The sequence below is a fragment of the Canis lupus genome, chromosome 2 (genome assembly GCF_048164855.1).
Source record: "Canis lupus baileyi chromosome 2, mCanLup2.hap1, whole genome shotgun sequence".
Taxonomy (NCBI): domain Eukaryota; kingdom Metazoa; phylum Chordata; class Mammalia; order Carnivora; family Canidae; genus Canis; species Canis lupus.
The window spans coordinates 45,477,423-45,595,878 of NC_132839.1; the positions used below are offsets into that span (position 1 = coordinate 45,477,423).

General features: G+C 44.3%; 1 long non-coding RNA gene and 1 other non-coding gene across 2 annotated transcripts; one reads left to right on the forward strand and one right to left on the reverse strand.

The window, feature by feature from the left end:
* Nucleotides 1-5,583: 5,583 nt before the first annotated feature.
* Nucleotides 5,584-5,685, forward strand: LOC140623754 (U6 spliceosomal RNA). Its single transcript, XR_012023297.1, has one exon. It is a non-coding gene; the product is annotated as a U6 spliceosomal RNA (small nuclear RNA).
* A 56,397-nt stretch (nt 5,686-62,082) lies between these two features.
* LOC140617096 (uncharacterized) lies at nt 62,083-102,769 on the reverse strand. The gene is made up of 3 exons (XR_012017343.1): nt 102,608-102,769; nt 67,144-67,256; nt 62,083-62,617 (listed from the first exon to the last, which is right to left on the reverse strand). It is a non-coding gene; the product is annotated as an uncharacterized lncRNA (long non-coding RNA).
* Between the last annotated feature and the right edge of the window lie 15,687 nt (nt 102,770-118,456).

Sequence of the window (118,456 nt, forward strand, 5' to 3'; positions counted from 1 at the left end):
TTCCTATAGTGTTAAAACTTATATCATATAGCCATTTCATTAGTTTTAGGACTTTTTTAATGCAAAAGACAAATAAAACACCTATGTTAGATACTCCTGTCTTTTAGCCCCTCTACATGTTATCTTTGAGTAGGACTCAGGTGTATAAATGATGCTTACATCTTCATGTATATGCTACAACCTTCTCCAGAGTTCAAATTATCTATGTAAATATACACAAAACAAAATGTCAGAATAGTACATATTATATGTAAATAATTATTCTGTTGAGTGGAATTCTGAATGCTTTTTATGTCTGTTTTTATAAAATATTCCAATTTTCTAAAATGATTATGTGTAGTTTTTACAATTAACAACATATATTTATTTTTATTTTCATTTATTTCCTAAATTTTATACAATAATTGTGACTTATTTCATGATCATAAAAAGTACACATTATTTTTTATTCTTACATGTAATATATATGTCTCATAAGATCATAATTATATTTCAAATACATAGCAAAAACAGATAGAAATATAGGTACTTATTAACAGTGACTATGTGTCATGGGACTAGCTGGAACTGCTCTTTCTGTTTTATGTTTTGCCTTTTTCTCTAAAATGAGCATGGATTGGGGCGCCTGGGTGACAGTCAGTTAAGCGTCTGCCATCAGCTCAGGTCATGATCCTGGGGACCTGGGCTTCTTGCTCAGCAGGGAGTCTGCTTCTCTCTCTCCCTCTGCCCGCTGTTCCCCCTGCTTATACTGGCATTCTCTCTTTCTCTCTCTTTCTCTCTAAAATAAATAAATAAAATATTTTTAAAAAATAAAATGAGCATATATTGATTTCATAATTAATAAATGAACTTTAGTTTTTATTTTTTTTTAACTTTAGTTTTTAAATGCAAGTCAAAAAAATGCCAGATTAAACTAATTGAAATATATTATTTTTCTGATTTAAGCCCCCTGAAAAGCTATGATCTTTTACTTACAATCAAAATATACTTTAATGTTTATGAACAAACTTTTAGAGTGAAAACAAATAAGCAATAATATATTTTATGATTTATTTAAAGCAAACATGAGTCCAAGTATGCTCTAATAAAGAGAAATCAAGTACTGAGAATTGGAGACACCAGACCATGGCTGCAGAGGCTAGCACTGGAACTCTATAAAGAAGGTTAGAAATCCAAGTACATCCTCATATTTCTCTAACTCAATGGAAGTGGGATCCATCAATGGAAAAATCTAACCATCTGGAAATGCAAAAGCCAGGCAGAAAGACACACAAAGCAATGAAGTCTGACAAGTCTGCACGGCTGTCCTGGGCAACGTGGGAATCTGACTCATTCACAGATTATAGAGCAAGGCTATTGCCATCTGACTAGGCAAAGAAAAGAATCCAGGTTCCCAGGATCACAAATGAAAGAGAGTTTGAAACGGGAGAGCAGAAGCCAGAGTCTGCGTGGTTCTCAGAGCTGTGAAAGCAGCACAAGGGCTTTTTCCAGGCATCCAGTGCCTCAGCCACTGTGCCCATGGTTTGGAAGGAGCCTTCCAAGACAAAAGAGGTCGATATATAGTAAGGTTCCCCATATTACAAAAACTTCAGGTAGGTCTGAACCTCCGTGTGTATTTATTTCCTCACCTGAATTTGGCGATCATTCAGTTATTCATGTAATGTATATTTATTTAGCATATTTCATGTGCCAGACATTATTCTAGGTTCTAGAATTATAAGAGTAGACAAAAAAGTAATGTGGTGATCAATATCACAAAGAAAATGAAGCACACCATAAGGAGATGCTCTGAAGAGAAAGAGGTCTTGTCTTGTGCACTTTTGCTGGGAATGTGAATGGGTGCAGCCATATGGAAAATGATATGGAGGGTCCTCAAAAAATCAAAACTAGGACTACTGTAGGACCCAGCAATCCCACCTGTGGGTATATATCCAAAGGAAATAAAAACAAGAGCTGAAAGAAATATCTACACCTCTCCATCTCCATGTTCGTTGCAGTATTATTTTCAACAGCTAACCGTGGAAGCAACCTAAGTGTCTGTCAACAAATGAATGGAAAAGAAAATGTAAATACACACACACACAGACACACACACACACACACACACAGAGTATATGCAGGTATATACTACATTGTATATTTATATTTATATATAAGTATATATATACAATAGAATATTATTTAAACATGAGAAAGAAGGAAATCCTGCCATTTGTAACAATGTGGATTAAACTTGAGGTCATCATACTAAGTGAAATAAGCCAAACAGAGAAAGACAAACACTGTATGATATCACTCATATGTGGAATCTAAAAAAGTTGAAGAGACTGTCCTTTTTCCAGTCGATATTCTTTCCTGCTTTGTCGAATATTAGTTGACCATAGAGTTGAGGGCCCATTTCTGGATTCTCTATTCTGTTCCATTGATCTATGTGTCTGTTTTTGTGCCAGTGCCACACTGTCTTGATGACCACAGCTTTGTAGTACAGCCTGAAATCTGGCATTGTGATGCCCCCGGCTCTGGTTTTCTTTTTTAATATTCCCCTGGCTATTCAGGGTCTTATCTAATTCCACACAAATCTTAAGATTATTTGTTCCAACTCTCTGAAACAACTCCACGGTATTTTGATAGGGATTGCATTAAATGTGTAAATTGCCCTGGGTAGCATTGACATTTTCACAATGTTAATTCTTCCAATCCATGAGCATGGAATATTTTTCCATCTCTTTGTGTCTTCCTCAATTTTGTTCAGAAATGTTCTGTAGTTTTTAGGGTATAGATCTTTAACCTCTTTGGTTAGGTTTGTTCCTAGGTATCTTATGCTTTTGGGTGCAATTGTAAATGGGATTGACTCCTTAATTTCTCTTTCTTCAGTCTCATTGTTAGTGTATAGAAATGCTACTAATTTCTGGGCATTGATTTTTGTATCCTTCCACACTGCTGAATTGCTGTACGAGTTCTGGCAATCTTGGTGCCGGGAAAATTGGACAACCATGTGCAGAAGAATGAAACTAGAGCATTCTCTTACACCATACACAAAGATAAACTCAAAATGGATGAAAGATCTAAATGTGAGACAAGAATCCATCAAAATCCTAGAGGAGGACATAGGCAGCACCCTTTTTGAACTTGGCCACACAACTTCTTGTAAGATACATCTATGAAGGCAAGGGAAACAAAAGCAAAAATGAATTATTGGGACTTAATCAAGATAAAAAAGCTTCTGCACAGCAAAAGAAACAGTCAACAAAACTAAAAGACAACCTACAGAATGGGAGAAGATATTTGCAAATGACATATAAAATAAAGGGCTCGTATCCAAGATCTGTAAAGAACTTATTAAACTCAACAGCAAAGAAACAAACAATCAGATCATTAATGCGCAAAAGATATGAAGAGAAATCTCACAGAGGAAGACATAGACATGGCCAACATGCATATGAGAAAATGCTCTGCATCACTTGCCATCAGGGAAATACAAATCAAAACCACAATGAGATACCACCTCACACCAGTGAGAATGGGGCAAATTAACAAGGCAGGAAACAACAAACTTTGGAGAGGATGTGGAGAAAGGGGAACCCTCTTGCACTGTTGGTGGGAATGTGAACTGGTGCAGCCACTCTGGAAAACTGTGTGGAGGTTCCTCAAAGAGTTTAAAATAGAGCTACCCACTGCTGGGGATTTACCCCAAAGATACAGATGCAGTGAAATGCTGGGACACCTGCACCCCAATGTTTATAGCAGCAATGTCCACAATAGCCAAACTATGGAAGGAGCCTCGGTGTCCATCGAAAGATGAATGGATAAAGAAGATGTGGTCTATGTATACAATGGAATATTACTCAGCCATTAGAAATGACAAATACCCACCATTTGCTTCAACGTGGAGGGACCTGGAGGGTATGATGCTGAGTGAAATAAGTCAGTCGGAGAAGGACAAACATTATATGGTCTCATTCATTTGGGGAATATAAAAAATAGTGAAAGGGAATAAAGGGGAAAGGAGAGAAATTGAGTGGGAAATATCAGAGAGAGTGACAGAACATGAGAGACTCCTAACTCTGGGAAACGAACAAGGGGTTGTGGAAAGGGAGGTGGGTGGGGGGTTGGGGTGACTGGGTGACGAGCACTGAGGGGGGCACTTGATGGGATGAGCACTGGGTGTTATGCTATTTGTTGGCAAATTGAACTCCAGTCAATAAACAATAGATAAAAATTAATTAAAAGTTGAAGTCAGGGAAACAGAGTAGAGTGGTGGTTACCAGGGCCTGGGGGGTAGGGGAAATGGGAAATGTTGTTCAAAGGATACAAAATTCCAGTGATAAGCTGATTAAGTTCTGGGGATCTAATGCACAGCATAGTGATTATAGTTAATAATACTGTATTATATACCTGAGAGTTGCCAAGAGAAAAGATCGTAAATGTTCTCCCCACAGAAAAAGAAATTGTAATTATGTAATATGATGGAGGTTTTGGCCAACCCTCTGCTAAGCATTTTGCAGCACATGAGTGTATCAAACCAATACCTTGTACAGGTTAAACTTACACTTTATCGACTATATTTCAATAAACCTGGAAACAAAATGAGAAGAGGAAATTGGGGAGTCTCTGAATTCCGAATGGTAGGAAAGAGTGGGGATGGAGAAGACCTACCAGAGCAACCTGAGAGAGGTTGCTAATTTTGACCAACACACAGTAGGTCATGAGGGTACAAGTGCAACAACCCCTGGGTAGTGGTAGGGGGTGAGGGAGCTCATCATAAAGAGGCATTCTGTAGGTGATGGGAAGCCATTGGAGAAGGAGCCAATGTGAATCTTTTAAGAGTTCACTCTGCAGAAAAGACTACATGGATGGACAGGAATGGAAACTGGAAGATGAAGCCAAAGAGCCACTGCAGGTTTTCTGTTCTGGCCCAGACTAAGAAGCTAGTGGTAGGGATGTCAAGAAGGGGTCCAACTCTGGATATTTGAAAGGTAGAGTGGATAGGGCTTGCTGATGGAATGGATGTGGAGAAAGTTAGAGAGAGGGAAGAATCAAGGATGACTTGTAGGTTTTGTCTAACCCATTGAGTGGATGGTGGTTCCATTTATTAAAACAGGGAAGATCAGAGAAGGATAGGGTTAACTAAAGCCTAACCCTAATCCTAACCCTTTGTAAACTCAAACAGAAAACACTGATAAGAGGCTGCTGGGTGGTTCAGTGGTTGAGCTTCTGCCTTTGGCTCAGGTTGTGATCCAGGGTCCTGGGATCAAGTCTTTAGTCGGGCTACTGCAGAGAGCCTGCTTCTCCCTCTGCCGGTGTCTCGGCCTCTGTCTCTGAGTCTCTTGTGAATAAATAAGTAAAACCTTAAAAAGAAAAGAAAAAACTGATAAGATTATGCTACAGGATTTCAAAATTGTCATCTCTCATCTTATAATTGCAAAGAAACATCGCTTACTCCAAGAGGAATAAAATAAAGATCTCATTTCCTTTAGGAAATCTTCCCCGATATGCCCCTTGTGAAATTTTACCTATAATATTTAAATGGAGTCAATGGTTTCTATCAGGACTCTCTTAAGCTAGCAGTGGAGTGTTCCCTGTGGCAGCACATATACCATATACCAAAATTGGAACAATGCGGAGAAGACGCACGGCCCCTGCACAAGAATGACATGTTAGTTGTGGGAAAATCCATGTCCTTTTTTGCACTACCCATATCAATATCTTTAAAACTTGAGATCTAAATTAAGATGTCTTTCTTTGATGAATGGATAAAGAAGATGTGGTTTCCTCAGCCACTAGAAACGACAAATACCCACCATTTTCTTCAATGTGGATGGAACTGGAGGGTATTATGCTGAGTGAAGTAAGTTAATCGGAGAAGGTCAACATTATATGGTCTCATTCATTTGGGGAATATAAAAAATAGTGAAAGGGAATAAAGGGGAAAGGAGAAAAAATGAGTGGGAAATATCAGAAAAGGTGACAGAACATGAAAGACTCCTAACTCTGGGAAACGAACTAAGGGTGGTGGAAGGGGAGGTGGGCGGGGGTGACTGGGTGACGGGCACTGAGGTGGACACTTGACGGGATGAGCACTGGGTGTTATTCTATATGTTGGCACATTGAACACCAATAAAAAATAAATTTAAATTTAAAAAAAGGTGTCTTTCTTTGATCTTTTCTTTTTTTTAAGATTTTATTTTTTTACTCATGAGAGACACAGAGAGAGAGGCAGAGACATAGGCAGAGCGAGAAGCAAGCTCCCTGCGGGGAGCCCTATGTAACACTCGATCCCAGAGCCCGGGATCATGACCTGAGCCAAAGGCAGATGCGCTCAACCACTAAGGCACCCAAGCACCCCTCTTTGGTCTTTTCAAATGTGTCTTTCCCTTGAAGTTTTAATTAATGATAGATTGTTTTTTAATCCATTTTATGGTCTTCATATTCTTTTTTGGAAGAAATTTACATTGATATCTTAGAGAGTCTGAAGATATGCTATTTCTGCCTGAAATATTTATCATAATTATTAGATATGTACTTTTTTCCCCTTACGATGTAAGAAAGAAACAATAATTTTACATTTTTATCAACATATTTAGGGGGGAAATCTCTCTTGAAAAACATGGTATACTTTTCCACTTACGATGACATAAAATTTGTGTATATTTTGTGATCTTTAAGTTTCAGATTTTATATATTTTTATATTCATCGATCATTATAAATGTAGATATCTCAAATCGCTATTTACAGGACACATTTACCAATTAGTTTCAGTTGCTCATTCTCCATTTGTTTTCATAAAGTAAAAGACAGAATGATGTGATTTAAAATAATTAATGGTTAGTTGTAGGTTATCTAGAACATTGGCTTCTGCTCCCAACATCAGTGAATTTTTTTTCTAGACTCATATGGAAAGCAGTAGCAGTGCCATGATTGTGAGTGATCGGAGTGATCTTGGTCACGTCCCCTACCTTGTTGAGCTTTCGTCACTGCTTATGATCCCTCCTTCACAGGACTGTTGGCAGATTAACTCGATGGTGTATGTAGAGTGTCAAACACACGGCGAGCCCTCAGGATTTCTACGGTACTCTTTGCGGTGAACACGGATGTGTTTGTGTTTATGCTGTGATGAATCCAGTGAAGATGTTTAGGCTCTAGAAAAGACAGCCAGAGTTTAGAAACAGTTTTCTGTACTTTATTAACACATGAAACCTTTCGTTAATCTACACTCGGTAATATTAACTTTTAATTAATTAAAAACCTGACTGCGTATTAAAATGCCTTACTATTTGATTAATGGAAATAGATTAGAAGGTAATGTTTTGTCATACTAAAGGTGCTTTCGATTGCACAACCAGAGAGAGCAAGTGACAGGGGATACCATCTAAACAAAAATCAGCAGTTACTAATGAGGCTTGTTAGTGATGCTAATCTATGTAAATGTTATTAATTGAGAACATCTATCTTTTATCTCCAACATTTGGTAATCAGGCAATTAAAAAACAATGACATTCCCGGTGGTTGCTCTTCCTGGGTTGGTGGGGTTGGTTTTTTTTGGGGGGTGGGGGGTATTTTTTTTTTTTTTAAGTGATCAAAGAGTTCAGAATAAGAAAAAAGAAAGTTCCTTATCAAGAGGTAGGCCTTGCCTTGGGCTACTAGGCCTCATTAAAGGCAGAAAAGCTCTGTTGATCACCAATTAACCTGATTTGTAGGAACTCTGATGAAGACCTTGAACAACAGGAGTTTCCTTACTATGGTAAATGACACAGTTTGTTGACAAAAAATAAAAGTGATGCATTGAAAAATAAAAAAAGGAAAAGAAAAGAAGACTGTAAAGGAGTCATTGGTTCTGAAAGTCAGTCCACACACTGGGGCCTGTGGTTTGGGGAGAAAGGAGGTTTTGCCCCTCTTGTAGCCTAATCCCCACACCCAAGGAATCAATCCCACCTTGATTTAGCCAGGTAGAACCAGAACACAAAGAAGCCTTTCCCTTTCCTCTATTTTGAAAAATCTCTGCCTGCTTCCAGCTACAGCAGACCAGGGATTTTATAAATTATGTGAAAAATGACAGAGTCCTGTGGAACATGTCCACATCTCTGGAACAATAAAATTGAAATCCAAGATTGTCTTGGCCCCTAATTATTGACATTTTCAAGTATTCAGCTTTGAAATCTAACGTGTTTTTTTTTTTTTTTAAGATTTTATTTACTTATTTGAGACACAGAGAGAGAGCACAAACAGGGAGGAGGGACAGAGGGAGAAACAGACTCCCTACTGAGCAGAGAGTCCAACTCGGGGCTGGATCCCAGGACCTTGGGATCATGACCTGATCTGGAAGTAGACAATTAACCAGCTGAGCCACCCAGGTGCCCCAAATCTAACATGGTTTTAAGTTACACTGGGCAATTTATATTGTATGGTTTATACATTGAAGGTATAATTAACAGGAGAAATAGCAGTAAAGACCACAGTAATAGGAACAGTTCTCTGTTGGGTACTTACATGGCATGCACAGAACTGAGCCCTTGGCAGTGAATTACTCCTACTGATATTCACAAAAACCCAATGATGTGCATTCCATTCCAGAAATGGATGGATAGGCAGGTAGATAAAAGATTTATATGACTGATAGATGATAGATAGATTGGGGCACCTGGGTAGCTCAGTTGGTTAATTGTCTGCCTTCAGCTCAGGTCATGATCCTAGGGTCCTGGTATTGAGCCCCATATCAGGCTCCCTGCTCAACACAGAACCTGCTTCTACCTCTCCCTCTACCTGCTGCTCCCTCTGCTTGTGCTCTCTCTCTCTTTCTGTGTCAAATAAATAAATAAAATCATTTCAAAAAATAGATGATAGGTAGATAGATAGATAGATAGATAGATAGATAGATACATCTGTATTTGGCACCTCACTAAAAATTCATAATTCACCAAATACACTTTGAAACCATTTATTTTAAGCAGCTCCATTTGCTTCTGTTTTTCTCTTTCTCTGAGGTCTTAAAGGTCTTTGAGGAAAGCTTAACTATTTTTTTTAGATTTTTTTTATTATTATTCATGAGAGACACACACAGAGAGAGGCAGACACACAGGCAGAGGGAGAAGCAGGCTCCACGCAGGGAGCCCAATGTGGGACTCGATCCCAGGACTCCAGGCTCATGCCCCGGGCCGAAGGCAGGCTCTAAACCACTGAGCCACCCAGGTGTCCTACCCGTAGCTATTTAAACCAAAGTTCCCAGTTAGCTGGTCAACATGCAAAGCAAAGTCCTAACAACAGAGTCAGTTGTCTAGGGATTCAGGTTAAGGCAGCCAAAGCATAGGGCAGCTGTTTCAAACAGGCTATAGAACTAGCCAAAGGGTATAAATCTTAGTGAAATGACTGCTTTGGTTTCAGATGTAAATCTGCGTGGATGTGGTATTTCTGGCTTTTTTTTTCTTTCCCCATTGTCCCAAATAACTCAACACAGGCCAGAGAGCAAACAGTATTACCACTGCCCCCCATGGTCATAAAAATAGTACATTTGCTTGATTTTGACCCACTTCAGGAGCAGCCTAAGAAGGAACATTTTATCAGGACAATCAGAATCTCTATTCTCGTCTTTATCATCAATTCTTATTATATTATAGTTATCAATGGTTGTTAGCTTCAGATCAGTATAAATTTGACCATATTGCCATTTTCATTTATGGTCTTTATAAAGTCTTCAAGAATTAGAAAAGTTTAAAATAGTTGGGGTGGTATGTGTTTATTTCTTCCATTTGATGGTCAAGGATAGAATATCAGGACTGAAAGACACATAAGCTTGTTAACAGACTGGACCACACTCTGACTTTATTTCTATAATGTGATGAATGATGTAAACAAAAGATTTAGGGACAAGATTAACTTCTCTGAGTCTTAGTAACTGCATGTTGTTGTGGGTGGAAGTGTAGGATGTAGCAAAAGTCCTTAATTAGGTATTCATTTTATCTGGGCTGAATTTTCTGAATGCTGGGTAAAATTTATAACCAAGCATATCTGAATATTATTATAAGGCAGTAGTTTTCAAATGTTAATGCACATAAAAAATCCCTGAGTGCTTGTTAAAATTCAGTAAATCTAGTTGTAAGGCTTCAAAATCTGACTGAGCCTAAGAGGCACTCCCTACAGACATACACACACACACACACACTCACACACACACAAACCCATAACCAGTGATTCTGTCACTAGTAATCCAAGAAGTAAAAAAGCTTTGCTGATGGTTTTACTTCATCCAAAAAATACATATTGAATGTTTTCTCTGTGTAAGGGAAGATGTCCAGAGGCTACAAGATATGTAAGATGATTTTTCTTTCCTCCCCTTTTTTCTTTTTTTTTTAAATTTATTTATGATAGTCACACAGAGAGAGAGAGAGGCAGGGACACAGGCAGAGGGAGAAGCAGGCTCCATGCACCAGGAGCCTGACATGGGATTCGATCCCGGGTCTCCAGGATCGCGCCCTGGGCCAAAGGCAGGCGCCAAACCGCTGCGCCACCCAGGGATCCCTCCTCCCCTTTTTTCTAAGGGACAATTACAAAATAAACTCAAAACAAGAGCTATGGTAAATCATTGTCAATTGCACTTGAAAGCTAGAAAATCGGGGCACCTGGGTGGCTCAGTGGTTGAGCATCTGCCTTTGGTTCGGGTCGTGATCCTAGGTCCTGGGATCGAGTCCCACATCGAGCTTCCTGCAGGGAGCCTGCTTCTCCCTCTGCCTATGTCTCTGCCTCTCTCTCTCTCTCTCTCTCTCTCTCTCTCTCTGTGTGTGTGTGTGTATGTATGTCATGAATAAATAAATAAATCAAAAAAAAAAAGAAAACTAGAAAATCCATCTCTGGATGTTTGAATTCATGTTACAATAACAATTTGGTTCTCACTTTCCCTCTTGACATATTTTGCAACAAGAAATTAATCACAGTAGCCTCAAATCTAGAACGCTGGAATCTATCTTCATTTTAAGGACTTACTTAGTAGCCTTGGAAATACATGCACGTGGAGAGAGGGGACAATGGATTTGTTGAAGAGCCATTTGGGGAAACCGTCAAGTGATCTGGATAGTGTACAGAGAACACAAATCACATCGTGTGCATTTTTTTTCAATACCTCCCTCTGTTTGGTCACCTCTACATGGTTTGAGCTAAAGGGGTCCCTGGACAACTGCCTGGTGACTTTCTTGCTGTCCTTGGGCCAGCAAAACCTGGTTACATGGTTACAAAGCACCAGGAGGTAGCTGAGGTGTGTGGGAAAGGTTAAGCACTAGGATGATGGGAAGGATAGCTCAAGTCAGGTGCACATAATCTAGAAACTTTTGTCCAATAGCTGAAGGAAGCAGTACTCAGAAGAAGAGAGCTAAAGAGTAACAAGGATTGCTTGATGAAGAGGATTCTGACAGCCACAACGGGAGCAGGAAGGGGAGAGATTAAAAGTGACATAAAAAGGGATTGCCTGACTAGAGGTCTTGAAACCAATAGGTAATAATTTGAATATGACCCAGAAGCTAATGGGAAGTCATTTGAGGGTCTTGAGAAGGAGAGGACGGAAACAGCAGGCATAAAAGATTATCAGAGGCACAAAAGATTGGGCCAATTGGAGGATGAGAGGCCAAGAGCTGGAGAAGGCTGGCAGGGAACCCCGGGCCATGGAGAGGCCCTGCAGCAGGCAGCCAAACCAGGCAGGTTAAGTGGCTTGTCCGGGGGGCCCCCCTTGAGAGTTTCTTTGCTTGCTTATCAGTACTCTGTATATTTCTATGTATGTCCTGTCTTATTCTTAAGACAAGATTTAATATAGCTTGTTTATCATGCATATCAACTCCACCAACTTCCAAAATGGTTTACCAAATAAGCTATAAACTAAACTCAATCCACTCAGAATTTCGGGGGCGGGGAAGGATGGTCAATCTCAGGCTTCGATATTTCTTAAAAAGCACTCAGAAAATGCTAGCATGCAGCTAGGGTTGAAAACCACTTTTCTAAAGGCAGCAAAGGGAACAGATGTTCTCACATCCCAGATGCTCAGCACTGATGACAAATTAGAGAGGTTCGTAGTAGCTAAGGCCAAACAGGGCATGCCCTGGGTGAGCAGTTTTCCTTCTCAGCTAAAAGACAGGATAAGCACCAGTTTTCATGGACAACATTTTGTCCAGAACCTAAACTCAAGGCAGAAAGAAGTGCAAAATACCCTTTTATAAGAGTTTTGTGGACAAAGTCGCTAATGTCAGCTATATTTTTAAGAAAGCAGTGCAAGCACTTTGTCCAAATGTTCTCCTGTAGACAGTGATAGGTCACCAGGTCCACACCATTAATGTGCAATTCAGGAGAGCCTTTACTACAGGAAAGTGGGCAAAATGGCTGGGTTCCTCCTCCTCCTCCTCCTATTACTCGTTTCTTAATCTAACATGCTAGATGAATACGAGATGTTTGAACAAACCTCATGCAGATGCTGAACTGTCAACCACTACATGAAGTAATTCTCTAACAAGGACCTATAGTGAATATATTTTATGACCTTATTCAAGCTGGAAATGAATGTTTTAAAATCAGACAGGAAGAAAAGTTATTAATCCATCGCTTGTGTTTTAAGAATGAGATTTTTTTTTCAAGTTCAGAAGGAGGCCAACCCTATTCAAACAAAAAACAAAGGTTTTTTTCTTCAGAGAGATCCAATATTTTCATGTGAAAGTAGGTCTAGTGCTTTTTGTGAAATTCAGATACTTGGTTGAGACCCAAAGTCATATGTCTTACACCATAGAAACACAGTAATTAGAAATCCAGCTGGAACTACTACTCTGCTCAGATCTTATTCCCAAAACTGTGCTCTCCACAACTGTCCCTCCCTGCTTCCCATTCCACATTTTCGTACTGGATGTTAGGATTGGACTCACAACATGAATACAGGGAAGGAGTAAAGGAAGAAAAACAAAGAGACTGTACAATCTGGTAACAGTGAAGAAGAAAAAAATAAGACAAAGACAGAAAAATGGGAAATTGGCAATTTCGTGTGTTTGCCTAACACCAAAACATCCAGATGAAAAATGATTGTTTTTAAAGAGTCAGTGATCTGGATGCTTTGCCAACATGATATCAAACATCTGGTCACCCGGGACATCTGGAAGGTTGTCTGAATTCTACATTTTTTCATCTGAATGTTTAGCATCACGGGAACACCAGCAGACATCATTTAGGGAGTTGCATGGCTAAGAAGATGGGGCAAGAGAATATGGCTTTGTCAGAATCAGATTAATCTTATTAATAAGGCAGAAAAGTTTAAATCCAAAGAGGGGTCTATCTGGTTAAATCTGGATCAACGGAAAATATGCCACACACACACACACACACACACACACACACCCTAAACAAAGAACAGCAGTAATTACGCCCACATGAAAGAGGGGCATGAATTAAAATTGCAGCAGCAGACCAGAGAGCGTGCCTCGCAATATGGCGGGATTGCTGTGGTTGTATTAAGACGTCTTAATTATATGATTGATGTGGGCTTCAAAAGAAAACTCAGAAGCCACAGTGGCTCTGAGGGCATGAGTATTATCGAAAGGATAAAGACAGCTTCCCCAGAAGAAAACCACTCGAAGAGGAGGCCTGGGAGGTTTGCATGGCAGAACTAATCAATAATGTCTTGGTTTTATCTATATTAAGTTTAATAAAATTTGATGACATCCATGATTGAAGATCACACACACAATTATAGCAACATCAAAGGTATTCAGTAGCATACGTTCAGCCTGAGAAGTATATCAAATCAGAGCCTGGATGTATATGACAGGGCACAGCACGGGAACACACAGACCCGAGAGGGTCTTCCATGCTTACAGAAAGCTCTGCAAGCTTTCTCACCAGCCCAAACCAGGACCACTCTCCTCCCATCCTCCCGGGCCTCTGATCTCAGGACTTCCAAACAACAGGTACCAGAGCCTGCCACCCAAGGTAGCTCCAAAATCTACCAAGTAAACAAAAGTCTGCACTGGATGGGTTCCCTGAAGCCAAGGGAGAGCATGGAGTTTCCAAGAGGACACGGCTGAGCAGAGAGGGAGCGATCAGGTGAAATTTCCACCCAGTCTCTTGCAAAAAAAAAGGGGGGGGTGGAATCTTTGAGAGGACTTCCTTGTCAAATTTCAGATGCAGCTCTGCAGAACAAGAGAAGAAACGGAGACCTACAATTACCTCAGCTTTAAGAGCTCAGTGCAAATCACTTTAATCCCCCGGACTTTGTACCACTGTCAAATTTTATTTTCTCTTCAACAGGTGTACAAATTGTTTGGACTGAAGCTGGAAAATACCATTCAGCCCCTACCGGCTGAGTGAAAGCAGGTAATCTTGTTGGTTTCTTTTCTATCGGTCATTTGGTGTTTTCTCCAAGAAAGAGGCTTTAAGGGGGCCTGGGTGGCTCAGGGGCTGAGCGTGTAACCTTTGACTCAGGGCATGATTCTGGGGTCCTGAGATTGAGTCCCGCATCGAGCTCCCTGTAGGGAGCCTGCTTCTCCCTCTGTCTATGTCTCTGCCTCTCTCTCTGTGTGTCTCATGAATAAATAAATAATCTTTTTTAAAAAGATGTTATTCCCATTGTTGCCTTTTGTTTTCGTCAGCTCAGCAGCCAAGAATCTCCCAACTTTCTTCACAAAAGGGATTCAGTTAGGCGAGCGCTCAGTGACTTTATGTCAGAGAAGCAAAGCAACTGTTGCTGGCTGATTCAACTCCAGCTATCAGACTGAAGGAAATCCTGAATTCCAGTAGTCTTTCTTCTACCCATCTTTGATAACCATTTTATACTTGAGAATCTCTCACAAGCCAGATGCCCAAGCAACGTGACTGGTGTGCCACATTATGGAAGTTGGTTTTGTCCTTTTTTCCTTTGCTTTAAGAAAAGTAGTAAGTTGCAGACCCTGTGCCTCCAAAAAAAGTTGGAAAGTCACTATGAGTTACTAACCAATCAGAAGATAACTCTGCATGCAAAAATAGCTGTTTTTCTAAGACTCTCATTTGGTCTGTTTTCATCTCATAACTTTGAGCAGATGAGAATTTTCTAGATGAAAGTAAAGTGATCTGTTCTTGCCAAGCACAACATCTTCATTTCCCTACCCAAGTAAGCAGGGAACCAGAAATCTAAGAGTAGGGCTTTTGACTCAAAAGTCATCTTGTTTTTGCCACAAGAAATCAACACAATGTCATATTTGAAATACTCTCACTCTTCTAAGTTTGTCCTATGGTATTCATCAGAAATTTTCTGAGGTCATTAAGACACCAAGGGTAAGGGGACCATCTTCTCCTGGCATCAGAGCCCATGTCTACATGGAGAGCCAATCTTCCCACTGGTGGAAAAAAAAAAAAGCTCAGATCTGCCACAGTTAGATCCACAGAGAAGCAGAAGCCAAGGCAGGATTAGCCATACAAGAGATCTGACCAAGGAAGCCTCGCTGACTCAGGCAGTAGAGCGTGGGACTTTTAATCTAGGGGTCAGGAGTTCAAGCCCCACATTGAACATGTAGAGAATACTAAAGAAAAAAGCAAACGAGAGATTTGACCAGGTGCACTTATAAAGTTCAGCTACTGTGGTAGAAGTGGGCCAGATCCCAAGAAGGTTGCTACCAATTTGTATGTTGCTTCACCACGAAGACTCCACATCTCTCTGTCCTCCAAAAGAAGTAGGCCAGGTTGCATTTCCTTGCCACGTTCGGAGATTCTGTATCTTGAACTTGCCGGAGCCGCCATCCCCAGTGAAGAGTGATATTATTAGCTCTGATTGACCAGGGCTGGCGGTAAGAGAGTGAGAGTTAGTGCTACATGAATTACACAGAGTGTGTATCAAGATGAAAATAAAAGCTTCTATGTGCAGACAGGAGGGGTGAAGGGTCCATTGAAAATCAGAGAGATTAGCAACTCATCACATTATTTGTGGGTTATCAGGAGACAGAGGTAATGAAAGTGAGACCTATATCCTTGATCAATAAGAGTTTGACTGCATTTTGAGTTCATTTTCCCCTGCCGAGAGAGAGACAGCAGGCTTACTATTGATCACCGTGTTAATCCATAACCAGACTGGGCCTTAGCCTGGTGAAGCAAGCAGGAAAAATAAGATAATAAGCAGGAACTCTTGATCTTTTATTATGGTGTGCTAGATAAAGAGAGTGCGGGGGTTCAAGGTGGAATACTTTAGAGTTAACCCTTACAGTCCCTCTTAATTTGGAATGCATGAGAAGAAGAATTGCAGCCCACCTGACTCTGACTTTTATTTGACCTTCTTTTGCCCACTTCCTACCTAAACTGTATTAAGGACACTTTTTAAAGATTAGAGGTGGATAGTAACTAGGCCAAGGGACAATCACAGCAATGCAGGGCCCATGGTCAAGAGGAAACTCCTCCAGACTCCACTCATGGAAGCCAAGTGAGGTTCAGTATTCCTTGTATCTATTTATATTTTATTGTATATTTTATGTAGTTACAGTGATATTTCAGAGTCACTAAATCTCAGAACTTTTATATAAGTGAATTGTCCATGATATATGTTTTGCTCTACTGTCTAAATAGTGAGCACCATTTTGTTTGTAGGTAAGCAAACAGTAAAAATGAAGATATTTGAGGTTCTGTTCCAGTGACTCTGTGGGCTCACAAAAAGCCTACAAAGTCACTAACGCCAGCATTATTGCGGATCTGGAACCATCTTAAAAAGATAGCAGTTTAACTTTTCCTTCAAAACCTCCTGATTTAACCTCAAGCCCTGCTATAATTTAGGCCTTTCCTGCTCTGCCTTATCTAGAAAAATATCAACTCTTTGTCTGTGACTCGATGTTGGTTCACAGTAGTTTTTGCTGACATTTAGACCAGCTCTACCACTAATCCCTTTGATAGCTTCGTTCAAATTAGGAAAATGTGACCCCTCTCAGCAAGCACAGCTGAGGCAGCCAGGGAGGATTTTAGCTTTCCCTCCCCCCAGCCCCCCAGGGAATGCTTTGCACGGTCCCCAGAAGGGACCTCAATATCCACACAACCGCAAAGAAAGTGGATTGATGGTGTAAACATCGCCCTGTTGCACCTTGCACAGACACAGTTTACATTTTACTCTGTGTCCTTGTCCCAACTAAGCTATTTCTCATTTAGATTTTTCCTGTGATTTTCCAACTGAGTTTCCATCTGGTTCTTCAAGATGCTCATCCTTCCACCCAACGAGCACCTATTAGTAAATGGCAACTTATGTCACCCTCGACTGAAGTATTCAGAAAGGAAAGGAGAAGGGAAGGGGCATGTGTCAGCATGTCAGTTGTGTGAGAGAGAAGGAGAGTCCTACTGTGGAAGCAGAATACCTAAGCTCCTCCAATTCAAATACCTGAAAGGTCCATTTGAAGGTGACAGATTTAACTCTTCAGCATGAAATGCCCTTATCATTTATCATGTTATCACTTAGCTCTTTATCTTGGGATAATCAGGAAAGTCAAACAACTTGAATGAGTTCATGTAGTTAGTAGGTGGGGGAAAATGGATCCTAAGTCAGAACTTCCCGAGCTGGAGCCAGAGTTATTTACACAAAACTAAGTTTAAAAAAAAAATTTGAACCAGCATACAGTCCTAAAAAACTCATTTTCAGAATCAAACGCACAGGCTCTGAACTACCGTACTCCATGCTTGAGATAAAAAAGTAAATAACTCCCTCTAAAGTGGGTGAGGTACAAAAAGTTCTCCCCTAGGCTTAAATACCTCACCTGAAGGAGTATGTTGTATTATTAGTCTGCATTTCAAATGAAGAAAAGATTGTTGGGGAATCTGGGTGGCCCAGTGGTTGAGTGTCTGCCTTTGACTCAGGTCATGATCCTGGGGTCCTGGGATCAAGTCCCTGTGGGAAGCCTGCTTCTCCCTGTATCTATGCCTCTGCCTCTCTGTGTGTCTCAAATAAATAAATAAATAAATAAATAAATAAATAAATAAATAAACTAACTAACTAACTAAAAAAAATTGCTAAGGAAAAGATTTTGAAATGACAAAAGGGACACCTGGGTGGCTCAGGGGAGTAATCATCCAACTCTTGCTTTTGGCTCAGGTCATGATTTCAGGGTTCTAGGATTAAGCCCCATATCAGGCTCCGCACTCAGTGAGGAGTCTGCATGAGGATTCTCTCTGTATCCTTCTGCCCCCCTGCCCTACTCATGCACATGCACTCTTTCTCTCTCTCTTTCTCTCTCTCAAATCTTTAAAGAAAAAGAAAATTTGACACATGCAAAAAAATGTACAAAGAGCAAAATATTCATCAAAGCCAGTGTAGACATTTTGTAGCATAAACCTTCAGCTTTTTGTTCTATGCTCATATATAAATGCAGATTCTTGGCAAAGTTGGGAGCATATTCTAAATATTACTTAACTTGTTTTTTTTTTTCACCTAACTTGTAGGATTATTTCCCCATACTCTTAAATATTGTCTGAAAATTAGAGAATCAAACCTTCTAAATGTAGTGTTCTTCCTCTGAATCAAATGTAAAATTTACTTTCCCTATTTATAAGCAATCCAGCATAACTTAGGTCAAATATTTAAGGACAAGATTGATTCTCAAATAGTTAGCATCATCAGTAATTAGAACATTCATTTCTTTAAACATGTCAATGAAATAATAATTCCTAATATGGCCTTCATCTAATACTAATTTTCCAAGTGGTATAGAATATTAAAAAAAAAATAGAATAAGTCCTCTGCTCTGGAAAGATGGCTGGAAACATTGCAGTATGCTCTACCTCTGGGTATTCTCTTGGTACATTCAGACTGCTCATAACAATACCATAGATTGTGTGACTCATAAACAACAGAAACATATTTCTCACAGCTCTGGAGGGTGAGAAGTAGCAATCAAGATACTAGCAAATTCAGTATCTGGTAAGAGCCTGAATCCTGGTTCATACATAGCTGTCTTGTACCCTCACATGGTAGAAGGGGTGAGGGAGCTCTCTGGGGCCTCTTTGACAAGTGCAAGCACTAATTCTATTCATGGGGCTCTACCCTCGTGACATAATTATGTCTCAAAGGACCCACCTCCTCATACCATGTACTGGGGTTAGAATTTCAACACTTGAACTTGGGGAGGACATAAGCATTCAATCTCCTCCAGGGATTGTAAGACACTGTCTGACTATTCCATGTAAATATGCAGACACCTTTGGAGTAAATAAAATAACCCTTATGATTGATTTTTTTTTGCTTCTCTTTTTCCTTATTTTCCCTGATTTCAAGGGCTTGATTCATTCATTAGCTTTTCTTATACCTGTAAAACAGAAAAATCTAATGACTAATCAAAATGTTCACTTTTGCATTTGATCAGCCAAACTCAGACCTGCCCTTCACATTGTGGTGCTCTTCTTCACCAGGATTCCACTCTGCCTATGATAAAAAGAGGCTTTATTCCACTAACCTGTTAATAAACATATTTTCAAGAGCAGCTTGGGAAACCTGAGGTATTTTTAAGACTTCTATCAATCCATGCATCACAATCTTGGTTGATAATTTTCTTTGCAATCCCTGATAGACTCGCAAGGAGACAGAAGCCCAGATTCAAGAGACAGCATATGTAATTTCTGCCACAAATTTTCTCCCTTAACAATTAGTAGTTGAGGTGCCTGGTTGGTTCAGTCAATTAAGCATCTGACTCTTGGTTTGGGCTCACATCATGATCTCATGGGTGTTGGGATTGAGCCCTGAGTCATGCTCTATGCTCAGCACAGAGTTGGTTCGGGAGTCTCTCTCTGTCTCTGTCTCTCTCTCTCTCTGTCTCTCTCTCTCTCTCTCTCTCAAATAAAAATTAAAAAAAAAAAAACAGTAGTAGCTACCAGACATTGCAGTGGGCATTTTCTATTTATTCCAATGGTTTAAACAACTCTTAATTGTAGGCAATATTAGCTCCATTTGACAGATGAGAAAATGAACACCGTGGAATCTGGAAGCCCTAATTAAAATGCATGTACTCCCAGAAGTGGTAACAATGGATACTCTTATCTTTTACTTAGATGACTCAGCAGAGCAAAAGAATAAGAGCCCATTGTTTAGCATGTCAGAAAGGGAAAGGCAACCTGGAAAGGGGAATCTGGGGACCTCAGAAACAATGTCTACCTGACTGTACACAGAAATGTATGGAAGCCTTTAATCTCGACCCATAAAATATCTTGGCATTCATGTTGTAGATATTACTTCACCATTTGAAAGGCAACAAGATTGGACACTCTCCAAAAGCTCCTCCCACTCTGAAATAGTGGACTCCCTATACCATCCCACAAATACATTTGTCACCTAAGAACACTGATAGTCGGGATCCCTGGGTGGTGCAGCGGTTTGGCGCCTGCCTTTGGCCCAGGGCGCGATCCTGGAGACCCGGGATCGAATCCCACATCGGGCTCCCGGTGCATGGAGCCTGCTTCTCCCTCTGCCTATGTCTCTGCCTCTCTCTCTCTCTCTCTCTGTGACTATCATAAATAAATAAAAATTTAAAAAAAAAAAGAACACTGATAGTCATCCCAAATGCTGGGGAAACCATACAGAAACTGTGCCTCATTATGTTAGAAATATTGGGTTAACTTTAGAGAAGGAAATCTTGCTCCTGAAGAAAAAGACAGAATGCTGTTGACTAACACTAGAGTTCATTATTTCAATGGAGAAGTTAGTGCTACTTCTGAGGCCAGATTTTGGTGATGGCATTCCAAATTCCCATTTCACCTGGTTCTACAATCCAAGACAGCAATCCCAATCTCATCTATTTTTACACATGCCATGATCATAAGAAAGAGAATGAGAAAGTAGTATGATCTGTTCAGGTGCATCACACAATTTAAAAAGTACTCTTTGGGACTAGAAGAATAAAATATTGTATATAAACATTCAAGATCCCTGATTTTCAGTGATGCAACAGTTCTCAAATTCTTTTTTCTCAATCAGAAACTGGAAAAACAGAAGTAGCACATGAGAAAAATGATTTCATGAGCTAAAAAGTTTATACTTTCAAGTGATTTTGTTTTTTCATTAAGAATATGGTTTTTGAATATTATTTTTTTAAGATTTTATTTTTAAGTAATCTCTACACCTAACGTGGGACTCAAACTCACAACCCCAAGATCAAGAGCTTTTGATCTACTGCTCTACCGCTCTACTCGCTCGGCCAGGCAGGTGCCCCTGTGTATGCTGTTAACTCTACAGTTGAACAATAAAATATTTACAATTATAATACAGTAAAAATCTAAAAGAAAATGAGCACACACTCCAAATCCTCAAGCAAGATTATACATGATCTTGCACATATGCTTTCACTCATTTCTCCAACCTACCAAATGCTAGAAAAATATATTTTTGAAGATATAAGTCTACAAAGACAAGGAGAATTAAAGGTAATATTAAAGCAATAGAAATTTGAATCTAGAAAGTACGTGAAAGACTGGTCACTGTATTAGATCTCAGAAAACTGAATCAAAAGCCAAGCATGGGAGAATCTGTGAACTAATATGAATTACATAAAATAATCTCCAAGGATGCAAATATGAATGGCACCAAGTATTTCTGGAACTTACAGTGAGTGGCGAAGGGGATGTTAAGACAGTAAAATAAGGAAAATTGTTTTAAAAACATGCTTAAGAATAACTAAAATCTCTACATCTTCTCCCCAGATCATACACCCAAGAAATAGCATACCCTCACCCTACAAAAAAAAAAGGACTGGACATTTATTCCCTGGAGTAATTTTCAAAATTTTGAATGCAAATGGTCTCTGACTTAGATTTCTATACCCAGCCAAACTAAGTATAAAACTAAAGGTGAGAATAAAGGCATTTTTAGACATGCCTATAAAATTTTCCTTTCATACGATGCTTTCTCAGAAAGCTATCATTTCGTTCCACCAAAATGAAACAGTGAACAAATTGAAAAGAAGATATGGGACACAGGAAGCAAGAGATACATGTACTTTAAAAATGAAGATGCTGGGACACCTGGGTGGCTCAGTGGTTGAGTAGTCTACCTGTGGCACAGGTTGTGATCCCAGAGTCCTGGGATCAAGTCCCACATCAGGCTCCCTGCAGAGCCTGCTTCTCCCTCTGCCTGTGTCTCTGCCTCTCTCTGTGTCTCTCCTGAATAAATTAATCATATCTTGAAAAAAAAATAAAAATGAAGATGCTTATTTCTTTCCCCAACCCAATAGTCTTGAGTGGAGAAGCTGGCTGCTCCTGGGCTCCATGACACCATTTCAGAGACCCAGATAATGCCCCACCCTCCTTTATAGTCATTATTTCAGGGCCAATGATGGGTCACAGTCATGCCAGTTTTCCAACTCTTGGGAAAAGGAAAGAAAACTCAGAGGAGCATGGGTACAATGTTTTAAGGCCCAAGCAATGAAGCGGCATATATCACTTCTGTCCTACTCTGTCACTCACCTGGTCACATTTCCCTACAAAGAACCTCTGGAGAATTAAGTCTCTGGCTGGGCAGCCACATGCATAGCACGCATACCAGCAAAGAAGGGGACAATAGAAAGAATCGATTTTGGTAGCATTTTGAGACTAAAAGCAAATGTCTAAGACAGTACATCTCAACAGTGAACACAAAGACATTACTACTTCAAAGAGACCAGATGGGAGCAAAGACCAGTAAGAACACCGAAGATGTCAGGTAAAGCCAAGTTCCCCTCACCCTTGGCAACCACAAGGTTATCTTTAAGTGCTCTTCAGAAAGGAGCAGCAAGAAGGGAAAGAAATCCAAAACCTTGTGCATTGGCCCAAAAGAATGAGTTTCCCACAGTTTAAAACAGATAAGACTCTATTTCACTAAGCAGCACATTGAAAGTTCTATCACTCACCATTAACCCTACTGTTTCCCTCCAATAAGTTAGGTCCTTATGAAAACATCCAATCAAATATCAAGAAACAGAAAGGCTGCACCTTCTTTGTATATTTATCATAAGTAGGTGTCAGTACCCATCTCCAGATGAACATTCAGCATGCTTCTGATTTTTTGTTTTGAAAAATGCTACCAGAGGGCACCTGGGTGGCTCAGTTGAATTCTTGATATCAGCTCAAGTTATGATGTCAGGGTCATGGGATGGAGCCCTACCTCAGGCTCCACACTCAGCACAGTGTCTGCTTGAGACTCTGCCCCTCTCCCTGGTGTTTGCATGCTCTATCTCAAATGAATAAATAAATAAATAAATAAATAAATAAATAAATAAATAAATATTTAAAAGAAATTTTTTAAATTAAAAATACACAATGCTACCACACATACGTGTGTGAGCATGTACACCTATGTGTAAGTTTCAGCACATTTGTCAGATTTGTTTCCTATGGATCACATATTAGCAATGAAGCTATTGAATTGAAGGGAATATGCCTCTTAAGATCATGGATACCCCTTGCTAAACTCTCTCTGGTAGAGCTGTCCCAACTTACAGTTCCAGAGCAGTATATTAGAGTACCAAGCTGTCCTCATTCTAAGTGTTGGAAATGCCTTAGATCCTTGACAGGAAATTCTTATCCTGAAATGTCCCACTAGAAAATTTTGTTTTCATTATACATCATGTACATTGAGTAAGGATTTAAATTGAGAAACTAGGGGCACCTGGGTGGCTCAGTGGCTGAGCGTCTGCCTTTGGCTCAGGTCAGGATCCCAGAGTCTTGGGATTGAGTCCTGTATCAGGCTCCTCGCAGGGAGTCTGCTTCTCTCTCTACCTATGTCTCTGCCTCTCTCTGTGTCTCTCATGATAAATAAATAAAAATTTTAAAATAAATAGAGAAACTAGTAGGGAAGTGTTAAGCTCAATAATGAGTAATAAATTATTTCTAATCACTTAACGAGATGTTCTGTGATTGGTACGGTAGAAGAAATACCTGAGACCCAGAGTCCCTATACTCAATAGCTACTTCTAGTACTAGGAGCTGTGTGATATTAATAAGTCACTCAAACTCTCTGGGCTTCAGTTTCTTTGCTCTTACAAAATTTAGGGATAGAATTGAATTTATTAATTTCTTGTCCCATAAAGTATCAGAAATCTTAATGATAATATATGTTATAATTTTCGTTTGAGTCAGAGACCCTCGCCTAAAGACTAAGCCATGCATGATTGAAACAGAAAACTCAAAGGAGATGAAATGTTTCATTTTGTACTGTCACCAAAATAATCTCACTGGAAACCTCATTAAGGATTCCCCTATGCAAGATAGCAACTGCTGGCTTAAATTCAGATGGATGGTGATAGCTAATGTAAAATTTTCAGCATCATTTCACTTAAATTCAAAATTCAAATTCAGCAAACATCTATTGTGCCAGGAGCTATTCCACATGAAGAATATAAAACAGTGACCCTGTCCTAAAGAAGCTGACAACATAGTTAAGTCATTTTCTCACAGTGGGGTTTTCAACCTAGAATTGTTTCTGTTTAAATAATAGGAGAGAATACTGAGACTAAGAAATGCCAAAATTAAATAGAATTTCCAAACTCAAGATTGAGGCTCACTTTTAGCAGTTACATGCAGATTTTTCTTTATGCTTAATATATTTTGCATATTTTGTAAATAAATGATTTTAATAGATTTGAGCTGTATGTGTTGCGTGTGTACATATAATCACTAGTAACTTATACTAATTTGGTGTTAAAATTAACTATTTATATATTTAATAATGCCTGAATCAAAGTTTCAAAATTCACAGAGAAATATGATCAACTCAGAAGAGTAACATGTTATAAAATACAATTACTTAATTTTAAAAATTAACTCCATATAATTAACTAATACACCAATTAAGCAATATATAATTAAGTAAGTTATAGTCCCTGCCACTTAGTCATTTAATCATAAAAGCAAAGTATTTTTATAAACAAATAAAATAAATATGAAATCTATTAATTAAATGTGTGGTTGGAGCGAAGAATAAGCATTAACAATAAAAATTATCTATTTCCACAATCTGTGTAATCAGGAAACAGGTCTTGTGATCCACTGCCTAATTATTATATAAGTTTAGAGTGGCTGGTATGGAGGGTGGCTCAGTTCCTTAGTTTGGATGCTGGCTCTGCCACATACCAGAAACTTCACTTTACTTATTCATCTGTAAAATGAGGATGATAGTGCCAACTTCATCACTTTGTTTTCAGAATTAAATGAGATAATGCACAGATAGTGCTTAGCACAACCCTGACACCTGGAAAATCCTGGGCATAATTAGAACCTAGTTAGTTTTGGAAATAGTCAGCTTCATGCATAATTTGATACCAAACAGAATTCTGTATACACGTATACTTACAGCCTACTTCATCTGTGTGATTGGTAGGGAAACCAAAAAACAGAAGCGCAGAACTATTGGTATTTGGGTTAAGGTCTATAAAGTCCTGGCCTCTGGCAAATTCCTCCTTTCTGTTCAAGGGAATCGAGGTTTTGTTCATGACATTTTTACACATTCCCCCTTGCAAACCGCTTTGGCAAACAAGAGTCTGATAACTGTCAGCTCACGTTTCCAGAAGAGAATGGACATAGATGAGTGCTTTGAGGGGGAAAAACAGAAAAACTACTCCAGCTAATGTCATGTGAAGAAAATCTGCTGGCAGGAGATTTGAAACGGGAAAAATGTAGAGCCAGGTTTGGAGCAGGTGGGAACAGAAGTGACTCTAGAGAGTGGGACCAAGCCTACCCAGACCTCCCTCACTGTATGAATCTCCTGGTCAGAAGCCTCTAATGAGGATGGTCTTAAACCTTCTCCCATCTGTTTGCAGGGCTGAGGACACATGTCACAGCCTGTTTGTATTGGGACAAAGTAATGAAAAGAAGTGTCCTTTCAAATGGCACTGGTAGGATATCAGTCCCAGAACATAGAAAAGAATGGATTCTAGACAACCTCACAACATGGGGTGGTCACAGTCAAATTCATGAAGAATCCATGGAACTTCATGAAGATAAAATATAATTGTATTCAGATCATTAGGTGGGATGGGGGAGGAAGTAATGTAAGCTCCTTCCTACCTGGACAGCTTCAGCAACCACAATTTTTTTTTTAAGATTTTATGTATTTATCTGAGAGAGAAAGGAGAGGGGCAGAGGGAGGAGAGAAAATTTCCAACAGATTCCTCGATGAGCATGGATCCTGATTTGGGGCTCAGCTCCATGACCCTGAGATTATGACCTGAGCTGAAATCAAAAATCGGTTGCTTAACCAACTGAGCCACCCATACACCCCTCAGCAAACACAGTCTTTTGAAAGATTCACATTGGGAAGGGATACATAAAACCAGAAGACATTATAAAACTGCAGAGTTCTGATATTGTTGAGAATTAAGTAACACCATGTCTGTGGAAATCTTCCATAAAACACAGCCCACTCTGCAAATGCAAAGTGATATGACTCAGTCAGTAGAGCGTGTGATGCTTGATCTCAAGATCATGAGTTCGAGCCCCAAGTTGGAGTAGAGATTACATTAGAAAGAAAAATCTTCCAGTTCCATCCACGTTGAAGCAAATGGTGGGTATTTGTCATTTCTAATGGCTAAGTAATATTCCATTGTAAAAATCTTAAAAGAAAGAAGGAAGAAGAAAGAAAGAAAAAAGGAAAAGAAAGAAGTAGACACCATATTTACATATAATTTACATACAAGACCTCTTCCTTCAACCATTGTCCCCCTATCAACTCTCTTGTCTTTTATTTTTTTAAAGATTTATTTATTTATTTTAGAGAGAAAGAGAACAGAAGCAAGGGAAGGGGCAGAGGGAGAAGGAAAAAGAAAATTGAAAGTGGACTCCCTGCTAAGTGCGGAGCCTGATGCAAGGTTCGATCTCACAACCCTGAGATCACCACCTGAGCCAAAACCAAGAGTTGGATGCTTAACCAACTGAGCCACCCAGGTGCCCCAACTCTCTTCTCTGTTAACAACATCATGTTTTAATCACAGAAAAAATAGAATTGTATGTGATGCCTGGATGGCTTAGTGGTTGAGCATCTGCCTTTGGCTCAGGTTGTGATCTCAGGGTCCTGGGAGCAAGTCCCAAATTGGGCTCCTCACAGGGAGCCTGCTTCTTCCTCTGTCTGTGTCTCTGCCTCTTTCTGTGTCTCTCATGAATAAATAAATAAAATCTTTTTTAAAAATAGAATTTTAAAGAATTTTTTTAATTTTAAGAAATTGTAGTTAGAAGACACACTCAGTGTATGCTAAATACACACACACACACACACACACACAGAGGCCTCATTTTATAAACCTACTCATAAAATAATCCTACAGCTTTAATTGGTAACGTTCAGGTATCGCAAAGAAGGAAACTCAGAATGGGAAATGCTTCCCGATATGGCCTGTCTCTGGAGCTGCAGTCACATAGGAATTCAGGGGATGTACTGACATTAGTATTATAGGACTAATTTGTTTGCATCTGTTAAATTTACAGTGCTTAACTTTTCAACGCCAAGACTGTCAAATTTCCAGGAAATGTTTTCTTCTCTCAGTTTCCTTTGTCTGCAAAATGAAGCTATCACTGAAATATTTCCAGGGAAATCCCAGTGGAGATCTTTATAGACAAAGGGGTAATTGCATAGATGGAATGAATTGGCTCTAAGACACTGTACATGTAGAAAGGCAAATAATATTCGGATGATACTGAGGTTAGCAAATCTGGGATTTGAGAGGTAAAAAGCACAGAGCAATATAGATGCCTAATAGCGACAAAGAAAGCAAAGGAAATTTCAGGGAGAAAAAAGCAAGTTAAAAAATACCTTTCCTAAGCATGGTTCAAAAAACTATACATTTTACTAAACGTCAAAGTATCCCCATTACACTGAAGTTCTGTAAAATGGAGACCAAAACAAATCCTATTCATTTTCTTAATGTCTTTTGATAAATAGAACTTCTATTTTGATGAAGTAGTTCATATTGAATTTTTATCTTTTTTAAAAATGCCTTTACATTCTGAGAAATATTTGCCTACCTCATATGCTTAAAGGTAATCTCTTTTTTTTCTGCAAGTTTGTAATTATTGCTCATACTTTGAGTCCATGGTCCATCTGGAATTACAGTTTATATATTGTATAAAGTAAGTACTGTATTTTTCACTTGCCCATCCAATTGATCCAGAACCCTTTATGGAAAATACTCTCCTTTTCTTCACTGAATTGCTTTGTGTCCCTGTTGAAAATTAACAGACTATATATGAGTAGGACCATTTCTGGATTCTGTTTTATTAGTCTATTTGTACTACCTTATACCATACAACACTGCTTAATTATTGTAATTTTACATCAAGTCTTGAAATCAAGTGCTGAAACTCCTCCCACTGTATTCTTCTTCTACAAAATGTTCTTAGTTATTCTAGGTTCTTTGCGTTTCTATGTAAATGTCATAATCAGTATGTCAATTTCTTTACAAAAGAGAAGTCTGGAACTGAGTTAGCATATTAGCCCTAAACAGTCCACTTCTAGACTTACCATGAGGCAGAAATATAATGTACATTATTTAAGCTACTCTCATTTTGGATGTCTTTCACTGAAAACCAAACTTAATCCTAACTGATACAAGCTTTGATTGGCTCTAATGGACCACTTGCTAAACCCTAGACCAATCGCCATGGCCAAGGAGGTACGATGGAAGCAGGTCCAACCAGGTCCCCCAAGAAGTGACTGTGGAGAATTGCTGACTCCCCAGAAAATCAAGACAGGAGCTAGAACTCGCAGAAGCTGAAAGGAAAAGGAGTAGTAATTCAGCATATATCTGCCATCCCACCAAAATACCCCCAAAACTAAACAGACTGGAGGATGCATATGCTTTCATTTATTTTTTTTTATGCTTTCATTTATTTTGGGTTTGATACTATCTTTTGCGGGGGGGGTGGGGCTCATTTGCTTTAAAATGTGCATCTAGCCATTCAGTTGCTTATACACTCTGAAATATAAACAACAGCATCCAAAGCAAAGCATGTAAAAGAGACATAACTATGGGGCAGCCCAGGTGGCTTAGCACCGCCTTCAGCCCAGGACCTGATCCTTGAGACCCAGGCTCGAGTCCCACGTCAGACTCCCTGAATGGAGCCTGCTTCTCCCTCTGCCTGTGTCTCTGCCTCTCTCTCTCTGTGTCTCTCATGAAGAAAGGAAAGAAAGAAAAGAAAGAAAGAAAGAAGAAAGAAAGAAAGAAAGAAAGAAAGAAAGAAAGAAAGAAAGAAAGAAAGAAAGAAAAAAAGAAAGAAAGAAAGAAAGAAAGAAAGTATGAAAGAGAAAGAAAGAGAGAGAAAGAGACATAACTCTGTAGTGATCCCAGGGATCCCAGAGCATGGTCTGCTGAAGAATGTGGCAAGCCAACTCAGCTATCGGAGAAGCCAGAAATCGATCTTAAGAGGACAAACCATCACATCTGCCATTATAAGGAAGCTTCAAAAGGTACTTTGTTTGCTTCTGCTGATTTTAACTTATTTGCACTTACCTAACAAGCTTAAACCAAAATCAGAAGGGACACATTTTCAGATTGGGAAGTCACTACTGGAAACTTAATTTAAAAAGCCAAGTGTTTGAGGGGATGACTTCTGCCAGATGTTTTCTGGAAACCCAAATGAAATTAAGAAACATGGGTATGGCAAGTGTATTAACCCCAGAGCAAAACCCAGGCCAGTCTCCCTTAATGCCTGAGGACACCACATGGGCATTATATAAGATATTGAGAGATGACTTAAGTCATCCAGTTGGCAGGCTAAACTCCTTGGAAACGTCTCCCTGAACTCCCTGCTCTGAGCTAGCAGGCCGATCATTGCTATGTGGCCCTATGGAAGAGATTGTGAGACCTCTCATCCCATGAGCTGCAAAGTTGCTCCATAAGCTGCTTGACTCCATCTCAGATGATGCTCACCTGTAGCGTTCTGAGGCTTACTCCCTCCTTCTCCTGTGCAAACGGCCGATGCCGTCACATCATGGTCTAAATCGTTTCAGAAAGAAACTCAGAAATCAATAGCACACCAATCTCCTCATTTCTAGATGAGGAAACTTACAAATAAGCTCTGTAGAAATTTTGTTTCAAATGTGAGATTTTGGAACTCCTGTGTGGCTCAGGGGTTTAGCATCTGCCTTCAGTTCAGGGCGTGATCCCAGGGTCAGGGATCGAATCCTGCGTCGGGCTCCCTACAGGGAGCCTGCTTCTCTCTCTGCCTCTCTCTGTGTGTCTTTCAAGAATAAATCAATAAAATCTTCTTTTTTTAATGTGAGATTATTTCCTTGCCCTTGAAAAAGAAGTATTTCTGTTTTGTGCTTATCTTGTTTCTTTCCCATGGTTTATTTTGTTTCTTCTTGTTCTGGAATCATCACCAAGCTGTCCCTCCCTCTGTGTCAGTTAACTGAATGTACTGAACCTTCAAACAAATGAAATGGAAGAACAAAGACAGATGTCCAATGTTGAAGTGTAGGGAGGACATGATTACGTATTTAATTTTAAGCAATTAATCTGAAGCATTATTATCAACCCGATGGTACTATTTTAACTCAAAACCTGTCTATCCACAGTGTTGTGTCAGATGGATAACAAATGGAATTAAATGAACTGAGATCCCAGTCTGCAGGTTTACAATACCATGCAGGTTGCTTTAGGTAGGTCAATAGCAAAGAATAATCTTCATAGGCATCATCCATGACTTTGTAGATGTCAGGTATAGATAGACCTGTGAGCACCATGAGAAGGTAGACTTCTCAGGCAGTCACAAACCCAAGAGGGCATTCCAGGACTAAGGATGGAGACCACCCTGCCTTCACATGGCCCATATCTCCCTGTGCAATGGTGCTCTTAAAGACTACCATTTCTTTATGAGCTCGGAGTCAAGTCATGACCCACTGCTAGCAAGGGAATAAAACTTTTTGAAATGCCATTTTGTACTTCATCTTCCTTTCCTTATTGTTTAATTTTATTTGCTTCTATTTCATTTTATTTAGCAATATAATTTACACTTCTGTTCATCACTTGGCATCCTTTATGGGGCAAGGTATGATTTTTATATTATATTAATTTTACTATATCAAGTTATACTACTGTGTGCGTATAAATTTGGAAGTATCCCAGAAAGGGAATAGACTGTGGAACCATTCCGTTCCTCCTTTAAATCTCTCTCCTGCCACATGGTGCCTGTGTAACCTAAGGTGAGTTATTTAACTTCTCTGAAATTCAGTGAACTAGGAATGACAATATTGACATCAGAAAAGGTTGTCAGTACTAAAGGCAGCATAGATAAAATACCTTGCACACTGCCTGGCACTGAGTAATCACCCATGTATCATTGAATATACTTATTTATGAAGCTGGTTGTCCACCAAGTGTTTAGGGGTGGCCCTATCTTCCAAACAGGATTGAGTACAAGCAGGAAAAGCAGATGCAACAAGCAGAACTATGTCAAACGAAAGAGCTTCTTGCATGACAAAAGAAGCCATCAACAAAATGAAAAGGGAACCTATACAATGGGGGGAAATATTTGCAAACTGTGTATGTGATAAGGGGTTAATACTCAAAATGTATAAAGAAATTATACAATAACAGCAATGGTAACCAAAAAAAAAAAAAAGCCAATCCAGTTTAAAAAATGGGCAGAGGAACTGAATAAATACATTTTTCCAAAGAAGACATCCACATGGCTAAAGGTATATGAAGAAGTGCTCTACATCAGTTATCATCAGGGAGATTGAAAACCAAAGCTGCAGTGAAATATCACCTCACACCTGTTAGAAAGGTTAGGCTCCAGAAGATAATAGATAACAAGTGTTGGTGAAGACGTGGAGAAAATGAAGGCCTGATTGGACTGTTGATGGGAAATGTACATTGGTGCAGCCATTATGGAAAGCAGTATGGAGGTTTCTAAAAAAATATGAAAAATAGAACTACCTTATGATCCAGCAATCCCACTTCTGGGTATAGGCCCAAAGGAAATAAAAGCAGGATGTCCGGAGGTGCCTGTCCTCTCATGTTTATTGCAGCAATATTCACAATGGCCAGGATATGGAAACACCCAAAGTGTCTATTGATGAGTGAGTGGATAAAGATGTGAGGTATATATACAATGGAATGTATATATTCATATGTTATACATGTATATATATAATGGGATACACACACAATGGAATATCATTCTATCATGAGAAAGAAGGAAATCCCTCTTTCATTTGAGACAACAAGGATCGACCTTGAAGGGATTATGCCCAGTGAGATAAATCAGATAGAAAAAGACAAATACTGTATGATATCACTTATATGCGAAATCTGAAAAACAAAACTAGCTCATAGAGACAGAGAATACAATGGTGGTTACTAGGGGCTGGGAGGAAGGGGAAATGGGGAGATGTTGGCCAAATGGTATAAACTTGTGACTGGAAGATGAGTAAGTTCTAGAGATCTAATGTATGGCATTGTGATTATAGTTAACAATACTATATTACATATTTCAAAGTTGCTAAGAAACTGGATTCTTTTTTATAATAAATTTATTTTTTATTGGTGTTCAATTTACCAACATACAGAATAACACCCAGTGCTCATCCCGTCAAGTGCCTCCCTCAGTGCCCGTCACCCATTCACCCCCACCCCCCGCCATCCTCCCCTTCCACCACCCCTAGTTCGTTTCCCAGAGTTAGGAGTCTTTATGTTTTGTCTCCCTTTCTGATAGTATAGGGAAGGGAGAAGAAACTGGATTCTTAAATGTACTCACCACAAGAGAAATGATAATTAATGTGATGTGATATAGGTGTTAGCTAATGCCGCGGTAGTAATCATGTCGCAATATATAAATGTATCAAATCAACATGTGTACACCTTAAACTTACAGAATGCTTAAAAATAATAATAATAATAAGTAAACAGGATTGAGCATTTCCTGCCAAGTTAGCAAAGCTGAATCTAACCACGTCAATACGGTACTGTTTCCCATGTCCTTATGTAATAGTGCCACCCTTCCTAAGGTGTCATCTTGATACAGGGAGGGAAAGCAACAGGAGAAGCAGAGGAGGAGTCAGGGAGACTCCCTGAATTAATCAAATGAATACCCAACAGTAACCAAGCCAAAGGGGACAGTACTACAACTGGTTCCCTGCTTGCACAGTCACTAGCCAGTGTGGGTCTCAGTTTAACTGGCAATTTGTAAGAAACACGAATCGGAGCCCAGAAGTCTGTGATTTAACAAGCTCTCCAGATGATTCTTTCGCACACAGAAGTTTGAGAAGTGCTGCTGGAAAATATTAATGGAAGAAGGTAGCTATGGCCATCAGCCAGTCCAGATGGAATAAGCCAATGACCAATAAGCCACATCAAGCCTCCAGGATTCTTGACCTGGAACTGCAAAATAATATTTTAAATGGCCCCTTTCACATTTTGAAATTGGGCACTATGAGGTTTTCTTGAAAAATAAAAAATTATGGGGGCACCTGGATGGCTCAGTGGTTGAGCATCTGCCTTCAGCTCAGGTTGTGATCTCAGGGTGCTGGGATCGAGTCCCGCATCGGGCTCTCTGCAGGGAGTCTGCTTCTCCCTCTACCTATGTCTCTGCCTTTCTCTGTGTCTCTCATTAATAAATATTTTTTTAAAAATCAAAAATTATAATAGAACTGAATCTGCATTTCCACTGGGCCACATTTGAATAAGGGTCAAATATTGGCACCCCTCTTTAGAATAGTCTGTGCTTTCCATTTTGCCATGGTCCCCACCAGTTCCAATTATCATGGGTCCCCACAACCCATCTAGAGACCCTGTCATGCCCCAGGATACATTTGGGATGACCAGTCCAGGATTGGTTCAACTTCTCCATCCCCGAGAAAATGAGTGGGAAATATCAGAGAGGGAGACAAACCACGAGAAACTCCTAACTCTGGGAAACGAACAAGGGGTAGTGAAAGGGGAGGTGGCCAGGGCGATGGGGTGACTGGATGACAGGCACTGAGGGGGGCACTTGACAAGATGAGCACTGGGTATTATACTAGATGTTGGCAAATCTAACTCCAATTAAAAAAATATACAAAAAACCCCACAAAACTTCTCCATCCTCCATTCAGAGAAGTAAAGCTTGTGTCAGTTTAGAAGTCGGCCAACAATTTAGAAACAGAATAATACCTCATATAAATGGTAGCTGCCGTTACGGTATCATTTATTAAAAGAAAAAATGTCTTAGACTAGAACCCTGGTTGGGGATACCCTCCATGTTATTGTTCTTTCCCTGCTTCCCTTGTGACTGTACTTGATGTTTATTTTCATGAGATTTCTCCCATATCAGAATGTTATTTGGAAAAGCAAAACAGAGTGATATGCTGAGTTTCACAGGAAACAATCCAAAAAGCAGTTTTGCTCTCACATGGACTACATCTTGTTTTGGTATTACATAGTCAAAGTGTCTCATTTCCTTTTAAGATTTTATTTATTTATTTATTTATTTATTTGGGAGAAAGAAAGAGAGCATGGGTGGGGGGAGGAGCTGAGGGAGAGGGAGAAGCAGACTCCCCGCTGAGCAGGGAGCACCACGTGGGGCTCAATCCCAGGACCCCCAAATTCATGACCTAAGCCGAAGGCAGACGCTTAAACAACTGAGCTACTCAGGCACCCAAAGGGTCTCATCTCTAACAAATACCAGAAATTACACTTGTAAATGGTATGCTTGTGTTTGTGGCTGGAAGATGTGTCTTGTATATTTGTATAACGTGGATATTTAAAGTTTCCCAGGTGATTCCATTATATGCAACCAGGTTTAGGAAACACTAATGTGTTCTACCCCAACATAATCTAATTATCTTCCCTCTGCCACCCCTGAAAGATGGGAGGGTCATTTTTTAAAACATTTTTAAACCAATCAAATTATTGGGAAATTCTTTCTTACATTGAGCTGAAATGCAACACCGACAATGCCTGTTTCTACCTGATTTCTCTTGAAAGCTCTTTTATGACATTTTGCACATGCCACCCCAATGGTCTCTCAGCTGATTTTTATTTTGTTTCTGAACTGAGATCTGCTGTGATTATCATCCTTAGGAATAATGATGAGATTAGTCTTTTATGAATATCTTATTCTGTGTGAGACAGAGTTAGGAAATTTGTGTGCTTCTCTCACACTCTTCGCAAGACAGACCAGTGAATTATCTTACCCATTCTTTAACTGGCAAAGCCAGAACTGGGTCCAAGGCAATTGTGCTAGTCAAAGCTATGCTGGCCTGGTACCATTTGGTAACCAGATCTGGACACAAATTTTTCTTAACTGGGAACTTCCTGGTCTAGAACGCTATATTTTCAGGTTTAAAGTTAGAAAGCATATAATTGCATAATTTGTTTTAAACCTAGCCTCATATCTGACTGGTTGGATGATGAACCCGTGAAGCCAGCATCACCCCACTGAATCCATGATCCATCATGTGTGTCCACTCATAAGTGCCAGGGCATTGGGAATGAGCTTGATGGGTCCTCAAATACAAAACAAGAGTCCTAATAAAATAAGGGGGAGGACAGCATGCATGGCATTCATTAATGAGCGGTTGGGTGGTAGATACAATATCTAAGTTTTGACCATTAAATATGGGTTGTATATGGGAATGTGAAAAAAAGGTGGAGGGGGGTAAGTGCAGGGGTAAGAACCTGAATTGTTCTGTTTGTCTTTCCATTTTGGTTTGGTTTGTTTTATTTTTGCTGGTCACTGTTCTCCCTGTATTCCTCCTCCATCTTCCATTTAAAAATAATAATAAATGAGAGGCACCTGGCTGGCTCGGTCGGCAGAACATGTGATTCTTGATCTCAGGGTCATGATTTTGAGCCCCACATTCTGTGTGGAGATTATTTAAATACTAAGTCTTTTAAAAATAATAATAATTAAGTGAAAATGTATTTCATTTTATTTTTGGAGAGTGAGAAACAGTGAGAACACATGTGCAAGAGCAGGAGGGAGGAGCACAGGGATAAAGAAAATTTCTGTGCTCAGCACAGAGCCAAGGGGAGCCTCAATCTAAAGACCCTGAGATCATGACCTGAGCCAAAATCAAAAGTCAAACATTTAACTGACTAAGCCACCCAGGAACCCCTGAAAATTTAATTTAAAAAAGAAGTGTGGCCAATAATTTCAATGAATGCTCCCCAAAAATAAGGAATAAGAACTACATAGTGGTCTGGCATGCTCAGCTAACATTCGTCTTCGCATCTTACCTTATACAGCAGGCATCATGAAACCTATGCACTCCACATACGTGCTTGGAATTTCTGTGTGTCTTTGTCACAGAGTGATGAGTTCATTTCAGAGACCTCACAGACTTCTGCTAGGATTTTATTTTATGGTACTGCATCTTTGCAGAAAATAATTTTACTGGAAATCTATTTGTAAGATGTGACTTTTTAACCATTTAGAGAGTGGAGTCAAGTGTATTCAAACTAACCTTACGCTGTAAATTCTGTTTCAACTTCTGTTGGATGGCTGTTTCAAAAGAAAAATAAGGGTGAACTCCAATTTATGTTTTTATTTTTTTTTAAGATTTTATTTATTTATTTATGAGAGACAGACAGAGAGAGAGAGAGAGATCCAAGCAGAGGGAGAAGCAGGCTCCAGGCAGAGAGCCTGATGTGGGACTCGATCCTGGGGAGTCCAGGATCACCCCCTGGGCCAAAGGCAGGCGCTAAACCACTGAGCCACCCAGGGATCCCATGTTTTTATTTTTAAATAGCTTCATCAAATTGAGTCTTTTCTAATTGAAAGTTACTTGGTGTAATTATGCAGCCTCAAGAACAATAGCAAAAGTCAGTTTGCAATCACTTGATTTATTTCAAGTTTTGCCACTCTGCCATTATTAAATTAATTCACCTTCTAATAAAAATAATTCCTAATGTTGAGAAAATACAGATAAGTAGAGAGAAGCTTTATTAAGATCATCAGTATTAAAACTAAATCCTTTTTTCTCATTAAAGAAGATACAGTCAATTTAATTAATTCACATTAATCCCTAGTTGACATTAAATTCATCTAAAAATCTACACTCATATTGATAACACAGAGCCATAAAAAATGTTTAAAATGATTAATATGTAAAAGAAACACAGTTCTAAAGATTCAAGTGATTGTATTTTAAAATGTTCTATAGGGGTGCCTGGCTGGCTCAGTGAGTGGAGCATGCAACTCCTAATCTTGGAGATTTGAGTTCCAAGCCCCACGTTGGGTGTAGAGATTACTTCAAAAAATAAAATATTAAAAATAAATAAAATTAAATGTGCTATAAATGAACTAATTTTCTGAGGCCACTTTTTTAATTTATCAAATATTTGCGATTTAGAAAAACAATCAGAAGAGTATGCTTTCTAAACCGCTGAGCCACCCAGAGTGCCCAAGAGTATGCTTTCTAAAGAAAAAAATAGAAAATTTTCTGGGATATTGATTTAGGATTGATATTTCCTTCTAACTTAACGGAAAGTGATCAGACTATAAAAATTGAGCCTCAGGACGCCCGGGTGGCTCAGCTATTGAGTGTGTGTGCCTTTGGCTCGGGGCTTGATCCTGGAGTCCCAGGATTGAGTCCCACATCGGGCTCCCTGCATGGAGCCTGCTTCTCCCTCTGCCTCTGTCTCTCCCTCTCTCTCTCTCTGTCTCTCATGAACAAATAAATAAAATCTTTTAAAAAAATTGAGCCCCAAATGATCTTCATACTTACAACATTTAAATTCTTATTTTGAGAGATAGCTCTATTTTGTGAAGATTTCTGTTATTTTATTTCTTTACTTTTTCTTGAAAATTATAATTATAATAATTTAGGTAATCAATAGTCACCTCCAGTACTTTTACCTCTTTCTAGATTATAAGGCCATTTTATTTTAAAATGTCTTTACGTATGAACTTAAAATATTGGGTTTTTAGAACTGACCTCTACAGAGGCCTGGGTGGCTCAGTGATTGAGCTCCTGCCTTTGGCTCAGGTCATGATCCTGAGGTCCTGGAATCGAGTCCCACATCAGGCTCCCCATGGGGAGCCTGCTTCTCCCTCTTCCTGTGTCTCTGCCTCTCTGTGTGTGTCTCTCATGAATAAATAAGTAAAATCTTAAAAAAAAAAAAAAAAGAACTGACCTCTAATATGAATAGATGTCAGGTGGCATATTTTTATTCTAGCTTAATAAATCTGTTTTCAAGCAATAGGTCACTTAACAAAGAATGTCATCGTGTATATTTAACACTAATCTCAGGTTGAGTTCTCATACCAAGTCCATGCTGATCGGCCTTATAAAAGTTTAACTTTGGTTCATGAGCTCCTTCATACAGTGTCCAAGTCTTCTACCAGGACAAGACAAGCCAAATAAAATAACTGTCTTTCTTATGTACAGTGACTAAAAGAACTCACCTTTCATGTCAAATAACAACAAGAAAAGGACTTGTATTTTACCCAGCTTTTCAATTTCATGATAAGCTCTAGAGCTAATTAATTTAATAGACTAAAAAATGCCAATTTATTTACTTTTTTTGTCTCAATAAACATTAGTGTGCTTGAATGGACACCTCTATTTTCCTTGGAGTTTTAAAGCTTCCTTTCATGTGGGAGAAAAATGGCTAAATATGTCAGGGTTTATCAAACAGAGCCTTGCTTTTTTGGCTAGTCCCCTTTGCCTTATCTAGCAAACACATTACCCTCTCCATCAAAATGTGGCAGAGCAAACACTGCAGTAGGCCCGCACACACAACCAGAGGTAGCTTTAAACAGCCTCTGGACTCTTTAAACTCAGCTAGAAAGCTGATTAGGTCCCAGATCTTGGGACATTATCTTATTTTTGATAGCTGTGCTATGAAAAAGCAATAAAGAAAAAGCTGTCTAATAAGAAGGCAAGTTAAAGTGTCTGCTTACTTAAGAGTCATACTTAAAAGGAAGGGGGAAAAAGGAACTGTGTAAACTGGTTTAACTATTTGCAAATCTCAAAGGGAGCAATGTTTAAAAAAAAAAAAGTTTTTATGTGAGTTAAAGGGGAACCATGATATTTCCTTAAATCTCAGCATTCACATACAGGAAACAACTTCAGCGTATCTGGGGATATTCTCATATCTTTACTTAGTACATTGTGGGTGACTTTGAAGCTATTGTTTGTCCAAATATGAGGAAGTCAAAGATTCCTCCCAGGCCTATGGAAGAACCACAAAAAGACACATAGGAAGTTATATATATTTCACTAAAGTTACCTTCCCCTGATCTAAAAGACTAACTTATTTAAAATGTGAGAAAGTACCTAACACTGAAACTGAGTTAAAATATCTGAGACTCACTTTTCTTAGCAAATAGTGCAATGACAGATGATATTTAGAAGGAAATATTTTAGCCATATTTCTCAACATTTTAACAGATGAGCAAAGTACATGCCTGTGTTTCTGCATCCTAACCTCATTGAAAGTCCAGCTTCTCAGGACTTGAGACATTTCTGGCATATGCACAGACTGAAAATAGACTCTTGCACCAGGAGCAGGCTGAAAAGAAAAGATGTGAGTAGGATGTGGAATGCTGATTTAAAGAGATGAGGGGTGTGGTTCAAAGCGGCAAGGTCAATGTTAACACGTGTAAGAAAACACGAACTCCTGTCTGGGCTTGTTTGCAAGATTTAGTTTGGGAAGTGACATAAAATGAGAACTATTCGTACCTAAGGTTCTGTGATCTAACTGTAACAAAAGCAAGTCATATCTGTATCCACGTAGAGTGACTTGGAGGGAGTGGGGAGGGGCGCTGTTAGCTGCCTCTCAAGGACTCTGGTTTCACTTAGCTCAGATCTTGAGTTACTATCTGGAAAAGCAATAGAGCAGCTCAAAAACACAAAGGAAGCTAGCTATTCCATAGGGGAGGTAATGCTGGTTTTATTCGCAACTGAAATGGGAATTGCATTTGTCTTAATTTCAAAACTCAACATGTGAAAAAACGCAAACACTGAAAAAAATATATTATTTATTTCTTTCATTTTCACATCAAGATCCTAGGGTGTGGTTTTTTTAAGATTTTATTTATTTATTCATGAGAGACACAGAGAGAGGCAGAGACACAAGCAGAGGGAGCAGCAGACTCCGCGGGGAGCCCGATGCGGGACTAGATCCCAGAACCCTGGGATCAGGGCCTGAGCCAAAGGCAGATGCTCAACCACTGAGCCACCTAGGTGCCCCAAGATCTTAGGTTTTAATCAACATCCTAATGTATGATGAAACATCCCTTTCTGTGAAAAATAAATTTCAACTTGAAGAGCTTAATAGAAGACAGTGCCTGTTTGCATAGGAAAAAGATATCATAAACCCCAGAGAATGTTAAAATATGCCATGAAGGACGTAGGCATATCAGGCAACAGGAGGATGGAGAGTGCTGGCATCCTTACCAAACGAGTAGCTGATAAGCCAGCCACATAGGCTGTTTGCCTCCTTACAGTTTCTTAGTGGAGTTTTGCTGTGATTTGGTGTAAAAACAGTTCGGTGGCATGCCAACCACACCCTGGAGCTGCCTTTGACTTTGACTGTTTACAAAGAAGGCGACTTAGTGTGTCTGGGGCCTCAGGAGACAGCGACAAAGACAGTAATCACTTTGTCCCAGAGGCAGTTTTGCACTGAGCACATTGCAAGGCTGAGAGCAATGCCTTAATAGAACCACTTCATATTTAGAGTTTCAGTTGTGAAGTCTAGTCACAACATTCTGGGTGACTATAACTAAAAGCATTGTTGTCAATAATAAAATTAATAAGACCCTGATGTATATATGAGCTATCATGATAGCAGATGCCAATCTAGTAGTAAATACACAGTGGATACTGCTTTAAGAGCTTTGTGTGTTAACTCATTTATTTTTTTTTAAGATTTTATTTATTTATTTGAAAGAGACAGAGCATGAGCGAGCAGGGTTAGGAGTACAGGGAGAAGTAGACCCTTTGATGAGCCAGGAGCCCAATGTGGGTTCCGTTCCATCCCAGGACCTTGAAACCATGACCTAAATCGAAGGCAGGCACTTAACCTACTGAGCCACCCAGGCACCCCATGATAACTCACTTCTTACAGCAACCCCTGAGGCAGGTAGTATTATAACTTAACTAGATGAGGAAACCAAAGGACAGAGAAATACAGTAACTTGCCCAGGGCTGCAGAGCTATTAATTGGCCAAACTCCAAAGAAGTTCCTTTGCAAACGTGTCTGTGTGTGAGCACGTATTAAATATGATAGAAGGGCTCCCCTTGAAAAGAAATGGGGTCCACCTAATTTATTTTTCTCCTCAGGAGACAACATGTGGAAGTATTTTTTTTTCATTATTGGGGTAATATACACTATATTTTATTCAAGGAACTTGGTAGTGGATGGCTTTTTAAAGGCTTATTTTTGACACAAGCCGAAGATTTGTAAAACATTTTGGAAAATGGCTGCAAATTGATTCACATGGTGTCTCAAAACTCCTTAGCTTACCTAATTAAAGTGTGTAGATTCTGTTCACCACAAATCCGCCTTTTCTTCACCTTGCTTGATTTGCCTTAGTACCCCCTGGCTGATACTCTATCATAGGTAAATATTTCCTTTGTCAGCCTACCCTTTCACTTTCTCTGTGGATATTGTGTCTGTACTTACTTTTGCTAATGACTGTTTTTCTCCACAGAAAGATGCATGTCCTGGAGTTTTGCAAATATTTTGGTTTTTGTCATTGAACACCATCTAGGGATAAATAGCAACATCAAAGGATACAAAAAATTGCTGATGATATTACCAGCAAAGAAGGCATACCATCAGAGTCTCCCAAACCAGCCCAAAATATAAGGGACACTTAAAAAAAAGGATAAGCTGGACTCTCCAGTCTAGATCACACTTGATTAATCTCTTTACCATCATTATGAAGTACACAATCAAGCCCAAAGATGCATTTTTGTGAATACAACACTAAAGAAGGAGGGAAAATGAATGAATGAGTAGATGAATGGATGAAAGAGGAAAGAAGTTCAAATGTTGCCATTGTTGCCATTACTGGAATATACAAGATATTTTTTTCTGCAATGTTGACCTAAGAGCTGACTAGAAAGATGACTACTTTACTTGTGCTGACTTATTTGGGGAGGGGGGCAATTATGCACTTAACAGCTTTTTTTTAAAGATTTTATTTATTTATTCATGATAGACAGAGAGAGAGAGAGAGAGAGGCAGAGGGAGAAGCAGGTTCCATGCCGGGAGCCGGACGCAGGACTCGATCCCAGGACTCCAGGATCACGCTCAGGGCCAAAGGCAGGCACTAAACCGCTGAGCCACCCAGGGATCCCTTAACAGCTTTTTAAAATGCTATGGGTCCTCACCCTCTGGTGCAGCATTATATACTTATGAGATTAACCACACTGGTAATGACCTTCCCATCTGATCTAGAATGACAAAATGAAACTCTGAAGGCCAGAGATACGTCACAGTGCTAGGATTGCCTTTCCAGGCTTCACAAGTCATCCCAAGAGTTTCTAAAGGACAAATGTAAAAGTACCAAACACAATAAACAACAATACCTCTATTACTGAAAAACAGCACACATTTGAAACTTTACCTTTACAGACACACACACACTAAACCATTGCTAACCAGATTAACAGTAATCCAAGAAGATGTACAGAAAAATGTGTTCCATTTTGGAAATATTTTTCAAGCACAAGTTAAATAAGCATGCATACGCATCTGTACTCTACTGGTGTTAGTGTTTAAAAAGTCAAGGAGAAAGCTCCTTTCTTCCAGAAATCTCAAATTATTCATTGGTCCTTCAGTAAGTAGTGCTAATTTCAGAACCACTAGGATGTGCCCAGATTATTCAAATCATTTACTTGAAAAGACCCAAATGTCAGGGAAGTTTATTAACAGTTTGTACTTCTGGGGGAAAAAAATCTTTCCTTACCAACGAGGGTTAGGGTCTTGTGGGGGGAGATGTGGATTATTAAATACTAGTAAAAATCCATCCTGTGCCAAAGGATTTGAGGACCTAATTCCCAAAGCAACTTCAAGAGACCATCTGCAGAAAGAGAACCACTTCTCTGCCTTTCTACTGCGGCCACATCCCCAACCTGTTATTGAAAGAAAGAGAGCAAAGGAGAAGAAAGAGAGAAGCCCACACTGACATTTTCACCACCACCACCACCCCACCACCATGCCAACAACCCCCACCCCCAGCCAAAGAAATGTTAGTCTAGCCACAAATTAAAATGAATAATCTGATTACATGTGGGGAACCAGGGCAAATAAAGGTTGTGTGCTCTGTAATTATACAAACCAAACCATCTCAGGAGGTATTTAAAATATTTGGGGGTTGCAGGTGGAGAAAGGTTTCTTGGCAGTAGTTGTTCATTGAAATCTCTTACATGATTTTTTTTTTTTTTGAAACCTAGTCTGTGATGCAGAACCTGCTGTGCTAAATTATGAACCAAAGGCTTTGGGGTGGGAACAATCAATCAAAATACCTGGGGTAGTGTGTAATGTGCATGCTCTTGTCAGCATGAGCAGGCTGCCCCTGAACATAGTCCCTCAGCAGGTTAAATAAATATGATACTATAGACAAACCGACAGGATCACACGGCTGCATCAATCAGCTGTTGATAAAATACAATCTTCCTTTAATACATGCTGAGAAAGTTATTTAACACTTACAAAACCTATATCCATTTCTTGTCCTTTTTTTTTTTTTTTTAAGTCTTCTTCCAAAGTAACTCTTTTAAAGGGCACGGGAAAGAAGTGGCGCGATCTCGGGTGGAGAAAGGGGATGTAATGGAGCCAAAGAAACAGGGAGACCCGGCTGTCTAACCAGGGGGTGTACTCAGCCGCAGGGCTGGGGGAACTGGCCAGAGGGGTCCCTGAGAAGGCAAGCCACACCTGAAGCTCCTCCCCGGATCTCAGAAACCTAGATACCCTGTTGAAACGACTCCTGCAGGGAAGTCACGCAAAAGCAGACCCTTGGCATTTCAATTCCGTTCTTATTTCAGTTCATTTCAGCTCTGCAGTCGGCCTGCCTGGAGCAGATGAAGGAACTATTCTGGATTTATTGGAGGGTCGGGGGTGGAGGAGGGGTTGTTGGACAGGAAATCATTTCAAAGGGGGGGCTACAGTGAACGTAGGTGACCCCACAGACCTGATGGTAAAGGGGAAATCCCCTATGACTTCACGCTTGGGGGCGGGGGGGTGGGGGACCAGGGAAATAAGAAGACAAGTGCCCGGAGTTCGCAGCCAGGGTGTGCTTCGTGGCTTAAGAAAAAGCCAGTCCCACTTGATGGGATGAGAACTGGGTGTTATACTGTATGTTAGCAAACTGAGTTTAAATAAAATATTTGAAAGAAGGAAGAAAGAAAGAAAGAAAGAAAGAAAGAAAGAAAGAAAGAAAGAAAGAAAGAAAGAAAGAAAGAAAGAAAGAAAGGCCAGTCCTCGGGGAGGTATTGTGGTGGCCCCTCTTGCAAACAGGCGAAGGTGCTGGTGCTGGTGCCAAGACCCTCTAGGGCGCCGGCCCCAGCTCGGCTGTCATTTAAGTCGATTTTGACTCTAGCCTCTGCCGGCGCGCGGCTCTCCCACAGGTTCACCCCGCCTCAGTTTACCCCCCGGGGTCCCCTGCTCTGTCCCGCGTGGACCCGCGCACCGCGCGCCCTGGTGGCCCGGCCGCTGGGGGTGGGGGTGGGGGTGGGGGGGCCGCCTCGGCTGCTGGGAGCGCGGAGCCCCGGGGGAAGGCTGACAGGCTCTCGCTTAACAAGTGAAGATTAATGTCCCATCTAAAACTAAGCTCCCCAAGTGCCGTCGCGGCCGCATAATTCTGGGCGTGAGGAAAGGCGTCGCCTGCCACTCACGATGCCGATCTTCCCCGAGCCTGTTGAAATAACCCGCCGGGGCGGCTCGAGGTGTTGACGGCCCCGTTTGTCAGCACGTCCAGCCGCCCGGGGACCCTCCTCCGCGGCGACCCGAGCTCGGAACCAATCCGATCCGCGCGGAGGCGGCGGCGGCGGCGGCGGCGGGCGCTGCTCCTCCCTCGGTCGCGCACGCCCTCCCCGCCCCGTGCCCCGAAGATTCGCGCCCGGGGGAGGCAGCTTTGCAGACCCGGGGGGTGGGGGGCGGGGTGGGGGGGTGGGGTCCCCGGGGTCCCCGCGCCTGCCGTCCCTGCGCCGCGGCTCCCCCTGGTCGCGCGCAGGCTCGCCTGGGCGGCCAGGGCCACGTCGGCGCAGAGGGCGAGCGGTCGAGCCCGGCAGGGCCGCGCCCGGGACCACCGGCCTGGACCCCCTCCCGGCCCGTCCCCCGTCGGACGCCCGACCCAGCCCCACGTCCAGTTCCGAGGCCCCGTCCTCCGGGGCGGGAGGCGGGGAGGGACCCAGGTGAGGGAAAGAGGGAGACGGGGAGGACTCCCGCTGCCCGGAGAGCGCCACAATCCCGGGAACGCGCCCGGGGACCCTCTCCTCTCCCCTCCCCTCCCCTCCCCCGGCGCCCCCACCCCGACCCGGGTGCAGATCCAGCTAGCGGTGGCGACCACCAGGGCCTCGGGGACTCGAGGAGGCGCCGGAATCCTCGTAACCTTTTTGGAGACTTTGCGCTTTCAAGAGCTCTTTACCTGAAACTGACACCCGCAAGCACTCTCCGGGGACCTGTTGGGCAGATGGAGTGGCAGGGCCAGGCGGGGCCTGTTGGCGAGACACGGGGACATTTGTCATGGGTGACCCGGCGCCTCGGCTTCTGAGCCCACGCCGGCGCGGGGAGGCCCGCGCTAATGTAATAAAGCGAGAGCGACAAGAGGAAAGGCCTCTCTCGCCCCGGGGCCGCCACATGCTCACTCCGTTTTACTGTCAGGGCTGGTCGAGGCTGTGGCTTCATTTCATATTCCATTAATATTTACAGCAGCTATTGAATTTCCCATTACAAAGTTCACCATACACACTGCTAATATGAAATTTTAATAGTATTGTGCACATTATGAAAAAAAAAAGTCCCACCATTAAGAGGGGATGTGGGAGGGTCCTAGGGAGAAGTTGCCCTGGGAAGTTTTCCTCCGCTGAACACTTGAAACGCTCCCACCGCCGTCCCCCTCTCCCCAGTCGTTAAATGAATTCATTTGCCACTATTACCATAAAGATGTGAAACGGTGGGCATTTGATCAATATTGGAATCAAAAGTGAGCGAGGGAATATAGTGAGTAAAAAGCTCTCTTGGTTAAATTGGGTTTGCAGAGTTGCTCCTGCTGATGCTCTGCCCTAGCTCATAGCCGACTCCACTCCTCTAGAGCCAGCCCTCCCTGGGGGAAGGAGGCGACTGAGGACCCGGCTGAAGTTTCCAGGTCCGGTTAGGCTCCGGCTGCAGCCGGTCCCAGGCAGGCTCCTGGCGGCGCAGTGGGCGGCAGGTGTATGAGGCCGCCGTCTCCTCCCCGCTTCCTCCCCACTCCATGCTCTAAGCCCCAGAAGGTCGCAAAGCTGCAGTGCTGGGGTGGCCCTGGAGGAAAAAAAAAAAAAAAATCTAAGAACTGTGAGTATCATTTGGCAACTTCTCAGGACTGGCACCCCAAGGTCCTGGCAGAAAGATTGTCCTGAGAAGCCTGGTTCCTTTTCTAGAGAAGGTCCCGGGCTAACTTGGAGTGAAAGGGGGAGGAGGGAGAAGGAAGAGGTGAATCCACTGGCCTGGACCGTTGGAAGTGCTAGCGCACAACCCGACCCGGGGCGGGCACCTAAAGTGGCCCTAAGGGTGTCGAACCCAGAGGCTCCAAGATAGCCACACTGAGTCCTGGCATAGGGTTTCTCTCAACAGTGGAGCGGTGGACTTGAGCTGGAGGCTCACCAACTGGCACAGAGAAGCGGCCAGAGGGAGCATCCCTTTCCACCAGGGCTCCCAGGCCAGAGGATTAGGTGCACCCACCTCCTAGTCCTGTCGGAGAGACCCACCCACCTGAGTGTCACCCTCAGGCCACCCTCCAAAATGTGTCCGGCCTTCCCAGTTGATGGAAGTGTAAGAACAGTCAACTTCCTGGAAGACCCAATCAGCCCCCAAGCCCCTCTGGAGCCTCTTGCAGTTAACCCTACCCTAGAGTGGATAGTTGAAACGGAAGCAAAATCATCCTTACTTTATTTTGTTCAGGGGTGCATAGGATGTAATTTCTCTATTCTGCACTAGGCTTTCACACCCCCTGCCCACCCACCCTCACACCATCCCCTCCCCACATTCCTGGGGTGTAAATTAATGGCAGTACTTGAAGTGCCACTGTAGTATCTTAATAGGCTTCTATTTCTGCAATGAGAAGGCAATTTCTGAATCTTTAGGTTACTTTGCAGCCACAGGAAAATGACAGTGCCAGGAGGTAAAGATGGGTGACATTTCCACAGGAAGATACCGTGTTGATTTTTTTTCCCCTGGGTTTTAAAAATTATTACTATTATTATTATCCTCCCAATTTTGTCTGTTTTTTTTTTCCCTTACAGCCCCTAAATGTGTCATGCTTTGTCACATCCTCTGTGTGTGTTTTTAGAGAACATTTGAATAAAAGGCTCGATGCCAGGTATTGGTGACACAGGGGGTGGAATTTTCAGCCGTTCCACAAAGAGTTGGCCGCCTCTATTTGCATAAGGTCAGGGTAGTGCTTCTGATAGAACTTTAGCAGCATCTCTGTCTCTTAGCAACACTCTTGCACTCTTGGTCCTTGCATTAAATTGACTGGTCCCTTCCTTTTCTTCCTTTCATTGGGAGGCTTACAATAAAATGTCACCCTTCCAACCTGTGCCTGTCACCCAGTAGGTCATCTGTATCCCCCCCTTCCCCCTCCCATCCTCCCGCCCCTCCCCTCCTCCTCCTCCCCTTTCTCTCCAGTTCCAATTAGAGGAGGAGATGATTCATTTGGTGGATTCCCAAAACTGTTTCATTTTATTGTGTTAATTAATATTAATACCATTTCTCCCTTTGTTATTATTTAAAAAGCCCTCGTAAACAGAGGCGCGATAAGGAGCAAATTGCCAGCACCTGCCAAACAATGGGCCTGGGAAAGGGGTAATAAGGCGAGTGCAGATAGAGAAAGCAAGGTTTGGGTCAGCCTCCCCACCCATTTAGTTGACGCAAGGTTGAGCACAGCCTGAAAGCCCTTGAAGCACTTGGAATATGCTAGGCAGCCCTCTTGGCTCTGGGATGGGACACGGTGACAGGATCCAGATGCTGATAGGTGGTGTTAATGGAGGGTCACGTTTGGACAATAGTATCCATCACTTGCCTCCTGGCTCTTCTGTCAGATGGAGTCATTTCTGACTACTCCATCACTCAGATTTGGGATAGATTCAATTATTACCTTCACCCTGGCAACAGGATATACAAATCTATGCCGAAAGGACAAAATCATTGCTATTATTATTATTATTACTACTCAGTATTATTATTATTATTTTGACTGCACCTCTCCTCTTGTTCGTTTTAAAAGAAGAAGCCCCTAAATGTTCATATATCTCTTCCTGTTTTAGCCTACCAACAGCTGCCGGGTGACCCAAGCTCATGGGATAATGGCCGCTTAATTAACACAAAGAAACTTTTGTTTGAATGCCTGAATGATTATTGCTGATTTTTATAATATTATCAGTTGCCTAAGTTTAATAGTGTCTGGAGGTTTTCTAAAGTTTTGGAAGAGTCCACCTTAGGGTCTTGGGGCTACCTTCAAAAGTGGGGAGAAAATGTTTCTTCGCTTTTGACAAGTGTTTGCAACTGGGTGAAAACACAAGTTGAATTAAAAAGGAGAGGGGGAAGAGGAGATGGGAAACCAAAGAGCCCTGCACGTGGCCATTGCTCATAAAGTTAAGAACTAATTTCAATGAGGTTAAAGACAGAGAAAATTAAAATCCCAGGAGAAGTCTTTTGTAAAGGGAATGGGAATCAAATGGAAGGGGTGGTGCTGCAGATCCTTGATATCCTGTCTCTGCTTTCTTGGACAGAGAAACGGAAATCTTTCTTAGAAGAGTGGTTTGTTTTCCATAACATCCCTGGAGTGGGGCAAATGGGAAGGTAAAGCACCTTGATTTTCCCTGGTATTTTCACAAGCCCTGGCTACGCTTTTTACCCCTCTTCTTCTAGCCTGGATGCCCTGTAATTCTTGCAGTATATTGCTAGATAAATGTGCAGGTAATGGGGTCTGAGAAAAGCAATCAGGGTTAGAAGTCAACTAGCTCCTCTTTAATAATTCACGTGTCATATTTCTTCCACTATGTCAAGTTTGCTAAAGAAGATGGACAGGGGCTGACGGGCAACCACTTGAGTTTATTATCTAAACCTCAGAAGGGAGGAAAACCATAAAAAGAGATGTCCCTGCTCTTCTTACGAAGGGGTTAAAGCAGTTCAGCCCTTGCTCAGAATGCTCTATCCCATCCTGCTTGCCCGCTTTCCAGCTCTTGTCCAAGCTGCCTGGATGATTTGTAAAGATAGGGAAGCCAAAACCTGTTCGTGGGGACTTTGCCATTTACCTCTCTCTCCTTACAGATTTGTCCCCTTTCCTCCTCCCCTGTGCCTTCATTCTTATTCTCTTCCAAGTGGCAATTCTGTTCTTATGCTCTGGGCACAATACAGAACACCTCTGCCAGGTCAATTTCAGTTACAGACCACAGCTCTGGTTTTAACTTTCTTGCACATAACCTTTCTTATTTTTACAACTTTTTCTCCCCCATGGCACTGTTGGTGACAGCTTCACATATTTGCTACTTAAATCTCTATTCTCTTTCTTTTTGGAAGGGTGTGTGTGCAGGGGGAGGTGTGGAGAGTTTGAGATGTGTGATTTTCCTTACTCTCAATAATTGGCTGTTTCCAGAAACAGGGAGGGGCAGTATATAGAAAGGACAAGAACATGTGAAATCAATGAAGTTTTAAGCATACTTAAGTTTATTCTGGAGGACAAATTATATATATATATATATATATCCAGATTCCGAAAAGGAAGAGAGAACAAAATGATCAATAAGTATTGATTCTTATGTGGTAAGACTTTGCCCCAATGCAGAAATGAGCATTATGTTCAGTGCAGTTTGCATTTCCCTAGCTCTTGTGCCTAGCAGAATTGTAAGGATTCCTTTTTACACAGACCAAGCCAGGGAATGATTTCGTTTACAATTTCTCTCTCCTAGTCTTTGCAAAAGTCAAACATTAGAAGAAGGTTTTCCATCGCGCAGGTGAAATCTTTTTCTATGCGTGACCTGTTTAGTGAAAAGAACCCTCGAGTTCGGCAAACCTTTTAGCAGATGGGTCATCGATGGCCAGTCATATAAAGAAACACCATTTTTGCATTTTTTAGTTTTGAAGAGTTTTCAAACAAAAAGAACACAATAAATCGATCTCTGGGGAACCACAGCTTTTCCTTCAACTTACAATGATCGCTAATGGCACACGTCATGACAGAAAAATTAGTATCTCCTATTCCATTCATCCTGTGACTTCAGTGCTATAAAAATTATCTATTTTCCAGGTGCCTTGCCCACTCAGTTTAGTGTCTCTCTAGAGACACTCTTTTTAGAAGAGTGGTTTGTTTTCCGTAACATCCCTGGAGTGGGGCAAATGGGAAGGTAAAGCACCTTGATTTTCCCGGGTATTTTCACAAGAAAATTTAGCATATTTCTGCGGCAGATTGCCCCCACAATAGGCACTCATGATTTGTTTTTCAGCCTCAGTTGGTTTAATAGGAACCTTCCCAGCTTGTAGTCACAACACTGAAATACAGATCTATTTATCTGTCTGACAAAGTTTTTTGGGGGAGGGATGCTTAAGTGAGTGCTCCAGAGGAGCAGCAAACAATGAAGTTTTATTTTAAAAATCAAGCATATTTTGACATGAGAACAAATAGTTTTTTGGGGGGGAAACAGAGTCAAAGATTGGGTTGAGGTTGGAAAAACGAAGTTGGGTTGGCATTGGTCTTGTTGCACAGTTCAACCGAGAGCTGAAATATATCCAAGATCATCACTTCAAGAAATCGCCTCTGTAAAACCACTCCCTACAACTTTGTTGGATTGTTACATTTTTATCTGCTTCAATCATCAGGCAAGCAGTGGAGCAATTTTTCAAACACCCCCCAGGACCCAGCCCTCTTTACGGAATGGGAAATATTGCTGGACACTAGCTACCTGTTTGCAGTTTAGCTACTCTCTCTTCCTCCTCAACCATAGAGGTTCATGTTTTATCTGCATATATATTTTTTTAAACCAAGGCTGGGGAGGGGGCAAAGAAGAATCTGTAGGATTGGGGATTTTGTTTTTGTTTTCGTTTTTAAGCATTTTGCTAGAGGGTGCTAAGTATTGCTGGTAGAAAGTTTCTAGTTTGCTGGCTTTGATTAAGCTCGAGACCTTCAAAGCAACGAATTTTGTACGGAGGCTTCCTTTTGAAACACTGACCAAGTCTTCTCTAGATTTGAGAGATGGGGGATGGAATTTGGATGAACATATTATTCTTTTGGGGACACAATATTGCCCCTCCTCACACACACACACACACACACACACACACACACACACACTCCTTTTCTCCCGCATTTCTGTAGATAACCACCCTCCTCCGCACTCAAACTCAACTGGCATTCTCAGACCAACCTAGATCTTGCAAGCTCACTTCCAGCTGGGGCGCCGGCTTTGTATTCCGTTTGGGGTCCCCTATCCCACTCCCAGTTGAGGGCAGGACAAGGCTCTGCAGGTCTGAGCACTCACAAAGACAGAACTATTTTCCACTGGCGAAGGGTGATGAAAAGCGTTTGAAAAGCTGCCAGGGAGCAGGGGAAGGAGGACGCGTTCCCCACCCTGCAAAATCAGCTCGTCAGAGGGACCCTGCGCCCCCACCCCCCGCCCCGCTACGGCTGTGGCTGTGGTGCTGACTTAGCAAAAACCCCCAGAGACGCATCTCCCACCTCGCAGAAAAGAGACGTCTGCCTGATTTCATGTTTCTTCCGTAATAACTAGGCGAGAGGATGGAAAGTCAGAAAAACCAAAACTCAAAGAAAATCTAATGCAAGTGTGTACGGGGGCACCGCGTACATTGTAGGATGGACATCCCTACTCTCGCACGGGTTCCCCAAAGAAACAGTGTCCGGGAGAGAGGGAAGTGCAGATTTCCTGCCTAAAACCTAAAACACAAATTTGGGCGGCGAGGGGACGAGGGGCGCGAATTTTGCGGGGCCGATCGAGGGCCGCGGCGGCTGCGCGGCTGCAGTCGGGAGGGTCGGGCCGGGGACCCCGGGGCTCCAGCGCGCCCGGGGCGGGGACGCAGCCGCCCCGGCACCCCCCCCCCCCCGGGGGCTGAGCCTGCACATTCCAGCTCCAGTGCAGCTCACACCTATCATTTGAAGCCATCTTCGCTCTGCCTTCCAAACATCCCGAGCATCTGTGATTCCGCGCGCTGCTCCTTCTTACTGAGTTCTCCGTGTCTCTCGGCAACTTGTCATAACCTGTAATAAGATGCCCTTTCTGTCGGGAGGTAGAGTCCAGAGGGCAGCCGTTCTATTTTCCACTGGGAGCCCAGGAAAGGAGCCGCGGCCGTCTCCCTTTTGTCTGCCTCGGGCTTTAACTCCTGCGGGGCCGGCCCTGGGGCTCCGGAGACCCCGGCCAGGTGCGGGGGCGGGGAGCCCGCCCCTCCGGCCTCGGGCCCGGCTGGGGAGAAAGTTCTGGGCTTCGGGGGCGGCGCACACACGTGCTGCTAAGGCATGGTCCTCAACAGGAGAAGAGGCTGTTTGCGCTTTTCGTTTCCTCTTCTTCATCTTCTTTTTCTTTCTTTCTTTTCTTTCTTTCTTTCTTTCTTTCTTTCTTTCTTTCTTTCTTTCTTATTATTGGGGTGAGGGGTGAGCTTGACCCAGAGCCACAGAATGGGATGGGGACAAATAGAATGATACCGGGGTCACCTCGGCCAGTATCCTGGGAGCTTTTCCCAGGGCTGGTTATTTAACTGGTCCGAGCCCTTTCCTTAATTAGTCAGACCCATCCTGTAATTATTTTAGTAACATGTATTGGAGATTTTTCTATCCGACGTGTGAAGGTGAAAGGTTCGCGCGGACTTGATGGAAGCTCACCAGGGATGGGGAGCCCGAAGGGCGGGGTGCTGGGGTGTCCCGCGGGGCCGCCCCGCCGGTTGTGGGGTCTTCAGGGCACTGAACTCTGGCTTCGCAACTCCCCCTCCCCCTCCCCGTGGTCTGGAACCTCCTCTCCAGCAGTCACCATTCTGTATTTAGAAGGACCCCCTATCCCAGAGTACCCCCCAGAGTAGCCACCTTAGAATTCCCTAAGGTCGCTGATGGGAGGGCATTGACCACATATTTTTCATGTACCTTTCACCATTCGTGACAGATGTCACCTGATTGGGGAGGAGCATTAGGGAGGCAGGGCAGGGTGGCCGCAAGGGGAAAGAGGACCCAAACCAGAATCCCTGCAATTGTCTTCCTGACGCCTTATGTTGTCTGTCGTTAGTTTATTTGTTTAAAGAAGGAAGCTGGGTGGCCAGCCCTGGGGAGGGTGTGAGTGTCCCCTCCCTGACCCCTGAGGCCCAATACCCAACCCCAGAAGGCTTCTTCCAGTCCCGCCCCCCCCAAGGAGGAGGAGGAGGCCGTGAAGTTATTCTCATCCAGCCGAGAAGCAGAAACAGCTTACCCTTATCTGGCTCCCGAGGCTTGCCGCCCTGACCTTCTCAGGGCGTTTCCAACAGAGTTGTCCAGTGACTCTGGCCTGGCCTGCTGGAGATTCCAGACTTCCTGTGCCCACCCACCACTACCCTCAATTCACACACTCTCTGCTGATTTCTTTCCATTCCCTCCCCCCACCTCCCCACTGAAGCTGGTAAAACCTTCAAAACAATACTTAGAAAAACCCTAACCCCATTCTATGCCCTAAAGGAAACCTGCCCCAAAAGTGGCCAGGCAAAGTCTGCTGGCGATTTCCTTTTTTGGGCAGTGGGGAAGGAGAAGGAAGAGTCTGTGTCCTAAACTGTGGTAAGACACAGAAAGTAGAAACATTTGATTTGAGTGAGAGTAGGGGTTATTCAGTGTTCCTCCACATGAAAGCCCATTCTGTTTAGTTAAGAAAAAAACAAAAACAAAAAAAAACCAAATGCATTTCTGTCCTTTGCATGGAAGGAACTAATGAGATCCGGTGGGGAGAAGTTTCATATATCTGGACAAACTTAAGAAAATGAAGGCTTTTAATCCTCCAAAGGAGGGGGAGGAAATGCAGAAAAAAAATAACAAGGATACAGAAAATGCATTTGTGTCGGAGCAACCGTTTTTTGGAAATCCTCTGCGGCGTGGTTTATTGCCATGCCTCGTTTCTCTTTTTGTTTTATTTCTCAGGCTTGGTGTGTGGATCCCTAGGAGGACCCTTGTTGTTGGGCATTTGAAAGTGGTAGTTTGCCATCAGCTGTGTAGGTGGCTGCTGCCTCTACGAAGGTGATTATTGCCATCCCTTTTAATCTCTGGACAAAGCCAGACTCCTTTTCCCCTGTGTGTCCTACTTCTGTGGAAACTAGGAGGCCGTAAACCCTAGAAACAGTATTCATTGCAAACGCTGTTCAGAAACACTGCGGACATATTTGAGGATTCTGACAATTATAGTCCATTCTCCCCAGTTAGCTCATAGGCTCTATTCAAAATGAAGCTATTTGGGGGCATGTAAAAGCCAATAAATTTCCTGATGCACAAAAGAAAATGGTGCTTTCTGCCCACTGCCTATTTCCACTCGAAAGTGAATAATGCCCCAGTTACCACCAGGCCTGACTTGATTTATCTTGGTTAATAGGATTAATGTGTCAGCCCCTCTCAAGAATTTCCAAATGCAGATCTGGAGTGTCACTGACTCACTGGTGTCTTTTTTCCTCTCTGATGGGCATAATGATGCACCTCCGAGCAGAGGGCCTTTGTCCGGTGGGAGCGGGCAGATTATCTGTCTCCAGTGAAATAAGGCGTGTTGCGGCCACCTTTGCCAAGACTCAAAGCCAGAACCCAGTCACTATAAAATAATTGTGTCACTACCTCACCAGTGCCCTGTTCGTGTTTCATTTATCTTTTGACTGTAATTGAATGGTTGAAAAGCAAAAATGTAGACAAATTCCAGCTGTATTGAGATCTGTTTCTTCCTCCACTACCTCGGCCCATCATTAGATACTTTCCCTCTCTGCGCAGGAGGTCAGAGTGTATAAATATAAATTGCATTTTGCATTACTTCTAGATGAGTGAAGCTGTCAAAGCAATAATATGAGCCTTCAGTCCCACATTCTACCACTTCTTTCCCATTTTTTGGCCAGGAGGTCATGTGCAAATTGAACGTGACAACCCAGAAGACATGTCCAACAGACTCGTATTGTTACTCCGCTCAGCCGCCCGGCTCATAACAACATGAAGCCCACATTAGTCTCCAGCCTCCACCAGACAGGAGCTAAACAGGGGACCCAGGCTTCTCAAAAAGTTCACTTCAATGGTGACATTTCATCTGAAAGGGGTAAGCAGCACTAAGCCTAAAATATTTTTCATCCAAGACTCATGAACATGTCATCCTTAGGAAGACCAGGCCAGTGTCTTACAAGACAAAAAAACAAAGAACAGGTGAAGAGCTAAAGAGCCCCCCAACACACACACACACACACACACACACACACACACACATATTGTTGCTTCTATTTGAAATTACTGAAATTTTCCAGAAGCCAATAGCAATGTGGTTGGAAATCATTCTCCTTGCTGTTTGAACGATGAAGATGTCACTCGGGAAGCCACCCTAAAATATGGATTGACCTTGGGTTCTTATTAGGAAGTTCTGGTTAGCATTGTTAAAGACCCAACTGCACAACAGAAATTAAACTTCCATCAGCTTATTACTGTGATTAGAAGATAGCCCTCCTCAAACTACATTGTAGCAAAGGAATGAGAAATTTTCATCAATCTGAAGGAAACCGAATGGCTCAGAGGATTGGTAATTGGCTATCAATATGACCCATTCATATCTTGCCCAGATTGCAGCTAACGCAGAGCTGTTGTTCGCTGACAGGGTGTTTGATGGTTTCTAGGAAATGAGTGGCTGTTTTCATTCTTGTTCCAAATGGACAGGTGTCTACATCAGAATTGGCAACCTGGTTGGCACACTCAAAGAGTGGCCAAAGAGCGAATTGTTTATGGAGAATAAACTTCCCTCCCTCCCATGATACTTGTGCACACATGTGGGGAGGGGACAAAAATGGAGATAGTAGACGCAGAAAGATTGATACAGGTCCTTGAAACGTAAGCAGGCTAATGCCCTTTTTGTTCTGAATGGCGCCATGTGCAACCACATCTCTCTTACAGCTCATCTTGTGCCTTACCACGTTCTACTCTAAGTGCACAAATAAAAGTCCATGAAAGGCACTTAGTCCTCCTTAGGATGCTCTTATTGGTCTAAACAACTAAAATAAAATAAAGTAAGAGATTTTTTTACATTTTGTTAAATAAGTTTTATTTTCATACATTCTTCTTTTCTCAAAGAAAGTGTCCTTATTTTTTTTTACTATTTTATTTATTATATTATTTATATTCATTATTGTTGTCCTCTTCTCCATAGGTCAGATGAACTACATGTGTTTAATACTGAAGGTGAAGAAAAAATACTGAATGTGAGGAGGTTACCAAATTTAAGTAGCACACCTACTAATACCTGGTCCAATTGGGAAATATTCCTCTTAATCTCAGTGGATCACATCACATTTTATCACATTATACCTTTGCGGCGACCTTCAGATCTATGCAACTATGTCTCCCTCCTTTCACTTTTACACATAATCTTTACAATCTCAAGTTATTATTTATGCAAATTATTTTTATTTCCGGAGTGTTATTTTAAAACATGCATGAGTCATATTCTTTAGAAAAAAGTCAGTCAAAAAAAAAAAAAAAAAAGAAAAAAGTCAGTCACTGTAATGCCCCAGGACCCAAGATCCTTTTATTATCTAACCTTTACCTTCACAGGTATTAAAGTTGTTTTAAGTCTGGGAAAAAGTTTTTTTTGTTTGTTTGTTTGTTTGTTTTTTTAAGAATCTTAAAAAAGAAAAAATATATCTGGGCTTACAGAAGTGAAGCAGCCACTATTATTAGTTCTTCCAAATTTAAAATTTTAGCTTCCAGTCACAAGATTTTATAATTCTATTCCTTGATCCTAACTTTTCTCTTCTCTTCTTAATGAAATATTTGTGTAAATATGCTATCAATTTGTAGTTCATTTTTACTCCTCTACATTACCAGAAATTATAGCAATAAAGGTCAAAAGCTTTGGAGTGAGGCTCTTACACCTCTCTGTGGTGCATTCAATGACCTTGGGCACATCTGACAATTCTCTGAGCCTCTGTTTCTTCATCTGTAATATGGGGATATTTATAGTCTTTGATTTACAAAGTTGTTTGCGGATTCATGAAATATCATGCTTTCTGTTTCTGGAAAGGAGTTAGTCCTAAATCAGTGTAAAGCATCATAATGCTATTTATGATGATGATGTAACCTCTCTACGTATTAGAATCTTCATCTCAGGAGCAGAAATAATAACAATAAGGTTGTAGATAAAATGTATGAGACTTTCGGCATGATGGCTAAACCAGACCAGTCCTTCAGTAAATGGGCAGTGGTTTGTTGTTGCCACAGTCATAGATCCAGTGGAAATAAGTGAAGTAATCACTTTGGAAAGAAATTCATACTTCAAGAGTTCCACCTGGCAGTTCTTCATGCCTGGATCTATAGGTTAAGTTGGTAGAGGCTGGCATAAAGGAAGCCAAGTTGAGAACAATGCCCAGTTATCTTTCTTTGTCTCATGACCATAACTCAATACCTTGTCCTCTCATGACTTCATCCCACCAAGTTGGGGTGAGAAACCCCTGCCAGAGTAGGTTAGGGTAAACAACCCAATTCTACCTCTGCTGCTGAAGAAAACAGATGAAATGAGACTCAAGGAATGTGTTTCATTGATTGCAAGGTGAGTCTTGAGAGCCAAAGGAGAATGTAGAGAGTTGTTAACATCCTGATATTATAGAATGGAATATATTGTTTGCATCCTGATGCTATAATTTCATTTCTGCATATAAAATCAAACCTTTATCGAATTCATATATAAGGATAGAATGAAGTGTCATTTGAAGATTCAGCTTGAAAGAATTCAAAGGGACTCTGAAGCCAAAAGCCTCCAGTACCTACAGATAGAACCAGGCAGTTCTGGGAAAATCTGCTCCTGGGAAAGACATCAGTCCTGGTTCTCTAGGAATTTTACAATAAGCCGATAACTAAGTTTGATTTGGGTCCTTGGGAGTGGTGTGTCTGTATAAGTGGAATAAAATTTCATGTTTAAAATGATATTTCAGAGCTTTGGAGATTCTTTTGTATATCAGAGTTCATGAGTATAATCTCCCTAGGGGCCGGCGGTATTGGCAAGAACTGAAATTCTCCAATCGTAAACCATTTATATATGACACAACTGAATAAAATGCTTGCACTGGATGTGTATAACATTTATGCATATAAAACCAAACATTCTTTGAATGATTAGAAAGAAAACCAGTTTGTTCAGATAGACCCTCTTGCTGACTAATTGTATCGGATTTGCTCTATGTGTGTGTGTGTTTCCACTGTATCAACTGTCCAGTGATATTCAAAACCTCTAATGTCTCCAGTTCAGCAAGAAAGCCAAATGGAATTGGGTTCATTCCACTCTCTCCAAACATAACTGCCCCATTCGGTAAGAATAAATTAGATTTAGTGAAAATTAAAATGTCAGCAAAAAGAAATAACTTCTCTACCCAGTCTCCACTGAAGACCCACATAGCCAAATGTCTGGCATTTGCCTGTCATCTGCTTCTCTGACCATAGGGAGCAGCTCAAATGACAGGCACACAGATGGACACGTCGTGTGATTAATGGCATCTACTAGGCCTGGTGGTGAGGATGCAGGAAATGGCGGCAGACATGAGCTAGTCCCCTTTTTGGTTTAGCGTTCCTTCCAAGGCTTGAAATGGAGAGGAATCAGGAAACATTCCAGCCCTTATTCTTTGCTAGAAACTCTGAAGGCACCCTTCTTGCATTCTCCAGAGTCACTTGCCAAGACCAGACCTTTGATGGGTAGCTATACCAGCCTTCTGACTGGCCCATCACAATTACATCCTCCTTCCCTCTTTCCCTCCCTTCCTTTGTTTCTTCTTCTTTCTTTGACTTTTTCCCTCTTGCTTTTTTTTCCTCCTCTTTTTCCCAAGCATTGTCTCATCTCAGCAATCTCAGAATGCAAACTAGCCCACCAGAGTGGGCTCTCCACTGAACCTTTAAGGAACAGATGGAAGTGTGTGAAACTGGCCAGGGTCTGAATAGGCAGCATGAAGACCTATAACAACCTCTAGCCTTGGACTTCCCTCCACCTTCTAGCCAAGTGGGTCATTCCTACTTATGGCACTTCTAACACATCAAGAATACAGGAAACAAATGGGGCACCTGTGTGGATCACTCGATTAAGCCTCCAACTCTTGAGATTAAGCCTCCAACTCTTGATTTTGTCTCAGATCAAGATCTCAGGGCTGTGGAATGGAGCCCCGTGTTGGGCTCCTCGATGAGTGTGGAGCCTGCTGAAGATTCTCTCTCTCCCTCTCCTTCTGCCCTTCTGCCACCCCCACCTACCCCCACTTTCTTTCTCTTAAAAAAAAAATACTGGAGATCAAGATTCTACCACTAGAAATGGGCCAAACTTGATGCCATTGTCTTGGGACCACACCCAAGTGGAGAATTCTTTCCTTCACTGGCTTTTAAAATTTTAATTTGTTTTAAATAAATAATCAAGACTTGCAAAAGGTAAGAAAGGGTGAAAAATCTTCCTCCAGTCCTGTTTTTCACCCCCTGCCACCCAGACTAACAATGCCCTTTTTTGTTGTTGTTGTAATTAGTAGACAATTTTAGACCACTTTAAGTTTATAGAAAAATTGAGTGGAGGGACAACTGGGTGGCTCAGACTCTTGATTTCAGTACAGGTCATGATCTCAGCTCTGAAGTTTCTGGGATGAGCCCCACACAGGGCTCTGCACTCAGAAGAAGGAAGTCTTCTTGAGATTCTCTCTCTCCCCTCTACCTTTTCCCCCCTTCCACTCTCACTCTCTCTCTCTCTCCATCTCTCTCTAAAAAGAAATAAAAAGACTTTTCTAAAAAATTGAGTGGAGGGGATGCCTGGGTGGCTCAGCAGTTGAGCGTCTGTCTTCGGCTCAGGGTGTGATCCTGGGGTCCCTGGATCAAGTTCTGCATCGGGCTCCCTGCATGGAGCCTGCTTCTCCCTCTGCCTGTGTCTCTGTCTCTTTCTCTTTGTGTCTCTCATGAATAAATACATAAAATCTTTTTTTAAAAAATTGAGTGAAAAGTATAAAAAGGTCCTATATCCCCTTACACTCCTCCCCGCCTTCCCCCCCCCAATTATTAACATTTTGCTTCTGTGTAGTACATTTGTTAGAATTGATGAGCCAATATTGACACATGATTATCAGCTACAGTTCATAGTTTACATTAGATTCACTCTTTGTGTTGTATGCTCTGTGGGTTTTGGCAAATGTATGATGACATACATCCACCATCATGGTATCACATGAAATAGTTTCACTGCCCTAAAAACGCTCCATGTTCTACATCTTCAACCTTCCCTTCTCCCAAAACCCTTTGGTAACAGCTAATCTTGTTGCTATCTCCATACTTTTGCCTTTTCCAGAATCCATATACTCGGAGTCATACAGTATAATGCCTTTTCAGACTAACTTCTTTCTCTTAACAATATGCATGTAAGGTTTCTCCATTTCTGTTCATGGCTCATGCTCACTCCTTTTTATTGATCCATAATATTCTATTGTCTGTATGTACCATAGACTGTTTATCCATTCACACACTGAAGGACATCTTGATTGGTGCTAAGTTGTGGTCATTATGAATGAAGCTGCTATAAACACTCATATGCAGGTTCCGTGTGGACAGAAATCTTCAACTCAGATGAAACTCAGAATCACCAAGGAAAGTGATTACTAGATCTTATGATAAGAATATGTTTAGTTTTATAAGAAACTGCCAACCTGTCTTCCAACTCAGTATGGATTTTTGCTTTTTCAGTAGTTTTAAAGTACCTACTGTTAGCAGAATAGGTACTTAGCAAAGATGGAAATCCAGACCCTGCCAACAGCCACTGGGACACACCAAGGCAAGAGCTCCCACCATTTGCAGGAACACAGAGTTGATCTCAAGAACATGGACTTCGGGGGGCACCTGGGTGGCTCAGTTGGTTGGGCATCTGCCTTCGGCTCAGGTCATGATCTTGGAGTTCTAGGATCGAGCCCCACATTGGGCTCTCTCTCAGCAGCGAGCCTTCTTCTTCTCCCTGCCCTCCTGCTCGTGCTCTCTCTTTCTCTCTCTATAATAAATAAATAATTTTTTAAAAAAATAATAAACTTGATCAAGCCACAGAGGTTTACTTCTTGCCTTGGCTACTTACTTGCTCTGTGACCTCAGGCATGCTTCTGGTTTCCCAACTGCAATTAGGCTTGGTAATAACACCCAAATTCTAGAGTTCTGAGAATTAGTGAGATATCTCATGCACATTTTGACACACCACTTGGTACAAGTAAGTGCTCGATAGATATTAATATTATTTTTATATCTTATTACAAAAACCACCATCTTTTCCCCAACCTCTTCCCAGTATATTCATTAGAGATGAATCTAAGTAACAGTGCATTCAAGGGACTGGAAGACAGAACAATATGATATATTGTATAATCTAATGAGAAAAAAAATGTGCAGCAGCTAAAATTTAAAAAAAAAAAAAGCTAGAAAGAAAACGTCTTTAAGTGTGGAAGGTTTTGATCTGCAGAATAAATTCCCTCACTCTCCTCTCACCCCAGGTTCCCATTAGTGTTTTGCTGGCTCAGAATCCTCTGGGGTGAATCCTGGATTATGAAATGCCCTCTCTCTGGTGGCCTGCCAAAGCCTCCTCTGCAGACACCCAGACTAACCTGGCACTGGCTCGTGGTAAGAAGCCTCCTCACCCTGAGGGTCTGAGTAATGCTCATGTTTTTTCCTTTCTCAGACTACTCCACAGGCGGGCTGGGGGGAGAGCCATTAAGCAATCCGTGTGGTATCGTTTTTTTATTATTTCTTTGGGCAATTCTTACATGATGACATAATGATATGTGCTAACAATGAAAAATAAATGCACTGGAGCTGTATCTCTTTGTATTGGGTTTATTTTGGAAATGAACAAACACACAAACAAGAAATCCTCTCCTGTGCATTCCTGATTAATAATCTATGACTCCCCACGATGCCCACACACCAGTGGAAACGGAAACATTTGAGTGCATCTACCAGCTGATTTGCCTTCATGATATCAGATGACTAGTTTCCCTGTTTTAACTACATGGGCAAGGCTTGGGTGTCATGAGGTCAGAGTGTATGGAATTTTTTTTTTTAACTAAGGGTAAACAATGAAACCTGATAACTTATTCAGGGCATATGGCTTAAAAGCAGGCACTCACTAATATGAGGCGTATCGGATTAATAAAGCCTCGCGCTAAGGGCAAATCTGGAGCAAAATCTTTCTGATTAACTGTAAAACTGAAATACAACAGCAGAGCTCAGAATCCTGCTGAGGAATTACAAACAGGGTAGGTTTGAAAAGTTGAAACGTAGGCCACGTGGGTCTGCTGGAGTCGTCCAAATGGATGGCCACAGCCAGGTTTTAAGACTGTTCAGCCCATCGGCCTGTGGGAAGAACAGGAAGAGGGTAGAGGTCAGAATGAACAGGGTCTTTCTTGTTCCTCTCTCCCACCCTACGCAAGGGCTTCACCATCCCAGCACAGCTTAATGGAGTCATGAGGAAAGGAAGAATAGGGGAAAGAAAGAAAGAGCCAGTCCCCAGAAGAGATCTCTCACTCAATATGCTTTGGGTACACTGTGGCCCAGGGAAATGCCTCTTCTTTTCTAGAAGCTTCTGTGATTTTTTTTAAGATTTATTTATTTACTTGAGAGAGAAAGAGTGTGAGCAGGTAGAGGGGCAGAGGGAGAGAGAGAGAGAATCCTTAAACAGACTCCACCCTGAGAGTGGAGCCCAATGTGAGGCTCTGTCCCAGGACCCTGAGATCATGACCTGAGCTAAGATCCAGTTGGCAGCTTAACTGACTGAGCTGCCCAGGGGCCCCTAGAACCCTCTGGCTTTAAGGTTCAGTCTGCTGAGTCTGAATCATGATTAAAGGCACAATATACAGATCTAACAACAGAAACCATCTTGAGTTCTGGGTCTAATTCATGCTAGCTCTATGGCTTGAGTCTTCTCTAAGTCTCACTTACTTTGGCTGTGAAAAGGAAATGAGAACAGTATCATACCTCCCTTCCAGCTGTTGTAAGGATCACAGAAACTAACAGGGCCTGGAACTGTCTCTGATGCACAGTGAGTGCTGAGTCTAGGTATTTATTGCATTATTGTTGCCATCATTGCTATTTTTGAGTTTACCACACAGTTATGGATATTTTTCTGTCTGGAACAAGAAATAGTCAGGAACAGAGTTAGTTGTAACAGCACGTAGGCATGGATATGAGGGCTGGGTATTTCAGCAGCCTCAGATGCCACCAGCTGTGCTAGGTCAGCCATTTAATTCAGTTCAACAAGTTTGCATTTTGAGAACCAGGATATGGGTGAACACCACATTACCCCTGCCTGACCAGCACTTGGCCTACACAGGAAATTCCACAAACACAGCTGTCCAGTTGAAGTGATGTCATGTGAAGTTGGAGAGTTCCCACCCACCAAATAAGACTGGCCTCTGAAGCTGAATTAACAGACATGTTATCTTGGTCCTTCTCCTCCCCAAGATACATATATTTATTTTAATAAAATAATTTCTGTTCAAAATCCTTCAAAAATATTCTCTTCAAACTGCTTTATTTTTTTTAAGATTTTATTTTATTTATTCGTGAGAGACACAGAGACAGAGAGAGAGAGGCAGAGACACAGGCAGAGGGAGAAGCAGGCTCCAGGCAAGGAGCCCAACATGGGACTCGATCCAGGGTCCCCAGGATCAGGCCCTGGGCTGAAGGCGGCGCTAATAGTGGAAGTGGAACATGTGGAACATGACCGTGACTTCTAATTTCCTTTCATTGTCAACAAAGTGACCCACAGCCTGGGTGAGAAAGTTTAAAGGTTGCTTAATTTTTGTAACTTTTATGGCTTTGATGAAGGAAAGAAAGAAGGGGCACCTGGGTGGCTCAGTGGTTAGGCATATACCTTTGGCTCAGGTCATGATTCCAGGTCCTGGGATCCAGTTCCACATCAGGCTTCCTACAGGGAGCCTGCTTCTCTCTCTGCCTATGTCTCTGCCTCTCTCTGTATCTCTCATGAATAAATAAATAAAATCTTAAAAAGAGAGAAAAGGAAGGAAGGAAGGAAGGAAGGAAGGAAGGAAGGAAGGAAGGAAGGAAGGAAAAGAAAAGAAGAAAGAAAGAAAGAAAGAAAGAAAGAAAGAAAGAAAGAAAGAAAGAAAGAAAGAAAGAAAGAAAGAAAGAAAGAAAGAAAGAAAGAAAGAAAGAAAGAAAGAAAGAAAGAAAGAAAGAAAGAAAGAAAGAAAGAAAGAAAGAAAGAAAGAAAGAAAGAAAGAAAGAAAGAAAGAAAGAAAGAAAGAAAGAAAGAAAGAAAGAAAGGGAGGGAGGGGAACAGTGGGAGGGAGGAAGAAAGGGAGGAAGGAAGTGAGAGAAAGGAAAGAAAGAAAAGAAAGAAGATCGTTTCTGGAGCTAATATTGAAGTATTAAGTACCTGAAACAGTGTCTTTTATGGTCTCTCTCAGTTGGATGTGCCTGATACCGAGGAGCACTCTTAGAGGGATCCCTTTACATCAGGTGAACTTCTTTGCCAGTTCACAGATGAGTAACCTCTGCTGCACTGAGCTAGTTTCTTGAGCTGCCCCTGCCCCATATTAAGGTCCCCATATGGGCATGGGGAGACAGGAAGCAGATGTTTGGCATATTCTGGAATTTCTAAGATTTTTTTTTTTTTTTTAGAACTTCAAGGATTTTGTTGTAATAATTACAAGTCTACCTAATCTTTATTTGATTTTGGGAAAAGAACACCCTCTCATCTCCATATAGTTTCCCAAATACTGTCATTAATGTTTTCAAAGGAACTGGTAGCACTCCAAGTCCTGATGACCTGAGGAGCGGAACCCTCCCCTGGAGCCCTGCCCTCCACCCACCCAGCTCTGCCAGGCCCCTTTGGGCTCCTATGCCACAAGTTCTGTTTGCTTTGTGGATGACTTCTTTTTCCCCTAACTCCTTCCCCTGGCTGACTTCTACCCATCCCTCACTCATCTTTTTTAACATGGCTTCCCACAGGAAGCTTCACAACCCCCTCAACCAGGACCTGGGCTCTTTATTCATGTTGCTCTGGTACCTGAAGGATGGAGGACTCCTGATGCACTTGATGCAATTTTTTTTGAGTGCCTGCTTCCTGCTCTGTGAGCTCACTACTTCCAGGTTACCATTGTACCTCAGTGCTTAGCTCCATATTTGCACATAATAGGTGCTCAGTAATCTTTGATGGGAGTAAAAGAGAGAGAAGACAGGAAGAGACAGAGGAAGGAAGGGAAGAAGGGAAGGAGGGAAGAGGCATTAGACAAGAAAGGCCAAGAACGTGTCACTGTGGAAGCATTCCTAATTTGTCGTTACCCTCCCACACACATACACACACATGCATGCGCCACTCTCCTTTGTTTGTCTCCCTCCTCTATTTTCTCCTCTTTACAAAAATACCAAAATTAAAACAACGTTAAAATCATTCCTGCTTCAGTATTTACCACAATTTGATCCTTTTGTTTGGTCATTCTTGAATACACAATTCAAGTGTATTTCAAAGCCAGTTTATGCAACAAGCATGAAGTATCATGTCTCTTCCACTCACATTTCAATAAATAAATGACAAGATAGATTTTATTAAAATATAATTTTTCATTTAAATTTTGAAAATCTTACAAAAGTTTTAAGTCATCAGATAATTCCATCTTGACACTGACATTGCAAAACCAATTAAAGGAAGCCACCAAGATCATATTATTGGGGTGCTGGTGACTCAGTCAGTTAAGCACCTGCCTTTGGTTCAGGTCATGGTCCCAGGGTCCTGGGATCCAGCCCTGCCTGGGGCTCCCTGCTTAGCAGGAAGTCTTCTTCTCCCTCTACTTCTGCCCCTCCCCCTGGTTCATGCTTTCTCTTTCTCTCTAATAAATAAATAAAATCTTAAAAAAAAAAAAGAATCATATGCAAGTGAAGATGAAGCACATCTCGGCAAAGATCTAGAGAAAATGTGGTTTGCAGATAGACATTTCACTTATAATTTTATTTCATTAGTAACTAGTTCTTGAAGTGTCCATTTATTTAATAAAGTGATGTCTATCTTATTTGGTAAAAAGAAGCCTTGCTTGACCCCAGGAGATGTCCAAACTGGAACAAAGTTGTGTCAAAACCCCTTTAGGAAAAAAATTAAAAAAAAAAAAACCCTTTAGGACATTTCCCGTAGGATAAAAACTGGGCTATAAGATGAGACACTGTGGGCAGCCTGGGTGGCTCAGCAGTTTAGCGCCGCCTTCAGCCCAGGCGTGGTCCTGGAGACCCAGGATCAAGTCCCACATCAGACTCCCTGCATGGAGCCTGCTTCTCCCTCTGCCTGTGTCTGTGCCTTTCTCTCTCTCATGAACAAATAAATAACATCTTAAAAAAAAAAAAAAAAAAAGATGAGACACTGTATGAATTAGGTGTTTTATTTTATTTTATTTTTTAATCTTACTTTATCATTTTTCTTTGTAGTCTCAACACCCAGCTTGGAGCCCAGCTCTGGGCTTGAGCTCGCGAAAGTGAGATCCAGACTTGAGCTGAGTTCAAGTGTCAGACACTTAACCGACTGAGCTACCCAAGAGCTCCAGCAGCGTATGAATTAGATAAAAATCTTTCCAAGAAATTTTCCCTTGCTTTGGATGAATTTCTCTTTCTTTCTTTCTTTCTTTCTTTCTTTCTTTCTTTCTTTCTTTCTTTCTTTCTTTTCTTTCTTCCTTCCTTCCTTCCTTCCTTTCTTTCTTTCTTTCTTTTTTTCAGAGAAATCAAGAAGAAAGAAGGAATGAAAAGAAGAAGAAAAAAGAAAGAAAGAAAGAAATGAGGAAAGAAAGAGAAAGAACGAGCATAGTACAATAGCATCACAGAGGAGCATACTACACGTTTGTCTGTGTTACTGTCTTCGTCTTTTACTTCCTCACCTGAAGGAATGCAGTGCAGGGATGTCAGAACTCCAAAGCAGGGCAAGAAATTGAGTAGAGTGTAGATTCATTCATGACAGGAGATTTCAAAAGTTAGAATTACTAAATCTGGGCTGGAAAATAAGAGAGATTTACTTAGGCATAAAAAATATGTACTGGACGGTAAAACTGATAGATCCTTATTACATTGTCCCGCAAGAGGCTGCACTCCTTGGCGTGGTTAATGCTAAAGAAATTTAAAGCAAGTTATAGAAAATACTTCTTCACCTGGTAGAATTCATTCTGAGGAATTTGCTGCCACAGGCAGTCATAAAATCAATCACTGAGTTGGATTTTTCAAAGGGGCAGGATAATGTATGACCCCCTCTTCTGGCTAGTTGGGAAGGACAGAAGCAATCAATTAGCCTGCTTCTAGGAGATCACAGTTGATTACTAGTGGGGTCAGCGAAAAGATGTCCTCCACACTTGATCAAGATAATTAAAAAGTGTTTGCCCATGCTCACATGTCCTGGAAGGAAATAGGAAATAGGATATAGAGATCAAATGACCTGATCCATTATGACAAATGTTTTTTGACAAGGATAGAGCATTAAACAATGCAAAGATCAATTCCAGGAACTAATTACAGGTGTTCCTACTATATGTTTTCATCAAAGCATTTTTTTCTGGTAATATAAATATTACACAATGTTTTTGTTTTTTAATCTGTTTCTCTGACAAGTATTCTTGGAGTACATCTACCAAACCTGAAAACACTTAACATTCATGACTTTTCTTTTTCCCAATGGAAAGTAGAGTTTAGCCAAAAGTTGTGAATGCACTGGAAATACTAGCAAGACAACGCGAATTTCAATGTTGTCATGATGATGGTCAGTAATAAACTTCTTCAATAAAATCATCGCAGTTTAAATTCAGCATCTTTTTCTTTTCAAATCAATATCTCAACTCTTTTTCTTGGAAATGTGTAGTCTCTAGCACGTCACTCAGCACTACAGCAGATGTATCAAAAGCAACATTGAGAGAAAGACAAATACCATATGATTTCACTCTAATGTGGAATTCACAAAACAAAACAAATGAATAAAGAAAAAAAAAGAGACAAAACCAAAAACACAGATTCAAGTACAGAGAACAAACTGATGGTTTCCAGGGGGAAGTGAGAAGGAGGGATGGGGGAAAGAGAAGATGGGGATTAAAGAGCACCCTTATGATGAGCACTGAGTAATGTATAGAATTGCTGAATCATTATATGGTACATCTGAAATTAATATAACATTGTATGCTGAAGATAAAAGAAGGGCACCAGGGTGGCTCAGTTGGTTAAGTGTCTGCTTTTGGCTCAGGTCATGATATCAGCTTCCTGGGATTGAGCCCCACATTGGGATCCCTGCTCTGCCAGGAGTCTGCTTCTCCTTCTCCTTTTGCCCCTCCCCCCACTCATACTTTCTCTCTCTCTCTCTCTCTCTCTCTCTCTTTCTCTATCACTGGCTCAATCTCTCTCAAATAAATAAAAAAAATCTTTTTAAGAAATTAAATTAAGGGGATCCCTGGGTGGCGCAGCGGTTTAGTGCCTGCCTTTGGCCCAGGGCGTGATCCTGGAGACCCGGAATCGAATCCCACGTCGGGCTCCCGGTGCATGGAGCCTGCTTCTCCCTCTGCCTGTGTCTCTGCCTCTCTCTCTCTCTCTCTCTCTCTCTCTCTCTCTGTGTGACTATCATAAATAAATAAATAAATAAATAAATAAATAAATAAATAAATAATTTTTAAGAAGAAATTAAATTAAGTTAAACTTTTAAAAAGAAGAAGCAGGTGCATCTGGCTGGCTCAGTGGGTAGAGTGTGAAACTCTTAATCTTGAGGTTGTGGATTCAAGCCCCATGGTGTGTGTGTGTGTGTGTGTGTGTGTGTGTGTGTAGATTACTTAAAATAAAATCTTAAGAAAAAAAGCAACATTGTACCTCTAACATTCTAATTCATGAGCTTCAGAAAGAGACACTAAAACGGTATTTCAAGTGTGGCTGGAGACTGCATTTTTGTTTGGGCACAAACGAATGACACGCAATCTATGAAAAAGGGAAATTTTGATTCACAAAATTACAAAACAAAATCCTGGATAAGTCACAATAAAACCTAGTCTTTGAATTTCAATAGTGTCAGAGTGCTGAAAAGGCATCATTGTCACCTCCTGAGAATGAGGAAGTGTTACCTACTCTAAGGGACAAGGACCTGCCTAGTTTTATTACCTATGTTAAAGAAAAAGCAAACACAAAGATAAAAGGTGTCTGGAAGTTTTTCCATGATAAACCTTGACAATTTGAAATAGCAGTTATAATCTGAACTTAAAGACATCCTTGTCTTTATAAGCATGTTTTATTAAAACATTGTCCTGACTAAAGACTTGAAAAAGATGAAAGTATATATCTCCATGTTAATGTCAGGAAAGTTTTCTATCACCGCCATAACACAGTGTTGGAAGCTCTACAAGACATTCCTAAATCAGCTCATGTGACACCTCATTGCTACAAGCATTCTTTGTATTGGGGAAAATCTCTAGAGCCACACTACCTGCGATCCAGCCCTGGCCCTGACTCTCATCAGCTGGGTTACCTTGGGAAAACCACTTCACTCCCCCTGCCTCAATATCTTCATCTGTAAAATAGGTAGAATGATACTGCCTACCCCACAGTTTGGCTGTAAGTTAAATCAACATAAAATTTAAAAACTAGCCAGTACATAATAAGTGCTTAGAGGTTCAACCCCCGTAAGAGGTTCAATCTTTCAATCCCTAGAAAGTCTGGGTTTTAAGGGAAATCTTTCCCCTGGGACAGAGAGAGAGAGAGACAGTAGAGGTCATTTCCTGTCTTGTGGATTTGGGGGTAAGAGTGAAAGAAGTTTCCATTGTTATACTTCCTCCCCTTTCCACTCTTAAGCTTCCCTCTGCCCCCCTCTCCTGCCACATTTCTCCTTCAATTCCGCAGTCTACCACCCAACTAGGTGTTCTCTCTCTCCCTAGTCTTTCCATCTCCTCTTCTCTCAGTCTGCAATTGTTGCCTCTGCTCTCTCCCCCACTAAACCCCAACTGGCTCACTCACACTCATGCATCACACTCTGCTCAGATGTCATCAGTCCCTGAGTTACTTGCTCCCTTATGGCCTCCATGGTTCCATCACCACCTTTCATTACCCATTTACTTTCTGTACTCACCATTAGACTGCAAGCTCCACTTGGCAGGGATTTGGTCTTGTGCATTCACCACTTGCTCCCCACCCCTGAGCTCCATTTCTGACAAACTGTTCAGAAGTCTCAAATGGTTAAAAGAAGCAACCAAGATCAACAGGAGGCCTGCCCCTTCATGGAGCCATGCTTTCTCTTTTCATTTGCCTTTACTCCTCCAAACCATGTGTTGATGAGGGTCTGCTCAATGAAATAGTTGTTCTAGCCATTATATGCAGAGCTGATATAAGAGATGAATCGCTATCCGGGTTTTGTGGAACTAAGTGGTTTATTTATTTATTTTTTATACTGGGAGGGGTGTCTGGCTGGCTTAGTCTGAGGAGCATGTGACTCTTGATTTTGGGGTCATGAATTCAAGCCCCACATTGGGCGTAGAGGTTACTTAAAAGCAATAAAATCTGGGGATCTCTGGGGGGCTCAGCGGTTTAGCGTCTGCCTTCCGCGCAGGGCATGATCCTGGAGTCCCGGGATGGAATCCCACATCAGGCTCCCTGCATAGAGCCAGCTTCTCCCTCTGCCTGTGTCTCTGCCTCCTCTCTCTGTGTCTCTCATGAATAAATAAAATCTTTAAAAAATAAAAAAATAAAAATAAAATAAAATCTTTAAAAAATAAAAAAAGAACAAACACTGGGAAGTCTATAATGCAGTTTGAATTGGAGAAGTTTAAAATAAAGTTAAATGCAAGAAATTCTTTCTCTGGGGCTAAGAAGAAAGACTCAAATGGTTCTTATTGTTTTTACATAAGTCTAAACTTAATTGTTGGGACACCTGGGTGGCTCAGTGGTTGAGCGCCTGCCTTCAGCTCAGGGCATGATCCCGGGGTCCTGGGATCGAGTCCCGCATCAGGCTCCTGCATGGAGCCTGCTTCTCCCTCTGCCTATGTCTCTGCCTCTCTCTTAAATAAAATCTTTAAAAATAAATAAATAAATAAACTTAATTGTTCAATCATATTGCAGAGTTCACATTTATCTGCTAGAATATGCAAAGAGTATTAACCTCATAATCTTTTAAGCACACGCAGCATATATTTGGCTTTGTAGTGGGCAACTGGAATGAAAATTAAAAAATAAATCAAGCAATTAGAAGGCATATATAGGCTGGTCCAAGTGCAGTGGTGTTTACAATTAATTGATCACAGCCAGTTACGGATTTTGTTCCTTCTCCACTCCCACTGCTTTACTTGAATAGAGGAAGAAGAAGAATAAGAAGAAGGAGAAGGAGAAGGAGAAAGAAAGAAAGAAAGAAAGAAAGAAAGAAAGAAAGAAAGAAAGAAAGAAAGAAAGAAAGAAAAATAGGAGGAGGAGGAGGAGAAACAAGAAGGAGGAGGAAGGAGGGAAGTGGGGGAAAAGGGGAAAGAAGGGAAGAAGAAGGTAGGGGAGGAGAAGGAAGAAGAGGGGGAAGAAGAAGAAAAGGCAAGTATGGGAAGATAAGAGACTGATTCAGGCAATTCATCCTCCCATTCCACCCATACCTATAAGCTGCATGGAACACTACAGATGAATGATTTAGTTCTTTATTCACTCTTTGTGATTGGAGACTGAAACTACATTTTGAGATACATGATGAAATTCTCACAATTACTAGCATATTCAAGCTGGGGCCATATATGGAGCCTCTGCTAAACCCTGTCCATGCATTATGCCACTTAATAATCACAGGAATCCTATGAGGTATGGAATAATTGTAGCAATACAGATGAGTAGGCGATTAAGAACTTTAATCGCCCAAGGTCACACACTTAAGTAACAACCAACAGAGCCTTTAAACCATTGCTCATTCCATTCCAGAGTTTTCTTCTTAGCTTCCGGCCTACACTACTGCTGTCACCCAATCTCAGATAATAAGATGTAGTGGGGGAAGCTTGAGATCTGGAATCTGCAGACTTGCATTAATTATCAGTTTGAGTAGGTCGCTTCGTCTCAGTTTCATCATTTGTGATATGAGAAGAATCGTATCCACCCTGCCTGCCTTCCAAAGCTCCCATGATGATCAGGTGAAATGGTTTTCTTGTGAGAACTTAAGAAACAGGAATGTGCAATGCAAATATAAGCTGATAGGATTTATTTACCAATGTAGTCTGTTGATGGATTTGTAGGAATTTAGTTGGTGTTTAGGGAGTATATTATGTGTGACAGTTGGAAATGAGTTCCATCCAAACAAGATATGATAAATGGATGAAAATGATGGATTTTGCCCACACAGATAAATGGATGTGATTTGAAGAAGGAAGTGTCTGTCCCGTAGCCATGTACTCCAGGTTTGGGGAAATAGTAACTGGTGCCTACACAAACATAAAATATCAATGACAAGGTTCCCCTTCTGAACACAGTTGTGTTGGGACCAGCACTGCTTACAGATTAAGCAGAGGCAAATCCATTCAAAGAAGAGGGATTTCCTGGGAATTAAAAAATAATAATAAATGATCTCATCTGAAGAATAGACCAGCATGTCCATATTTATTTACTTGGAAAAGACTGATCACTTTTAAGGTTTCAATATTTTGTTTTATAACCTATACATCTTCCCCCCAATACCTTTTTCCAGATGAAATGAAAATGTAAAAGATGCTATCTACTTCTATTATATTTCTGGGGAAATGTAGGGTTAACGAGAAGGTAACTTGAGATCCAATTTCATCCATCAGATTTTTCCACCTGTGTAACTCTTGTAGCTTTTCACATAAAATAACACCCTTGACTACAATAATTTATTTTCTCGTACTCAACCATATCGTTGAGCACTAGAATAGATACCTGTAGTTCTCTGTTCAACATCCATTTCCTCTTCAGGTAATAGTGCCTGGATTTTCCCGTAAGACACCATCCTCTTTCTCTATTCTCAGTCCTTAAGATTTCATTGGGTTGGGCTGACTCCACCTATTGTCATTGGTTGGCCGGTGACCTACTCCTGACTAGTCAAAATGATGGTGATATTTTTTTTAATTTTATTTATTTATTTATGATAGTCACACAGTGAGAGAGAGAGGGGCAGAGACACAGGCAGAGAGAGAAGCAGGCTCCACGCACCGGGAGCCCGATGTGGGATTCGATCCCGGGTCTCCAGGATCGCGCCCTGGGCCAAAGGCAGGCACCAAACCGCTGCGCCACCCAGGGATCCCGATGGTGATATTTTTTAAACCGGTGCTTCACACACAATCAAGACCTCTAGGTATTAATCCTGGAATCTTTGGTGCAACTACTGAGAAAGAAGCTAAACTTGTAAGATATGAACTTTGAGGTGCTGATTTGATGCCAATCAAAGAGAACCTACTTGAGGATAAAGCCAACACAAGAAAAGTGGAGCCAAAAGATTTTTTTTTTTAAGTTTCCTAGGGACAGTATTTGCACACGTATGTCTTCCTTGTTCTTTTCCATTATGTAAACTCATGCATTCTCTTTGATTAAGCCAGTTTCTAGTGAGGTTCTGTTACACACTAACAGTTAACTTGCAACTAAAGCAAACTCACTAACCCACTGGGACTTATCAGTTGTGCAACATTTCTATGAATTACATGTTTTGTCTCCCGGGACCCTGATAGATTCTCAGAAGTAAAAAGAAGAGATCGAAAGAGAATTTGTGGAGCTGGAATTTACTCCTTTTTTTTTTTTTTCATTTTCTCTCCCGGTTCTTGATCATTCTGGAATGTTGAGGAACCATAGCAGCAAACATGCACACAGCACAGGCCATATGCAGGCACTCTTTTAATCCCATGGTTTTGGTATCCTCATTGTGCCAACTAAGGAAACCAGAAAGACAGAATTCCTTTCAGTGTTTCAAAAGACATCCAACCACTTGAGATGCAAGTTTGGCCTCAATGTAATACCTCCCAGATGTTAACAGGTGTTGTATTTGTATCAACATAAGAATCTATAAAAGCAAAAAAAAAAAAAAAAAAAAAAAAAAAAAAAAGAATCTATAAAAGCACTTTGGTTAAGAGTCAAATATGCTCCTCATTCTGCTACTGCAAAGCTATTGAATTTTAGAGAAAGTCACCTAATCATTCTTTAACACCAGAAAATCCAGAATGCCAGGAAACAGGAAGAGGGGGAAAAAAACTTAGCTTATATTCTAGTATTGATCTTAAAAATCAAAGCTTTGGATTGTAGTCCCATTGACTGGCTATGTGAACTTAAGCATATCATGCCATTGCCCTAGGTATCTGTAAAACCAAGTCAGTGATTCAACCTGCTTATGTCTGGTAGGTTAGGTGTGAAGCAAACAAGAAAAGATATTTGAAAGTGATTTGTGAAATTGAAGTTCCTAGATACGTGGAAGATATTATGACTACTTCCAGTGTCAAAAATTTGCATTTGTCTGAGTAAGAGAATATTTCCTTCATCATAGTGCTAGAGGATATGGCTTAGATATCCCCCAAGCCACAATCAGAAAATAAGCCTTGGGCTAGAGTAGGATAGGAAAGAAAAAACAAAGAAGAAGTTGAAAAACACAGTAAAGTCATTATTCTTCAATGATACTTGATAATTTCTCTGACATATTCTATAGCTTGGCAACATTTTTGTGCCGTCAACTTCTATACAGAAAAGAGTTAACTACTATAAAAAATAGCAGCAGAAATAATACCTGGTATCCAAAAAGCTGGGTTTTAGTACTGACCCTGCCCCTAGCTTAGGTTGTGACCTAGGACACAGGTACCCCTTGGCCTTAGTTTTCCTGAAGGGATTGAATTATATAGTATGATGGGCATTACTGGTGTGCTTTCCTCTCACTTAAAGGTGCATAAAAGACTATATTTATCAGACTCTTTGCAGTTATGCTTGGCCAGGTAACAAATTCTTGCCAACAGAATGAGCAGAAAAGCTACATGTCCTTCTGGGCATGAGACATTCCAGTACTCTCTTCCCTTACTAGGGTCACAGAAGATGTCACTAATTCAAGATGGTCTGTTTTTTTTTTTTTAAGATTTTATTCATTTATTCATGAGAGAGAGAGAGAGAGAGAGAGAGAGAGAGGCAGAGACACAGGCAGAGGGAGAAGCAGGCTCCATGCAGGGAGCCCAACATGGGACTCGGTCCTGGGTCTCCAGAATCCCACTCTGGGTCAAAGGCAGTGCTAAACCGTTGAGCCACTGGGGCTGCTCCAAGATGGTCTGTTGTAGGTGGTAGAGCCTCCATCATCAGCACCTTGGGTGAATATTTGGGAACAGAGTACCCTTGCCAACTCGTAACTGGTACGAATAGTAAACAAGAAATAGACCTTTGTTTCATTAAGCAACAAATATTTTAGTGTTCATTTGTTACAGCAACATAAACTAGTTTATCCTGAAAAATAAAATAATTTTCTCCTTTTTTTCTCCCAACTCTTACTTGCTACAATTGCTATGCATATGTATTTCCTATGTTGAAATAATGGGGTAGAGCAAAAAGAAGCTATGAACCTCACAATCTGCTAGGATATTTTCCTTTCTAATTGTAGGAAGAAATGGGGATACGGAGAGACCATGGAGTTTCTCTGCCCTCAGGAAGGGGCATTCTAAAGATTTTCTTGACTATGTCTTCCAATTTCTTCCACCAGGACTTAAAAAAAAAAAAAAATTAGCCACATGTGTTCATGTAACTGTGTAGAGAATAGACATGTTAGATTTACTGTAATTAAGATATTACATTTAATGTATTGGTCATATTTATTTGCACGTGTGGCCCAAAAAACTTGCATAGTAGGGACATTTTAATAAATCTAATAAATAGCATCATATTCCTGGCTGTGCTCATTATATCTTTACTCCCAAAATCAAGAAGTTTGTTCAGACTGGCTAACGTATGGTGAATCTTATGTATTCATGTTTTACCAAAAGGTCAGAAGACCCATTTGAGGAAAATACAAAAACGTTGAGAATAAGAATAACAGTATACCTGGAGCAAGGAAGCAAGCCAAATAAGAAAGATATTTTGTCCATGTTACCCCAAGACTTACATACTTCTTATTGACACTTATAGATGCCCTAGACTATGACCTAAAATATAAAATATAACTGGCTCCACTAAAAAACAAACAAACAAAAAACACATTTGCTTGGAAATTTTGAAGTACCTTTACAACAGAAGCATGTAACATGAGTTAAATGCAGGAATAGGAGGAAGCAAAGTAGTTCCAGACCTACTCCTGGTTTTCTTCTCCCCTACCTCATCATGCATGGTAGGCATGTAGAAGGGGGAGAGGAAGAGGAAAATTAGAGACATTATAGGATTGGATGAGAGTATAAGAAGAAACTGGCAAAGTGAGCGAGGTTAACATGATATAGAGGAAGGAGAAGAGAATATGCAGGGAGTCTCATACAATTTCAAGCATGATCAAGTCAAGGTGAAGCAACCAGGTGATGAGCAAAAGAACTACTTTTTAACTTGGCTCCCTTACTAAATAGCCACAAAATCACCTGATTGAGGTATTTCTGCAATGACTAATAGAGCTTGAGGCTTAGAATTGCAACTTATAGACATGGAGGACCAACCATTGTGGTCACTTTGACCTTTGGAGGTTCTTCTTGTGGTACAAATGCATTAAGAGAGACCAGTCAAAAGACAGAACCAAAACTGGTGAAAAGGCCATGTGGAGCTGAAAGGACAGTAGCTTTAATGGTCAGCATCTTCTCCAGAGTCCAGTACTACAGACTGCTAATCTATCCCATCTCACCAAGCTCCTCCTGGATAGCAGAGAAGTCCAACCATGCTTTGGTCATACTTCTTTTTTCTAGATTTTCAGACAATCCCTCCAAACTCTAATGGGTAAAGACAGGGAGGTGCCTGTGAGCAGGAAAGTGGCCTAACTTAAAGAGAGCACATGATGTGATGACCAAAGGGTGCTACACTATATGTTGGCAAATTGAATTTAAATAAAATATTTTTAAAAAAAAAGAAAAGTAAAGTGGCCTAACAATGTAGGAAACAAGACAAAAAACTCATCATAAAAAGTAGCTAACAATTTTTGAAGTACCTAATGCATGCCAGGTGGTAAGCTAAACCTCTTCAAACCTTGTCTTTTAAAAAATCCTGTATCATACTGTTTGTTGGCTTGATTTATAGATGAAGAAAATGAAACCCCACAGGATTAAGTGAGTTCTTCAAGTTCTCACAGTTTGTAAATAAAGGAGGTGGGATTCTGACCTGGATTGTCTGACCCAAAGGCCAGCTGCAGTCACATTTCACACCACAGAGAGAATGGGTGAGCCACATTCCCCCACAAGCTGTTCTCATTAACTGTTAAATGCTTTGCATTATTCATATCCCTCAGTTTGGTGACTGGCCTCATTTTCACCCATGAATACCTTGAGTATATCAATGTAAGAGATAACTTCTGTCCTTCCACTAACCCTTTACTCATTTGGGTTAATTTGTCTACCTACCTAACCCAAAATCTGGGTTATAACTTTTATAAAAGTAAACAGACTTGCAGAGAGAGCCTCAACAAATATTTCCTTATAAAAGCCCGGCATATGTTCAAATGGGCGCACAAGCATTTCATAGTTAAAGAGTGGTTCAAATAGTAGCAGCAATAAATATTTGCAGAATGACTGAACTTTTAATAATTAAAGAGATTCTCCCTCGGAAACACTCTTCCCTGAAGCTATTTTACGAGAGGCTATACGAATAAGGAAAGATGCAGAAGGATATAAATGAAACTTTTCATTTCTTCATTTTAATTCATACTCTCAACAAATATTTATTTTCCTTCTAGTCAATCCCAGACACAGCACAACTTACTTCTTAGGGATGTACTAGTTATCTACTGCTGTGTAACAAATTAACCCGAAGCTTGGCAAGTTAAAACCACAAACACTTAGGCTCTCAGGGTTTCTGAGGGTCAGAAATCTGAGAAGAGCTCAGAGGGGTGCTTTTGGTTCATAGTGTCTTTGAGGTTGTGGTCAAGTTATTGGCTAGAGTAGAGGTCTTCTTAAGACTTATGGAGACTAAAGAAAATGGGTCCAAATTCACTCACCTAAGTGTTCATTGCTGTCTGTTACCAAAGACTCCAGTTCTTTGCCATGTGGGCCTTTCTGGAAGGCTTCCCAGAGCCAGAGATCCAAGAGAAAGAAGAAGAGAGAGCATGATCCAAAACAAAAACCACAATTGGCTTTTTATTACCTAGTCTCCAAAGTAGTTCAGTGTCACATCTGAAAATCAGGATCTCCCTCTCAAAGACAGAAACATCACAGAATCCCTGGATATAATTTTAAGACCATAAAAAGGAGCTGATTGGAGAGGAAACTGAGAAAATTAGCTTTGGGTACTCATCCATGTTTTGACTAATCACAATAACCATGTCTTTTTATAACTTAATTTTCTGTTCATAAACTAAATATGGCCATGTGCTTGGGATGGAAAGCGAGACTAATCAGACCTGGGTCCAGGGAGGAAAGCATCCTCCTCTTTCTCACTCTCTCTATAGGAGACCAAGAAAGCATCAATGGCCCTATTGAGACATTTGGTATCTCTGGTTGAGGGATGTGACTTTCCATTCACGTACCATGATACTGCATAGACCCAAAGTTCTAATCGGGCACCATGGTAGCTAGCTGAAAGACAGTGGGGATACTTAAAATGGCACAGAAAAGGCTATCAAAAAAAGATCATCAGGGAAGCTAGAAACTGCCACATAAATGTATTTGCCAATGATTTTCAATGTTCCAATTCATTTAACTTTTAATGGTCTGTATTTTGACCTGTTGAACTGTTTAGCAGATTCAGATTTTAAGCATCGTCCTTCACATCAAATAATGAATTCTGAAGCAGAATATCCATCTGTCAGTTTGGAGGATGCGGCATCTCCTCTCCGCAATGAAATCAAGTTCCCCCTCACCTTTGAACAGCCAAAGCACCACTTCATCGTCAGCAATGTGGAAAGCCACAAATCAATTAAACTTACCTTGCATTTATGAGTGCCCATGAATTGCACTTACAATGGTTTTGCAAAAAAAGATGGTAGCGCAGGGTTCTCAACAAAAGCACGCAAGTCAGGCAATGGCACATTTGCGGTCAGTGACACCTTCCCTCTTTGTCCTGTCTGTGACTCAAGTGGAGTTCTTCATTTCTTTTCCTTGGCCCCACTGCCGCATCCACTTTGCAATATTCCTTGTCGCTTTATTTAAATCCAAGAAGAAAACCACATGCAGGTTTCTGAAGAGCCACATGTGGCTAAAAAAGCTTCAGGTTGGGATGCAGGCCCTGTAATCTCCTCGCAGGGGTAGAGAGAAAGCAACTCCAGAGAATGTTCCAAATACAACCAATGCCCCTCCGAGCTAAGTTTCACATTTCGTTTTCTGCTTTTAAATCTCTATTGGCTGCACATCTGAGAAGGCTTAAGAATATAATTTATTCCATATAAAGTTCCCAGTAATTTATGCTCACTAAATTGGCAACCTAGGTAGAATTTTTTCCTTGACTACCGTGGAAGATTATTAAAGTCCATTTGGTACAAGTAAAGACAGCTCAGGTAGCCATATTTCATGCAAAAGGAAATGTATTAGCATCCCAAGTTTTAAATGAAAACAATCTTGAGCCTTTTAACGGCTACATTTGTAATTTCAGGTTTTGGATAATTGTCCCTTCACACAAAATCCTTTACTAGATAGCCCACATTGTATCTTTTTAAAGTGCTTCTGTCTCAAACAGGGCAAATCTAAGAAAACCTTTTCTCTGTAACTCACTTTACCTCCATATTCTTTTTCAATTTCAGACTTATGCCAAGATAATAGCTCATGACGCTGAAATACTTGCTCTCCTGACAGGTAAATATTAACTATTTGTTCTCAGCTTTGCTTTTCTCAGCAAGATACAGAATTTAGTATCAGCTCTCCCCTTGTTTTGTCCCTGAATGAAAAACAGATTGGATCTATGTGCTCAAAGCCAAGCCTCCGGTTGCAAAGTAGGAAATGTGTTCAGTGATTTATACAAACACTCCCAGACATCTAGATATTTAGTCATTATTCAATGATTAATGAATTTTTCATTTTATTCCCACTTTTTTGCAGCTAATAAAGACAATCATGGGCTGAAGAATGTTATTTGTAATTATTCCATAATGATGTAGTAGTTCTTCCTTCCTTACCATGTCTTAGAAATGCTTGAAATAGGAATATTGAATCAATACATTTGTTGTAATAATGAATTAGATTCTTAGGGGTAAGCATGTATGCATGAACATAATTCTCCAAGGAGGAAGAAGGTATTATATTGGTTTCCTATCAAAGTCTCAAAAGAGAGGTCCTTACATTCTGTGGTCTCCACAGAGCTACCAGAATGCAGAACGGCTGGTAATTGACCAAAACCTGGATTTCCCGTCTCTTGCATTTGTATATTCAATCTCATTGGAATCTATTGGCATGGGCACCCTGGACCCATATTTAAATATTGTTAATAGGAAAGTTGATCTTTGCCCCTAGAGACCCACGGCTCTCAAAAGTTGTGTCTTGCTTTGCGTCACATGCTGATGGCTGGATGATATTTGCATAGTATCTCAGCCGTCTGGGTACCAAGCCACAGGTCAGTATCTCTGAGATGATTATCAAGGCTAACATGGCCTCCTCAACTCAAAGCAAACAAAAGCTATAAGCTTATTTACTGAAAATTTCTACTGTTCCTAGGAGATATGAAACAGTAAACATAGTGTTCAGAAATGTGTCTTATTTCACTTGTGAGTTCTTTTGCAATTTGAATTCTAAAAGGAGAATTTACAAGAGAAATAAGGTGGTGGGGAGGAATTTCATTTCTTTTTAAGGGAGAATGCATTTGGAAAAGAAGAATGAGAAGATGTCTTGCCATTAAGCCAGTGGGAATTTGAAATTTCTCCAAGCCAAGGAGCCAATAGACTGGCTAAAACATAAGGTAGAATTCAAAGGGAGCTGATCATGTTTTGATCTCATTTTATGCTTTTCTTCATGCTTGTTTCCAAGATCTAATTGGTGCCTATGTTAGAGAATGTTAACACAGAACAGCGGTACAAAAGAAGGGCATCAAAACATCTTAGACTAATCTGTCTTCCTACATAGATCCTGCTCTTTCCCTGGGCAAGTGGCCATAAGGTACTAACTTCTAAGAATCCAGATTATTGCCATTCCTTAGGTCACCCAAAGTTATATGGAAGCCATAGGAAGAACAAGATGTCTTCTTAAATACACTTTAGCTCAGCTGAGAAAGTATCTTGGCCAATATACAGAGTATACATAAAATGACAACAATCACAACAAAACATAGGCACAAAACTAAGTTTTGATCATATGAGATTTTACAGCCTCAGAACAGTAAAAAGACCAATAAAGAGAGGATGGTTGAGCCTTCCTATCATGCCGAGAAGTAACTAAAGCAACAAACTGGATACGAATTTGAGACCTCTAGCACAGTGGTTTTCAAACTTGTGGCTCTTGGGTTTCTTGGAGGTGACCAACGTCGAGACAGACGAACTGTTTAATATCTATTGTGCTTTTGCCCTTCATTTCAGCAGGCTAGTCACACCATAAACAAACACTAGCTTTATAAGAACTAGTTATAATTGTGATTACTTTTTATAACACAACTAAAAACCCAAAAATGACAGGGGCACCTGACTGGCTCAGTGGGAAGAGCGTGTGACTCTTGATCTCAGGGTCCTGAGTTCAAGCCCCACACTGATTGTAGAGGTAACTTAAATAATTTTTTTTTAATTTTTAAAAAACCAAAACATTATTCATGTGCTCCAACTATCATTAACACCAATGAAAAATTAATATTCTTAAACTTACATCACTCCTTCATTCAGAAGGTACTGAGCTCTTATCATGTGCCTGGCACTATGCCAGGGGCTGAGAACATAAGTGAATCAGCTATACTCTCAGCCTCCAAGGAGCTCCCAGCCCCAAGGGAGAGAGAGACAAACAAAACTAGCCAAAACAGCATGTTTCATCTGTTCTGATAGAAGTGCAAGCACAAGAGGAAGTCAATGGTACCAGTACTTTTGGCATACTTGCAAAGTTAGGAATACATTCTGGCAGGAAATTTTTTTTTTTTTTTTTTTTTTTTTGCTACAGCGCTCAATATTCTAACCTCCTCTAATATTTGCACACCCCTGTCTACTTTTATGTGTCATTCTCTGTGTCTTTAACCTTCAATAAGTGCTTAGGACACAAGGGGCTGAATTTATTCACTCTAGAAAGAAGTCTAAATGTGGCTCATCGGTTGGACAGAAAAGAAAATCCATCCTCTGGCAAACAATTACATCCACTCCTCCCTGCCATGAATGTGACAGGAAGGCATAAGACACACTAACCATGTGAGAAACCTACAGCTTCTTTACACAAACCCCAAAAAGCCAAGGAGCAATGACTTTGATTATGCCTCAGAGAAAGAAGAATCTGATCTGACCTTCTCCACCTGTACTCTGCATTTCCTTCCATGGTGTTCTGATTTCTCCCTCTCGGAGGTGTTCCCACCCCTGCTCTGCCTCACCTGCCACATCTTCTGAGTCTCTGGTCAGATCACTTCCCCCATGAAGTTTTCCCAGGCAGTTTTCCAGGGCAGAAGGGACCACTTTCTCTTTCAGGCTTCCACAAGTCTTTGTTTCAGTTTATCAGAGTATATTAGGTCACATTTCCCTGCCTTTCCCCATAGATTTGAAAACTCCTTGAGGCCAGGGGCCATGACTTCTCCATCTTGGTGTCTACAAGTGCCTGGCATTAGGCTGGGAATATTTTGCCTACTCAGTGGGTGGATGTTAAAAAAATGCATAGAAAGATTCCCTGAACTCTGTGTGTGTGTGTGTCCTTCATGAATAAATAAATAATAAATCTTAAAAAAAAAAAAAGATTCCCTGAAGAGCAGGACAATAACCATTCCTCCCCGTTCTACTAGGTTCTGTATTCTCTGTATTATGCCCATGGCCCCACCCACCCTTCTACTTATTCCCAGGACTCATTGCCATGCCAGGGAGCTATAAATGCAGTATAGGCCTGGGGTGTAACCAGGTAGGCACTGCCAATCTTACCTATCCCCTAGGACTGACTGAAAAGCTAACCCCCAAACCCCAGATCAGTAGCACACACTTGGATGGTTCCTTCCTGCAAATTGAAGATTTGTAAAAAAGATTTTATATATTTCTTTGAGAGAGAGAGAGCACAAGTGGAGTGAGGGGTAGAGGGAAGAACAGACTGCCACTGAGCAGGGAGCCCCATGTGAGGCTTGATCCTGGGACTCCGAGATGATGACCTGAGCCAAAGGCAGATGCTTAACCACCTGAGCCACCCAGGTGACCCCAAATTGAAGATTTGAATACTATTTGTCACTCTGCTATTTTGAACCAACATAATAATGAATAACTAGGTACACTGATTCTACAGTGGCCTTGAAAATATTAGATGCTCAGTCTCATGGATGCCTTCGTCCCATGGAGATGTAACTTTAGCTTGCACTAGGTTACCAAATTTCAATCTGAATCACCAGGTAGCTTTGCTCTGGACTCTCCCTTCGATTTGACTGAGCACGTACTGTCAGCTGGCTTCCAGTGCCCCAATAATCTGCCAAAGAGGGTAAGCAGAAAAAACTGGGGCTCTCCTACCTCTATGAACCAAGGCTGGCACTTCTGGTTTGAGTCAGTGGGCTCTGGTAGAAGGATCCTGCACTGGTTGCCCTGGGGACAAGGCTCCGTAGCATCTCCACATCCAAATAGGTCTCACCCTCAAGGACAGTTTCCTAGCATGGTTTGCAGGTGCGGTCACACCCTGCCTGTAAAAAACAGGCAAAGATTGTTCCTATTGATGAGAGAATGACCCAAAGAAGTCATTAAAACAGAAAAGAGAGAGAGAGAGAGAGGGAGAGAGAGAGAGAGGGAGAGGGAGAGGGAGAGGGAGAGGGAGAGGGAGAGGGAGAGGGAGAGGGAGAGGGAGAGGGAGAGGGAGAGAACCTTCTGAATGTTTGTAGAGACCTACACATGTGGCATTGCAACTAAGACAGGGAAAACCATTTAGATCTCCTAAGGAAGTAACAATTTTGAAGACAATCATGAAATGGAATATGAGAATAGTGGGAGGGAAGGAGGAAAATGCATGTCTTCACACTCCCCACCCTTTGATACACCCATCCCCCTGAAAGAAGATTCTGAAATCCAGAGATGCTTTCGAATATAACCAAAATGGACAACCTTGTGATATTGATTTTAGCAGAAACTGTGGTGAAACAGTCTTGGTTCTAATCTTGCCTGTGTCACTGACTAGTTGAATATGACCTTGGGCATATTACTTAACCTCCCGGTGCTTCAGTACCCACATCTGTGATGCGGGAATTATGTAACTCATGGCATCCCATGTTTGTTGCAAGAGTTAAGTCAAATGACATAAATAGGGGCGCCCTGTGGCTCAGTCGGGTAAGCATCAGACTCTTGATTTCAGCGCAGGTCTTGATCTCAGGTTGGTAAGTTGAGTCCTGCACAGGGCCCCAGGTTGGGTATGGAGCCTAATTAAGATTCTCTCTCCCTCTCCTTCTGCCCTTCCCCCACTGCTTGGGCTATAAATAAATAAATAAATAAGGAACATGCCCTGATCACCCGGCTGAGAGGTTCTTCAGATAAAAGTTAACAATTGATGCCACAGGTCTTAATATTAGAAGTGACAGGATACAGATAGAATTATCCTCGTAATGTCTACTTCCTTCCACTTGCTGTGTGTAAGTCTACCTGGTTAGGATCAGGACAACCACCACAGATTTCACTTATTTGTCTGCTTGCTTTTATTATATATTATTTATTTAATAATAAACATTTATATATTTATTTAAAGCAAGACATATATTTAAGGCAAACACATAGCAATAGATAGAATATATAAATATGTATTTATAGAGACTATAAAGGTATAATTATAGAGAATAATGGGGGCTTCTAAGGAGAGTATTTTCTTAAATTCACTGAACATGGACTTGGATAGCTAAGAAACCACCTTGGTGAGAACCTTAAAGAAGGAAAAACTAAAAAAAGCAAAGAAATATGGTTGGGTCAAATACTACACATCTCAATTTGGTAGGATAATTAGTGGCTCTCTAACATTGCTACCACACAAGTCTGTGAAGTAGATTAAAAAGTGGAGAGATGCCTTCCTTGCTATTTGTCCTTCCTTAGCACCTGCAGACAGGTCCTTCTGGTGATATAGGTGGATGGTTCTCTGCTCCACCCCGAGAACATTCTTCTGTGGTCCTACAAGGAAATGGGACTTTTGAGTAAAAGGGAAGTTCTCCTTAATGTATTTACATCAATGTCTCTCCCCATCAAAAGAGGGAGGATGTTGGAGTGTTTGAAATGTGGCTACACTGCTGTGGTACTACACTACAAATTTGCATTGTTTGCCTCGCACTAAACTCGGGCCATCTCCAAGAATAAATACGCCCAGGTATTGCCCCATATTATAGGCATGAGCTTTTCTTTTTCCCTCTCTCCACCTTCCCATCGCCTTACATACAAATGCAAGTGCTCTTTTAAGGGGACCTCAAAAAGGAATGGTTAAATTGTCCCTTGTTTTCAGGGACACATGACACTTAAGTAAGTACCTCTGGTTCATCTCAAGAATACAGCAAGTACAAGGTCATGACTCTCAGCCCTAGAAGCAGCAGGCTGTGCGATGGAGGGGACTGGCTGACCTGGCTGCCCGTGATTCTCAGCTGAGAGGTTCAGGCACTGAAGCCTCTCCCTGGCTCCCTGCAGACTGGGGCAGATCTCCAGGGAAGAGTATTGCTCTGTCCCAGAGAGAAGCTCCTTTTTGCTTTCCAAGTGAGCCGATTTCTCTCTTGAGTCCAGGATGGGGCAGAAGCTGGCTTTCAGTAGGGTCTGCCTGGTTTCATCCAGGTCTGGCATAGTGCTAGCTGGCTAAGCCAGGTCAGGGCTTTCAACTTCTCTGAATCTTAGTTTCCCCAGAAGAAAAAAAAAAAAAAAAAAAAAGGAGACAGTAGTAGTAGAATAGTGTCTTAGGGGTGTATGATGGTGTAAAGAGATAACTGCAGGTAAGGGGCTTGGCCATGTACAGGGCCCAGTTATGCATTTCTGTCCCCTTATTTCTAATTTTCTCCATGTCTTTTCTGAAAGTATCTTTCTAGCTGTTGACCATCAACTTTGTTGCGCAAAGGTTAACATCTGGGCGAAAATCACTACTGGGCGAAGTTTAGAGACTGGAGGGGAGGTCAGAACTGCATAGAGATTTCATCAGGACTGGGCGGTGGACCAGGGTAGTGGGTGTACAGGAGCTGAGCAGTAGGCCAGAGCCAAGGCATCACAAGCCCAGCTTTGGCTGTGGTCCTGGGTGAGAAGGGTCTTTTGTCAACCAGACCCACCTAGGTCTTGCTACTACTGATCCAAGGCGAGAAAGAATAAGGTTTTGCTCTTAACCTCTTAGCATACTCTGAAGCCTTGTCTCCTTTGGGTGTCTTCTCACGCTCACCACCAAGCAGGTGCAGAGAGGCAAGAGCAGGACTGTCAGTGCAGGGGACACTGAGGCACAAATGGAAGAACCTGGGGTTCCAAGCAGAGAAAACTGGGTCCAGAAGCGGAGGCAGGTCCAATTTTTCTTCTGTTCTCACCTAAGCCTTGAAATAATCTACTCCCAGCATGGATGAAGACCTGGCAATCAAAGCCACTTTCTCAATTCTTCCAGATATTACCAAGCTCCCCTATGCCATCTCCACCTGCTCACTCCTGCAGGAGGCCACAAGGTCCAGGCAGGGAATTCCGTACTCCCCGTCTCCTGACCACACAGGAAAGGAAAAGAACTTGGTTTTGCCCAAAAGTAGGTATAGGTGGTGGAGTTGCTGTGGGGAAGAGAAGGGATGCGCCCCTCTCCTCTCAGGACCACAGAGTGCATGATCGTTCACCTTGCTGGATGTCTCCAAGAGCAATAGACTTTTTGGTTCCAAAGACATGTTAAGCCTAGCAAGCCCGGAAGGAGGCCGAAGATCTCGCAGGAAAAGAAAAGTTCAATTGGAGTCACATGGATGCGTGTGGTGGATGCCAAATTCCACCTCTCCAAGTCCTCTCATGACCCCATCTTTGCGGAAGCTCCCACACACACAGGTTAGGTGAGTCCCAAACAGAGTCAATACGGCTTTCTAGCCTGGCTGCAGAGTACCAAACCCCACAGCAGTTCCTCCTTCACAGAAGCCTTTGCTCCTTCTCGCCTCTTCTGTCTCTGGTTTCAACCTCAACCTCCCCTGGGTAGTTCTCTGGAGCCTGATTTCTGCCCCACACTGCACTGGATGGAGAGAGGAGCCTTCTGACCCAGTACGTCTGAGACAGAGAATGAACAGGTTGGAGGTGCCCTCCAGGCCCAGTGTGCTCTGGTCACCTCCCAGGGCCAGTGAGAAATATTCCAGCCTGTACTCCTTGCCTTCCCCTTTTCCTGGTCTTTAAATTAGTCATGGGGATCTTACTGGGGGGAGGTGTTGGAGGTAGGGAGATTCCCCTGCCCTCTCCCCCACTTCTTTCAACCTGTGGCTCTTCTGGCCACCTCAACCAGTGAGCATGCGCTGAGGGCCAGGCGATCCTGGCGGAGGGGGGGGGGAGCGGGGGGCAGTGTTGGGGGTGTCCTATAATTATAAATTTTGCTCTTTGTGCCTAGAAAGCTGTGTGCAGCCCGCGAGAGGGGCCAGCGTGGAGTGCGTGGTTCCAGCGAAAAGTGTTGGCCTTGTGGTCACAGCTAGGACACTGCTGCGGGATAAGGGAGATGGGTCCAAGGGTGAGAGGGGTGAATGAAGCTTCCAGAGGCCCAGGAAAGGCCAGAGGCTGCAGGAGAGATGGAGATGATGAATCTTGCTGGCTGCAGAGTTCTGCCCCAAACCGCAGGGCAGAAATCCGAGGCCAGGGAGCTTGATCAGAATCTGAGTGGGGTGGGGGGAAGCCCGCGACAGGGCAGCTCAGCATCAGGCCCCAACCTTTGGCTCCTAGCCCCGTGGCAGGAAACTTTCCTGTCTCCTCGGGGCGGGTAGGTCCCCAGAGAGGCCGGGGCGGAGCCTGGAGGATGGAGGACGGGGAGGTGGCGCTGCGCAACCACCTCCAGCTAGGGCAGGGCAGCAGGGAGCGCAGAGAATCCACCTCCAGTGGCACAGCGAGGGCAAAGGCCTGCGGAACGCCGCGTTCACTCCCGGCCACATATTGACTTTCCCAGTTTCTGCAGTTCCAGGTCCTAACCTCATCCCTTATTCAGTCTCAGCTTCGAGTTGCAGCCTACTCGGGGTGCCGGGCCGGTTTAGGGACGTCTGCCGGGGACCGATTGGCCAGGGGTCAGGTTCCTCCGACTCCGCCCGGGGACGGGTCCAGCTCTATGCCCCCAGTGCCAGCGGGGCAACCGCCTGGTGGGCGCCGGCGACGGCAGGAAGAAGACAGGCAGTCACAGGCCGCGCACACAACTTTTTTGAAGCGCTTTGCTATCCCCCTGAAAGGTGTTATAACAGCAATTCAATTACGGTAAATGGCGCACACCGGCCTCGCAGCTGGAAAGTCGGTAACTAACTGTGACCGACCAGTGCAAAGGAATGTGGCTAAACGCGCGTTACTTTTTTTTTTTTTTTTAATTCCCCGCTCCTCTTACAAATTCCTCCTCTTTCCGTCTTTTCTTCGCTTTCTATTAATTGTGGCTGGACCTCGGGTTAATTAACTCCAAAGAGCTTAGTCTATCTGGACAGAAACACACTGAGAAATTGGCACAAGATCCTAAAAACTGGACGTGGCGTCAAAAAGATTGCCCCAAGTTCCTCGCGGTTCCTTCCACCGCTCCAGCTGTTGCCTCCAAGGAACAGAGTCTTAAGTCCCCGGTGGCAAAGCCACCCAGGAACGTGGCCACCTGGGCGTGCATGGGCACATGGCTCGGCTCAGGTCAAGGAGCCTCCTACCGGGAGATGGTGACCGCTAAGTCCCGTGTAGCACCGTCTGCAGGCACCCAAGGAAAGGTCGGGTTTGTTCCCACTGCGCTGCACTTGGAGTTCATTGGAGATAGCAGAAACACTGGTCATTCGTGTCATGGCACGTGCATTTCATGCTAAACTTTAAATACCGGCTCCATGAAATTAACAATATCCACAAAAAACGAGGCAAGGTGTTGGGGGGAGGCCGGAAAGAGCTGCTCACTCTGCAGGATAGTGGTGAATCATGACTATACTCCCTGTGTTAAAATCTGGAGGGAGGGAGGGAGGAGGGGGAGAACCCCTCAAAAGTCAGCCTCGGCAATCATTTAAATACAGGTAAAATGAACATTAGCTCCCTCGAAGTGTGAGAGTCAGGTGGCTTAAAAGCGCATTTTATTTGTGTAGTATTAAGACGGAAAGAAACGCGTTGCCTGGCTCGGTGTTTTTAGTTTCATGATGTTTAAAACATCATTTTAGGAAAGGCCAAGACGGCCACGAGCGCTTGCTTTCTCGCGGACCCCGCGGGGCGGTCCCCCTCGCCCCCCCCATCAGCCACGCGAGGTGTCCAACGCTGGAAATGCTCAGTTTTCCGCGCCGGTGGTAAGGAGCGGGAAGAGGCCTCGGGTGGCTCCGCTTCTCCCTATCAGCCCTCGCTAGACCGGGGCGGTTTCAGTGCTTTGCTCCTGGAGAGGGCAGAGCGCGCCTCTAGACGTTGGGACAGGGGTCTGGCCGTGGCCGCCCCGCCGCCAGTGTGCCTGAGTCCTCCACCTGAGCCCCAGCCTTCCTTGACCTGCGCGGCGCCCCCGGAGCCAGCCTGGCCGGAGAGGTTCAGCAGCTGCAAAGAGGGGTGCACGCGGGGTCTCCTGACCCGAGGTGGCCAGGCCGAGGCGCGCGGAGCCCATCCCAGGGGCTAGCCCGAGAGGATCCTGGAGCAGGGGGCGCGGCGCCGGCACTGCGCTGGACTCGGGGCTCTGGCCCAGGGGCGGCCAGAGGCGTTTGGGGCGTCTTCGGCTTTGTTTGCTTTAAAACCTAGAGGCGCGAGTTTCTCCCCAGCCCCGTGAAGCCTCTGACCTCCAGTTTACAATTCTCCTTTGGGGCCCGACTTCCCTTCTTCCTTCCTTCCTTCCTTCCTTCCTTTCTTTCTTTCTTTCTTTCTTTCTTTCTTTCCTTCTTTCTTTCTTTCTTTCTTTCTTTCTTTCTTTCTTTCTTTCTTTCTTTTTCTTTCTTCTTTCCTTCTTTCTTTTCTTTTTTCTTTTTCTTTCTTTCTTTCTTTCTTTCTTTCTTTCTTTCTTTCTTTCTTTCTTTCTTTCTTTCTTTTGTTGTTATTGAAAGCCGAGAATGGGACAGCGAAAGTAAGGTTACTCGCGTGTCCTCAACTCCCGGGGGCTGGCGACGGTAGGAAACGAGGACCCATCAGTATAACCAGAGGTCACCGGCGGCCTGTGATTTGGAGTTGTCACCCTTGCCCCCGCCCCTGGAGTTCCCGGTAAAGTGGTTGCGGAAGGTTCATTCAGCGTCAGTCCCTGGCGGGTCCGAGTCTCCTAGATTTCACCTCCACTCTTGCTCCGAGCCCTCCGTTGCTGGCAAAGTGGGCAGCCCTCCAGACCGCTTCGCTATTGGTGTTTCTTTTTCTTTCTTTTTCTTTCTTTTTCTTTCTTTCTTTCTTTCTTTCTTTCTTTCTTTCTTTCTTTCTTTCTTTCTTTCTTTTTTCTTTCTTTCTTCTTTCTCTTTCTTTTTCTTTCTTTCTTTCTTTTCTTTTCTTTTTTTTTTTTTTTTAACGGAGGCTCCTGCCAGCTCCGTATTTTGCAGGGAGGATTACCCCCAAGACCTCCCACATTCCACCCGAGGAGCCTGGAATCCCTCTCCGGCCTGGCGGAGGGGAAATCCCGGGCGCTCAGTACAGCGGCGGTGGCATCGATGTCAGCGGAACCCTGGCCCGCAGGCGCCGCCTCCCCGCTGGGGCCCGGGCGCGGCTCCCGAACGGGGAAGCAGAGCACCCCCTTCGGCCTAGGGTCCCTTCCTGACTCTCCCCGCTTCCTCTGGTTATCCCGCCGGCCCCTTTTCATTCCAAGCGCTTCCCGGGGGTGCCAGGCAAGGCCGGGTAGTATTCGCTGCACTAAACCTCGCTTTTAAAGCCCAGCTGGGAGGCTTGGTCCTTGATGGGAGACACAGAGAGAGCGAGATTGAGGGCCCTGTGGGTGGCCCTTCTGTAAAGAGAAAGCTCCCCTTCGTTTGCATCTCTGCTCCAGTTTTTAAAACTTATACTTGGAACCTGCTCTCTATTCCTGTACTGTGCTTCTGCAGGAGGGGGCGGGGATGGAGAGAAGCATATTTTGAGGGTAGAGGCCTCCCTGCAGACCTAGGGCCGCTCTTTCTAAAGCCTCCTGGGCAGGCAGTTCTGCGGCCGGAATTTGCCACTTGGGTGTCTTCGAGAGCTCTAAATATGGGATTGAGGGGCACACTCCACTCTTCCCCGCCTTCCTTCCAGAATCACCAAACCCAGGGCACCAGCGGCAGAAGTTCTCCCTCTCTGCGCAGCACATCAGGCCTGTCCCACCGCCTCGTGGCCTGTGGGGTCCTCCCCCCACGCCTCAAATCTGGGGCGCTCGCAGCCGGTGCCCCAAATGGCAGGCGCCGGAGGAGTCAAGGATTTGAACTTATAAAACCAGATAGTGCAACTCTCAAACTTTTCCATTTCTGCTCACCTGTTAAAGAACACACATTATTAACGGTTTGCATCAGTAACTCCGGAAACAGGAGCCCTTCTTCCTATTGGCCTCTTCTGCACTGTGGGGTCCCCACTCAGGAGAGATCTCATAATATGCGCACTTAAGGGAACTTCTTAAGAATCTGACTTTTGCTCATCTTGGCCTCAGAGTTAATGAAACCCAACTATGATTCAGATTATTTCCTCCAAATGCCTTCCTGTTTGTCTAAGCCAGCCAGCTAGAAATGAAAATTGGTAAAGCGATGATAAATTAGCCCTCATTTTACTCTTCCTAAAGTTTGAGGAACCTGTAGAAACTAATTTGAGATGGTTCCTGTTTTGGCATATATGGCATTGCTTCTGGTTGTTGAAAAAGTGTTCTCCAGTCTAGCTGTCGAATCTGCTTTTTTGCCTCTACTGAGCCTGGTACCATCTCAGAGTTCCTTAGTTTGATTTGTACTCATAGAAGCCCCCCCCCCCACACACACACACACACCCGCCCAGGTCCTTTTATTTTCTTTCCCCTGGTGGATCAATCACAGAGACAATTGATTTTTCTGTGTCCTGTTTGAACCAGAAAGTGCTGACATCTTGGAGGGTGGGCAAAATATGAGTGAGCATTAACTCCCACGAAATAAGAGGCAGCCAGGCCAATCTCCGGGTTTAGCGATTTAAGTTGTGTGTGCATACATATATGTGTAAGTGTATATTCACATCTGCACACCTGATCTTGCATACAATTGACGGTGGTAAGAAATTTCAGTGTAATGCAGGAACACACACTAAATAAGAAACCATCTTAATAAGCCAGGCAAATGAAGAGGAGAGCTAAACCGAAATGTCCAGGAGTAGATCATTAATTATGAAATCCCAAACTCTTGAGCTATGGTCCTTTGCTGGCCAGAAAAGAATAATTTTTTCCCTCTTTTATTGGAAATAAGATCCTAAATTCCTTTTGACTAAAAGGAAGTTATGAGACAAGATGCAATTTTCTCTTTCTTTTCTGACAACTCTGTCATCCAAAGGATCACAGCCATGTCAGAGTATCTGTCTTGGAAAGAAAAAGAGAGAGAGAGAGAGAGAGCTCGTGAGCGAAGCCCTGCAGCCCGTGGCCATCTTTGCATCAAAATTTTCCAGACCTCTATTTTTGATTGTGATCCCACTGATCTGAGTTTGAAATGCGAGCGCAGTGAAGCCCCTAAGCCTTCAATCGTGTGAAATTTTCAAAAGATCTCTAGAAGCAATCTCAGGCTGCCTGACCCCTGACAGGCGCCGATCTCTTTATTCCTCTCTCTGCCAGCACTTCATTTGTTGGAATATCTTTCAGATTTGCACCTCCAGATGACAAACCTGAGTGTTTATTATGTGTACATGAATCGGAAATCTTCAAGCCTGCACAAAAGCACCATCTTAAACATAATATTTAATTTCCCAGCCTAAGTGCCTCCTTCTTTATTTGCTTTTCATTAGCTTAAATATTTTTTTCTAGGTCTCCCATGTGTCACTTTGATATTTAGATGATTCTCTCTTTTAATCATCATTTCCCCCTTGAAAAATCCCCTGTCGCCCGAGTCTGCAGGGCTCACACTGCAGTGTCACTGCGTGGCGGGCCACGAGGCCGCAGAGCCGGATGCAGAGCGGTTCCGGGTGGTGGTGGGGCACTGATCCAGGCGACATGGGGGCCCTTGAGGTGACAGGGAAAGGCTTTTAACCAGTGGCCAGAGCTGGGTGGGGATCAGTGATGACCCTCCTCATTCCACCTTTCCTCCTCAGGCCTTTTTAAATTCCTTACATTATTATTATGATTATTTTTGAAACCACACAGGCGCACAAAACAAGACCTCAGGTGCCTTGCAAAGGTGCTTTAGCAGCTGAGACTCTGCCCCGCTGCTGATGTCTTTGAGCGTGGGCTCAAGGGTTTAGACGTCTCACCCACATCCTTCAGGCACTGCCTCCAGCCCCCTCACTTCCTCCTACCTGCCTTTCTGAGGATCCCTAAGTCCTGGTACATTGGGGGCACCAGAGGGAAAGGAGGGAGCTTCTTGGGAGAGGGCTGCTTTGTTAATATGCTCTCTGCCAAATAATTCTAGACAAGATTTTGGGGTCGATGACATCGCCCACCCCTCCCCCAATCTCAGCCCCCGACTGGGGTTTCAGATACCAGGCGGTCACCCAGGTGGACTGAGCTGAAACACAGTCGCACCCCACTGCTGCACAAGCAGAAGGTGAACTGCTGCCCTCAAGTACAGTTCCAGGTTGGTAGGTGGTGGGCTATAGCCTGAACCCCCCCCCCCGTGTTTGGATGGGCTGTGTTGCTATGATTAACTTATTAAACCCCTTCGTAATTATTTTAATTTGACTCCAAAAAATACTTTGGGCGGCGTTGCGACGTGTTTGTATTTATCCATCCCCCCCATAAAACCTGTGTTAAAACAAATGTTACTTTTCTCTCTCTGTACATAGACCCTCCCTTTTTGAAATAGACCGCAGGGACTGCCATTAGATCGAATGGCAAGTCTTTATGGAAAGTGTTTTGCATAATTACATACCAAAGCCAGAACAGTCACCTTCACATTTTATGGGTCACAAACCATCAACAATTGCCACATTATTGTCCACGAAACCTTAGTCCCTTCATTGACGGAGCGGACTCCACTGCCTAATCTAGAACGAGAGAGGATGGAAATTTCTTCTAATAAGAACCCGAGAAGATTAGGTCCCCACTGACAACGTGTTTACATATAGTTATAAAGTTCAGAGGACCGATGAGGAGAGGAAAGGAAATCGGACTAGGCCTGATTAGGAGCGGCACATCGGTCTAATATAGATAGCGCATCAAAAGGAGCGGCTGAATGCCTCTCCCCTTTTCAGATCCGACCCCTTTCCTACCTTTGTGATGCAGTAATTAAGATATTCTTATTTAGACAGACAGCTTCTCTGGTAACTGAATAATATTAGCTCCTTTGATGTCAAACTTTTGACAGTTATCACACCAGCACTGAGCAATTTAGCACAAATGCCCTCCTTAAAAAAAAAGAAAGAAGAAAGAAAGAAAGAAGAAAAGAAAAGAAAGAAGGAAAGAAAAAGAAGAAAGAAAGAAAAGAAAAAAAAAAGAAAAGAAAGAAGAAAACCCCCATCGGCTTTGAAGAAATATGATAAGTGTGATCCTTAGCACCAAATGATCTAAATCGCCGCCGACAGGCCGCCCAGCTATAAATTACATTCAGTGTTACATAATGAAGCCGATTTGGGGTTTTAGCTCATTGAGCAGTATTGGTGGAAACTAGAGCGGAAGCCCCCTAACTCCTGCACTCCCATTCCCGACTCCCCCAGAGCCGCTGCCCAGAACGGGAGGGAGGAAAGCTCCACAAAGCCGGCAGGGTCAAGGCAAGGATGGGGGGTCCGGCCGAGGTGGGGGCAGGTGCGGGCAGAGCTCCGCGCCCTTGGCCCGGCTCCGGAGACCCGGGCAGGACCAGCCACCTACTCCTGGGATGACACCTCGCCGTTGCTTTCGGAGCTTGGTCGCCAAATTCGGGATTTGCCAGATGGCAGGATTATCTTAGCGTCTGTTATATACGTGTGTGGGGTGGGGGGTGGGGGGTGCGGGTGGAGAGCGGAGGCAGGAAATCCAGAGACCGCGCTGGTTCCTTTACAAATACACGCACGTTCCCTCTGTGCCACTGCTGGGCTGGGACCCTCCCCGGCGCTCTGGGATCCCCAGCCGCCCTGCGGCACACAGCAGGCGGAATCTCCGCCACCCCTGCCCCTGGGTGCCGGCCCACTGCCCGCATCTCTGGACCTGGAGCCGGGTGCCCAGATGCGCGGAGCTGGGGGAGGAGGAGAGCGCTTCCCTCCGAGGAGAAAAAGAGGGGGTTGGGGTGGATAGGAGAGTTGGAAGGAAAGGGGGCAGGGAGGGCGGGTTACGGGGGATGAGACTGTGACGGTGACACCTGGAAGGCATTGTCCTTGCGAGCGACACCTGTCAATCTCCGCTTCGGGGTCCCGGGGCCGGGGGCGGGGAGGCCGCGGGTCTCCGCGGTGATGTCATCGCAGAGTCCCTTCCCCGCGGAGGGCGGAGAGGACTGGGAGGGGCGCAGAGCCCCGCGGGCTGGGAGCAGGGTGGGGGTGGAACAGAAAATAAACAGAAATCACTCTCACTCGCCGCGTTCTTTGCTCCGGATTTACATGGAAATCAATAATCCAACTTTAAGTGTTATTTCTGATGGTGATTGCCCCGTCTTGCCTTTTCACTGGGGGAGCAGGAGGAGGGTTACAGCGTCCCATCCCACAACTCGCAATCCTTGGGGGAGCCCTGTTACCCCAAAGCCTTGAGGTGACTGACCCTCCTTCCAGACCCAGCTCCCTCTTCCTGGCGGTTGTTCCAAGCGCAGGCTTCAGGCTTAAGGAGGAAACACTTGGGGATGAGTTTTTAAAGTCTTCCGATATTGCAAGGGGCGAGGGGAGAGTTAATTAACGCCGGGCTTGCTCAGCAAGTGGGAGAGGGGGCCTCGGCGTGGGTGGGCGGGCCAGGTCCAACACCCGGGTGCGCGCAGTGAGAGAGGCGTGTGATCCGGAGGCCCCAGCTTGGAGGCCCCGGCTGGGGGAAAGTGATCTGCAGTGGCCTCCGCGGGTGGCTGCGGAGGTGCCCCAGGCAGTCGCCCGCAGGTCCCGGGGAAATTCTGATCTCCCACCTACTGCGCTCCCACCCCCACCCCACCCAGCACTACTGGACTCTCCCTCTTCCTATTCTTTTCGGCCTGAGCTAATTAGCAGCCTGCCAGCGGCCTGATTTATGGAAACGCTCGGGCGGGCGGAGACGCGCTGCGAGCCGAGTCCCGGCTGCCTCGGGGCGGAGTGAAGGAGGAGTTTCCACCGGCCTCCTCCTAGGAGTTTTCCCCCCGCCCCGCCGGAAGCTGGAAGTTGCAGTCCCTCCTCCCCACCCTCCATCCAGGCGGTTCCTGGAGGCCCCCGCGCCCTCGGCGCCCCAGCCTGGGACTCCGGGCACCCTGGCGCCGGCGGGGCGGGCGGGGGCGGTGGCCGCGCAGCCTACTGCGGAGTCGGGGCGCGCAGGTTCCAGCCCCAGCTGACCCGGAGGGCGGTTGGGCGCAGATAGGGCGGGAGCCTCCCTTCCCACGTTTGAGTCTCCAGGGGAGGGAAATCCGACCTGCAGGGCGAAGGGGATGTTGTCCGAGGTCCGCAACAGGCCCCTCCGCCCGGAAGAGGTGTCGCAGGCCGGGGGTGGGGGTGGGGGTTCGAATGGGGCCACCTGCCCAGCTAGCCCCCCAAAAAGCTAGGGGCTGCCCCAAGGGAGGGCGTGGTTCACTTCGCTGCCCCCCTCCCCTTTCTCCTGGGTCTCATCCTCAGAGGGTCCTTTGCGTTGCAGCAAAGAGTCAAGAGTCTGGGAATTTCAAGTTGGGTGAATGCGGGGCCACAGACCATCCCTAAAGCCACCCAGCCGGGCATTTGCCCAAAGACGCGGGCGCCGCCTCCTCGCCCTCCGTGGATTGTTCTCGGTGGTCAAGAGGGAGGAGGGTCACAAGTGCTCTTGATCCTCCCCAGTGACACAGAAATGAGGATGGAGAGACCAACGGTTGGAAAAGTCAAGGAAGGAAGTGTACCAGGACCTGTTGCTGGTGCTCCAGCTGAACGACCAACTTGTCCAACAAGCAACGAGGGAGGGCGGCAAAGGAGAGAGGAGAAAACCTCTGTACCCTCCCCACAAGGCCAAACACCGGGTGGGGGGGGCGTGTCCTCCTGCTCTGATTTGGGACGGGATGGGGACACCGGGTTGAAGTCACTGGGAAGGGGGCCATGCCCCAAGTCCGGCTATGATGAAAATTGCAGTTGAGGGGAAATGAGATCTACAAGAAAGCCTGTCATTTATTTTAAAGCACCCCACCAGTTCATCCTCCAGAAACCCTATCTGGATTCTGACTGGGGCAGATGCAGAATTGAGATCCTCTTTCCCCATTTGGAGACCTCCAAATGCTTGTCCCGGTCCCCCTCCTTCATTAAGTTTCCTCCCAGATTAGGACCTATTTGAGGTCATGGAGAGCCAAACGTCCCCCCCCACACACACACACACCCAGAACCTCAGGGAAAGATGATTTCCTGTTCATCTTCCTCACTTCCCCCCAGCCCCTACCTCTGCCACCACCATTTCCAAAGAGTTAGTAAGGTCAAGCTGTGTCATTCAGCCCTGTCCCTTCCCCGCCAGACTGGAGGAAAAAGGCGGACACCCTCAGCCGTCTGGGGACCCAGGCTAAGCGCCCATTTACATGGTGGCATTCAGTTCCTTGAATTTCCAACTGTAGTGAAGGCTGGGTTACCTGCCCAGACATACTAGGGTGTCCCAAATCCACAGCGGAAGTCTCAGCAGAAATGAGGACCCACCCCCAACAAAATGTCACTTCAGACAGTGTGGGTCTCAGGCTGGCTCCGTCACCCTAGGGCCATGCTCCTAGCGCAAGGCCTTTGGGGGTACCTCCAGTCCCAGGTTCTCGCAGGCCAACTCCAGGACCCCCTACCCGCACAGCAAATGTTGGCTGTTAGGCGCCCAAATAATATTCTTCATTCGTCTTTTTCAAAGTTGATTTATAGCAATCGACAGGTTAAAGCCTCATCTGACTTCATTACTTTTAAAAGCTGTCTATTTCACAACTGTCACTTTTCATCACTTAACTCAAATAAATACTTGAAGAAATGAATTGGAAGAGACTTTCAGATCATGTTTATAATTCTTGGTCGCTACGTTAACATTCCTAATGACCTGACCCTCTGAGTTTCTGTAGACTTCTAAATTGGGCTGAAAATTCCTGCATTTATACTACAAAACTTCAAGGAATGTGAGGTGGCCAGAAATACCGGCTAAAAGAAGTGCAGCTGGTAGGGAGTAGGCGGTAGGGTGCTGGCTCAGCAAAGCTTCCCAGCGGCTGCCACCATCCAGGCCCGGTGCCCAAGGCCACTGCAGAGGGTGGTGGCTCACTGGTCAAGGCGTTCCGATGGTACCAACTGCTGGAAAGAGGGCCCAGCCTAACTGAAGCGCTGCTCCCTGTGCTCTCGCTGCACAGAGCCGGGCTGCAAACCCGTGAGGAAATTCATACAGAATGGGAATGCTGCTCATTTTGACTATTCCTATTATTACTTCTGTCGTTTCAAAAATGGTTTCAAAGGGCCCCCACGACCACAGGTTGAGTGTGGCCTGGTGAAAGGCCCTCCTTGCCGGTCATCGTTGACCTAGAGCTTGTTAGATACCCACGGAAGGCAGAAGTGTGGAAACGAAATCGCAAGGATGGAAGTGTGTTCAATAAATCAAAATAGTTTCCTCTTCAATTTTGCTGCCGTTTGCCAATGCTGGGTCTTCTAGGACGGTGCCACCCCCTTGCTCTCTCTCCTTCTCCCATCCACTCACACAGACCTGTCTCTTAGAAGTTGGGGGGGGGGGGAAGAAAGAAAGAAAAAGGAAAAAAAAGAAAAAAGAAAGTGAGGGGGGAAAAGTAAAGAATGAGCAGGGAAGGACAGGAAAAATCCGGGAAAGAAAAAGAAAAACCAAGCGAACAGGAGAACTGCCACTTTGGAGGACAAAGCACTATCAAGTGCATAAGATTTTCTTTCCTTTATTTATTTATTTCTTAAAACAAGAAAAAAAGAAAGAAGCAGCGAAGTCTCCCGACCCCGGGGCGGAGGGGTTGGGCGACTCCCTGGCGTGTCGGGGGCTGGGCTCCCCCACCTGGGCAGAGGCCGAAGCCCCGCGCGCGGGTCCCGGAGGCCCGGAGGTCCCCGCACCTCGCGTCCGCCCCGCCCGGGTCCCCCCGCGATCGCGAACTTCGCGGAGCCCCGGAGCCCCAGCGCCGGCAGTGCGCGCCGGCCTCGGCGGGGTCGTGGGTCCCCGCCGCCGCCAGCCTCCCCGCGCCCCGGGCCGTGGCCTTAGACGTTCGCCCACCCTGCGGGCCGATTGGCCCAGAGGCTCCGGGCGCCCTCCGACTCCGGGTGCCGAGGCGAGAGGATGCCGCGTGCACCCGGCCCGGCCGCCCCTGCCTCGCTGCGGGAACGCGGCCGGCGCGCTCGGCGGCCGCCGGCTGCTGCGCTGCCGTGCCCTGGAGCGCCACCTCGCTGCGGAAACCGGAATTGCACGGCCGTGCTCCCAGCCTCCTGCAGCCTAACTTGACCGTCACCGGACTTTTCCCTTCATCAAGACCTTTAGAGAAGCCCAAATGCACAGGCCTTCTTCCAACCGGTTAAAACCCATTCTCTGCGACCGACGTATCGCACGATGTCTGCACCGGGATGAAGGGGAAATAGCAGGAGGAAGAGAAAATATATAGGTACAGTTTCACCAAGTCTAAGCGGTGACGCTGCTTTGATAGGAAAGATAGACTAAATGAGCGACGTCTTCTTGGAGGCCCTGGGTTCGGGCTGCAGAGTTCGGGCCACCCAGCTGAGGCCGATGCAAATATTTCGAATGAGACCTATGAAGTCATCTCTTTCCAATTACCATTCCACCCAAATTCCGTCATCCTGGTCAGGCAGACGTTAGAGTGTCTCTGCCCTGCCATGCCATGCCAGTGGCCAGCCTAAACCTCAGTGCCCCACAGCCTTCGGCTCTGCTGACAAAATCACCACACAATGCAGCCCCTAAATATATGCACCTGTCGGCAGGTGAAAGCAGCAACCGCCAGCGGTACAAATTACAACTGCATGGGACCCTATCTCATCCAGTTGGCAACCTGAGAGGTTTGCCCCACTCTCAAGCCCTCACAACTAAAAAAAAAAAAAACAAAAAGAACACACAGAAAAATTAATTCACTTATACGGTGAATCTTTGCTTCAATTTGTCTTCAAAGTGCACCATCCCAGAGATAGATGTTACAGGTAAAAACAAATTTCACAAAACAAGTTTTATTTCTGTGAAGATTCCAGACATGATGTTAAAAGCAGAACATCTACCTTGTGGTCCTGAGAGAATTTGTGTCGTTTCTTTTTTTTTTTTTTTTTTTGCGGGGGGAGGGGCAGGGCATAGTCCTTTTTCTAATGTATCTTTAACTACAAGTTTGTTTTTGGTTTTGTTTTAAGGATCTCAGCAGATCCCACGTATAATGATGGCTGAACTGGGAACCATGGGCATTGGGAAGAGTGTATATGTGGTAATGTATAAGCCTCTGCATTTTCCAGCTTGAGCAAACCCAACGTATAGACTCTTTTTTGAATCTTTGCCCTCGCTAAATTCACAGAGTGGTTTTTGATGGAGGGAGTGCTCCTTCGTCCCGGTAACCAACACTCCTCATTGCAGATTCAGAGACTCTCAGAGAGCCCCCCACCCTTGCTCAAAACCTACAGGGCTGTGCCAGGAAACAAAAACAAAAACAAACAAACAAAAAAACCAACTTGGTTTTCTGATTATTTGCCCCTTCTCCACCAGGCTAGGAAAGATTCTTAATAGACCATACAGGAAAGAGGCCCCCATTTCTTAGCAGGACTTGACTGAGGATCCCTCCTCCTGGCTAGCTGAGGAGTCCAGAGGTTTTCTTTGCCTGGAGGAATGCTACCTTGGGGAGAAGGAAGCTGCTGAGAGATCTTGGGAGCTAAGAGGCAGTTGCTGGGAGGGTCCTGGGATCCACTGAGGGAAAACAGTGAGGAACACGGACCCAAAAAGAAGAAAGTAGAGTATTAGAACATGAAATACTTGAATCTACCTGCCTACGGTTTGGAGAAGGGGAGTCTCTAAATTAGAAAGGTTTGCCCCTCTCTCTTTCTTTCTTCCTCTCTCCTTCGCTCCCTTCTTCTTTACCTCCCTTCATTTCTCTCTCCCCCACCCCTCCTCTTCTCACATTCAGATTTTCTGGTTTGTTTTTTTTTTCACCGAATAATGCCGGGAGATGAAAAATGATTTTTATTGCTATTACACTTCCTACCGCAAGATGCAGTGCAAGGCGGCAGAGTTTGTATTACAACTGTGTCACAATGTTTCACTGATGCAAAACATGTAGCCAGAGGGTGTTGCTAATGACTCCTGGATTAGAGCGAGATTGAGACTGGGAGAAGGAGAAAGAGAGCGAGAACAGGAGACAGAAAGGGAGAAGAGAGAGGAATTTCATTAGTGAAAGGGGGGAGGGGAACCACTGTAGAATCAGGTCTAATAATCTGATCGGGATATTTTCATATTTCAGTGTTCTCTCCAGGCTTGAGAGTGAGCTAGAGAGAGACCCATATCCTTTCAAACACCACAGGGTTTTTTTTTTTTTCCATTTTTGCATGTTAATAACTATTAATTATGTTTACAGCCAGTTAGCTGAAGAACTGTCCTTTGGAAAGAATCAAACTTCGCAAAACGCTTAATATCTGATTAAAGGTTTTTCCTGGAGGCCGCTCGGAAGGAGGTGGGGGCCCGGCGATCGCCCAAGGGGGTGCGGAGCGCAGCGCGGCCCGCAGAGGCTCACGGCCCCCGCCCGCGGTCGTGCCACACACGAACACACGCCTGTGACAGCCCGGGGGGCCAGGCTGCCCCGCGGGGGCCGTGGAGGAGCGCCGAGGCGCAGCCCGCGGCCCAGGCTCGGCCTCGGCCCTCGGCTGCGTCCTGGCGGAGAGGTCCCTCCGGGCTCGGATCTCCCCGGCGCCCTCCCCCGGGGCCAGCTCGCTCTAGCTAGGGAAGCGGGAGGTTTCGCGGTTCCTACCGTGGCCCAGGCCGGTCCCACCGCCCTGCAGTCCGCTTCTGCCCCCCGGGGCACAGCGAGGAGGGCATTCCCTCGGGGCTGCGCCGCCCTTTGAACCCGGGGAGCCCTCGGCTCCCGCCCGGGCGCGCGGAGCTCGCTCGGGGCCCGGCGGCGGAGCGGAGTGCGGGTGGCGGGTGGGGTTGAAGGGGAGTGGGGGAGGCGGGAGGGGGCGGAGGGGCGGGGGCGGGAGCCGGGCGTTAAGCCTGGAAGCTTGGCTGTTTACCCAAACGATTTTCCTTTCAGGCCCGAGACGCCAATGAGACAAGATCAAACTCCCCTCTTCGCCGTGTGTGTGTGTGTGTGTGTGTGTGTGTGTGCGTGTGTCGCCTCCTCCATGCCGGGCTTTGTGAATGGGGGCTCCGGGACGCCGGCTGGGAGGGACGCGAGGCCGACCCGGGCACCAGCGCCTCCTCCCGGGGGCCGGGAGAAGCCAGTCGGAGGGCGCCCCAGGCGCAGGGGCGCGGGGCCGCGGAGGCGAGCCCCGGGACTCAGCCCGCGGAGACATCAGGGCCGCGTCCCCGAAGGCGGAGGGGGAGACTTCGGCTCGCGTGGGGGGGGGGGGGCGAGGAGAGAATCCAGTGAATCGCATCCTCCTTACAGTCCCTTAATTTCTGATCCTCCAAAGCTTAAATCTAGCTCCTTGGGCCACTGATTTCTCGCGGACTCCTTCGCTCGAGATACAGTAGTTGCAAATTAGGCCAAGGTTTTGGCGATTACGGTACAACGCGGGCCGCGGGACACGCGCCGCTGGGCCTGCGCCTGGGTCCCTCCTGGCGCCGAAAAATGATGAGAAAGCAAGAGAGGATGGATGGTTTGTATTGACAAGACATTTGTCATTTTTAAAGGGGTCCACATCCAAGAATACCCATCAGCCGGGGGGGGGGGTGGAGGAGGGAAGCGGAGATGAAGGGCCCCAAGTCCCAGCCTCAGCGCAGCAGGTGACCGCCGTCCTGGGCGTGGCTCCGGCCCTGCTCTGAGGGCCATCTAGAACTAAGATGTTGTTGGCAAAATAACAATACTTTTAGAATCACCGATAATAAGAAGGATCAGGAAGACGCAGTTGTGTTTACTTAAGGTCGAAAAGTAAAACCAGGCTACACGGCGTTGTGCGTGTATTGGGTGGTTCTGTCTCCGACAACTCATTCCTTTCGGCCTGGCGATTAAAAGCTTACCCAAAGAATTGTTTCTGGAAGAAAAAGGTGTCAATCCTCTGCTTCTGACTCATCTACTATTGCTCCTCCTGCCTTGGCCTGCCCCTGATCTCCACTCCCTGTTACACACACACACACACACACACACACACACACACACTGTTAAAAAGGGACACTTTGGTGAGGAACACACACTGTGTGTGTGTGTGTGTGTGTGTGTGTTCCTCACCAAAGGGTCCCTTTTTAATGGTTTGTTTTTAAACGACAACCCACCACCCCCGGTCCCAGCATGTTCTTATTTAACAGAAATTGCCCTGTTCTGGCGCTGGCCTAGGCAGAGTGCAAGAGGGACCTCCTGACATTTGCTTCGGGGGCTTCAGTGTCTTCCTCTCAGGGTGGCCCAGGCCTGGACAGACACCCCAGGGGTGAGGGGAAGACCCACCGAGGCCTTGAGTGTTCTACAGACATTTTAGGGTGGAGGGCTATGGCTCCAGGACTCCTAGGGGGCAGGGGTAGCTGGCTAATCCCTGGGCACCAGTCGAGGTCCTCCGGACTCCAGCTATGCAGTAACTGGGTCTGTGATAAACGTGTGTGAGATACTGAGATGCCCATGGAGGAGACCTGATATGCCTCATGATTACAACAGCTAACATTTATTGAGTGTTTACTATGTACCAGTCATTGTGCCATACCCCTGGGGGCCTCCAAATCGGAGAGCAAAGCCATAGTCCCCAAGGTAGGCCTCGGAGCAGGGAGGCCGGGATAGGGCAGGCAGGCAGGTAGGTAGGTAGGTGCGGTTGGGTGAAGGGGTAGAGGTTTCTGCCCCGGAACTCAATCTCCGGACCAGGAGAGGCGGGGCGCTGCAGGCAGCCAGGAGCCTGGCCGAGGCGTCCTCCGTCCCTGCCTGCGGTAGCCTGTGGCCGGCCAGAGGGAAGGCCTAACAGGTTCCAGTGGCATTCCCACTTCTTCGCACTGGAACCCTGGAGGAAAGTAGACTGGGCAGTGAAGGCCGCGAAGGCCCGGCCCCGGCGCATGGCAAACGCTCCGTGCACCAAGGCCAGGCTCCCAGCCAGGCCTCCGGCCCCCGCGCGTCCTGCGCCTCCCGGGTCGCGGCTTCACTTGTGCTCCAGGCGAAGTGCGCCTCCCTCGCGGTGCCAGGGAGCGCTTGACAGACTCCAAGGGCCGAGGCAGCAAAGGAAGGAGTCTCTGGCCTCCCAGGCCTGGTGTGCGCCCTGGGCAGCAGCAGGGCGCAAGCCTGGCGGCCCTTGAGCACTCCGGCCGCCCCGGGCTGCACCACACCCCGCAGGGTTTCTCCAGCTTCCCGTCAGAGGCCACTCTCGAGAGCACGAGTTTTGCTGCATTCACGGCCTCTTCCTCCCATCCCCCTAAAGCAGGGACTGAGACTCGCCGGTGACCCAGTGCTGTGCCCCAAGAGGGTGGAAAAATAAAAACAGGCGCTGCGTTCTGTCTGGAGACAAAAGGCCTGCGCTCGGGCTCCTCCAGGCTTAGCCAGGCGCGTTTCGCACCCGCCTCCACCTATGCAGAGGAGGAGGCAGCAGGTGGAAGTGTCGTTGCAGCGGTGGCTTGGAGTAGAGAGCTTTGATTAATCCCAGAAATTGGGCACCTCCGAGTCCAAGGGTGTAGGCAGGGCCCGGGCATCTGCTCCAAAAATATATAGTCTGCCTTCCAACACTCCCCACCGGCCCCCATCTAGATATTTTCGTAGAAAGGGGGCCCTTCGTCACTGGCTTTTTCTTTCTAGTCTTCTTGCAAATCACCTGGCAGCTGGAGAAGGCTCGCCCCCTAATATCGAACTACGGAGGTTACTTCTTTCCCTAAAAACGACTCTGGCTTTCCTTCTTCTAGTAGACCTAAGGGAGATTTCACTGGTTTTAACATTTTTAAAAAATAAATCTTAAGAATCTCTCTGGGTGTGAGATGTGGTTGGAACATGCAGTGTCTCCTGCCTCCCCACACCGACTCCCTGCTGCACCTGGAAAGCTAGTCCTGCGAAGAAGAAATAGCCTTTTCCTGCAGTCTATCATTTCGGTATTACAAATAACAACCGTGGAGCAAGAAATACCCCAGGCCTAAGAATATTGATAGATGATAGTAGCGATATTCACAATCGATCCTTTAATAGGCAGACGTCATAAATCATGTTCAATTCCCTGACAGCACAGTACTTCACTTAATAATATAATTAAGATTAAAACTCGAGAGGTATTGGAGGCAGCGGGTATTGATAGCTTCAAAAATTGCATTCTGGATATGATGGTGGAAGGGAAAGAGACCTTTGCAAAATATAATCCCATCCCCAAAATGTGAGGTCTTCCCAGTGCTCCTGTCCTGGGAGTAGCTTTGACTCTGCCCCCCAAATGCAGACATCTTCCCCCCTCCCTCCAGTAATCCCCATCTTTCACAGGTGAGCAGAGAGTAGGCTTGCTCTTTCATAGAAATGTTAAGGAGGAGGATAAGGAGAGACGGGCTTGGTTTAGGTGGGCATCCTGAATTTAGGAATCCTTTAAAGGCCCATTTTTAGCCTTGAGTCTGGAGGGGGAAAAACATGTTCAGGAGACCTAGGAAATGATATTGTTTGGTTCTCTCAATACGATTAATTTCCTTAACAGTGCTCCCAAAATTACATATAAGTCACTAAACATCCACAGGTATACCACAGGTATATGCCAGTCCACTCCATCCTTGCAGTTTTAACTGCCCGTAAACCTTTCCAGCACTGCTTTCCAGTCCAAATCAGGCCTCAAGATGGAAATCAAAACTTCACATGAAGAGTAAAACAAGAGGGACAGAGTCCTGGTGCAGGGGTGACGGTCTGCTCTTTGCTTCATGGATAAAGCTGATCGTTAAGTGTGGCTAAAATTATTTCAAAGAGCGGAATATTAATCAAATCAATCAGAGCTGACAAAGGAGAAATATTTGAAAGTCAGTGGTAATTTACAACTTTGTTATTAGTTAAGAATCACCTTCCTTGTAGCAGTAATTAATAACACTTAGAGAGAAACCATTTGGAAATCCCCCTCCCATTCCTTTTATTTTCCTCTGTCTCTTAAGGAAGGAAAGAGAGAAAGGAAGCAAATGAGTGATCAGTAGAAACAGGAAAAACACTGAGTCGTTAGTGGGAAGAACAAAACTGGAAAATATAAAAGAAAGGGGAAAAAAAAGATTAGCCCCATGGGGGGCCATCAGAAAATAAAGAAAATATAGGAGGAGGGGTAGTAAATCATAAGGGTAGTAACCATACCCCAATGAGCAGGCTGGCTAAAGGTTGAATTTCAAATGGCCCAGAAACCCCATCAAAATGAACAGTGCTGCTAAAAAATCTTGAAAGTAGCTCAGCTCTGAATCAAGGCAGAGCTCAGGGCATTGTCTGTTTTGTTGTTGTTAACAATGTATTTCTTTATAGTCTAGGAGCAGACGTGTGCAGGCTCTTTCCCAAATTCCATCCCTGGAGACCCGGCTGGCTTTCATGTTTCTGGTGTTAACTCTTCTCTTGGTCACAGACAATCCTCTTCCCCAGTCTTACATTGATTATTAGATTGCCTCAGCCCCACCTAAACAACACACCAAAATAATGACTTGTTGAAAAACTATAAATCATTTCAATGTCTAAGCTTGGAAAGCCACTTCAGTCAACAGCCTTGCTGTGAAAAGGTAAAGAAATTTCCAACCTTCTGCTCGCTGAGGAAAAGCTGCTATTTTCCTAACTTTTATTTGTTGGATGGAGGAATTTTCAGATTGGTTAGAAAAGGGATGAGGGAGCGGGGGGATAACTTAGGCAAACTTTATCTGGTCTTTATTATAAACCTCAGTCCTTGTCTCATTGAGCTTAGGCTACAAAAGGTAGCTAGAGATTGAGATTTATTGGTCTCTAAATGAAAAGATTCATTTGATATAAGAGGTTAACTCAAAGTTCCTATACCGTGACTGGCTTCGGCAAATGCCTCTGTGGAGTCAGCACAAAAGCAGTTCAAAGAAATCTTAAAAACACACACACATATAGACACACAAACACACTGGACCACTTAAGCCGCAAATGCAATTCTCTTTTCTTTGTTGTTTCTTCTGTCATTACAAATCTCCAGCCTCTTTCTAGGTGGCTGGGATGGTTGGCTCCCCCATGCACACGCAGCTGAACTTTGCCATTTTGTATCTTTTGCTTTTACTAGCAGTGAATGAAAGAATAAGGGGCGGGGGATAAAGTAAAAGGGGAGAAGAGAACTAATTCAAATAAAGCAGAATACGTTTGTAAATGAGGTGGAGGGGAGAGAGAGGGAGAGAGAGAGATGTGGATGGAGGAAAGAGGCTCTAGGATAAAAGTAGGCAAACTGGAAATTGATGAGATGGGTTTTCAATGATCAGACTCTATGGATCCAATGGGAACCTGCAGAATATAAGATTGTGTAGAGGAGACCGAGAGAGAGAAAGAGAGAGAAAGAGAGAGAGAGAGAGAGAGAGAGAGAGAGAATGAATATGCCAGAGACTTCAGGGGGGAACAGGGAGAAGACAGCAGGCAAGGACCTGAGATCCTGTGCTAGGAGAGAACTATGGAGATGCTAATGAGGGAAAATTAACCTTCGAGTTGGGTCTGTGACATGGGCCCTCCATTGAATGCCTGACCCAGGGGCTGCAAGCGGCTTCGCTCTGCACCAGCGAAATGAGATAATCGCTCTGAAACCCACCAGTCTTGGGGCAAACAAGCTCTGAAACCCTGTTGTGGAGAGTAACTAGCTGCTCCTCCAAAGAAAAGGAAAACAAATGAAAGCAGGCAGAACTGCAACCAGTCGGAGAGAGCAAACCTCGAGACATTGGGTGCATTTGTTCAACTGTGGAGCACCCCCAGGCTGGCACTTTAAAAGAAGGGAGAAGTAGGGCCTGGGAAATGAGAAATATCTTCATCTCCCTTGCTCCCGTCTGTCACCACAAGGCCCCGGATAACTGGGCCTTGGTGAGGCAACACAAGGGATAAATGGATTTTGTCTTCAGGAACGTGGCCACTGGGCCAGAGGATTATTTCTTAGCCAGAGAAAATATATGGGGGTAGGGTGGGGACAGTGGGGAGGAGGGACAAAGAACAGAGAGAGAGAAGTTGAAGAGGACAGCCACCAAAACAAACAAACCAAAAGAGAAATTCAAAGGGAAATTTGAAAAGTGGAGTGGCTGTGGTTACACGTCACAGACACGGAGGCATTAAAACACACACACACACACACACACAGGGATTTTATTAAACAAACACGTCAACAACCAAACGCACATCAAAAACACATTTGCTCCTGCTGTCATAGAGAAAGAGGGTTTGAAATGATTGTGGGGTTCTGTTAGGGACCCTTCTGGCCTTTATTGCTGGGGTCTCTCCCCACCCTGCCCCCACACACACACACAGCCTTTTCACAGAAACCCTAAAGTCACTGATGGAGAAGGGGCCTCCCAGAGGCTGCATGGGGAGGACTCCCTGTTGGAAGTGAAGGGGTCCTGTTTCCAAGTAGAGACATCAACAAACCACAGTCTTAGTGACAGTGACAGCACAAAATTATGTTTAATGTTGCAAGGGGGAAAGGGGAAATATAAAATTAGCGCAGAGAAAATGTTTCCCAGACCTTCTTTACAATTAGGGCAGTGGCATAGAGATGGGCACGCCGGCAAGGAGCAAGGTCGAAGGCAACCTAGCAGGCCCACGGCACTGGGTGGAGGCAAAGGTCCCTCCAGTCCCAAGGGGTCCTCATTCCCTGGAAGGAAAAGGAAGGCTTCTGGAGGGAGGTTAATGGCACTATGCCCAATTGCTTTACTTGGTTTAGAGCCTGTTTTTGGAGAAGAGAGGATATTCTAGACATTCCATCCCGGTGAAGATTGACAGTTCAATGACTGGACTGCTCAGTCCCCAAGCCACGGGGTTTTTAAATTAGTGATGAGGCTGGTGAAGGGGTGGGGGGTGGTGCTGGAAAGAGGAAAAGGAAATGGGGGGGAATAGATGTGTCATCCCAGATCCCTCCCCTATCCGTTTAGGAACCTGGGTAGTTGCGGGGAGAAGATGGAGAGAAGTGGGAATTATTTAATAAATTAGCAAGTCCCTCTTTGGAACTTGGAATCAGCCCTCCTTCAGCTGCCTGGTACAGGCGGGCAGGACCCAGAAACTTTTTCCTGAGCCCTGGTCTCTCCAGAGCCTCCTCCAACCCCATGCTCAGGACCAAGGGCAAGCAGATGCCTGCCAGGCAGTGGAGGGGATTTGCCCAGAGAGAGCCAGGGAAGTGGAACGGTGGCATTTTCAAGAAGGAAGCAGTTTCTGTTCAATGGCAGAGATTATATTTCCTAAGCTGCTTATTTAAAGAGACAGAGATAAGAGAAAGAGAGAGAGAGAATTCCCATCCTGTTGTGGTTATAAAGAATATAATTTTGCCTTTGTCTAGAAACCGCTTTATTATTGTGGTTATTAAACAACACAGTTTCCCTTCTTAGTGTGTGTGTGTGGGGGGGTAGGGATGAGAGAGAGGGTAAGTGGAAAATTCATTTTTCAAATAATACAAATTTAAAAGGAATGTATTTTAAAAAACACAACCTGGATGGGAAGGCAGGAGATGAAAGACCACCGTAAGAGAGAGAAAAAGAAGCAAAACATAGAAAACAGCCTGATTCTTTAAACCCTCATCGGTGCAGAATGATCAGGAAAAACAACTAGGGGAGGAAGAAAAAGCAGCTGCCATTTCGTACGTGGTGGTGGCTCCATGACCTTAGGGAAAATGAGGGAGCTGCTATACCTTGGAGTTGTAGTTTTACACTTTGATTTTAGCAACAAGTATCAAAAGATCTAAACTAATTGATTGTCGAGTTCCTTGGCCCTTTTCCAAAGAGCAATATAGATTTAATTGTATGTTGCTTAAAACTCCATTTCTCGAACAGTGTGAAACATGTAATAAAAGTCATAAACCGTATCGGAGAATCTCCCCCCCCACACACAAGCATAAATACCTAACTGACACTTGGAAATCTTAGCTAATACCCCTAATGGGTTAAAAAAAAAAAAAACCAAAAAAAAAAAACAAAAAAAAACGCCATCTCAGAGAGGTAGCCACATAATAAAATCTAAACTGTTAATCCATTTTAACTCATTCAAAAAAAGAGCCTGCGGTTGCGGGAAGGACGTTTTGCAGAGGAGGGGTCGGGGTGAGAGGACCCCACATCAGCCATCTGACTTGTTCAAGCGCCGGTGCATCTAAACCCCACTGCCCTAAAGGGAAAAAGGAAGTGCTGGCCTTCCAAAAGACACCAGAGATCTCTCCAGCCTGGGAAACGGAGCTGAAAGTTGCAGCCTAACTGCCTGGCCCAAGCTCTCCTCTCTCCCCCCGAGACTGGGAAGCCACTCGGCGGCGGCCGTCGCTCTGCACCGGCCTCAGCCCGGCTTCTCCCGAGGGAGAGGGGGAGCGGGAGGCGGGCAGGAGCTCCCCAAAGCTGCGCCACCGAGTCGCCCCCTGCCCCTCCGCCCGCCGCAGCTTTGTCCTCCACCAGCCTCGACCCCCAGCGGCTGTCCCGTCTGAACCAGCCGGGCACCCCCCTCTGCCCTCCCCGGCCCGGGGCATCTCGGAGAAAACGAGGGTCCCAACCACGCCTGCGCTTCGGTTGGGGATCAGCCGCTGCCGCCAAGCGGGCGGCTGCGCGGGGTGCGGGCCGTGCCCCGGCGGGGCTACGCGGGCCGACTGCGGGCGGGGATCTGTAAAAATCCACGTGAGCCGCCCCCTCCTCCTGCCACCCGCGGCCCCTGACACGGCAAGCATTGAAGCCGGCCCGGAGGTCCCCGAGGTCTCCGAGTGTGACAGTACTCAGCATAGCGGGTAGATGGCACAATTTTCTAACATTTAGAGAGAGGAACCCACGCTGAGAGCAATAAGTCCATTTAAAAGCCCTTTATTTAAAAGGAACAAAGATAACTGACAAGCGAAGTACAGAGACATCTCAATGAAATTTCCAAAGAAGAAAGAAATCAGAGGCCAAAGCAAATGCGAACTGGGCTTGATGGAACAGGCCAGCACTTTCCTCCCCCTCGAAAAGAAAGATAAAAGACAAAAAGAAAGAGGTGGTGGTCACTGGGGCTGTGTGCGTTAACGATCCCAGTCCAAGCCAAAGTCTAAAAACCCACGGCCACAGACACTTGAAGACGGCCAGGTGGGCTGTGCTGGGGCAGGTGGGAGAGAAGCCAGATCTGTTTAGGGGAAGAGACTTGGGAGTTTTGCTCTGGCCTCTGAGTCTACACTGTAACCTTGGATTACAGCCGCCTCAGCTTTGGGTTGGTGGGGTTCAGGGAGCCCAAGGAAGGTGGATGTGTCAGGCACCAGCTCTGGGCACACTGGGGCCTCTCCATGAGCAGAGGGCCCCAGGCCTCGGTCTTGGAGCTGCCTCCTCTAAGAACGATGGATGCCCAGGGTTGCGGGTCCAGCAAGTATCCATGACCTAAGACTTGGTCAAAGTCAGGGTACTCAAGTGGGCACTCCTAGACTGAAACAACTGCCAGTCTTTCAAAACCAAGAGGGTTACAGGAGCGCCCACTGATGTCTCCCCGCAAATCCAACACCGGCCCACACTTCATCCTGTGATCTAACACTGTCACCACCGGCTCCCTACCTCCAAATCTCCAAGCCTGGTCCCCCACGCCCACCAAGAGACCTGCAGAGTGAGAGGAGACAGAGGAGGGGGCGAGAGGCCAGGAGAGGGGGCAACAACCCTCTGGTCTTCCCTGCTCGGTGCTGGCGGGGCAGAAAGGGTGAGGCGGCTAGAGCCTGCGGGGGGTCAAATGATTGTATTTGGGTGGGTGCTCGCCGACGTATTTGCTGAGTAAACCTCCCTCGCTGTGCTGAAGGCGAATCCCCGTTGATAAATCCATCATTACCGTTCGGATTCAGGGAGGCAGCCGCGGCACTAAATTCATCTTACATTTGTAGCGCTTTAATAGACATTTATTAAATGCTTTTAGAGAGAGGCATGGGGCGCGTGATTACATCCTAGTTATAGACAGAACATAAAGACCCACGTTAACACCCATTTGCAGGAAGGAAGGAAGAGGTGGGGAGGGGGGAGTAAGGCGGAGGGAGAAAGCGAGGAGAGGCCAGCAGAGATGGGGCGGGCGGGGGCACAGAGCCTGGGCGTTATTAGCAAAGGCTGCCTGGCAGGGAGCAAGGCAAAAGCCGCAGGACGTCTCGGGCTGCGGAGCGGAGAAGTCCCCCCGCTCGCTTGGCAGTTCCCTGGGCTTTCCTTTACCTGGCGCTCCCTCCCCCTCACACTTGGCAGTGCCGGGGGAGAGGGGCTCCTTTTCTCTCTTCCAGGGCACTAGGGACCTTGGCACTGCCTCGGTCCACCCTTTGCTGTCCCCACCCCCCACACCTCCTTTACTTTATGCCAGGCCTCTCCAACTGAGACTGCTGGGAGTATCCAAACTAGGGGAAGAGGAGCCTCTGCACTTCAGAACCCCAAGAGCTCCTTTTAAAGCATCCTCTCACCCCCCAAAACAGCCAGGGAGTTGAGCCAGGCCCCCTTCATCACAAAACACACAATCTCTGAGGCCACGGGTACGGGTACGATAGCCCCACTGCTCCAAGGGTTCCTTGGCCTGACTTAGTCATGCTCATGGGTCCCTCCTCCTTCCAGGGCCAGGAGGGTGCTAGGCCACCTTTGCACCTCGACCATCTCATGCCTGGGGATCTGCCCTGGTCTTGCCCTGTGTCCCTTGACCTCAACCTCAGGAGCTGGGCCTACAGGAATGCCTGGGCCTCCAAAGGGCCTGACGCCTTCCGGAGGGCCCCCAAGGCCTCATCTAGAGGCCCTGTCGCCAAGCTCCGTCAGTCCTGTGCGCGCCTTCGCTCCCCTGGGACGCAGCCACCGACCTGGGCCAGGAAGGCAGCGGTCAGGACTCGAGGCCCTCCCTGGCTCTGGGCAAGAAACACTTCCGCTATCTCAAAGTTGCCATAAGAAAATAAATACAAGTGACACTGTGCTGGGCCAAAGCTCATTAGTTCGTTGTCCAGGGCTAATAAAGGAACAGAAGCGCAAATTATAGAGTTCAGCTCCAACACACGCTCTGTCACCCGAGATCAGCGCACCGCGAGCCTGATTCCAATTGCTCCGAACTTGCTGCGCGGTTTGCCCCCCGCCACCCCCTCCTTGCGAGCAGGAGGTTGGTGGAAAAATATAGTTCCAAAGGGGGTAATGATCAAGCTTTTCCTCTCGGAAGCCTGCGCCACCTCATTTCCCATCAGTAATCCCAATAAAATTAACGTCGTGGCTGCAATTGAAAAGAGGAGGGCCGGCGACACTCCTGAAATAACACACTCTCCCCTAGCAAAAGGTAAAAAGCAAAACGGCCCTTTGTTCAGCTAATTAACGAAGGCCCAACTCCGAAAGCAGATGTGTTTGCTTAGCTAATCACAAGCATGTTTCTTTCAAGGAACGTCATTTTGAGGGGGCCGCTCCAGGGGATGGGAAAGGGGGACACAGCACCCCCCAGGCCCTCTCTGCCTCAGGGGTCTCTCACCCCAGACTAAGATCCAGAGGCTGAAACCAGGCAGCCCATCTCTCACACCTTTATCCCCCTTGGCCCTACCCCAGAGGCCCAATAGGCACCTCAGAGCTCGACGGAATGCCAGGCCTGCAAGACGGCAAGGGGGAAAAAATAATAAAAGTTTTAATGACACAGATGCCATATTAAATGAGGCAGTTTTACAATTCACTTTGAATAGGACGCTAACTTATTACAAGTGTGTTATCAGAAGGACGATAAGATTTATAACTCCAAGAGTCAGCTTTTCGCCTTAATGACAATGGATGTTAAGGGAAGGAAATCTGTTCTCTATTAGAGAAGATGAGAGTCCCTTCTCTGTTTTGGGGGCCCTTACAGATGGGTCCAGGAGGAGAGATACCAAGCCCCTTTGTGTTTCCTTACGAAAAATTCTCTTTCCCCTTTGACTACGAAAACGGGTTATCTCTGCTGGGTGAGCACCTCGCTCAGCTTTTGAGCTTGAGCTTGAGAGAGGGCGAGAGAGAGAGAGAGAGAGAGAGAGAGAGAGAGAGAGACGACAGGAGGCAGGGATGGGGATGGAGGTGAGGGGGTGGGGGCGGTTCTCAGCCCACGGGTTCCTGCAGCAAAACTATTTCCCCGTCTTTCTTTGCCATACAAAAGATGGCTTTCCCCTAAACCAACACAGTAAGCAAACTTTAAAAAACTGGGGTCCTATTACAAACCAACGCCCAGCACTAACTGCTTTAAAATTACTGCATAATTAGATTTAGTTGAATTTCACCATTAATTAGGCAGCCGCACTGCAGGGAGCCTTTGAAATCTGAGAAAATGGGAAAAATCATCTGAAGCACGTTTTTAAAACCCAACTTCAATAAATCTTGACGAGGCCCGGAATTCAGAGAGCACCTCGCTTCCCTCCCAGGCGGCTGCGGGTAGGGGTCTCCGGGCCCGGGCGCAGGCTGGAATTGGATGCAAGGAAGGGGCGAGTCCCCCATCCGCTGAGAGCTCGGCCCAGGCCAATCCACTGCCTCTGAAGACCCTCTCTGGGAGGCCCGAATCTGTCCCACGGCCAGCCTCGCCCGCTCAAACCTATTAAAGAAAGGGGGTCCTCCGCCGAGGGCGCGCTCCTGCCAGGGGCGCTGTCCACGCAGCTCGCACGTTAGCAGGGCCCGCGACCACCCGCCCCGAGCGCGCCCTCGGCCGCCGCGCGCCCGCAGCCAGCCCTCCGCCTCGGAGCCGCCACTGCTGCAACTTTGACAGGCGGGCGGCAAGTTGTGCCCACGCCCGGAGGGTGCGCTGAGCGGCCCGCACCCCCCGCCGGCCCGGCCCCGCCGCGACCCCGGCGCAGCCCTCGCCTTCGCGAGCGGCGAGGGAGGCGAGCACCGCCCGGGTCTGTACGTACCGGCCTCTCCCCCTCCCCCTGTGCCATGCCAACGTTTCAGATGCTTCGAGGATACACACTTCTCGCTCTTTCCCATTTGGCTCCCGTCGGGAGGGGAGACACGAAATAAACTCTGCTAATTATAAGGGCTGGGGAGGGAGGGGGCGACGGGAGAAGGGGTTGCCGCGTTACCCATCCTTTCCCTACGAATTCTGCTGCTTTAATTACAGAATCCTCGAGGACCGCACTCACTCGCCAGCCAGAGTTTCAAAGAGGGTTTTCTGCCTGCAGATGAAATGGCCTTTAGCCGCCCCCTCCCCTCTTTCTTTTCTTTTTTTTTTTCTTTTTTTCTTTTTCTTTTCGGTAACCAATGTGTTTTCTATTACCCGGCCCTGCCGTGCCTGGCGGCCCGGCGCTCGCGGTGCAATGGGAGACGCCATGTTGGCTCAGCTCATAGGACCAAGTCAAAAGCGAGCTTCGAGGCAGAGTTTCACACGCTCGAGCTCCCCCTGACCGCCGCCCGCCCCCGCCCCCCCCGCGCCCGCGCCCGCGCCCGCGCCCGCCGCCGCGCGGTGCACAGCCAGGGACTGCAGCTCCGCGCGCCCGGCACCCGGCACCCCGGACTTTCCGGGGGCGCTGGCGGAATTCCGCCGCACGTAAGTGGGGGGCGGGGGCGGGGGCTGCGGGGGGGCGGCACTGTGCGGCGCGGCTGCCAGCTCCGAGCCCCCGGCCCTGCGAGCCCGGCGGATGCACACGCGGCCCGCGCCAAGGCCCCGGCCCCGGCCCCGGACGCCGCCCGCTAACTTTGAGCCCCGGCCCCTCCGCGGCCCAGAGAGAACTAATGCAGAAAGGCCGAGGCAGGGCGACCGCGAGCCGAGCGAACTGGCTGCTGCATCCCCCCCCCCCCCGCCCCCTGCGCGCGCGCGCACACACACACACACACACACACACCCAGCTCCGTCTTCCCCCAGGTTTGTTTGAAAGTGGCCAGAAGCAGCGATCGCCCCTCTCTCTCTCTCTCTCCTCGGACTATTGTTGCATTTCGCGTCTAACTGGGTTCTCTCACACCCCCCGAGCGCCAAGGGGAGGGAGGGGGAGCGGGTTGGGAAAAGAAATAAAGCGAGCTCAGATCAGATGGAAAGAAAAAAAAAAAAAAAAAAAAAAACCCAGCAAGGAAAAAGAGACACTTAAAGGGAAAGAGTCGCCATGTTTAGCAGCTTTTTAAAAAAGATCTCGTCAATTTCACACAGAACGCACTCGCTGGGTCCCAGCCCTCGTCTTTTGTCCAGTTCAGTTGCAGCAAAGATCTTTTGTTCTAACTCAGCGTGAAAAGAAAAACTTTCTTTAAATGCAATAAACTTAAACCAAACTCAAGACTCTAAACAGATCCTCCTCCGGCCACTCTAAACATATACAAGGGGTTTTGTTTTAACCGTTTGAAAAATTTTGGGTCCTGTTTTTCTGCCTTGCAGACCCCAAGCTCATTGCTGAAACTCAGAGAGAGTGAGAGAGAGGTTTCCAGTGACTAGAACACATGCTTAAAGCATAATAAAACAGGGACTTGTCTTTGCTTTGAAAATCATAAATTATAATTTAATGCCAATAATAATTTACAACAAATGGCTGTTTACAATAAACTAACACAAAACAAACAAGGAAAAGGGCCTGTGTTTTACTTATTAAAGAAACTTCACACACTCACATGGATAGCACTTGCAAGAGGAGAAAATAAACAACAACCGACAAACCTCGAGCTAAAAGGTCAGCAATATTCCGCCCTAAGAACATACTTATATTTATGTATGTATATATCTACAGAAAGAAGCTGGGGGTCAGATGGAGGACTCTGCTCAAGTGCACAAATCAGACAGTTTTTTCTGGTCTACATGTATTGACTGGAACTGAGTATCAAAGTTTAATACACTTTACAAAATGATCCCTTTCTTCCAGCTTCCCTACCCACCGCTTTTCAAATTAAACCACAACATAGTGAAGTGGGGGGGGGGGTGCTGGAAAGCCTCAGTAAGAACAAAATTGCAAGCTCCCACACACTGAGCTTCCTTCAAACCAGGAAAAGAGAGAGAGAGAGAGAAAAAAAACACCACCACCTCCAAAACAAAATTGTTACTACTTCCAAATCAGCACACCCTGTAAAGTTTCCTTCCTTCTTTCTTTCTCTTCTTTTTCTTAATTTGGCTTCTAAGGACAAAGGATCCCAAGAGCAGTACAGATTGTATCTACACAATCCGAAATGTCAAAATGTCGATGTGTTTTTATGTACATAACTCCAGTGGAAAAGGCTCCCTTGACCTGTGGTCATGCTCTCACAGAATGAACGTAAAGGGGGGAGGGGAAAGGCAGGCCAACGGCAAGTTATCATATATACACTAAAAACAGACCCTTCAGCGCTCTAAGCTATATCACTGAATTTGAAATCCTCTCAACAACCAAGCTAGATGAGAACCACAGAATATTTTTAAAAATCACACCTACTTAAGGAAAAACTCACTGCAAACAACTGCCCTCTATTTACAACGCTGTGATTAGCTTGCTAGAACTGTCTTTTGCTTAACTGTCAGAAATGTACAAAACAGTATTTTTTTCTGGTCATAAAATAGATACTGATCTCAAGATTTCTAATACTTTCCACAATACCTTCCCTAAGCAGGCACTTACGTGTGACAAATATAAGGGCCTTTTTTTTTTTTTCCTGGAAAATCCATTTTTAATTAAAAGGAGGATTAGGTGAATAGGGGTGG